The sequence below is a fragment of the Mobula hypostoma genome, chromosome 11 (genome assembly GCF_963921235.1).
Source record: "Mobula hypostoma chromosome 11, sMobHyp1.1, whole genome shotgun sequence".
Lineage (NCBI taxonomy): Eukaryota > Metazoa > Chordata > Chondrichthyes > Myliobatiformes > Myliobatidae > Mobula > Mobula hypostoma.
In genome coordinates, this window is record NC_086107.1 from 48367094 (window position 1) to 48475148 (window position 108055).

Here is a 108055-nt window from a genome sequence, read left to right on the forward strand (position 1 = left end):
GAGCACATTTACAAGGAGCACTGTCACAGAAAAGCAGCATCCATCATCAAGGATCCCCCAGCATCCAGGATATGCTCTCTTCTGCTGCCAACAGGAAGGAGGAACAGGAGCCTCAAGTCCCACACCACCACGTCCAGGAACAGTTATTAACCCTCAACCATAAAGCTCTTAAACTAGAGCACAACACTGAAATGATTCCACAGTCTATGGACTCAACAACTTATCTTCTCCATATTTATTGCTTATTTATTCATTGTTATGTTTTTTCTTCTTTTGTATTTGCGCAGTTTGTTGTCTTCTCCACATTGGTTGTTAGTTTACCTTGTGTGCAGATTTCCATTGCTGCTGTTGTGTTTCTTTGTATCCACTGTGAAGGCCAACGAGAAAATAAATCCTGGGTGGTATATGTACTTTAATAATAATTTTACCATTAATGTTGAACTTTATTTTCTGGTCTTCCAGTAATGAATGCTATATAAACAGCTGAGAGTTTAGAAGTAGTGGAGGAGCTGATGAGGGAGACGGGCCTGTTTTCAGTATATGTCAAATTTATCATTGTATTGGGTTTTGTATGATGTCATGAAGAAATAGTGCTTAGGTGAGAAATGGATAAGGGAACCTGTTGATTCTTGGGTAACTCTGGTACCAAGCAAATGATTCCCCATATATTTGGGAAAACAGGAATCTAAACTCCATCCAACTGGGGGAAAGGACAGCATGGACAAATGTTGTGTAAAGAGCTGCAGGTCAGTTGAGAATAATGAGGAGACATTGAAGGCTCTCATTTGTGAACATTCAGTATCAAGAAAGAAATAGAAGTTAGTTTGAAGCATGGAGGGATGGGACAGAGTTTGCTTTTTGATGCGTCATAAATGCATTTGAGCAATAGACCCAGTAGATTGCCAGAATTTACAGCGCTGGAAGAGTTTACATCACGGTGTGATGATGTTCAGCACTCTGGCATGCCTTTCAGTTTCCGTGTGTGTGTGGGTAGAGGGGGTGAGTTGGCGTTTGAGGATTACCCTTATTTGGCTTCCTAATGACTGGTTTTGGCAGCCAGCCTTCCGAGAAGCACCTAATTCGGGTCTCTCAGGATTTCGTCAATTACGTGTTGAAATTGCACTACTGTATCCAAGGGAAGCTAGCCAATGGCAGCAAGGCGGCATCCCAATTGTTCAATCTGGGTAGATATGAGTCGGAGTTTTCAATGAGAGGGGGTCGACGACAGAAGGGACAGATGGAAGAGATTGGTGCGTCGTGACACTGGTGGATGGCTTATTATATTATCACCAAACTCCAGATCTCTACCAGGTGGGGATAGCTATAAAGTCCGTTTACACAACGCTTCTCTGCAGCCAGTATATGGCTCTTTTGTCAAAAATAATTTTTTTGTGAGCAATTTGTGGAGTATTTCTAAATACTAACCGCAAAATGCAAGGTAGGACGCTGCATTTTTTTATTCGATTTAATGATTTTATTACCTAATCTTAAAATGCAATTGATACTGGATTGCTCCATGCTGTTGGGTCTGCGGGTTGGATTTGTGAAGAATTCAGACCTGTTTAGATCATCTGTTTTCTGCAAATAAATCAAATGCACGGTGCGTGAATGAATCAACGGTGGCAAAGCATAGAGGGAAATCCAGGAAATTATCACATTAACCCGGTCTCTAGGAACGAGCGGAATAGCATCAGCGTGCAAATTACCGAGCTGTAAATGGAATAATTTGGTAATGGTATGTTTTTGTGCGAATGTATTTTACCGTGCTTCGAAAGTAATCTTTTAGGCTCTATGGGACGTCCCGAGCTCATGATGGGCACCGTTACTGTTTATTTTTTCTAATACAGCCCGTTAGTAAAGCAAGGCGCGGAGTGGGGGGGAACTCTTGGGTATTTAAACATTTATAATTTGCTTTGAAGGCGGGCATATCAATTGGGCGACGTGCTTTCAAAAAGCGGCACGATGATAAGCGGCCAGCTGGATTTCAGTGGATCTGTGGAGAATTGAACGCAGGGTAAATGAAGGCAGTGTTGTGTGTGCATCTCAGGCACAAGGGCGCCTGGACCCACGACCCCCGCTGATCGGCCGCAGGAAAATCACCACAACGGCGGGGATGGTCTGGGGAACGCATGGATGTGGTCCGGGCGAGCTGCCCACCATAGAACTTGCTCATTGTGGCAGAGCGGGGTAAGTGGGGGCGGGGGCGAGAGGTTCGCTTCCCATTATCTATAGCGACAGCAAACGGCTTAGAGTGAGTGGCCTGTCCTGATCAAATACATAATCAGACGTGATCTCCGGCTAAAAAGGTTTATTGGAGATTAGTGAGTTGTTCCTAGAGGTAACTGTAAGACGCTTAATGAGGCTTGGCGTTGGGATTCGCATTCCGGTCACACACAGGCGGGAGGGCCGGCCCCGAGTTGGCCGTGTGCGCACTGTGGCTAAACCGCAAAGTCTGTTGGCTAGGTGGCTGTTTAGTTTGAAACCCAGCGTGACTCTGTGTTTTCCTGTAGCCGTCCCCGTTGAATAATGTGAATTTCACCGAGTTACAAGATGTTCAGTTGAATGATTGACTCTTAATGCGTCCGGCGGACCCCCAAGTTAAATGTTGAGCCGTTATTTGGAGACAGTGCGGGCAATGACGTTGTCTTTAATTGGTTTACATTTCGCCGAGATTTTGGTTTCAGTGCATACTCCTGAAAATTACCTCACTTAAAGGAGTCAATCGGTGGAACGAACAGAGTAGTGCGCCATCAAGTCCCTCTTTGCTTGATACTTTGAACGAACAATGACGGGAACCCGTGGTCGCGAGATTTTAAGGTTTAAACAATCTCTTAAGGATTCATCGCCACCGTAGATAATGCGGTTGACCAAGGTAAAGCAGACCTCAGCAAAGACCACATGGGAGAGGACTGCTCTTGCATTCAGTGTGATTTCTGATACATGCCAGTCCCCAGATACATAAGTCCTGATTGAGGGTCTCGGCCCGACATGTCGACTGTACCCTTTTTCCATAGATGCTGCTTTAGCCTGCTGGAGTTGCTCCAGCATTTTGTGTGTGCTCCCCAGATATACTAACGCTTAACGCCCAAAGGTCACCTACGTGTGCATACGACAATAAACTCGACTTCATAGTTAGCATATTAGGAACAACCAATATTAATTCATCCTTGGCATCAGAAAAATACAATACAGCCATTACCAAGACCATTGGTGGATAATGTGACCAGTAACTTGCTACACTGCTGCATATGAATTCACAGACAGTTGGAAAATAACAGTTTTGTGTTTTAAGTGTTCAAGATATAACTGATTGCAGTCTTGTTAATTAATTACTGTGCTAGAATATTGTACCAGAGATGACACTGCACCTCTCCTGCTCCCTGCCACATCTTCCACATCAATAACATTGCCACCTTCCACCCTAATGCTATTGAGATACCTTCTAGTTTCCATTGGTGGCCCACGGTCCTTTTCAATCATTGGATTTCACCAGCAGCCCTTCTCTGGCCACTTTCCCCTCTGCAGATAACTGGCTACAGAGTTGAAGTCAAGCTTATTGATCATGTATGCACAGTGCAATGAAAATCTTACTTGCAACAGCATCACAGGTACACAGCATCATCTACGCAGCATTCTCAGAAAACTGTAACTGAAATTAAATACAATTTTTACAAGAAAGAACACAATTAGGGAAAATGCAAAGTCCATTTTAGTGCAAATATATCAAAATGCTCAATACTGTAGTAACTGGGGTTTTGCCAGTTTGTTCAAGGACTGAGTGGTTGAAGGGAAGTTCTTGTTTTTGAACCTGTTGCTGTGAGACTTCAGGCTTCTGTACCTATGGGGATGATCCTTGGGTGTTGCCTTCTCACACCCCCTTTAAATAACCCTTTAGATGAGGTGGTGGTATGTGGCCATGATATATTGGGCAGAGTCCACTGCTTTCTCCAGCTTCTTTCACTCTTGTGTTACAGGGAGGCAAGTAAGAAGAAAGGTGAAAAAGGGAAACAGGGTATCATGAATTTTTTTTATGCTTAAGTACAGAGTAACACTTGAATCCACAATTTGCTGACTTAAGAGCAAGAGCTGTATCTTCCAATTGGATGAGTCAACATTTTTCAGAGGCTTGGCAATGTAGAAGTTGCATTACATAGGCTTACATACAACATTTTGGACCAGAAATAAATGGTCCAGAAGAGATATATGGAAATTATTATTAATCCACTAATATTACTATTTTTCTTAACAATATCATTACTTAGCCTAATAGAGTAGAATTTCAACTGCACATAATTATCTATTTAAGTGTCTAATTTCTTTTTATATCATCTTAATGTGTACTTAGGAATGTATAAATAAATATAGTTTTATACATATATTAAAAAAATGGAAAAGGTTATACATGTGACAAAAAGTTTAATGATACTTGTGAATTCCTTATCCAAATAAAAATAAAAAAAAAATTTAAAAATGAAAAAAAAAGAAGTTGCATTGAAATTGACTTTGGCTCAAGTGTCAAATACCAGGGGTCACAATCTTAAAATAATGTGACATCCATTCACAATAGAGATCAGGAGAGACTTCTTAATCCTGTTGGAAGTGAAGCACTCAAATTCTCTATCCAAAGGGCTTTGTCTGTGAGCTTATTGAAGAGAGAGGTCAGTACATTTTGAGAGATATGGGGCTATTAAGGGGAAATGACATTGAGATAAAAGATCAGCCACAAGTTCATTGAAATGTTCAGCAAATGCTTGTGGCTGATTCCTGCCTCTACATCTTATGGCAAATTGATTTATTATTGTCCCATGTACTGAGGTGCAGTGAAAAACTTGTCTTGCATACAGATCATATAGATCAATTCATTACAATAGTACATTAGGGTAAAAGAGTGCAGAAAGAAGTGCTACAGTTGCAGAGAAAGTGAAGTACAGGTGGACAATGTGCAAGGTCAAAACAGGGTAGATCATCTTATTCCATTGAGACAGGTCTGACTGGCCACTGATGTTTCATTTTCACTCAAAGTATGAATAACATGTTGGCATGCTTTTCAATGTGAAAGTAGTCCAAGAATGCAAGGCATTGTTGTATCCTAGCTTGTTGCTGAATTGTGCTGTGGCATCTGGTTTCAAAACAAAAGGTATGAAACTCATTTACATAAAAGCCGGGTTCAGAATTGAATAAAATTTGGCTTCATTTCAGCACTTAATTGAAAATTTGAAATACTTAGCAAATCAGATAGAAATGGTTAACATTTTATATTTATAACTTTTCAGCAAAACTGCCAAAAGATAAATATTTGTATAATGATGAGAAAGAGGGAGAGGGCAAAAGTGAATATCTATGATAGCATAGAATGCAGGAGAAAGTAATTGATGTTATGCAATGTAAAGGTGTATTCAAACAAGCAAGGAAGCAAAGATTGCTCATAATGAGCTGTTAATAAGGATATGGAATAAGGAATTAGAAAATGGTTTATTCACTGTCCATACGGTGGTTATCTTTGTATCAGAGAGAACATATGCAGGTTGGGTAATTGTGTTTTGAAACATCTTCAGTTATTTGCAAATTTGACCTGAGAATCTAGCTAGTTGTCTCTTAATTTCTTCATTCAACTCCCCAAACTTAGTCTTTGGTTTTCTGCATTGTTTCGTTGAAACTTAGCAAAAGCTCAAGGAATAGCACCTTCTCTAAATGCACTTTTTAATCTTTAGACTTACTAGGTGACTTGAGCAATTGCTAGAAGTTACTTGTATAGTATTTTCTGTTTTTATTTCAAATTTTTCACCTCTGAGCTATTTAGTTTTTGTAGCAAATGATGGAACTCACTGCAAAAATTAATTCCCAATGTCTTGTAGCCAGGTTTAAATATACTGTTCCAAAGCCTCTATTTCAATGTTTTAAAGTCTTGCTGTATTTTTTCTTCTTCCCTAGTTACTGCTACTCTCTCTGCAGACTTTGTTCCTCTACCCTTTGCTCCTTCACTTAATTGACCTGCTGCTCTTTCTTTCTGTATACTCTCCCATCAAAATACAACCTGTCCCTGAAACTGACCATAATGCAAGGCACTGATGGGCCCACTGCTTTAAAATGCTGTTCTTGTTATGTAATCCTGGTTTTATTGATGCATTGATTATATCATTACATATTTGTGTAATCACTTGAATCAAATGGCTTTGTACATAAACTAGAAAAGCAATAATTACAGTGGGGCACAGACCAATACAATCCCATTCAAGCTGCAGCTTGGGTGAGGTTCATATGAAATGATATTAAAAGTGAAACACTTACGGACGTCAAGGAATTGTAAAAGCAGAAAAGAATGCAGGAATGGAGATCCTGAAGTAAAATCAGAGATTGCAGTAGATATTCATTGAGTCAAGCAGCATCTGTAAAGAATGGATTGACTTTTTTCTTTCCATAAATGCAACTTTGAGCATTTTAGCACTGAACAGGCTTGATGGAGATAAAATAAACAAAGCACAGAAGGTTTATCTTAAATCAACAATCATAATGAGAAGATTAAACATCAATGAAATAATTGTTAAATAATTAAATATAAAAAGGGCAGAGGCATGAAAAATAAGTCAGAATTAGGAGATAGCTGCTTAAAAATAATGACTCAAAAGCATCTTGTTTAGATATGGCCCTTGTGGCTACGGGGGTCAGGGGGTATGGAGGGAAGGCTGGGGCGGGGTTCTGAGTTGGATGGTCAGCCACGATCATAATAAATGGCGGTGCAGGCTCGAAGGGCCGAATGGCCTACTCCTGCACCTATTTTCTATGTTTCTATGTTTCTATATTGAAATATATAGTTTCAACCAACAAATATGGTAATTTAATTATAAGATTTTGTACATATTGGTGTCCCTTATATGTTTTGAATCTAATTTTTCAAAGTTATTTTTTGGAGGGGGGTTGTCTATTTGCATGAAGTGTATTCAAGCAAGCAGAAAATTGCTCCCATTTCTATTTTTAAATAAGTAATGTGTAGTTTCAGAGTATATTTGTGATTCAGAAGTTTAAAAAATGGGCCAATCAAATATCAGCAAGAATATCATGACAGCCATTCGTAAATAACATAATTAATCAGGGTTTGCTCTGGGTACTAATTAGAACGGGTGGATAAAAGTTCTCTTCTCAATATACCCAGCCGGCGTGCATTCCTCTTGGGTGCTGATAGATTTTCTCTACTTTTTTTGGGAAGCTGTTGCAGTAAAAGAAATGAGGAAATTGTTGAAATCTAGAGATATTAAAGTTAATGGGTAGATCAAGGATTTCACACCCAAGAGAAATCAATTACTGTACCCAAGCCATGTGTTAAACATACATTCCCAAGTGTAAGAAATCAACAGCTTGGAAGTTGGAGGGGAGATTACAAAGCTGAACCACAAGGATTTAAAGGGAGAACAGAAGATATAGTTACCAATCCTTTAATTCTTTCCATAGTGTAAACATCATTGTGCTATGAACAGCAATACTGGCATTCTAAATTGGAGCAAGTGTTCTTGTTATCAATGCTGCTTCACAGGAATCAATGTTGGGGTGGTGAGTGATTATCTAAAAAAGCTAAAACAGTTGAAACTCCATGGTTTGGAGAACCATAAGCTTTCAGCTGATTAGATAAGGGTATTCTTTTTATTTGTTTTCATTCTCTTGACATCGCTGGCAAGCCTAGCATCTATTTACTATCTTGAACTGTTGCAAACCTTCTGTGTAAGTACTCCAACAATGCTATACAATAGGGAGTTCCGAGATTTACACCCAACAATGGTAAAGGATTGAAGATAATATTTCCAAACCAGGATGCTGTAGGATATGGGGTAAACCGCAGTAGTGATGTTCCCATGTGCTCAGGTGCTTGTTGCACTTGTCTTTCTTTGTTGTAGAAGTCATGGGTTTTTTAGCCTAGATGGCAACTACTGTCCATTTTTTTAGACGATAAGCATTGCAGCTAGAGTAGGGATTGAATCCAGTCACCTAAAATTACATTTTCAAGTCTGATATCTTTTCTCTCAAAGGGTTGGTACAGAAGTAAGGTTAGATTGGTCATCTAATGCACATTCTAACACTTACTGAGTTAAAAAAGGAGCTTTCTACATTTTTTTTTGCCCAAGTTGCCCTGGGGTTTTAATTTGGGACTTTCTTTTGAAGATGCTTTCTGTGATGAGCATAAGCAAAACAAGGGATGAAGGTCAGTTTGGTTGGAGTTTCTGTTGAATTAACAGATAAAGACAGAAGTCTACCTGAAGTACAAGAGTTAGTGCTGCTGCTTCACAACACCAGCAACCTAGATTTGATCCCGTTCTTACAGTGTTATTTTGTGTTGTTTGTATGTTCTCACTATCACTACCTGGTTTTTCTAAGGTGCTTTGGTTTTCTCCTGTATCTCAAAGATGTGCAAGTTGTTACTGTAAATTACTTATGTGTGATATGTGAATAGAAGTTGTGTTGGTAGAATCGGGAGTGAGAATTATTTGTAGGGAAGTGGGGGAATGGGACTGATAGGAATGCTCTGAAAGTAAGCATGCACTCAATAGGCCAATTATCCTTGCTCCCATCTCATCTGTAATATGGGAGTCAACGAGGGAATCCATTCATCTCATAAAACCAACTGAAATTAGTGAATAAAAATAGTTACTTGAAAACATTAACCAATAATTGATTGTTCCATCTTTCAAGAAGGGAACTAGGGATAATCCTGGAAACTATAGGCTGCAGAGTGTCATGTCAGTGGTAGGGCAGGTACTGAAGATAATTATTTGGGATAGGATGTATATGCATTTGGAAACCATGGCCTAATTAGGGAGAGCCAGTGTGGCTTTGTGTGGGGCAAATCTTAATAAGGTGTTTAACAAGGTCCCTCATGGGAGGCTCATCCAGAAGATTAAGATGCATATGATCCATCGTGAATTGGCTGTTTGGATTGAGAACTGGCTTGCCCATAGAAGATAGAGTGTAGTGGTCGAAGGGACTTATTCTAGCTGGAAGTCTGTGATTAGTAGTGTCCTGCAGGGATCTGTGCTGGGACCCCTGTTGTTTGTAATGTATATAAATTACCTGGATTAAACTGTTGATGAGTGGATTAGTAAATTTGCGGATGATACAAAAATTGTTGGTGGTGTGGATACCATAGAAGACTAGCAATGGATTCAGCAGCGTATAGAGCAGTTTCAAGTATGGGCAGAGAAATGGCAGATGGAGTTCAATCAGAACAAATATGAAGTGTTGCACCTTAGTAGGTCAAATGTAAAGAGACAGTACAATGTTAAGGGTAAAACTCTTTAACAGTGTTGATGAGCAGCGGGATCTTGGGGTCTAAGTTTGTAGCTCCCTGAAAATGATGACACAGGTTGATAGGGTGGTTAAGAAGGTGTATGGCATGCTTGCCTTTACTAGTCAGGGAAATGAGTTCAATAATCAGGATGTTACGGTGCAGTTTTATAAAACTCTGGTTAGACCACATCTGGAGTAGTGCATACAGTTCTGGTGCCCCATTGTAGGAAGGATATTGAGGCATTGAAGAGGGCACAGAAGAGGTTTGTCAGGATGCTGCCTGGATTAGAGGGCATGTGCTATAATGAGAGGCTGGATAAACTTGAGTTGTTTTCTCTGAGCGACAGAGGCTGAGGGAAGATCTGATGAAGGCTTATAAAATTATGAAAGGCATAAATAGAGTAGGCGGACAATATCTTTTTCCCAAGGTTGAAACGTCTAAAACCAGAGGGCATGCATTTGAAGTGAGGGGGTAATTTCAAAGGAGATGTGAGGGGCAAGTTTTTTTTTAAACAGAGTAGTGGGTGCCTGGAATGTGCTGACTGGGATGGGGTAAAGGTAGATACATTAGGAACTTATTAAAGTTCAAAGTACATATACAACCACAAAAATTGTTTTCTTGCAGGCATACTCAGTAAATCCAAAAACTATAATAGAATCAATGAAAGACAGCACCCAACAGGGCAGACAAACAATCATTGTGCAATAGACAACAAACTACGCAAATAGAAATAATAATAATACTAAATGAGTAAGCAATAAATATTGAGACCATGAGATGAAAAGTCCTTGAAAGTGAGTCTGTAGGTTGTGGGAACAGTTAAGTGATGGGGCGAGTGAAGTTATCCCCTTTAGCTCAAAAGCCTGATGGATGAGGGGTAGTAACTGTTCCCTGAGGCTTCTATACCACCTTCCTGATGGCAGCAGTGAGAAAAGACGTTTAGATAAGCTCATGAATGTGAGGAAAATAGAAGGATATGGATATTGTGTAGGCAGAGGGGAGTTGTTTAGTTGACCATTTGATTACTAATTAATTGGTTTGGCACGGCATTGTGGGGTGAAGAGCATGTTTCTGTGCTGTACTGTTCTATGATAATTCATTTATAACAAAGGCAGTAAGTTTATTTTCTTTGTGTATCTGAGAAATGCTACAAAACTATTGACTGGAACTCCTAATTAGATCTGGCATTTTCAGGACTGGAAAGAAAGGGTGAGGATGCCAGAATAAAAAGGTGGGTGGAGGAGAAGGAGGACAAGCTAGAAGGTGATGGGTGAAGACAGGTGGATGGGAAAGGCAAAGGGCTGAGAAGAAGGAATCTGGTACGAGAGAAGAATGGACCATGGGAGAAAGGGAAGGGGGAGGTGATAGGCGGGTGAAGAGAAGAGGGTAGAGCGGAGAATGGAAGAAGGGGGAGGGGAAGCAGATTACCAGAAGGAGAAATTAACGTTCACGCCATCAGGTTGGAGGCTACCCAGACAAAATATGAGGTGTTGCTCCTCCGCGAAATATGAGGTGTTGCCATATGGTAAAAGAAGAGGCCGTGGACTGACATGTGGGAATAGGTATGTTGATAGAAATTAAAACTGTTGGCAACCAGGAAGTTCCAATTTTGGTGGCTGGAGCAGAGGTGCTCAGCAAAGCGGTCCCCCAATTTACATCAGGTCTCAGCAATTTTGCAGGTGAAGTGTTGCCTCACCTGGAAAGACTGCTTGGGGCCCTGAATGGAGGTAAGTGAGCAGGTGAATGGGGAGGTGTAGCTTTCCTGTCACTTGAACAGATACAGGTGTCCCCCGCTTTTCGAACGTTCACTTTACGAAACCTCACTGTTACGAAAGACCTACATTAGTACCCTGTTTTTGCTTTCAGAAGGTGTTTTCACTGTTATGAAAAAAAATTCAGCGCGCGAAAAAATCAGTGCGCGATAAAAGGCAGCGCGTCCCGAGCAGCCGCTCTCCCCCGGATTCGGAACTGCTTTGCTTTAACACGTGCCTGTGAGTAGCCGTTTGCAAGATGGTATCTATGGTATCAAAAAAGCCTGAAAGAGCTCGTAAGAGTGTTACACTTAGGGTAAAACTAGACATAATTAAGCATTTTGATCATGGTGAACGAAGTAAGGACAGCGTGAGTTTGGCTTGTAGAAGCTGACGAACATGATGTTGAAGAGGTTTTGGCATCCCGGCACATAGTCATAGTCATACTTTATTAATCCCGGGGCAAATTGGTTTTCGTTACTTTTACTCCATAAATAATAAATAGTAATAGAACCATAATTAGTTAAATATTAATATATAAATTATGCCAGTAAATTATGAAATAAGTCCAGGACCAGCCTATTGGTTCAGGGCGTCTGACCCTCCAAGGAAGGAGTTGTAAAGTTTGATGGCCACAGGCAGGAATGACTTCCTACGACGCTCTGTGCTGCATCTCAGTGGAATGAGTCTCTGGCTGAATGTACTCCTGTGCCCACCCAGTACATTACGTAGTGGATGGGAGACATTGACCAAGATGGCATGCAACTTGGACAGCATCCTCTTTTCAGACACCACCGTCAGAGAGTCCAGTTCCATCCCCACAACATCACTGGCCTTACGAATGATTTTGTTGGTGTCTGCCACCCTCAGCCTGCTGCCCCAGCACACAACAGCAAACATGATAGCACTGGCCACCACAGACTCGTAGAACATCCTCAGCATCGTCCGGCAGATGTTAAGGGACCTCAGTCTCCTCAGGAAATAGAGACGGCTCTGACCCTTCTTGTAGACAGCCTCAGTGTTCTTTGACCAGTCCAGTTTATTGTCAATTCGTATCCCCAGGTATTTGTAATCCTCCACCACGTCCACACTGACCTCCTGGATGGAAACAGGGGTCACCGGTACCTTTGCTCTCCTCAGGTCTACCACTGGCACCAAGAACTGACAGATGAAGAGCTGATGCAATTGGAAGAAAAAAGGATAACAATGGAAACCAAATGAGTAATGATAAAGAATGACTTTAATTTTGAAAGGGTACGTCGGTTTAAGGGATATTTGCAGGATGGTTGAGTCCTTATTAAAGAACTGTGTGATAGAAAAATGCGCGAGGCTCAGCAGTCAAGCAAGCCTTCCACATCAGCCACAGCAGACGACGAACCTCGACCTTCAACATCGAGGCGGGCAGAGATAGAAGAAGATGAGCTGCCTGCTCTAATGGAAACAGGTGACGAGATGACACCCCAGTGTCCCACCATCCCAACCCCCAGGCCACGGACAGATACCCATGCGCGGAGAATGCAAACGTAGCCGGGAGGCACACAGTGCATCTTTAAGAAAAAAGCTGAAATAAACATACTAATTAATAAGGTAATTGTCAGCCCAGATCAGAGACGACGCAATCGGAAATCGGCACTGATCTGGGCGGACAATTACAGGCGGCACCTAATTAATTAGCATGTTTGTTTTGGCTTTTTTCTTAAAGATGTGCTGTGTACCTCCCGGCTACCGCTGGACCCCTGCGTTCTTCGCGGCAATGTATCGCTCAGCGGCCCGGAGGGTGGGGGCCACTGCACCACCCAAACTCCGACAAGTCTAACACACCATCATCAGTGTGCCCGCTGTCTTCCTGATTCCCGTAAGTGATACTACACTGTACATACATTATTTCTACTTTATATCGGCTGTGTATTTTTACGTGTTATTTGGTAGATTTGGCAGCTTCATAGTTTAAAGGTTACTGGAGAGCGCGTTTATGCCAACAGCGCTTGCGTGAGATTTTTGCTACAGAGATCTGTGCAGGCAATCCTTGCAGAGAAGTATCTCTACTTTATATAGGCTATGTATTTATCATATTATTCCTGCTTTTACTGTATGTTACTGTTATTTTAGGTTTTATGTGTTATTTGGCATGATTTGGTAGGTTATTTTTGGGTCTGCGAATGCTCACAAAATTTTCCCATATAAATTAATGGTAATTGCTTCTTCGCTTTACGACATTTTGGCTTAAGAACCATTTCATAGGAACGCTCTACCTTTGGATGGCGGGGGAAACCTGTATGTGCCAGGAGAGAGATTAGTGGGGAGATATGGTCAAGGGAATCACGGAGGGAGCTATCCCTGCAGAAAGTGGAGAGTGGGGGAGAGTAAAAATGTGTTTTGTGGTAGGACCCTGTTGAAGATGGCAGAGGCTGCAAAGGAAGGTGTGTTGGATGTGTAGCCTTATGGGATGATAGGTGAGGACAAGAGCAACTCTATCCCAGTTAAGGGGGCGGAAAAATGGGGTGTGCAAAAGTGTCTTGGAAATGGAGGAGATGCACTTGCGGACAACATGAATGGTGGTGGAAGAGAAAGCCCATTCTTTGCAGAAAAACATCTCCGATATCCTGGAAAGGAGAGCCTTATCCTGGGACCAGATTTGATACAGATGCAGGAACTGAGAAAAGGGAAGAGGATTTTTACAGGGGACAGGGTAGGAAGAGGTATAGTTAAGGTAGTGTTGGAACTCAGTAGGTTTATGAAGGATGTCAGTTTGTTCCCAGAGATTGAGAAAGGGGAGAAACCAAGTGGTCAGAAAAAGACTAAATGAATTTAAGGGCAGGTTGGAAGTTGGAGACAAAGTGGATGAAATTGACAAGCTCAGCATGGGTGCATGAAGCAGCACCAATGCAGTCATCATTGTAGCACAGGCGTAAAAGAGTACAGCCCTGATAATCTGACAATGCTATCACATCTGAGCCCAATTCCTTGTGTGAAAGCCATCGAGTATATATTAGCTTGCATTAGTTCATTCTGTAGAAGATACAGAATGACGTGGTTTTATGAACAGTCTTGTTATGGGAGTCCTTATAAGTTCTGTTTCTACCATTTTTGTGGGATATGAGGAACATTTTTGCATTCTAGTCATATCCAAACACCTTTTCTCACTTTTTCTAATAAGCACAGGATTGGTGCCTTTGATATGAACTGGAATATTTCACTCAATTTTCACCTTTCTCTTCTCTTCCGTCACACCCCTATCTATATTTCTGAGGATATACTATTATTCGGTATCCAATATAAATCCATGGGCTCACAGCTAACTTCACTGCTCTCCATTCTGTCCTGCTCCATGTCAATTAATTTTATTTTCTGATGTTTTCCTAATTTCCATATATTCTCAAAGTATTGTACTTCATTTAGCCTTGAGACTTGTCTTCTTTCAGGCAGCTACAAAACAAAGAAACCCAATAGAACCCATTAAAACAAAAGACTGTCAAACACCCAATGTGCAGAGAAAAAAAAGTGTAAACAATAAAAGTAAGCAAATAGCATTCCGAACCGAAGTCCACAAAAGTGAGTCCACGCTGTGGTAGTTGCAGGCCACAGCCACATTTCGGTGCAGAGATGAGTAAACCTTTGGAGTAACGAGCTTAAATTCAGTGCAGAGTCAAGTAAAACTTATAGAGCAGAGATCTGAACTGGCTCGTCCCTTGCCTCCGACCCATTACACCATCCTTTTCAATCTGGCCTGGTGCTTAAATCATCCAGACTTCACTCTTGGACCCGTACCCTGCTGCTTCAATACACTGTTGGGCTGGTGCCCCACCACCTCAATTCGATCGGACCCAACTTTTCCAATTCAGCTCATTGCTTAAATCGATCAAACCTCAGACCTTTTCTCACTCTCGGGTGTGGATCCAGGCCCCCCCCCCCCCGCCGACTTGACTCTACATTGCCTCCTCTCTCCTCGCCTTGGTTCTGCTGAATGGAATTGCCTCCAAGTTCACACCAGCCAAACATTGGCTCATTCCCTGCTCCCCGGCCCGGACCCCGCGGCCTTGATTCAACCGGTACATTACCAGGTCGCAACTGTCGATACTTTGGTTCCCACCACAAAAATGCCAGGTCTTACAGGAGGGACATAAGCTCAACTCTGACAGCGAAGTTGCAGTCTATTGTTTGCAGTGATCGTTTAGCAGAAAAAATGTAATTAATGAAGTATTTAGTTTTCACAAGATCACAAGGTAAAGGAGCAGAAGCCGGCCATTCGGCCCATGGAGTCTGCTCCGCCATTTTATCTTGAGCTGATCCATTCTCCCATTTAGTCCCACTCCCCCACCTTCTCACCATAACCTTTGATGCCCTGGCTACTCAGATACCTATCAATCTCTGCCTTAAATACACCCAATGACTTGGCCTCCACTGCTGCCTGTGGCAACAAATTCCATAGATTCACCACCCTCTGACTAAAAAAATTTCTTTGCATTTCTGTTCTGAATGGGCACCCTTCAATCCTTAAGTCATGCCCTCTCGTACTAGACTCCCCCATCATGGGAAACAACTTTGCCACATCCACTCTGTCCATGCCTTTCAACATTCAAAATGTTTCTATGAGGTCTCCCCTCATTCTTCTAAACTCCAAGGAATACAGTCCAAGAGCAGACAAATGTTCCTCATATGTTAACCCTCTCATTCCCGGAATCATTCTAGTGACTCTTCTCTGTACCCTCTCCAACGTCAGCACATCCTTTCTTAAATAAGGAGACCAAAACTGCCCACAGTACTCCAAGTGAGGTCTGACCTGTGCCTTATAGAGCCTCAACATCACATCCGTGCTCCTATACTCTATTCCTCTAGAAATGAATGCCAACATTGCATTCGCCTTCTTCACTACTGACTCAACCTGGAGGTTAACTTTAAGGGTATCCTGTACAAGGACTCCTAAGTCCCATTGCATCTCAGAACTTTGAATTCTTTCCCCACTTAATAATAGTCTGCCCGTTTATTTTTTCTGCCAAAGTGCATAACCATACACTTTCCAACATTGTACTTCATTTGCCACTTCTCTGCCCATTCTTCCAATCTATCCAAGTTTCTCTGCAGACTCTCCGTTTCCTCAGCACTACCGGCCCCTCCACCTATCTTCGTATCGTCAGCAAACTTAGCCACAAAGCCATCTATTCCATAATCCAAATCGTTGATGTACAATGTTTTATTTTTCTTTGTCTTATTTGGCACCAGCAAGCTGAGCTTCACCAGAGCCATTTTAAATTGGACGATAACCTTTGACATTGATTTGGACATTCAGTGAATCATCCTCCATCATTTCACTGAATTCCTGGATGATCCTTCCACCAAACCTATTATCCTCACACTCCATTCAACATTCTGAAGGCATTATTCCCTCTTGCTATACATCTCAGTTGCCAAATATTTCCTCTTCTTCCCATAGCACCATCCAGGCCTCAAACAGTTTTGTATATCAAAAACTGCAAAACGTTGGAAATCTAAAACAAAATTATAAGATACTGGAAACACTCAACATGTCAGGCAGCATCAGTGGAAAGAGAACCAGGTTAACATTTCAGGCCTAGCATCCATCTTTATGATAGGGGAAAAAATGGAAAGATTTTCCTACTTAAAACTAAATTGTTGTTCTCCTTTTCCCAGTTCAGATGAATGGTCTTGGACTCTAAATGTAACTCATTTGTTTTTCAAGAAATGCTGCCTTACTTGTTGAACATTTTCAGTTTTTACTCCAAATATTTTTTCCAGCGGATTTATGGTTTCATTTTCTTTGCTGTTTAGCAGCTGTGTTAGCTGTTTATGATGTGATCTCCTCTGTATTAGTGATGCAGGCAGTCATTTTCTGAAACTCCTCAATTAGTCCATAAGTATGACAGTGAGTTTGCAGTTGCCTGCCACTTCAATTCACACTTCAAGATTCAAGATTGTTTCATGTCATTTCCAGTACACAAGTGTAAAGGAGAATGAAATAATTGTGACTTCTGAGTCTAATGCAGCACAAAAAAGCACACAATAAAAGGAAATCACAATAGGTACGCTAGGTATGGGAATGTTTGTGCATAAGGTGATTCTGAAGGAAGTGATAAAGTAGTGGTGGTGAGGTGAGTTAGTGGGTGGAGGTTTTGGCCAGCCTTACTGCTTGGGGAAGTGGCTAATACGTGAGGACATGCTGGAATGTCAGTGGTAGTTTTTCTTTTGAATGGAGAGTAGTTGAAGCACCTTCAATTACTCTAAAAAACTGAGGTTTGGTAAAATACTGAAAGGCTTTTATTCGCTGTACAATACGACCTCCACAGTGAGTGTCTGCCCCCGGACTGAGGGAGAGGGGCAAGGCGAACACCTTTATACAGGACTCTGTGGGAGGAGCCACAGGGGCAGTCAGCAGAGGGGTGTGTCCAGACAGGCAACTGAGTTACAACATATATACATGGTTTACCACATTCACCCCTCCTTTTTTTAAAAAGAGTCCCGCGGGGTGAAGTGACTGACAATATTTACAAGAAGTATATTTACAGGTTAAGTCTATCAGGCGGTCGAGTCCGTCGCTGTGATCTACGTAGCACCGGCGGTGATTGCACCGGCGATGGCGGTTGTGCTGGCTCCGGCCTGACTTCAGGTGCCAGCACATTAGGTGTCAGTAATCCCTCGTGTGTGTGCGTCGCGCCCGGTATGGGAGTGTCGTGTGGTGTCTGTATAGGGTTTGGGGTGCACGGTATCTCGTAGGTACATACATTGGTGGGTACGGGGTCAATAGTCACCACGGAGTGTTCAGGGTAGGGGCCCGGAGCTCCTGCAGGCGCCAGGTCACGGATGGAGACCGTGTCCTCCCGCCCATCAGGTAAAACCACGTAGGCATACTGGGAGTTCGCATGAAGTAAGTGAACCCTCTCGACTATCGGGGAGTATTTATGGCTCCTCGCATGTTTCCAGAGCAGCACTGGCCCCAGGGACGTCAGCCAAGTTGGTAGGGTGGTTCCAGTGGTCGATTTTCTGGGAAAAGAAAAGAGCCGCTCATGGGGGGTGACATTGATGGCCGTGCATAACAGGGAGCGAATGGAGTGGAGAGCCTCGGGAAGGACCTCCTGCCAGCGGGAGACCGGCAGTCCCTTTGACCTGAGGGCTAAGAGTGTGGCTTTCCACACTGTGCCATTCTCCTTCTCTACCTGTCCATTCCCCCGGGGATTATAGCTCGTGGTCCTACTGGTTGCAATTCCCCTAACCAGTAGATATTGGCGCAGCTCGTCACTCATAAACGAGGACCCTCTGTCACTGTGGATATAGCATGGGTATCCGATCAGAGTGAAGAGCTTGCGCAGGGCTTTTATAACTGACGTGGTAGTGGAGTCGGGGCAGGGGATGGCAGAGGGGAACCGCGAGTACTCGTCAATTACATTAAGAAAGTACACATTGCGGTCGGTGGAGGGAAGGGGGCCCTTAAAGTCAACACTCCGTCGCTCAAAGGGGCGGGTGGCCTTGATGAGTGGTGCCTTTTCGGGTCGGTAGAAGTGCGGTTTGCACTCTGCGCAGACTTGGCAGTCCCTGGTCATCATCCTGATCTCCTCAAGGGAGTAAGGCAGGTTCCGGGCTTTCACAAAGTGGAAAAGCCGGGTGACTCCCGGGTGGCAAAGGTCTACATGTAGGGCGTATAGCCGGTCGATCTGCGCGCTGGCGCATGTTCCCCGGGATAGGGCATCGGAGGGCTCGTTGAGCTTCCCAGGCCTGTACATGATGTCATAGTTGTAGGTGGAGAGTTCGATTCTCCACCTCAGAATTTTATCATTTTTGATTTTGCTCCGCTGCTGATTATTAAACATGAATGCGACTGAGCGCTGGTCAGTTAGCAGGGTGAACCTTTTGCCGGCAAGATAGTGCCTCCAGTGCCTTATAGCTTCCACTATGGCCTGGGCCTCTTTCTCTACCGCAGAGTGCCGAATTTCAGGGCCTTGAAGGGTACGGGAGAAGAACACCACTGGTCTTCCTGCCTGGTTGAGGGTAGCAGCCAGCGCAAAGTCGGAGGCGTCACTCTCTACTTGGAAGGGAATGGCCTCATCCACCGCATGCATTGCTGCTTTGGCAATGTCCCCTTTTATGCGGTTGAAGGCTGCGCGGGCCTCGGCTGAGAGGGGGAATGTGGTGGACTTGACCGGGGGCGGACCTTGTCTGCATAGTTAGAGACCCATTGGGCGTAATATGAAAAGAAGCCCAGGCACCTTTTGAGGGCTGTGAGGGTATTGGGAAGAGGGAGTTCCAACAGGGGGTGCATACGGTCGGGGTCAGGGCCAATGACTCCATTCTCCACGACACACCCAAGGATAGCAAGTCGGGTGGTCCCAAATACACACTTGTCTTTGTTATAGGTGAGGTTGAAAGATTTGGCCGCTTGGAGAAATTTTTGGAAGTTGTTGTCGTGATCCTGCTGGTCGTGACCGCAGTTGGTGATGTTATCCAGATATGGGAACGTGGCCTTCAGTTGGCACTGGTCCACCATCTGGTCCATTGCCCTCTGGAAGACAGATACACCATTCGTGACGCCAAAGGGGACGCGCAGGAATTGATAAAGCCTGCCGCCCGCCTCGAAGGCAGTGTAAGGGCGGTCCTCCCGGCGGATGGGGAGCTGATGGTAAGCGGATTTTAGGTCTATGGGCGAGTACACCTTGTACTGTGCTATCTGATTGACCATATCCGCGATGCGGGGTAGAGGGTACGCGTCGAGCTGCGTGAACCTATTGGTGGTCTGGCTATAGTCCACGACCATCCTATTCTTCTCCCCGTTCCAAACAACGGCCACCTGCGCCCTCCAAGGACTTGTGCTTGCCTCAATGACCCCCTCCCTGGCAGCCGCTGCACCTCCGACTTAACAAAAGCTCTGTCCCCCGCGCTGTACCTCCTGCTTTGAGTTGCCACAGGTTTACAGTCAGGGGTCAGGTTGGCGAACAGCGGTGGGGGAGGGATCCTGAGGGTGGAGAGGCCGCAAGTGGTGTCGGTAGCGTGGCAGTTGGCATGATGTTGGGTGGGATGCGCGGGTCGGTGTGTGTGTGTGTGGTCAGTAGCGGGGTACGTGACATATCTCTACAAAACAGGGGATTTATGACAGTAATTGGCGGGAGGGGCCCATCATACTTCATTGTCACGCTTTTCAGGTGGCTCTGGAAGTCCAACCCCAACAGCACAGGGGCACACAGTTGAGGCAAGACCAGTAACGTAAAGTCCCGATATTCTGTGCCCTGCACCACTAGTGTCGCTACACAACCCCCCTGGATGTCTGTTGTATGCGACCTGGAGGCCATGGTGACCCTCCGACTTACCGGCCGTATCATGAGTCCACAATGCTGCACCGTGGCCGGGTGGATAAAACTCTCCGTGCTGCCTGTGTCAAACAGGCAGCTTGGCCTGTGCCCCTCCACCAGGATGTCCATCATTGATCTTGCGAGCTGGCGGGGAGTGCTTTGGTCGAGGGTCACGGAAGCCAGGGTGGGGTCGCTGTCTTGGTCTGGCGTGGTGGGATGGCCCGTGAGTACCCATTGGTCGTAGGCGGTGGGAGGTGGCGCCGACTAAGATGGCGGACCCCGTGTCTCGCACGTGGTGGTGGCGTGCAGGGAAGATGGCGGCCCCCATGTCTCGCACGTGGTGGCAGTGTGCAGGGAAGATGGCAACCCCCACGTCTCGCACGCGGTGCTGCTTGATCCCGCTCACGGTTTTGACTTACAGACCTTGGCGAAGTGGCCCTTCTTTCCGCAGCTGGAGCAGGTAGCTTGTCGGGCCGCGCAGCGTTTCCGGGGGTGCTTCTCCAGTCCGCAGAAGTAGCACTTCGCGGACTCACGACTGGCAGCCGAGGTCAATTCGCTGGCGGGTTGCGGGGTCTGCGGCGCCCACGAGGCCATCAGGGGATCGCATGCCTGGAGAGCCTCGGAGTTATGCAGAGCGGCCTCCAACGTATCCGCCAGCTTGATCGCCGAACTTAGGGTAAGATCGGCTTTTTCCAGCAGCCGCTGGCGCACGTACACTGACCTGGTCCCCGTAACGAAGGCGTCTCTCACTAGGAGTTCTGCATGCTGTGCCACCGTCAGCTCCTGGCAATTGCAGGCCCGCACGAGTGTCTGTAGGGCCCGGACAAACTCAGCACTCGATTCCCCGGACCGTTGTTGCCGTGTCGCTAAGCGATGCCGAGCGTAGACGCTGTTTATCGGCCGCAGGTATTGTCTTTTGAGTGCGTTCATCGCGCCGTCGTAGTTCGGCTGGTCTCTGATCAGCGAATAAACCCGTGGACTGACCCTGGAGAGTAGAACTCTGCGCTTCACTACGGGGTTGGTCACTTTAATCTCCTCTAGATACGCTTCGAAGCAGGCCAGCCAGAGTTCGAAAGCGTTTCCAGCGTCAGGCATTTGCGGATCAAGATCTAATTTGTCTGGTCTCAGGGACTGTTCCATGTTTTAAAATGTACAGCGAATAAAATTGAAGCACCTTCAATTACTCCAAAAGATTGAGGTTTGGTAAAATACTGAAAGGCTTTTATTCGCTGTACAATACGACCTCCACAGTGAGTGTCTGCCCCCGGACTGAGGGGGAGGGGCAAGGTGAACACCTTTATACAGGACTCTGTGGGAGGAGCCACAGGGGCAGTCAGCAGAGGGGTGTGTCCAGACAGGCAACCGAGTTACAACATATATACATGGTTTACCACCGTAGTGAGTGCATGGAATGCACTGCCTGGGGTGGTGGGAGAGGCAGGTACATTAGGGACATTTAAAAACATCTCAATTAGGTACAAAAATGTGGGAGGAAAGGGTGAGATTGATCTTGGATAAGGTTAAAAGGTTGGTGCAACATCATGACTGGAGGGCCTGTACTTTTCTGTGCTCGATATTTTATATTAGGATGTCAGTCTGTGGGCAGAGAGATAATTGCTCTTGTGTTTATTGCTCCCTTTACTGGAGATTCAGCATCAGTCAACACAGTCATTTTGATATGGCCCAGATTTTCATTCCCTGCTGTGGTCCCACTCGCCTTTATTGAGATCCATGCTTTATTGGTTATTTTCATTAAGAGAGGATAGAGGTCCCACATGTGTTGGAGTGTGTGTCTGGCGGGGGCGGTGTGCTGAAGATTGAGACTGGGGTGTGAGTGTATCAATACCTTTGTGGTGATATAGTTCAAAGTACATTTATTATCGAAGTGTATATACTGCATACAACCTTGAGATTCATCTTCTTGCAGGCAGCCACAAAACAAAGAAACACTGTAAAACCCACTTTCTAAAAAAAACCCTGTCAAACACCCAATGTGCAAATAAAAGAGAATGAATCGTGCAAACAATTTTAAAAAAGTAAGCAACTAACACACATAACAGGAACCATAGTCCCCGAAAGAGAGTCCACCACAGCCATGGAGCCAGTTCAGTGCTGAGGCAAGTGAAGCCAGTCCAGGCCACCGCTGTCGAGACAGTTCAGTGCTGAGGCAAGTGAAGCCAGTCCAGGCCACCGCTGTCGAGACAGTTCAGTGCTGAGGTGAGTAAACTTTGTGGAGTAGTGAGCAGTACACTGGTTCGGTCTTGACAACTTAATCTTTTTAATTTGGCTCAGTGCTTAAATCAGCCAAACATCAGTTTGTTTTTCACTCTCAGGCCAAGTTACAAGCCCATTCAACCCTCAGCCTTTTGTTCCAAGCAATCACTTCATTGTTTGATTCAGAAGGTTTCCCTTTCCCCTCTCCATCCCCTTTCTCACTACCCTCTCCATTCCCACTACCACTCCCTCTTTCCTCTTTCCCTCATCTCACTCCCTTTCCCATCTCTACTCCTTCCCTCTCCATCACCACTACTGTTCCCACTCCCCTCTCCAACACCACTTCCAACTCCTACCCACCCACCCCTTTACTATCACACAGGATCACTAACAGTAGGAATGACATTGGAGGCGCCTTATACTAGGCCATGTCAGATGGGGTTAGACACTAGCACTTGCCTCCCCATTTCCACATCAGTCCAGCGTATTTCCCTTCTGTAGAACATCCCTCTCAGGACCGGACCTCAAGGGAGCCACTGCTCCTGGTGGTCTGTCAGGGGATGTGGCCCTCAGTGCTCCCTCAGCAGCCTCTGTGAAGATTCTTGTTGCTGGCTTGGGTGTTCTCCTCAATCAGCCCTGGGTCTAGGCCCTCCCCCTGGTGGGACCTCTCCCATCGGGTGGGAAGTGCAGTCCTGGGCCTGGATGTGGAAGGGCAGGCTTCTCCTGTGATCAATTGCCACAGCAAGGACCGAAACGTATCTACAAATATTCCTGGACCCTAGAACTCCAGTGGTATTTGGGTGGACAGCTGTAGGGGATGCTGGTGATGGTGTGCGGAGGCTGGGACTGTGCCCTTTGATAAAATGGCCACCTGACAAGAGCCCAAAGGGAGCGGTGAGCAGAGTTGGAGAATGATCCCATGCACTAACCTTCTTGAGGACAATGCAGGGATGACAAAGATGGGCAGAGAGTTGTCAGTGAATGGCAGGTCATACCCTGGGAGAGGGGAGAAAAGTTAGAATGTCCAAACAAAAATAAATTATTCCAGAGTTTCCACATGTGGAAAGTGCTACTGGTATGGTTTTGACCCAGAGGTATGGAGACAGGATTTGTGCTCAGTTCTCCCAGTGTGGTTCTAATCCAGGGGTACAGAGCTGGGAACCATGCATGGGGCTCCCATGGTGATCTGAACCAGGTATATGGAGATGGAAACCATGCATAGCACTCCCAGTGTTGGTATGACCAAAGTATGCCGGTGGGAAATGTGCTAGGTACTCCTGGGTTTGTTCTGATCCAGCCCTTTCTGGATTTAACCCACATTCGACAATCCCGCTGCCCAACACTCAGTACCTGTAAGTGACGCTCCATGGGGATGTGCTTACTGTTCTTTTCCATGATGGTACGTGGAGCACGGGAGATGTCCAGCGCGGTACAATGGCTTGATTCAGTTCCTTGCTGCTCATCCTTAGGAAATGCAGATGTAAATCTGGTGTAATGCGCATTGGGAACCCTGTGGGAAATGATTGCAAAGTTGCTGGATTGTTACTCTAGTGTGGTCTGACCCTGGAATATGGGGACTGGAACCATACACAGTGCTCTCAGAAGCAGAGGATTGGCCTTGGTCAGGGAGCTGGCATTATCTCAAGTCTCACAAGGGAAGATTAAAGAAAATCTGGGTGAATATGGAAATACAGAAGCAGGTAATGGCACAATAAAGTAGGCTGGTTTTACTGAGTTACTGACTACAGATTACAGGAGGGTGGGACAGAATCTTTGTATAATTCAATCTCAAAGTCTCTTTGGGAGACATCGAACAGGAACAGGCCCTTCAGCCCACAATTTTGTACTAAACCAATTAAACTATAGAAACCAAGAACTCAATAAAACTAATTTCTTCTGCTTAAACCATGTCCCTATCCCTCCATTTTCTGAATATTTATGTGCATATCTTAGAGTTTTCTTAACCACCTCTATTATACTGCCTCCACCACCACCCCAGGCACACACTGTTCTATGTGTAGGAAGCTTGCTCAGCACATCTCCTGTGAACTTGCCTCTCTCACCTTAGACAATTCCACCTTGGATCTCCTCTCAGCCTTCATTATCCCAGAAAAAATAACTTAAGTTGTCCAACTTCTTGTGGCTAATATCCTCTTATATGGAGAGAATATTGGTCAACCTCCTCTGCAGACTCCTCAAAGCCTGTGCATTTTACGTATAAAGGGGTAACCAGAACTGAGTGCAAAATATTCCCAATGTCGCCCTCACCCTGATGACCACCTTCATGTATGGCTGCATCAAGCTGTGCATGGAATCTAACTAGGTGGGCACAAAGTACCACTATGTACTGGGGTTTATCTGCCCCGGGTGTTGTGAAAGATGGGTCTGGCCCCATTGCCACACAACGTCCTAGTCAGCTGGACATTGCTGCACTACCCGTCCTTTGTGTAAAAGTTCTTCTGGACCAATACCTTTGATCACAAGGCCATCAAGCATTGGTCAGCATGGAATGTCCTGCAGACACTGCAGGAAAAGGGCTCGATGGATACAGTGGGGTGGTTTCCTGAGAATATTGCCAAGACCGTCTAGCAGAATGCCTCATGGCCAGGCTTCAGCAACCAGCATGAAGACCTTGCCTAGCTGGTAGTGAATGCAGCCCTCCCAGTCAGATCCTCCCTGCATGTCCAGAGCATTATTCCCACAGTTCACTCTACGCGGGATGATCGTAGTGGGGAAGAAACAGTTGCTTACCTCTGAGGATTGGGTTTGCAAAGAGGGTGCAGAGAAAGATGAAAGGGCCTGTGTCATGCAGCTGGGTGACAGAGGACTCTCTGATCTACAGGCTGTTCCCAGGGACAGACATGGAGATAAACACCAAGTGCTGCTGGCAGATCATCAAGTCGATGAAAGACGCTCTTTTGTCGGCCCGAAACTTCTTGGTCTGCCAGCACATTGAGATTTCTCTGGAGGAATGCTACCAGTTGGCACATTTAGTACTGCAGGGGTATGTGGTGAAGTGGACACTGAAGCTTGGTGCAGCCACCTCAAGGGATCAGTTGTGAAGGACCACAGTGTATGGTTCTTCTCCTACTGGAGAGAGAGTGGCTGGGTTGAGGGAGGAAGGTGCTCAATTATTAAAGTAGTATACAACCCTGGAATGCCACATGAGTGAGAACAGTGCTATTGATGTGTGTGAATGCAATGCAACGGTATGGACAGCATTGGCAATGAATGTGAACAACTAAAAGGCATTGAACGGTTTAGTCTTGTAAATATTTTTTATTATGAATTCAGTTTATGTCGTTAAGTTTATTTTGTTTAAAAAATTATTTACTCTTTTATAGATCACCGGACTGAATACCAAAGTCAAGAATGTCATAACAAATGGCTTCATATTTTTTCAGATAGCAATATTAATAAATAATTCTTCCCATCTAGACACAGTTCTCATAGAATTATAGAAATGGAGCCTAGAAACAGGTCCTTGAATCACCAAGCCGAATATCGTACCCACTTTTATGACACAAACTCTACTCTAACACATCCTGCTTTTCTCATTACCATTTTTACCACTTGCTTGTATAGAAGGGAATTTATAGTGACCAATTTACCCACCAACAAACCATTTTGGGATCTGATTCAAAGGGAGAATTTGCAAATTCCACACAGACAGTACCAAGATCAGCATTGAACCAGGTGTTTGGTGCAGGAGACTGCAGCTCTTATCTGCTGCCCTGTTTCATTTTTGTTTCTTCTCATTCCCTGTTACTACCTCTATATTTCTGCTCCGAATATAATTCGAAGATAATTGAGACATTCCTCGCCTGGAGGACGCATTGAATGTGTTTATCTTCCTACTAGCCTTTCTCAATCTAAAATAATTTAATTTAAACCGATTTCGAAACCATGATCTGTACAGTATACTGTAAAAGCTGATCACCCCACCCATTTGGTGAATTTGACTTGCAGGACCTCACCATGAGGGAGTGAGTTAGCTACAAGCCATTAGTTACAATGAACTTTGATTGATTCTTATCAATAAAACCCTACAGCTAATGATGTGTCATCAGATCTGCTACTTGCATGGAGTGGCCTGGTCTTACAGCACAGCCTATATTTGAAGCATTGGTGGCATGTTCTGAGAGTGGGAATTGAGCTGAGGCATGACAAATGATGGCACCTTAGTCTTCTTGTCACACTCCCTCTTCCTACTGGATCCTCAAGCTCCTTGCTTCCCCGTACTTCCATCTCTCGAGTAAACAAGTGAAACAAGAGTTTGCCGTGACTCTAGCACTATTGGACAACTGAAATGTTTCAACACGGTATCAAGATATGTGAATTAGGAGCAAGAGTGGGCTCTTCGGCCCCTCAGACTTGCTTTACCTTTAACAAAATCACAGCTGATCTACTTTTAACCCCAAATATGCACTCCTGTCTATCTGCAGTAACCTTTCATCCATTTGCATATAAAATATCTTTCTACGACTGCCTTAGAAATTATTCAAAGATGCTCCTACCGGAGTTTGAGAAAGATTCATCACCCTCTGAAAGAGAAAAATTTACATCATCTCTGGCTTCAATCATCAGCCCTTATTTTTAAACAGTGACCCATAGTTTGAGGTTCTCCACTGATGAGTCAAGATTGTGAGTCATATTTGTTTCAATACTATTTTAACTTGTCATCTTAAGAGACTTGCTCACTCAGAATAGTAATCTAGTAAACCTCTGGAAAAACTTCCAATACATTAAATAAAGAGACCAATACTGTATACAGTCGCCAATGCTCCATAAACAGTGTGTGAAGCATCACCTTTTTACTTTTACATTCATTTCCTTTAGGAAATTGTTAGAAGTCAGGACTGTCCAACTAATTAGGGGGTCTGATATTCACTGTGGCTGTTTGTCATTTTAGATTTGTCCTTCTCATTTCTAGATCCAAAGGTAAATTAATAGAGAAAATGTCTGGATCTAACTGCCCATCACAGAAAAAAGTATCCAAAGGGTGTAGCAAACTTTTTATTACAATTTTAGGTTTAATGTCAGAACAAAATCATGAACCAATCCCCATTGCCTCCTGAAGATCCCTGCTCGTCACCCTGCCGATTCCAGCACTCTGTTCCCATCAATTCTAGGTTTCCTGGAAACATCACCATTGCTGCAGGTCAATGTTCCTGATAGCCACCTGACTTTTTTTTTAACCAGCACTGTCTGGGTCATGGGGTCACACTGCTCTGAAAAAGTTTTGTCCACAGTCTTTTGAATAATAGGCAATACTGTCAAATTTAAGGATAGTTGGACCTACTATCACGTGTGCTATGCTGAATCTAATGAACATTAAGTCAATGTCCCAGCAACTACCAAATGGAATGCCGGGTGAACTTTGGAAGATTTCATATTGGTTAGTCAGATGTCTGGTATGCCATCAGCTGAAGGACATGGCTTTCTTATTTGAACAACAGAGAAGCCGTGTTTGGGAAGTGCTACAACATCCTTCATGCCCTTGTGAATATTTCATCAATCCTGATGTTTGTTCTTCTAAAATTTCAGGAGGTCTGAAAAATGGAACCAGTGGAGAAATGGCACAAAGACTTGCTCGTTCTCAGGCTTGTGGACAAAAAGCTGAACTCAAAGGAAAATGGGACCACAGGTAGGCATGCTCAATGTACTGATATCCTCTCAGAACAATCTTAATTTGATTAAACCATTTCAATATATAGTTTTAGGGATAATTGTATATTTTTTCAAATTTGAGACAAACTTATTTTTCACTGGTCCATGTTTCTCCCATGTTTTTATGACGTTCTGACTCCTGCTGAGTTCGGAAGTGGTAGGCAGTGGAAAGGGAATGTCTGGTAGCTTCTCCTTAGCTGAGAAGTAGTAAGAGAAAGTATACTGCAATCTAAACCAGCTGAAATCAGGAGAGGAACAAGTCTCTGCCCGAAATGTTGACTATACTCTTTTCCATAGATACGGCCTGGCCTGCTGAGTTCCTCCAGCATTTTGTGTGTGTTGCTTGGATTTCCTGCATCTGCAGATTTTCTCTTGTTTATGCGAGGAACAAGTCAAGTCTGTTTGGCACACAAACACGAGGAAGTCTGCAGATGCTGGAAATTCACGCAACACACATCAAAGTTGCTGGTGAACGTAGCAGGCCAGGCAGCATCTCCAGGAAGAGGTACAGTCAACGTTTCGGGCCGAGACCCTTTGTCAGGACTCAAACCTGAGAAAGTGTCTCGGCCCGAAACGTCGACTGTACCTCTTCCTAGAGATGCTGCCTGGCCTGCTGCGTTCACCAGCAACTTTGATATGTGTTGCAAGTCTGTTTGGATTGTGAGGCTTAGAACAACACTAGGGGGCGCATTTACTCAGGGTACCAGGGATAAAGCAGAATGCAGTTTGACTAAATATTGTATATGTAAATAGGTGGGATTATTCAAGATCTTGCTGTGTTGTTAATGAGGTCAGTAGTGTAGTAGTTACATAATCTTGTAAGGGCTGCACTATTGCAGACCAAAGAATCAAACTGAATAAGTTATAGTCAAGTCAAGTCAAGTCAAGTCACTTTTATTGTCATTTCAACCATAACTGCTGGTACAAAACATAGTAAAAATGAGACAACGTTTTCCAGGACCATGGTACTACATGAAACAATACAAAAACTACACTGAACTACGTGAGAAAAAACACAAAACTACACTAGACTACAGACCTATCCAGGACTGCATAAAGTGCACAAAACAGTGCAGGCATTACAATAAATAATAAACAAGACAGTAGGCACAGTGGAGGGTATAGTAGGTTGGTGTCAAGCCAGGCTCTGGGTATTGAGGAGTCTGATGGCTTGGGGGAAGAAACTGTTACATAGTCTGGGTGTGACAGCCCGAATGCTTCGGTGCCTTTTTCCAGATGGCAGGAGGGAGAAGAGTTTATATGAGGGGTGGTTGGGGTCCTTCATAATGCTGTTTGCTTTGCGGATGCAGCATGTGGTGTAAATGTCTAATGGCAGGAAGAGAGACCCTGATGATCTTCTCAGATGACCTCACTATCCGCTGCAGGGTCTTGTGATCCGAGACGGTGCAATTCCCGAACCAGGCAGTGATGGAGCTGCTCAGGATGCTGTCAATACAACCTCTGTAGAATGTGGTGAGGATGGGGGGTGGGAGATGGACTTTTCTCAGCCTTCGCAGAAAGTAGAGATGCTGCTGGGCTTTCTTCGCTATGGAGCTGGTGTTGAGGGACCAGGTGAGATTCTCCGCCAGGTGAACACCAAGAAACTTGTGTCAAAAACTCAAATGATGATGCTTTCAGGATAAAATTAATGTGTAATAATTTAAGCTATGTTTTTTCCCTCATTTATTTTTCTCAGCCACATTTTATCTACATGTAAAGAATATCCAATATCTTGTAGTGATGCCTGCTCTGCCTTTTAGATGGAGTTGATGTTAGAAGTGGGGGTAGCATGGGAATGTCTGCTGTTTTTTAAAAACCATGTTTCTCACAACAATCAGGAAGCAAAATTAAAAAAAGAAGTGCTCATGGTCAAACATCTGAAACAAAAGCAGGTCAGGCAGCATCTGTGGAACGAGAAGCAAAGCCAATGATTTTGCCTTAAAGTAATGATGCTTTGGTTATATTTTGAATGGAGATATAGGGAAGTAAATTCAACAACTGCAAAGATGTGTGGAGTTGATCAAATGCTCACTTCTGGTCTATTCAGCATTCTGCATGATGGTGCCAGCCAAATACAATGATTGAACTTTAGAACATTAGAAAGTTTTTCACAAGAACAGGTCATTCAGCCCAACAAAGCTTGCCAACTTCCTATCACATAGTCTGTTGAAATAACTATCGAGTTCAGATTTTGGAAGTCTCTAAGGTACCAGGTAGTTTGTTCCATGTGTCCATAACTCACTGTGTAAAGAAATGTTTCCTAATATTAGTCTGAAGTATCCAGTCACTTCAACATGGATCAGTTTTATAAAATACAAAATGCTGGAGGAACTCAGTGGGTCAGGCAGCATTTAAGCTGAGGGATAAGAGTCATTTTTTTCCCTTTAAACCAAGACCCTTCATTAGGACTGGAAAACGAGGAGGAAGAAGCCAGACTGAGAAGGTGGGGGGTGAAAGGAGTACAAGCTAGAAGGTGATAGGTGAAGCCCGGTGAGGGGGAAGGTAGGTGGGTTGGGAAGGTTACATTAAGTGAGAAGCATGGGGGTGATAGGTGGAAAAAGGGAAGGACTGAAGAAGAAGGATATGATAGGAGGGGAAAGTGTACTATGGAATAAAGAAAGGGGAAGGGGCACCAGGGAGGAAATGACAGGCGGGTGAGGAGAAGAGGAGGAGTATTAGGAGAGAAGGGGAGGGGAGAAATTACCGGAAGTTGGAGAAATCAATGTTCGTGCTGTGAGGTTGGAGGCTACCCAAACAGAATATAAGCTGTTGCTCCTCCAACCTGAGGGTGGCTTCATCACAGCAGTAGAGGAAGCTATGGACTGACATGGCAGAATGGTAATGGGATGTGGAATCAATATTGTGAATGGTTAGCAGCATTAAGCTCCTTCTGATCGGCATGTATTTGTCCAAGAGGCAGTATGAATGGAAGAGGTGCTGCCAGGAGTTTAATGTGAAGCTGGGCAGAGGTGATGAAAGAAATGGTACAATTCATTGTACGAAACCTTGATAAAGGTGGTTTTGTGAATGTACAGGAGAATAGGACACGTGCTCAGAAAGTAAGGGGTGCTGGTCAATCTATTTTGAGCCAATCTACTTTGAGCACCAGCATACTGCTCTGCTGCTAGAATTTGAATGACTTCGTAGGCTTCATCAAGTTCAATGAATCAATCTTCAGCTTATCCCACCCACTCTGTCTACTCTGGATATGGTGTTTTGCAATTGGAATTCTTGTGGATGTATCCAAGGAGCAATGGTTTGCATAGAGGTCAGCAGATAATAATTCAGCAGCTGGTGTAACACCGCCGTAGAAATGCAAAATTGATGGAAAGCAACAAATGGTCGGAAAATTCCAGCCACTGTCTTTTGTAGTTAAAGGTTCCCTTTATTGGAGGGAATCCTCCCAGTGGTTGAATGTGTGCTTTATAATAAAAACACAGGAGATGTTAGCTGTAACATTAAGCAACAGAGTGGCAGAGTTGGCAGCAATTAGGTCTCAGCTGATCAAATCCATGCTCTACCCAATTCCTGTGGTCATTCAATGTACATATATCAGCACCGCCTCTTCATGGTGTGTAATCTGATTTCAGTGGGAGATGAAGTGTAAAATGGATAATGTTATAATCCCCAAGTGGCATCCATATTATCCAGACAAAATACTACTGCCGATCAGAATTTATGTCCCGAGGTATATAATTTTCATGTTACAAATTTTATATACTTGGAACATTAACAGAAAATGGCTCACATCTACACTTAGTGACCATTTTATTAAGTACCCTTGTACACCTGCTCGATAATGCAAATATCTAATCAGCCAAGCTTGTAGCAGCAATTCAGTGCATAAAAGCATGCAGACATGGTCAGAAGGTTTAATTTTTGTTCAAACTAAACATCATTGTGGAGATGAAATGTAATCTAGGTGACTTTGACCATGGAATGATTGCGGTTGCCAAAGGGGTCGTTTGAGGACCTCAGAAACTTTTGATCTTTTTTTAATATAATTTTTATTGAATTTTCAAAAAGAATACATGAAAAGATAAAATCTACCCACCCCCCTCCCCTTAACCCTCCCCCCCCATATATGTAGTCTACCTAAAAGAAAGAAAGAGAAAAAAAAAGAAGAGCCGCCTGGGTATTGGAAGGTTTTCACATGCTCCATGGGATTCAAAATAAATTTGGTATAATTATTCGTTATTTTCCCCAAGTAACCAAATTCTTTGTCGGAGCACTTAAATATGACATCCTATCTTTTGTAAATAAGGGTGCCAAATATTCAAGAATGTTAGATAATTATCTCTTAAATTATAAGTAATTTTTTCAAGTGGAATAGAACTAGCCATTTCATTATTCCAACGATCCATACTTAAATACGAATCAGATTTCCACTTTTGATCTTTTTATGAGTTTCATGCACAACAGTCTGTAGAGTTTACAGAGAATGGTGTGTGAAACAAAAGAAAATCCAGTAAGATCATAAGATATCAAATCAATAAATAGCAGTTCTGTGGGCAAAAACATCTTGTTAATGAAAGAAGTCAGAGGAGAATGGCCAGACTGGTTCATTCTGACAGGAAAGTGGCAGTGTTTCAGATAACCATGTGTTACAACAGTGGTCTGCCAAAAAGCATCTCTGAACACACAGCACTTCGAACCTTCGAAGTGGATGGCTTACAGAAGCAGAAGACCATGAACGTACCCTCAGTAATCACTTCATGAGGTACTGGAGGTATGTATCACCTGAGTTGTATGTTTCACTTGTGCTGTCCCTTTCAGGACATCCCAGGCCTTTACAGCCAATTAGATACTTCGGAGGTGTAGTCACTTGATTTACAGGAAACACGACTGCCACTTCCACATGGCAAACTCTCAAGGAGAACATGGTAACAAGAAAATCTGACTGTTGTTAGATTGGCAGACACATCTAATGCATCTTATAAGGGTATAAATACACTGTGTTAACAATTGCTGTGATTTTTCAATGATGCATGACAATTTCATGATAATTAATCCATTCAATGTAACAATATAACAGTATTTCGTTGCTTATAATAAGTATCCTTATGCGAAATTTTCTCACTGTATCTGTTGTGTATCAATCTTTATCTGTGGCAAGATGCCATGGCTACTGGTAGGGGCTCAGCTATGCCTGCCTTTTTGTTGGCAACGTAGAACAATCCATGTTCTAAGACCTCGCCGGTTATGCTCCCCAACTCTTCCTTCACTATATTGATGACTGATTGGTCTCCGACTTCCACTTTGCCCTTAAATTCACTTGGTCCGTTTCTGGAAAATGGCATCTCTTATAAGCCTACTGATTCACACGGCTATCCGGAATGTACCTCTTCCCACCCTGTCTCCTGTAAAAATGCTGTTCCATTTGCTCAGTTCTTGCATCTCCTCTTCCCTCCCCTCTTCTATTCCCCACTCTCCTTACCTCATCTCACCTGACAGTCACCATTTCCTGAATCCTCTCCTCCTTCCCTTTCTCCTATGGATCACTCTGCTATCCTATCCCAGTCACCTGGCTTCACCTATCAACTTCAAGTTGTGTTCCTTCCTCTGCCCCCACCTTTTTGTACTGGTGTCTCCCCTCTTCCTTTCCGTCCTGAAGGATGCCTCAGCCTGAAATGTTGACTGTTTGTTCGTTTCCATAGATGCTACCTGGCCTGAGTTTTTCCAGCATTTTGTGTGCGTTGCTTTGGATTTCCAGCATCTGCAGAATTTCGTGTGTTGAAGCTTACAAGATGTCTTTGTGTTATGCAAATTAAAAAACCTTTTGGAAAACCAAATCAAAGCAGAAAATGTTGGAAGTACTCGGCAGGTCAGGCTGTGGAAAGCGAAGCAGTTAATGTTCGACGTCAACAACTGGATGATTTGACTAATTCCAATGAAAGGTCATTATTCTCAAATGTTAGTGCTTGATTCTCTTCTCACAGATTCTACCTTTGCTGTTAAGTGTTTCCAGCATGTTGTTAACTTTAAAGTATATTGTTGATGTGGTACTTAATGACAGGTATTATTCCCCCTGGTGTAGTGGTTAGTGTGACGCTATTACAGCTCAGGACGTCAGAATTCAGAGTTCAATCCCAGCCTCCTCTGTAAGTGGTTTATACATCCTCCCTGTGGAATGTGTGGGTTTCCTCTGGGTGCTCCAGTTCCCTCCCACAGTGCAAAGATGTCCTGGTTAGTAGGTTAATTGGTCATTATAAATTGTCCTGTGGTCAGGCTAGGGTTAAATCAGGGTTTGCTGGCGGCGCAGGTCTCTAAGGGCCGGAAGGGCCTTGTCTCTAAATAAATAAAAATAATACCATTATGTTGAGAATGGTCCATTTCTGTGTGTGCCATAATGTTCTACATTACTGCATTGTAAACAAATGGAATTAAGAAGAGCACAATGAAGCAACTTGCTTTTGCTGAGCAAATATTTTTATGATCTGTATTCCTTTTGTCTGCTCTGATCCTTGTTAAAAGTCCAGTGGAGGTATGAACCAATTTGCAGGCAATATTTTCTTTCACTCTCCTTTTCCCCCTCTTGTTCCCAATGCTATCTCCCTGCTCAACATGCCAAGATTCAGAAATAAGCAACTCAAAGCTCCCCCCCTACAGTGGCTCCTAGTGACCATGCTATGAATGTAGAATATTATTTACCAGCAGAGTACGTTTCTGATTTGGATCTGTGGCACGTCTTCTAATTATGCAAGCTCACACTCAGGCACTCGTTCTGAGCCTAGTTACGGTGTTAACCACAGCAAAAAGTAGAGACATCTTCTCCACCTCCCACCACACCAGAAGGTGAATCTAAATCTGGTTAAACTTACAACACAACTATGGTTTGGGGTTCATAATGAATGTGACTCAATTTAAAGTACAAAGTATAAATAATGATCACAAACACAATTATTTACTTCTGTGCTTCTTCCTTTTCAGGAATGATAGCTAAGCACCTTCTACAAATATTTCAGATCCGTGACTGTTTACCGTTCTGCATTACTCGCTCAGATCGTGGTACAGGTTCGTATTCTCTCCCACATACTATTGGTTTGGAAGGAAACTGGGAGCCTTTGCTTTGCACAGATACTGGATTTGTATCATTTAACAGAAGATAGGCTGTAAATGTAAATACAGGTGGACACGACCACAATCACACTAATCATGTTATGAAGTCAAAGAACTCTACAGTGTAGAAACAGGCTCTTTGGCCCATCTAGTCAAAGCTGAACTATCCTGGTCCCATCAACCTGCACCTGGACCATAGCGATCCATAGCCCTCCCATCCACGTACCTATTCAAGTTTCTCTTAAATGTTTAAATCAAACCTGTATGCACTACTTCTGCTGGCAGCTTCTTCCATATTCTCACCAGCTTCTGAATGAAGAAGTTTCCCTTAAATACTTCACCTTTCATCCTGAACTGCTAATTCTATTCTCACCCATCCTCAGTGGAAAAAGCCTGCCTATACAAAATCCTGAATAGTATACCTCTATCAAATCTCCCCTCATTCCTCTATGCTCTAGGGAGTGAAGTCCTAATCTATTCAACCTTTCCCCATAACTCAGGTCCTCAAGTCCTGGCAACATCCTCATAAATTCTCTCTGCAATCTTTCCATCTTAGTAACACTTTTCTTCTAGGTAGTTGACCAAAAACTGCACATGATACTCCAAAATTTGGCCTCACGAACGTTATATACAACTTCAACATAACACCCCAACTCCTGTATTCAGTGCTTTGATTTATGAAGGCCAATGTGCTAAAAGCTTTCTTTATGACTTTAATCTACCTGTGATGCCACTTTCAAGGAATTATGGACTGCATTCCAGATCTCTCTGTTCTGCCACTCTCCTGAGTGCCCTACTGCTCACTGACTAATTCCTACCGTGGTTTGTCCTACAAAGTGCAACACCTCGCACTTGACTGCATTAAATTCCATCTGCTCCAGATCCCAGTGCACGCTTTGATAGTCTTCCTGATTGTCCACTACGCTCCCAATCTTGGTGTCATCGGCAAATTTGCTGATCCAGCTTACCACATTATCATCCAAATTGTTGATATAGATGACAAAAATGGACCAAGCCTGTGACACACCACTGGTCATAGGTCTCCAGTCAGAGAGGTAAATGTCTACTACCACTCCCTGGCTTCTTCCGCAAAGTCAAAGCTTAATCGAATTTACTATATGCCAAGTGACTGAACCTTGTTGACTGACCTTCCATGTGGGACCTTGTCAAAGGCCTTGCTAAAGTCAACTGCCTTGCCTTTATCAACTTTCCTGGAAACCACCTCAAAACTCTTAAGATTGGTTAGACATGACCTACCACCCATAAAACCATGTTGACTATCCCGAATCAGCCTCTGTATACCCAAATACTTAGATATCTGGTCCCAAAGAACACCTTGAAATAACATAGCCACTGCTGATGTCAAGTTCACCAGCCTATAATTTCCTGGCTTATTCTTAGAGTCTTTATTATACAACGGAACAGCATTAGCTGTCCTGCAATTCCTGCATTGACTTCCCACAGGGCTTAAGGAAATATTGACTATCAACTACAGTTTTTCACAAATCCCATTTTTATTATCCCAGATCCCATCAAGTGCCCCCACCCAAGGCGTTTTAATTCATAGAGACATGGAGCAGTACAGAATAGAAACAGGCCCTTCAATCCAGCTTGTCTTGCTTATCTAGTTGCCTACCTGAACCAGTTCAGTTTACCCGCATTTGGCTTGTATCTCCAGAAATTTTCCCCCTCTGTGTTCCTATCTAAATTCCTTTTAAAGGTTGCAATTGTTCCCACCTTTACAATTTCCTCTGGCAGTTTATACCATGCACCTTCTGGGGAAAACAAACTTGCCCCTCATTTCCCCTTTAAAGTTTATGCCTCTCACCTTAAATCTATACACTCTAGTTTTAGACTCCACTACCCTGCAGGAAATAAAATGACCGTTCACTCTCTCTACACCTCTCATAATTTTTCTGCACCTAAAAAAGGTTACCTCATACAGTCCCAGAATTAAAAACTACTGCTTATCCAGTCTCTCCCTATAACTCAAGCTTTCCAGTGCCTGTACCATCCCTATAAATCTTCTCTACATTCTTCCCAACTTGATGACATGATGACTAGAACTGCACACAATACTCCAAATATGACCTCACCAATATCTTGTGCAGTTGTAACATGACATCCCACCTATTGCACTCAGTTCCTTGACAAATGAAGGAGGATGTCCCAGATGCCACCTTTACCATCTCTTCCACTTCCAGGAGCTATAATTTAACCCCAGCTCAGTCTGCTTTCTGACACTCTCCAGAGCCCTGTCATTAACTGAGTAAGTCCTGTCCTGATATAACTAATAAACAGCACGTTGCACTTGTCTGAATTAAATTCCATCTGCCATTTCAATGCCCACTTCTATATCTGGGGCAAAATGAACTAGTCAATTAGCTTACCAGCCTGCATGTGTTTGAGATATGGGAGGAAAGTGGAGTACCCGGGGGAAAACTGCACACTCTGAACACCAGAGGTCAGGATGAAACTTCAGATGTTGGAGTTGTGAGGTAGCAGCTCTTCTGGCTGTGCCACAATGCTATTCTCACAGCACACTGGAGGAACTCAGCAGGTCGGGCAGCAGCCGTGGAAAAGATTGGTCGACGTTTCGGGCCGGAACCCTTCGTCCTGACAAAGAGTTCCGGCCCGAAACGTCGACCGATCTTTTCCACGGATGCTGCCCGACCTGCTGAGTTCCTCCAGCGTGTTGTGAGTGTTGCTTTGACCCCAGCATCTGCAGATTATTTTGTGTTTGCCACAATGCTATTGAAGTTGAAATGATTTAAACGTACTACAACACCAATTTTTCACCTTCAACTAATTTTTACTCTGTGGAGGTTAAAATGGAAAAGGCAAAGGAAACCTGCTATATAAATGGTACATGATAGAGTGGAGAACTAGGGTGAAAATTATATTTGTAAAAAGCAATAACAGACAATGAAGAAGCTTAACAAAATAATATCTAACATAAAAGGAAATACAAACACATGAATTGATTGATAAAGGAAAGGTATTTAGTTTCAGGGCACCACTGGAAATTATTTTGTGCAAACAGTGGAGGTACTAATGGTATACATCGAATTATCTTCACTAAGAGGCTGCTGCAATTTTGGCAGTAAAGGAGGAAATGATTGCAACATTACAAAAGGTACACTTGGAGAGGAAAGATATTGGATAATTTCTCTTTCTTTCTTTTTCAATCTTTTTATTAAGTTTCAAGATTAATAAACATCATAATAGTTATGATGCATAGAGATCGGGATTACAATAATAACAGTTAACATGTACAAGCGCAGATTCCAAGTAACCAATATAGTTTAACCTCCCAATCTCGTAGTAACTGACCATGAAAAAGATATTTTATAAGGAGGGGAAAAAAGAAACCCCCAAACTAAAAAAACAAGTAAACTTAAAAAAAAAGAAGCAAAGCTTGGGCTGTCATATTACATCGGCTAAAATTATTTTTTGTCATTAACTCTGCTCCTCTATACATGAACAAAAAATTACTACAAAGGATTTAGAAAGGGTCAGCTTGCATCATATGAAAATATTGAATAAATGGCCACCAAGTTTTTTCAAATTTAACCAAAGGATCCATAGCACCACTCCTAATTTTTTCCAAGTTTAGGCATGCTATCATTTGGGAAAACCATTGAAAAGTAGTGAGGGAAGTAGAATCTTTCCATTTAAATAAAAGGGATCTTCTGGCTATTAATGTAACAAATGCAATTAGACGACAAGCTGCCAAGGATAAACGACTAGAGTCTATCACGGGTCGTCCAAGAACTGTAGTAATAGGATGAGGTTGAAAATCAATACGCAGAAAGTGACACCAAGTTACTGAAATAATATCAAAAATATCTTTTCAATGTTTTGCTAGAAGAGGACTAGACCAGAACATATGTGTCAAGGAAGCTATCTCAGAATTACATCTATCACAAACAGGATTTATGTGGCAATAAAAATGAGCTAACTTATCCTTGGACATATGAGCCCTATGAATCACCTTAAATTGTATCAAGGTGTGTCTGGCACATATTGAGGAAGTAGTGGGGTACTGCAAGACTCAGTGCTGGGACCCCTGTTGTTTATAATATATATTAATGACTTAGATGAGGGAATTAAATGCAAGTTTGCGGATGACACGAAGCTGGGCGGCAGTGTTAGCTGTGAGGAGGATGCTAAGAGGATGCAGGGTGACTTGGATAGGTTAGGTGAGTGGGCAAATTCATGGCAGATGCAACTTAATGTGGATAAATGTGAGGTTATCCACTTTGGTGGCAAAAAAAGGAAAACAGATTATTATCTGAATGGTTGCCGATTAGGAAAAGGGGAGGTGCAACGAGACCTGGGTGTCATTATACACCAGTCATTGAAAGTGGGCATGCAGGTACAGCAGGCGGTGAAAAAGGCGAATGGTATACTGGCATTCATAGCAAGAGGATTCGAGTACAGGAGCAGGGAGGTACTACTGCGGTTGTACAAGGCCTTGGTGAGACCACACCTGGAGTATTGTGTGCAGTTTTGGTCCCCTAATCTGAGGAAAGACATTCTTGCAATAGAGGGAATACAAAGAAGGTTCACCAGATTGATTCCTGGGATGGCAGGACTTCCATATGATGAAAGACTGGATCGACTAGGATTATACTCGTTGGAATTTAGAAGATTGAGGGGGGATCTTATTGAAACGTATAAAATCCTAAAGGGACTGGACAGGCTAGATGCAGGAAGATTGTTCCCGATGTTGGGGAAGTCCAGAATGAGGGGTCACAGCTTGAGGATAAAGGGGAAGCCTTTTAGGACTGAGATTAGGAAAAACTTCTTCACACAGAGAGCGGTAAATCTGTGGAATTCTGTGCCACAGGAAACAGTTGAGGCCAGTTCATTGGCAATATTTAAGAGGGAGTTAGATATGGCCCTTGTGGCTAAAGGGATCAGGGGGTATGGAGAGAAGGCAGGTACAGGGTTCTGAGTTGGATGATCAGCCATGATCATACTGAATGGCGGTGCAGGCTCGAAGGGCCAGATGGCCTACTCCTGCACCTATTTTCTATGTTTCTATTGACTAATTGAAGAATTTTTTTCCCATTTCTCTGCAGATAAAGATATTTGAAGTTCTCTTTCCCACTCATTCTTAATTTTATCAAATGTACCTAGATGTATTTTCATAATCAGATTCATAAATAATTGCTATTAAACTCTTCTGATAGGGGTTTAAACCTAAAATATTTTCTGTAACTTCAATTTGATGCGATATCGGAAAGGTAGATAAAGTAGCGTTCAAAAAGTTTCTAATCTGTAAATATCTGAAAAAGTGTGATCCAGGCAAATTATATTTATTAGACAACTGTTCAAAAGACATGAAATAATTAGCCATGAATAAATCACGAAAACATGTTATTCCCTTTGTTTTCCATAGAAGAAAAGCTGATCAATTCTAGATGGTTGAAAGAAAAAAATAGATATAATAGAACTTGACAGGATAAATTTATGATATCTTATTGATAGAATTTAATTTCAAAATGTTACGCTTTAAAATTTTTCCAATCCATCTTAGATAAGGGAGTGATGTTGGAGATATGGAAGTTACAGATGGGAGTTGGAAGAGGAGTTGGTTAATGATTATTGGTTGAGAAACTTCAGAAAAATAATGAGTCAAAATTAACTGGCAATGTATGGGCTAATAAATGAAAGTCAGCACAGGTTTAACAAAATGTAAATTGGTTTTAACCAACATCATTGAGTTCTTCAGTGAAGTAAATGGGGAGAAGAAAGTTTTCTTGTATGTCTACATTTTCAGAAGATGTTAAGCAAAGAATCCTGTAGCTGACAAAATTAAAGGCTGAGGCAGGAAGGCAATACTGGCCGTGTGAATTTGCAGCTGGATAAAGGGTGTAAGCCAGTGAGCAGCCAAGCCTGCAATTATCCATCATCGCCGTTAGACCAGAACTCTCTCTGATATATATTTATTACCTGAACTTGAATGTATATTGCAGGAAATGTAAAACACAAAATTGTTGTACAAACTGAAGGATTATGACAGACTTTGGAAGAAATAAAATAAGGGAGAAGTAAGCAGATGCATTACAGATGAAGTTAAACATAAAGGAATATGGAGCATACACCTTGCTCTGAAAAATAAAGAAAACTGTAAAATAATAATTAAAATCTATAAACTAACATTTTAAAATGAGTAGTGAATCATGGAGGTTAGGGAGCAAATGTATCGAAATATTTGTAGATAATAGGATAAATAGAGATGGCAGTAAACACCTTGTGTGCGGGGTCCTTTGTTTTGTTATGGGTGCAGAAGCCGAAGAGCAAGAAAATTTAAGGCTTCAGCCAGAGGTTTTTTTTTAAATTTCTGAGCAACACACCAGTGGAAGGAGGTTGTGACAGAAGAGACCTTTTAGGAAAGAATCAGGTCTTTTATTGGCTCTCCTCCATTATGTCCTGTTTAAGTTTAGAGAAAATAAGAAGTCGGACATTTGATATGCCCTTTAAATTTGAGCAAATCTGGCGATCTTTTACCCAATATTTTCATTTAATTTGATTTATTACTCTTCCAATCTTTTTATAAGTTTTAGATTTGATCAGAAAGTCTTTCTTTCTTTTTTTTGTCGTATCCTCAAAATAGACTGCCCAGTCCCTTTTTTTGTTTCTTTTTTTAATAGTGTAGTTGTTTTTTTTCTCTCCATTTAAAAATGTTTTTCCTTTCCTCTTCATGAACTGATAAGAGGAGAATTGCTGTTTTCATTTTTTTAAATTATATATTTTATACTGGCTTAACAATATGTGTGATTTTGACAATGTCTATCTTGATCTCGGTTTGTATTGCTATTGATATATATGAGGTAATTCTCCCCTTGATTGTATTTACGTTCCTTTTAAATCAATAAAAAGAATAAGAAAGGAAGAAAGGAAAGAATCAGGAATGAGGGAAATAAGTTCTGTGGAGGGACTGGAAAAGGTAGGGTTCTCCCGTGAGCAGGGAGTGTCAAGGAAAGACAATGAAGACATTGAAAATCATAAAGGGTTTCAATAAAATGGGAAGAGTTTGCTTCCATGTCAGAAATGTTGAACAAGTTTAACAGCATTGACAAAGAGAACCATTGCCTGCTGAAGCTATTTTTACACATAAGTTTGCTGCAACTTGGAAACATTTTGCTCTAAGTTGTAGTGGTAATGGGCTTAGTTGTAACAAAGGGAAAACAATCATTAGACTTGGGGGAAAGATTGGGGGAATCGGAGTAGCTATTAAGTTAATTTAATTGACACAAATAATGGGCCAAATGTACGCCGTAGATCCAGTTATAATATTGGGAACTTAATTTAGTCTGCTATTTTCAGGGTATATCCAGAAATTTGTATTTACTCACCTTTAATTGAGTACATAAAAGCATCCTAAATATTATGATGTCATGTTGTATACATGCCTTGTAGTCTCATGCTTAGATGATTACTGTGACAGGAATCTGCTGCTACTATACCAAGAACTTCCCTCAATTCCTTAAATAACCTTGTGCCTTCCTTTGCTATTACATAGTAGCTGAAGGTGTGTTGCATATGCTGTTAAATCAGTTGCTGTTTTTTTACCATATTACTTCACATTTACCATATTCATTTAATTTTGCTGTTGTTTACTACTTACACAATTTCTAATACTTTTTATCCGTGCTTGGTTGCCTCTAGTTTGACCCCTTGCTGGAATTGTTGTAGTTCACAAATTTGATATGAATTGGAAACAGCAGGAACCCTTATAAGTAGCAATCCTCTTGATAATTCTCCCCACCCAACATCTATACTTATGTTACCATTTTTTGGTCAGTTTCTAACTTCTCCTGCACTCATGCCATTTTATGCTTCTCTTCCAACTTTTTGTCAAGAATATGTAAAAAGGCTTTTAAAGAAATTTATATATGCCACACTTTTTATTTATATTTAAGATTTATATCGTCCTCTTGAAAAATAGCCAGCAAAGGTGTCTTGAGTGAGGAATTAATGTTTTGAGGCCTTGCTGTTACACAGATTTTCTCATATAATGGTACTACTTTGGATCAGACTGTGGTTCTTGAATTGACTTTGCCAATGTTTGTAATGAACTTGTGTTGTTAATTTGTTTCTACTGTTGTGTTCCTCCAATGAAATCTCTCAAAATTTTGTAAATACATTCTCATTAAATCTGTAGAGATAGTGAATTCTGATCCCAATAGGCAGATTAAAGGAGGTTAATGTTTACTCTGGAAGTGCTCCCTCAGCAATACTTATTTGGCTGTGCATCAGTATCCAATGAGTTTTGCACAAGTGATGTTCTTTGACAATGCTCCCTTTTCTTTTGCAAGCTCCACCACACACATGTAGTTTTTCGGTGACAGTATAGAATTATAGAGCACTACGACACAGAAGCAAACCATTTGGCCCATCTAGTACATGCTAAACTCAGACATCCCACCTCTCCTGGAAGTTCCGGGAGTCTCCTGCATATTAATAATGGCTCCCTGATGCCCGCAAATTATATACAATGTTCCGGAAATTGATTTTTTTGAGAGCGAGCGTGAAAGAACGCACAAGAGAGAGCGAGCGCAAGAGCAAGAAAGCAAGCACGAGACTGCGAGCGTAAGTGAGCAAGAGAGAGCAAGAGCAAGAAAGCAAGCACGAGACAGCAAGCATGAGTGAGAGCGACCACGAGAGAGGGCACGAGGAGCGAGAGCAAGAGCGAGAAAGCAAGCGCGTGAGAGCGACCACGAGTGAGAGAGCACGCGTGCGAGAGAGAGAGAGAGTGAGAGAGTTCCAAAAAAAGTCAGAGTGGCAGAGTGTTCCAAAAAAAGAAAATATAAAATGTACGTCACCCCAGACTACAGTAAAGTGTACCCCTGCCTAATAGGGGTCAGAAACAATGCCAGTGTTGCTCACTGCACTGTTTGCAACAGTGACTTTTCTTTTGCCCATGGTGGGTTAAGACTGTAAAAGACATGTTGAGGTGAGTTTAACAGGTGTCATTCGTTCATTAGCATAGCTAACGTTATTTAAACTAGCTGGTTAGCTGCTAAGGAGCTACTCTATTGCAGACATCCCACCTCTCCCGGAAGTTCCAGGAGTCCCCTGAAAATTGATGGTGGTACCTCCCTGAAATGAGTTTTTGCAGGGTGGGATGTCTGTGAGCTATTTATTCTGCCTAGTCTCATTGACCTGCAACTGTACCATAGACCTCCAGGCCTCTCCCATCCATGTACTTAAGCAAACTTCACTTAAGTATTGCATTCACCACTCACCACCCTCTAAGTGAAGAAGTTCCCCCACCCTCCTCGTGTTCCCCTTAAATATTTTACCTTTTCCCCCTGAACCTATGACATCTAGTTCTAGTCTCACTTCACCTCAGTGGAAAAAGCCAGCTTATATTTATTCTACCTATACCTCTCATAATTTCGTATACCACAATCAAATGTTCCCTTATTCTCCTGTACTTCTTGAAATTAAGTGCTAACCTATTCAACCTTTCCCTATAACCCAGGTCCTTGAACGAATCCCAGCATATTCCTTGTAAAGTTTCTCTGCACTCTTTCAAATGTATTGATATATTTCCTGTAGGTAGGTGACCAGAATGACACAGAATGCTCCAAATTAGTCCTCCTCAATATCTTATACAACTTCAACATAACATCCCAGCTCATGTACTCAGTACCTCGATTTATAAAGGCTAATGTGCCAACAACATTATTTATGACCCTATGAACCTGTGACGAGTACCTACCTGAGTTATAGAATAGGTTGGGGAGGTGTTTGGAGTTCAGAGGCCTGTGGTGGAGAGAAAATTTCATAAGATACAGGACTATGCAAAAGTCCTAGGCACATGTAAAAAAAACCTGTAAAGTGAAGATGCTTTCAAAAACAACGAAATGAAAAGTTTCTAAATATTTAAAAATTACCATAAAGGCAGTAAACAGTAGAAAACTAAATCAAATCAAAATTTGGTGTCACCACCCTTTGCCCTTAAAACTACATTAATTCTCTTAAGTACACCTTTGTGCCAGTTTTATAAGAAAATCGGCTGGTAGATTGTTCCAAGCATCTTGGAGAACTTACCATAGTTCTTCTGCGCACTTGGCTGTCTCGTTTGTATCGAGACAGGTAATCCCAGACAACCTCGGTAATTTGAGATCAGGGCTCTGTCGAGGCCATACCATCTGAACCCATAAAACACCTAGGGTGTCTAAGACTTTTGCACAGTACTGTACATTGCAACACAATTTTTGGGATTGGGGGAGTTGGAGGAGTATAGGTCTGAAATGGTTGTAGTGGGTCACTTGTAATTTGTAAGCTCAATCCAGGATTTTGAAGTGGGAGATAGTGATATACTTTGAGGTCTCAGTTGAACTGGAGTCTAGCAGTGGAGGGCCTGGTATGGGCTTGCAACACATGGCAGGGGTAGTGAGTACAAGAATGAAATGGAAATCTTAGATTTACTTGCAGGTAGGAGGATCCCTGGGCTAGACTTCACTTCCATGAGCCTGGTCAGACTGAACCCTTTAAGTATATAACAAATATAAGCAAGAATACAACATTCTGCCCCCATTTAATAATATTATGGCTGAACTTTTAATTCAGTGCCACATTCCTGCATTGAATCCCCCCCCCCCCGAATCCTTTGAGTCAAGCAACCCATCGAAGGCTGTCTCGGATTGGATTATGTAGGCCTCACAATCTTGTATGGCTGGAGGAGAAGCTTAAAATGTCCTTGCTAGCATAAATTAGTTTAATTTTAACACAATAAGACATAATTACACGCTACTTGATAGCATCATGCAGATTTAGTTGCCATCATTTAAATGCATGGAGACCTGGAAAAAAAATTGCAATTCTATCCAAAACAGTGAATTCCATCATGCATTCAGTTGATGAACTTCCTTGTAGCCCAAAAAGCTTTGTACCAGATAGAAGAATTTATTACCTTTTTGGCTGTGAATCTGGTAAAGCTGGCAAATCTGGCAAATCTGGCAAATTACAACAGGAGATAGAAAAGGCATGTAAAAAAAAGGCAATGTTACATTAGTCACAGGGGATTTCAATATGCAGGTACGTTGAGAAAATCAGGTTGGCGCTGGACATCAAGAAAAGGTATTTATAGAGTACATGCAGGATAGTTGTTTCTTTTGGACCAGTTTGTGGTTGAGCCCAGTATGCATCGTTCTGCACTGTGGAAGACACCAACAATATGCCAGAAATTCCAAAATGTCAGGGGGCATGTAGCTGCTATTACTAAGAAGAAGGTACTTGGGCAGCTGAAAGGTCTGAAGGTAGATAAGACACCTGGACCAGTTGGACTACACCGCAGGGTTCTGAACGAGGAAGCTGAAGGGATTGTGGAGGCATTAGTAGTGATCTTTCAAACCTCAGTGGATTCTGGAATGGTGAATTTGTGGAATTCATTGTCATAGAAAGCTGCGGAGGCCATGTCATTGGGTACATCTAAAATGGAGGTTGATAGGTTCTAGATTAGATTAGATTATGAGGGGACACGCAGTCCTCTTTTATTGTCATTTAGTAATGCATGCATCAAGAAATAATACAATTTGCTCCTCCAGAATGATATCACAGAAACTCAAGACAAACCAAGACTAAAAAAAACTGACAAAAACCGCATAATTATAACATATAGTTACAACAGTGCAAGCAATACCATAATTTGATAGAAGAACAGACCATAGGCACGGTAAAAAAAACTCAAAGTCTCTCGAAAGTCCCATCATCTCACGCAGACGGCTGAAGGAAGAAAACTCTTCCTGCCATGAGCTTCCAGCACCGCAAACTTGCCGATGCAGCATCCTGGAAGCACCTGACCACTATCCGACTCCAAGACCGTTGGAAAACTTCGAACCTCCGACCAGCTCTCTGACACCGAGCACCGAGCACCATCTCTGCCGAGCGCTTCGACCCCGGCCCCGGCAACATGCAATAGGCAAAGCCGAGGATTTGAGACCTTCCCTTCCGGAGATTCTCGATCGCACAGTAGCAGCGGCAGTAAGGCAGGCATTTCAGATGTTCCTCTATGTTTCTTACAGCTGTCTCCATCAAATCAGGATTGTGCACGACATCCTACTTCACACATACAATATCAATTCGGAGCAGCCGCACACACTGCATCACGCCGCCATCTTCTCCTCCCCTCCAGATCCATTGATTCTGCTCAGACTTTTCATCATGGCTGATTTATTATCCCTCTTAACTCTAATTTCCTGCCTTCTCTCCATAAACGTTGAAGCCCTTACTAGTATTATTATAAGAGGGATAATAAATCAGCCATGATGAAAAGTCGGAGCAGAATCAGTAAATCGAATGGCCTAATTGTGCTCCTTTGACTTATGGTCTTAAAGCTTCGATTGAGCTATTTAGATTAATTATGAGGTGCATTCTAGTACAGGTTGAGTACCCTTTATCCGAAATTCTTGGGGCTGGAGTTTGGATTTTGGATTTTTTCAGATGTTGGAATATATAATAAGATAACTTGGGATCACCATCATTTCAGACTCAGTATTTACGTACTACCAGTAAGCAATCTTATACTTGTTCATCACTTATATGTACTTAACAGTATAAATTACAAATATAATGAGTGCAGGGTAACAACCACAGCACAGCAGCCTCGGGAGAATACCTGAAACAACAAATGGCAGGCTTTCTGTTTCCACCTGATTAAAAGTTTACAGTACACTGCATTTATATTTTGCTTTAGACTTTATGTAAAGTATAAAAACAATCAGCATTGTAGATTTCTGGTGTTAGATTTTCATCAACAACGCATTAACAAAATTTAATGCTGTGCCTTTTCTTAAAATTCCGAAGTCAGCCTGCTAGATATTCACAATTACCTTCAATTTTCAGTTCATCGTGATAGATCTTTGTTTGTTTCATGATCAGCATGCAGTTAGGCAGCAGAAGTTCACTCCAACACTGACGATACATGATTGAGATCTTCATTTTGCTCCCTGTGGGGTGTTTTTCTGTTTTTCATTAACTATTCATTACATTTGTGAGGTCACTTCTCCAAACTGTCTCTGTCAAGCAGAGACCCGTGCATCACCTGGGCACTTTTCCAGACTCTTGTGGAATTCTCGAAAAAACAATTCGGTTTTCTCAGACGATTTTATGTTTGAATCTGGAGAAAATTAGAAGTAACATTTATGATTCTTCATTTAAATTTGAACAGATTTGGGGACCTTTTATTCGATATTTTCATTTAATGTAATATTTACCCTTCTTGTTTTTTTTCACTGTTTTAATGGAGGTCGGGATTGAGGACGTGATTTTAAGTTTAACTCTGTTTGGTTTCAAGTTAGCCCATTGCTTTGCTTTGCTTTTAGTTAGTTGCACGGTGGGTTTTTTTTTGGGGTTTTTTTTTCTTTTTTTCCATTGATATATATAAAATCTAGTATACTATTATGTTATCTTGGTTTCTTATGCTTAAATTACATTGTTTGTAGTATTTTCTTTTTGGTATTGTTATCTTTTGGAATTTTATTATACTTTAACATTGTATTAATGTTTATATGGCTTACCTTTTTTGTATACTTACTCAATAAAAAGATTTAAAAAGAAAGAAAGAAAAAACAATTCAGATTTTGGAGGTTTTCAGATATTGGAATTTCAGATGGGGGGTACTTAAACCTGTACTACTGTTTGTAGAAAAGAAAGATTACCCCGCACTTTATATTTTAAATTAGTTCCCATATGTTTGTTCCAGAGCTGGGTCTTTGCAAGACTTGCCTATTAGAACATAAAACAGTACAGCACAGTACAGGTCCTTCAGCCCATGATGTTGAACTGTCCTTTTAACCTACTTTAAGGTTATTCTAACCCTTCCCTCCATAAAATATTTTTCTATTACGATTATTTGTCCTCTGACACATTATGGGGGTGGGATAAAGGACATTTTCCCTACTCTCTGCAGCTCATGCTTTTCTTATCCTCCTTTCTCTGCATGTTCCCATATTTACTGCAGTTTACTGACAGTTAAATTCCTGCTTGTGCAAAAGCAGTTCCATCTGTGAAAGAAATGCTACCAACTTGACAATTTCTTTCACAAAAACAGCGGATTCTGGTTAATTGGGCAATCGATAAATTAGGACAGCTCAGGACAAGTCCTGAAGAACAAAAACTGATAAAGAAAATTGCCTGGATTCCCTTTGTTGATATGGGGCAGGAGATTGTTGCCAAACAGGTTCTAACTAGCATCAGTTGTTCACACTTGTGTGACTGTTAGACTCTACATTGTGTTTGGAGCGACAGTTTTTAAATAATATCACTTGCGTGTGTTTGTTCAAAATGCAGTGATTTTTGTTACTGATAGTGAGAAATAAGCAGTAAGACAATTCAGAACTGCATTACTGTACTAGGTATCTGAACTGACTTTGTTCATTGGGTACACTGGATGAATTTTTTCCGTCAATAACTATTAGGAACTAGTACAGTTTTATAGGACTGTAATACTACTGGTAGTATTCTAATTTGTTCTGTATTTAATGTAAATACATAACTTCAGTATTTCACTTAATTATATAATTCGTTATTACATTTGTTTTTTTTCATCTTTTTAACTATTTCCATGAACTAGCTCGTTGGCAGCTGTTTATTTGGGCCAAGGTGAATTGGTTCTAATGTGTCCCAATTAACTGCAGTCCACTGTATAAATGTTAGCAGGACACTTGCTTTTTAATGTTGTAGCTGTCCTTCAGTAGACAAAAGTAATTTGCCAATCATCATTAGCAACCTGTGCAAAAGCAAAGCAGTCACAAGGTTCTGTGAATATGCATAAACACAAAGCATGTCAGGCACACCAGTGTTGTCAAAAATTTTTGTGCATCACATGTTTGATGACTTTATGGCCATATTAGTATGTGCACATACAGCAAAGAAGCAGTGTGTGAAATCCAGGCAAATCATAACAACATGAGAGAGTATTTCCATGCCTGCCCTCAGAAAGAAAGGTATGGTGTCTTTTCCAATGAACTCCCTTAATCAGCGTCAGAGAATTTACATGCTCAGAGATCTTTCCTATCTAGAATTACCCACTGTACAGTGCAATAGTAACAACACTGAAAAGTGGCTTTAAAAATTATGACCAACCCTACACTATACCTACTCAAGCCCTCAAACTTATCTCCCACAGCATCATCAACGCTCCAACTGACAGGAAGTGCTTAGGCTGCCTGATCAGTGGCAAATGGGAATCAGCTAGCTAGTACCACTGTACATCTGTTGTGGGCAGGCGGCTGGCCAACAGGTATAAAGGGAGCACTTCCATTAATATCAGATGAGCTGCCAAAGGAGATGTTCATATTACCAGCTTTTCCTGACATCTTCGTACACAAATAGCACTGAAACCTCTTTTAACTGTAGTTGTTGCCCTGTATAGAAATGCACATTACTCTAGCATTTGGCATAGGCTTTAAAATCCCTCTTAAATGCTGCCACTACTCCCCTTTCCTAAATGCAATGGAAATGAAGACTTCACAGAATATAAAATGGCTGCCTGAATGCTTGTGCAGGATTCACATATGGATTCTGCATCTCTATTAATTTCTCCATCTCTCTATCAGCTTCTAAGCACCACGTCAACAGATTTGGAAAGGCTTCTCTATTCTGCCAGTGCTTTTAAAATTCAAAGTGAATTTATTATCAAAGTACATATATGTCACTATATGCAATCCTGAGATTCATTTTCTTGTGGGCAAGTACAGTAAATCAATAGATTAGTAACTATAACCGGATCAATGAAAGATCAACCAGAGTGCAGAAGACAACAAACTGTGCAAATGCAAATATATGTAAATAGCAATAAGTAATGAGAACATGAGATAATAAGAAGAGTCCTTGGAAGTGAGATCATTGGTTGTGGGAACACATCAATAATGGAGCAAGTGTAGTCATCCCCTTTTGTTCAAGAGCCTGATGGCTCACGGTTAGAAACTGTTCTCAAACCTGGTGGAGCGAGTCCTGAGGTACTTGTACCTTCTACCTGATGGCAGCAGCCAGAAGAGATCATTAACTGGGTTGGGAGGGCTTTACCCATGATGCAGTAGGCCGAATCCACTATTTTTTGTAGGATTTTCCGCTTTCTGGTTGCAGGATTTCCATTCTTCTAAATAAAAATGGAAAATGCTGGAAATATTCAGAAGGTGAGACCACACATGTGGGAAAAAAGATTAGTTAACATTTGAAGGGAAGAGTGTTCTATTTCCTTTTCCCCTGTTGAACTATTTAGGGTTAAGCGTATGTTATCTCCATTTATAAAGCATTGATATGCCTTGTTGTTTGCTCTTAGCATGTGAGACAGGTGCCAAGGTCATGTTTTGTGGACCTATTGAGCTGCTCTGGAGGATGTTCAGGGACCTGGGCTGTAAGCTCATTCATTTTTGTTCATGATTTAATCTATTAAATCCTCTTATATTGATTTCTTTCCATTTGCTGACATTCTTGTTGCATTCAGTTTTCTGTTGCTATAACAGCCTTAAAGTGTTTGAAAGAAGTTGAATCAACTTATTTTAAATACTAAAATATTCACCAGCAAAAACCTCAGAATAAGTTTAATTCTTTTTCTGTATGTTATGGATTACAGAATCCAGCATTTTCCCTTTTAAACAATCCCTTTGCTGCTACATTTTGGGGAGAATTTCAAGACTTAGAATTGTTACAGGGAGATTTATGAACCAGTTGACAAGACTCTGGATCTTTAGTTAGAGAAGACAGTACAGAATAAGATTATTTTCTGCAGAACAGCAGGGAGAGCTAATGGAAGCATTATAAGCAACATAGAAAATAATTACCTCTATCCTTTAGCTGAGGGATCAAAAACAGGGCCTTAGATAAACACAAGAAAGTCTGCAGATGCTGGAAATCCAAAGCAACACAAAAAATGCTGGGGGAGCACAGCAGGTCAGGCAGCATCGATGGAAATGAATACCCAGTTGATGTTTCGGGCCGAGACCCTACTTCAGGACTGAGAAGGAAGGGGGAAGATGCCAGAATAAAAGGGTAGAGGGAGGGGAACGAGGTTAACTGGAATGTGATAGGTGAAACCAAGTGGGTGGGAAAGGTCAAGGTCTGAAGAAGAAAGAATTTGGTAGGAGAGGAGAGTGGACCATAGCAGAAAGGGAAGGAGGAGGAGCGAGGGGAATTGATAGACAGGTGAGGAGAATGAAAAGGTCAGAGTGGGGAATACTGGAAGGGAGGGAGCGAATTTGTCTCCAAGAAGGAGATACAGATATTCATGCCTTCAGGTTGGAGGGAACCCAGACGGAATGTAAGATATTGCTCCTCCACCCTGATAGTGGCTTCATCTTGCACAAGAGAAGCTTGTGGACCGAAACATCGGAACAGGAACAGGAATCTGAATCAGAATTAAAATGTTTGGCCACCAGGAAGTCCCGCTTGTGATGGGTGGTGTGGAGGTGCTCAATGAAGCAGTCCCCCAATTTACAACAGGTCTCACCAAATGTAAAGGTGGTCACCAGACACAGCTGATGATCCCAGCAGATTCGCAGGTGAAGTGTTGCCTCACCTGGAAGGACTGTTTGGGGCCCTGAATGGGGACGAGGGAGGAGGTGTATGGGCAGGTGTAGCACTTAGTCTGCTTGCAGGGGTAAGTGCCGGGCAGGCGATTAGCGGGAGGGTCAGATGGACAAAGGAATCACTGAGGGAGCAATCCCTGTGGAAATTTGGGAGGGGGAGGTAAAGATATGTTTTGTGGTTGGATCCCTTTGGAGATTTTGGAAGTTCTGGAGAATAATGGAGGAAACAGGACCATAGATTTAAGGTAATTGGTAGAAGGATTATAGAAACATAGAAACATAGAAACATAGAAAATAGGTGCAGGAGTAGGCCATTCGGCCCTTCGAGCCTGCACCGCCATTTATTATGATCATGGCTGATCATCCAACTCAGAACCCAGCCTTCCCTCCATACCCCCTGACCCCTGTAGCCACAAGGGCCATATCTAACTTCCTTTTAAACATAGCTAATGAACTGGCCTCAACAGTTTGCTGTGGCAGAGAATTCCACAGATTCACCACTCTCTGTGTGAAGAAGTTTTTCCTAACCTCGGTCCTAAAAGATTATAGTGGAGATGAGGAAAAACATTTTACCCAGTGGGTCTTAACATGAAAAATTGGCAAACGTTAAAACTTTCATCACATCTCAGAGGTACAGGGATGTGTGCTTAATGAGCCATGACCTATAGAGCTATGACCTGGTGCCAAGGATAGGTGGGATTAGGTTGGGAGGCTCTTTTTTGACTGGCAACGGTCACAATGGCCTCTTTCTGTGTCATAAATTTTCTCCTTGTTAAACAATAACCAGTTCAGTTATTTCTCTTCAGTATTGTGATGTCTCCTACTCTCTGTTTCGCTCTGCCTCTCTCTCTCTCTCACACACACACACACACACACACACTTCTCTGTTCATTCCTGACTCAATCCTCTTTCTGTCCCTTCCAATGTATCCCTCCTTCTTGACAACGGGTTAGCGATCTAAGCATTCCCCTTCCGTGTCATATCTCACATGCACTCTTCCTCCTGCAATGTAACACATCTTGTCCCTATTTGCCATGGTGAATGTACAGTGCATTCTTTCCCTCTGAGCTTTTACTCTTTGAAAACCTCTTTATTGCATTTTGTTGGTAACGTAATAAATCCTTTATTTGCAAAAGCAAAGGGGCCTGCAGAATTTATTAGCCTGATCCAGAGGTGCAGCCAATAGAGCTTCAAGCTTGGAGATATCTGCTGTTTACCGTGCTGACGGAGACATAGACAAGTGCTCGAAAGTAAACGGCCACATTTCGGGCTGATCACTTTGCTGCTTTTGTTCTGAGACATACACACAGTGCTCGTTGTGTTAATATTTAGCCAGGAACTTTGTTATAGTGCTGAACAAATGCTGCACGGTCCTTAAAGTGAAAGGAAAGATTCTGAATCGCAGACGTTGCAGGATTTATGGCAGTATGTTTGAATTGCCAGAAATTTTGTGGCAAAAATGAGGCGAGATATTTATCTTCTTTCCAAGACCCGGTGTAGGGCCAGAAATTCCACAGTTAGCAAAAATTGCTGAAGTGGTGCCTCAGAAAACCCATCTGATTATTTGGTGGTAAGAACAAGATTCTTTATGTAATATTTTCTCATTTTGGGAAGAATCCCCTAACTCTTACCCCAGTCTTCATCACCTGACTTCCCTTTTAATTTTTAACTTCTTTTGAACTTTCTCTCTGTATCAGCCTAAAATATTTCTTGCATATCCTTCTGAATTGCGGTTTTGAACCTTATAAGTTCTGAGTGCTTTATCCGCCAATTTTTCCTCTTTTGTGATTATCAAAATTAAGTTTCATTATTAAACCAGTAAGTGCACAAACTGCTCAGCAAGTCAGACAGAAACTGTAGAAGAGAAACAAGATGAATGTTACAGGTTAATGATGTTTTGTTAGCCTCCTTCCTCCAGAGATGCTGCCTGACCTGCTTGGTTCCACCAGCATTTTGAGTATGTGGCTGTCAAATTTATGTATTTATTTTTATCCATCTGCACGTGCAGAATCTTTTGTGCTTGTCAGTAGTTTGGTGTCTTTTTACATTTAAATTCCAGAGATAGGCTGGGAGGAAGGGAAATAACGAGGTAAAGAATAAATTCCCTTCAAGCTCCGTTGAATTTTTCTCAGCCATAGTGCAAGCCTGGTTGGCTGTTGAGGCTGGCCTATGGCATCAGACTCTTAAACAGCAAGTCAAAAGAAGGGAGATGGCTATTATTGTGATAAATGTCAATTTTGGAGATGGGAAAATGTTGAAACAGGACAGGGGTTCAGTGGTAAAGGGAATTACATCAGGCTATGAAGAGATCATGGGTTCAAAGTGCCATTGATGGCCTGGCTGAGAAAGGCTGGGGATCAGTGGACCTCTGAAGGTTGAGTGGGTGGGGCCCAGACAGAGTGTGGGTTGCTCCATCATTGCTGGGAGCTGAGAAAGTTGGAGCATTTCGGATCTGGGAGGAGAGCAGACTGCAGGGGATGTGCTGAGAGCTGTGTTGGAAGGGTGGTGTTGGGGGTGGATGTACTGAGATTAGGTGGGGACAAGGGAAATGTGTGGAAAGAGATGAAGTGATAGCACTGAAAGGAAAATGATGGTGGGGAAGATGGACAAATTAGGTAGAACGGCAGAAGGTCTTGGGGAGGAATGGGCAGGGTGCTTATGGAGATCAGGGATACAGTTGTGATCATTTATTATGGAACAGCACAGGAACATGCCCTTTGGTCCACAATGTTGTTACGAACCAATTAAGTTAGTATTCAAATTGCTAACTAAACCAAACTGTCCTCACATTCATGTGCCGATGTAAACATCTATTAGAAGTCCCTAATGCAGTGATTCCCACCCTGGGATACATGGGTCCCTTGATCAATAATAGGTGTCCACAGCATAATAAAGGTTGGGAACCCGTGCCCGAATATTTCTGCATCTACTACCACCTGAGGCACTGCATTCCAGGCACCCATCATTCAGTGTAAAAGGATTGCCCCTCACATTGCCTTTGAAATTATCCCTTCTCTCTTTAACTGCATGCCCTCTGGTATTAGATATTTAAACCCTGTCTGTGTACACTATCTATGGCTCCCATAATCTTATAGACTGCAATCTCCCCTCAGCCTCTGCCACTCTAGAGAAGACAACCAAAGTTTATCCAAACTCTTCTTATAGTGCATGCCTCCTAATCCAAGCAGCATCTTGGTAAAACTCTTCTGTACTCTTTCCAAGGCCTCAACATCCTTTCTGAAATGCAGCAACTAAAACTGTATGCATTTCTCCAAATGTGGCCTAACTAGAGTTTTACAAAGCTGCGACATAACTTCCTGACTTTGGAACTCATTGCCTTGAATAATAAAGCCGAGCATGCTATATGCCTTCTTAACCACCCCATCAACCTGTGTACCCATTTTCAGGGAGCTATGAACTGAGACTCCAGATCCCTCTAGTCTTGCCCTTAACAGAGTACTGCCTCCTTACATTTGACCTACCAAGGTGCATCACTTCTCGTTTTTTTGGGTTAAACTTCATCTGCCATTTCTCCACCCATATCTACAATTGATCTATATCCAGATGTATTCTTTGCCCGTCTTCCATGCTATTCACAACACCACCAACTTTGTATCATCCGCAACCTTACTAACGCACCCGTCTACATTTTCATCCAGGTCATTTATGCGCATCGCAAACAGCAGAGGTCCCAGCACAGAACCTTGCAGAAAACCACTAATTACGGAGCTCCAACTAGAAAAAGTCCCATCAACCACAGTCCTCTGTCTTCTGCTGACTTGTGAAGGGTCCTAATGAAGGGTCTCAGCCTGAAACTTCAGCTGCTTTTTTTTTCTCCTTTGTAAATGCTACCTGACTTGAGTTCCTCCAGTATTTTGTGTATTAATCAAAATTTCAGGTCTGTTTTTGTCTGGATTGGCTCATGTGATTGAGCATGGGAACAGAAATATAACCTCTGGCACTCTGCTCTAAATAGGGACAAGAAATAACAGCTAAGGGCAGTTGCTGAATGTTATATTTGTGCAGAAATGTCAACCGATAACTACATTGTGCTCGACCATATTGATTTCTCAGTAAAGAAAAGGCCCACAGACATTATGTGGCTATTTCTGTCAGTAAGAGCTTAACACCTTGGATCTTATTTTGAAAAGAGATGGGAAAGCTGTGTCTTAAGATTGGTCTTTAAAATTATGAATGGTGTGATGGCATAGACACCAGAGTACTTTCATTTGAAATCAAGAGACCATCAATGTATTTTAAAAAAATCAGAAAAGGAATACTTTAATTGAAGTGGTGAGAATGAGACCATTTGTTCACACAGATTAATTGAAGGGAATATTGAAATGCATTTAAGCGGTAGTTGGATAAGTATATATAAGTATACACTCTTGGCCACTTTATCAGGTACCTTCTCTACTACTAAAGTGGCCACTGAGTGTATATTTTGGTCTTCTGCTGCTGTAGCCCGTCCACTTCAAGGTTCAATGTGATGTGTGTTCAGAGATACTCTTCTGCACACCACTGTTATCCAACTACAACTAACTGCCTTGGATATTTTTAGAGAAAATGTCAAGCCTACTGACTAAAAATTGAAAAGGAGGAAAAACTCGATTAACAATATGCAAGAGAAATTCGTGAGATGGAGAGACAAGGTGATCATCCCTAATTCAAACCTCATTTCATTTTTAGTTATTTCCTTGATATTTGTAGCTGGTAGGGTAAACATATTAAAAAGAAAGCAAGACAGACAAAATGCTGGGGGAGTTCAGCAGGTCAGGCTGCATCTGTGGAAATGAATAAACAGTTGACGTTTCGGACCGAGATCCTTCTTCAAGACTGAAAGGAAGGGGGAGGGGAATGAGGCTAGCTGGAAGGTGACAGCTGAAGCCAGGTGAGTGGGAAAGGTGAAGAGCTGGAGAAGAAAGAATCTGATAGGAGAGAAGGGTGGACCATGGGGGTAGGGAAGGAGGAGGAGACCCAGAGGAATTGATAGGCAGGAGAGAAGAAGTTAAAGGTCAAAGTGGGGGGGGGTGGGTAGTAGTCATTCTTCGTTCTGAAACCGTACTCCTTTCCTTTGCCTTGGCCATGATTGTAAAGGTGGATTCCTGAGCAGTACCCTTCAATAGCACCTCATCCTCCATTATGCCAGTTCACTATCCTGAGGAACCCTCTCTAGCGTGGACCATTTCTCAAGACATCCACTGAGAGAAGAATGGCTTTTTTTTTAGCTAAATCTGCATTAAAGGACAAATTTGTAGTGTTCTAGAATGTTGTCCACTGTTAAATCAGAAAAAGCAGAATAAATACAGAAGTGCATTCCCTACTTGGCAGACTTTGTATGTATACCAGAACAAGTATTTTAGGGAAATTATTTACCAGCAAATATTAGGAGCAAAGAATATCATTCCTTTTGGAAAATATACATTCCTAAACTTGGCAACAGTGGTACCACATTCAATCTGATATGCAGGATGGTCATCCAGACCTCTTTGTGTCATTGGATCTCTGCGTACCTGACCTCGGTGTGTTATTCGATTTCTGTATATCCGACCTCAGTGTGTTGTTAGATTCCTACACAGCAATCAAATAGTAAATGGAGCCATAAAACTCTCCTGTTTTTAGTTGGATATCAGGCCCAGAACATCAGAGTTACCTACATTCAGCCGTCTACCTTGTTTGTTCTCTTCAATCTCTCTATAATTATCAGTGGTTTTAATCATTTATCGCAGAGCCCCATTTGCATCACCAGCCAATTAATCTCTGCTTGCCTTCAGTTATTACATGCTGTAAATTTATGGGAAATATCTACTTTAGAGAGAAGGCAAAGAATATAAATTCCATTTGATAATTTTCTCTTTTATTCCACAGGTTCATGCCCAAACTTGGGAATGAGTAGAAGTGAGCGACCCAGCTACAAGCACATAACCATGACTTCGACCCCGAAGCTTCCTGTCCGATCGCACAGGCCTCTCTGTCTATCAGTCTCTTCAGATGGCAACGGGAGATATGCGGCCTTGGAATCCCATGATTTTAAAAGCAGCCTGAAATCTCAGGTATGTGCGAGATATTTTCAACCCTAATTGAAGTGTGGTTCTTACTGTAAAGAAACATTGCCAGGTGTGGTCATGGGTGGGCTAGGACCATGGAAAGCAATCTAAACTCTGAAGAGGATTAGATATTTTAGCGAGCCACCAGCTAGTGTGGGAAACAAATTAATGGTACCCGTAAGTAAATCTCAGTAGACACACATATCCTGGAATGGATGACAATAAGGAAAGGATTTGATTTGTTGGAACTGCAATCATTTTTTTGTCTTCTGTTGTTTCATAAAATTCTGTTGATACTGATGGGACGAAAAAGAGATTGTCCTAACCTTCAGCAAGTGAGCCCGTACAGAATAGACCATATCTGTTTCTCTGAACCTGTGACTTGAATTCTTATACTTTTAATTAAACTCATCACATTGTTGATTTAAATAACAGAGATGAAAGGAATATTAGAACTAGTGTTCTCTCTTTCATTTCTTTGATGTATATTGCCTTTCAGTGCTTTATGGCATTAGAGACAGTCCAATAGTAATTTACTAGGCTACCTCCTGGTTTGAGAGGATTTCCAATCATAAGTGGCTAAAGAAATTAGATGTATATTCTTTGGAGTTCAGCATAATGATGGGTGATCTCACTGAAGCATAAAAGATCATTTGGAGGGCATAGTTACAAGACTAGGATGTTATTATTTAAAACTGAGCTGTGAAGGAACATCTCACATAGGATGGTGAATCTCTGGAAAGCTGTCTTTCAGAGGAGTTGTGGATACTAAATTACTGGGGGAATTTAAAGAGGAAATTGATAAATTTTAAAGAATTGGGGAACTGTGGCAGTGGGAGCTGACACAAAGGAGGAGATGAAGCCTTGGCACTGATTAGCCATAATCAGAATGCCTGACAAGGCAGGCTTGAGGGTCTTAGTGACCTACTCTCCTCCTCTTTTTATGCTCTTGCAGTTTCTTCAGGTTGCCATTCATGTTGTAGTTGAGTCCTGCAACTTCCAGCTGCCCATAAATCTGCCACAGTTTTGTGTGGTCCACAGAGTCAGTTGTGTGCAGCAGGTGGGGTATGATGAGTATCAGATCTCCAGTACTGTTCTCACCTGACACCCTGCTGTCCACTTTTAATTCGTAGCTGACTAGGTAGCAATTAAGGTGTGAGAAGGACAGCAGTTTATGTACATTGTTGAAGCCCTTCTTCTGTCTACTTGAGTCCATCAACTCTTTTTTTAAAAGCATCAAATTCAGCATGTGCTGCTCCTGAATCACTTGTGCAGGAGGTGTTACTGGTTTACTGTAATTAACCAAAGTTACCTACCGGCAGTTATTCCAACAAAATCAAGTCTGGCATTCCTTTCTCTTTTCCTTTGTATATACATTACAACTAAAACAAAATGCTACGCATCATCTCTTATAGAATATTGATTAACATTTGTAAAAAAATACTTTTGAGGAAGGGCTAAGGAAATATAGAGAGGAAATGAACAAATATTTGGTAGGATCATCATCAGAACTGTTGAGAGTGGCTGAGTTGTTTATGAAGTGTTAACCTGTCCTTATCTCTTGTCAAATGGTGCTGAACTAACTGCGGACAATGTTGGCACTGGGTGACATTGGCTGTCTGTATACTTATTTATTAGTTTTAATTCCAGTGGCTTGCCTTTCATCATCATCTCCGGTCATCTCCACAGTTTAGACTAAAAGACCATAAGACCATAAGACGTAGGAGCAGAATTAGGCCATCTGGCCCATTGAGTCTGCTCCGCCATTCAGTCATGGCTAATCCTTTTTCTCTATCTCCTTCTCAACCCCTGTTCCGGGCCTTCTCCCCGTAACCTTTGACGCCATGTCCAATCAACCTCTGCGTTAAATACACCCAACAACCTGGCCTCCACAGCTGCATGTGGCAACAAATTCACTACCCTTTAACTGAAGAAATTTCTCTGCATCTCTGTTTTGAAAGGGCGCCCCTCTATCCTCTTGTCCTAGACTCTTCCACCATGGGAAACATCCTTTCCACATCTACTCTGTCTAGGCCTTTCAGCATTCGAAAGGTTTCAATGAGATTCCCCCCTCTTCCTTCTGAATTCCAGTGAGTACAGACCCAGAGCAACAAATGTTCCTTGTATATTAACAACCCTTTAATTCCTGGAATCATCCTTGTGAACCTTCTCTGGACCCTCTCCAATGCCAGCTCATCTTTTCTGCTATGAGGGGCCCAAAACTGTTCACAATACTCAAGGTGAGGCCTCACCAGTGCCTTATAAAGCCTCAGCATCACATCCTTGCGCTTGTGTCCTAGACCAGGGGTCCCCAACCTTTTTTGCACCGTGGACCAGTTTATTATTGACAATATTCTTGCGGACTGGCCCACCCAGTGGTGGGGAGGGTAGGGTTGCCAATGGACAAGAGTAGCAGTCAAATACGTTGTGTTTACCCCGAGAAAGACTACCATGACTATGAAGCCTTGCACGGGCACCTGTGTGTGCATGCGTGTATGTGCTGACTTTTTTCTACAATAGTTTTTGGCAATTCTGTTCGGGGGGTGGGGCGGTATTAATCACTACCAGAATATAGGTGATAAGTGGCTAATACACTCAATTTTGTTTCTAAAAGAGTTTATCTAACAAATTTAATATTAAACACACAGCACATATTTTTCTCGCATGAATATAGTGATAAGTCAATTATCAGGGAAGGACAGGGGAGCTTGAAGTAAGTGTTGAACGAGCTTCCATTAGAAGTGGTAGAGGCAGGTTTGAGATTATCATTTAAAGAAAAATTGGATAGGTATATGGACAGGAAAGGGATGGAGGGTTATGGGATGAGTGCAGGTCGGTGGGACTAGGTGAGAATAGCTTTCGACATGGACTAGAAGGGCAGAGATGGCCTGTTTCCATGCTGTAATTGTTATATAGTTATATAAGTCACTTATAAGTCAATAGCATCATAACATTTTAAGTAACGTTTGAATATTAAACACACAGCACAAATGCGCCCCGTATGAACATATAAAACCATTGCAACACACCAATATCGCTGAATCAGTGGGAGTCCTGTGCTTGTTTCCCTGCAACAAGACGGTGCCACCGAGGGGTGATGGGAGACAGCGATACTCGAACGGGGTTCCTTATGTCCAGTCTATTCCGCAATTTAGTTTTCGTTGCATTCAATGCAGAGAGATGTTGGAAATGGAAGCAACCTTTTCAGTGCTTTCGTGCTATCTCAGGATATTTAGCCTTGACTTTGATCCAGAATGCCAGCAGAGGTGTTATGTCAAACATACTTTTCAGCCCGCCGTCATTTGCAAGCTCGAGGAGTTGATCTCCGTCCCGTGCTGACATGGATGATGCGTGCGTAATAACCTCGCTTGCGTTCAAGCTCAACATTGGCCGTAACAGGGAATGAGGAAAGGTGCAGCTGACTCATATTGCCAAATCATATCATTTCCTCACGGCCCGGTGGTTGGGGACTGCTGTCCTAGACCTCTTGAAATGAATGCCAACATGGCCTTTGCCTTCCTTACCACCAACTCAACCTGCAAGTTAACCTTCATGGTGTTCTGCACAAGTCCCTCTGCATCTCAAATTCCTGGAAGTTCTCCTCATTTAGAAAATAGTCTGCACATTTATTTCTACTACCAAAGTGTAGAAAGGCCTATGCATTTTCCAACATTGTATTTTATTTGCCACTTTCTTGCCCATTCTCCTAATCTGTCAAGTCCTTTTGCATCCTACCTGTTTCCTCAACACTACCGGCCCCTCCACCAATCTTCGTGTCATCTGCAAACTTGGCAACAAAGTCATCTATTCCATCATCTAAATCATTTATATACAGCATAAAAAGAAGCGGTCCCAATATCGAGCCCCTGTGGAACACCACTAGTCACTGGCAGCCAACCAGAAAAGGATCCTTTTATTCCCACTCGCTGCCTCCTACCAATCAGCCAGTGCTCTAATCATGTTAGTAACTTTGCTGTAATACTATGGGCTTTTAACTTGGTCAGCAGCCTCATGTGTGGCACCCTGTCAAAGTCCTGCCGAAAGTCTAAATATACAACATCTACTACATCCCCTTTATCTATCCTACTTATCTCCTCAAAGAGTTTCAACAGGTTCATCAGGCAGGATTTTCCCTGATGGAAACCAAGCTGCCTTTGTACTATCTTGTCCTGTGTCACCAAGTACTCCATCACCTCATCCTTAACAATTGACTCTAACATCTTCCCAGCCACTGAGCTCAGGCTAACTGGTCTATAATTTACTTTCTGCTGCCTTCCTCTTTTCTTAAAGAGTGGAGTAAAATTTTCAATTTTCCAGTCCACTGGCACCATGCCAGAGTCCACTGATTTTTGAAAGATTATTTCTAATGCCACCACAATCTCTAACACTACCTCTTTCAGAACCCTACGGTGCAGTTCCTCTGGTTTGGGTGACCTATGGACCTTTAGGTCTTCCAGCTTTTTGAGGACCTTCTCCCTTGTAACAGTAGCTGCAGCCACTTCTCTTCCTTCACACACTACAACATTAGGCACACTGCTAGTGTCCTCCACAGTGAGGACTGATGCAAGCTACTCATTTAGTTCATCAGCCATCTCCTTGTTTCCCTTTATTATTTCTCCTGCCTTATTTTCTAGTGGTCCTATATCCACTCTCATTTCTCTTTTATTTTTAATATATTTGAAAAAACTGTTACTATCCACTTTGAAATTATTTGCTGGCTTGCTTTCATATTTCATCTTTTCCCTTCTAATTTTTTTTTCTAGTTGCTCTCTGTAGGTTGTTAAAAACTTCCCAATCCTCTATCTTCCCACTAATTTTTGCTTTGTTGTATGTCCTTGCTTTTGCTCTTAAAATAGTTTTGACTTCCCTTGTCAGCCACGGTTGTACTATTTTAGCATTTGAGTCCTTCTGCATTTTTGGAATACACATGTCCTGCACCTTCCTCAATTTTCCCAGAAATGCACGCCGTTGCCGCTCTGCTGACATCCTGCCAGCATCTCCTTCCGGTTTACTTTGGCCAACTCCTCTTGCATACCACTGTAATTTCCCTTCTCCACTGAAATACATCAGACTTTACTTTCTCTCTATCAAATTTCAAGTTGAACACAATCATATTGTGATCACTGGTTCCTAAGGGTTCTTTTACCTTAAGCTCCCTAATCGCCTCCGGTTCATTATATAACACCCAATCCAGTACAGTATAGCTGATCCCCTAGTAGGCTCAACGACAAACTGCTCTAAAATGCTATGTCTTAGGCATTCAACAAACTCATTCCCTTGAGATCCGTTACCAACCTGATTTTCCCAAAATGCTACAACTCCCATGACTACCATAGCATTGCCCTTTTGACTCGCCTCTTCTATTGCCTGCTGCAACCTTTGATCCACGTCCCAGCCGCTGATGGGCGGCCTGTATATAATTGCCATCAACGTCCTTTTACTCTTGCAGTTTCTTAACTCAACCCACAAGGATTCAACATCTTTCGATCCTATGTCACATCTTTCTACTGATTTGATGCCATTCTTTACCAGTAGAGCCACCCCACCCCCTCTGTCTACCTTCCTATCCCTCCAATTTTCCAATATATTCCATGTTTCTTTTTGTCCTTCCTAACACAGAAGCACTTTAAGCTGAGAAGACATTGCAATTATACTTCCTGGTGAATTTGTTAACTGAAATTTGTCAGATGTATTAAGGTACAGTGAAAAGGTTGTCATGCATGCTGTTCATACAAATCAATCCATTATACACTACACTGAGGTGGAACAAGGTAAAGCAATAGCAGAATGCAGAGTGAAGTTTAACAGCTACAGAGAAAGAGCAGTGCAGGTGGACAATAATGTACAAGATCATAATGAGGTAGATTGTGAGGTCAAGGATATGTCTATCCTCGGGAACAATTTAATAGTTTTATAATAGTGGGGTAACGTTGTTCTTGAGTCCGCTGGTATGTGCTTTCAGTTTTCTGTATTTTCTGTCCAATGGAAGAGGGGAGAAAAGGGATGATGTGCAGGGAGAGAGGGGGTAGGTGTTTGCTTATGCCTGCTGCTTTGCTGATGCAGTGAGACAAATAGACGGAGTCCATGGAGGGAAAGCTGCTCTGCTGCTTTCTGTGATGTGCTGAACTGTGTCCACAACTCTCTGCAGTTTCAGTGGTCACCGACAGAACAGTTAATGTTTCAAGAGCACATTGAGAACATTTTTTTCAATAAACATCAGCATTTTTGTAGTTCAGAGTTAATACCCATTTTAAAGTTCTTTGGAAAAAAATGCAAATATTTCAGAAAGACTTTGCATTCTTTTATGAGAATTTTTGTAGAGTAGGTTTTTGCATAAACCTCACAATTACATTAGAACACGAAATGTAGGAAAAGGAGTTGACCATTTGCCTTTGTGAACCTGCTCTACCATTCAACAGATCATGGTTAATCTTCTACAGCAACTCCATTTTCCTGTCCTGCACCTATAGCTCTTGATTGGTCTGATATTCAGAAATGTTTAGCCAGTCACTTAAATGGGCAAGGTAGAAAGGATATGGTCCGAACAACAAAATGGACAAACAACTAATGAGCAGAAGACAACAAATTGTACACAAATACAAAAAGAAAAAAACAACACAATAATAATCAATAAATATTGAAAACATGAGATGAGGAGTCCTTGACGATGTGTCCATGGGTTGTGGGAACAGTTCAATCTTAGGGTGAGTGAAGTTGAGTGGAATTAGAACCTCGGGTTCAACAGTCTAATGGCTGAAGGTTAATAACTGGTCCTGAACCTGGTGGTGTACATTCTAGGCTCATGTAGCTCTTTCCTGATGGCAGCATGGCCTGGATGGTAGGGGGTCCATGCTAATGAATGCTGTTTTCCTGCAACGGCACTCCTTGTTGATGTGCTCAATGGTGGGGAGGACTTTACCTGTGATGAATTAGACTGTGTCCACTATTTTCCATTCAAAGGCATGGTGTTTCCTTACCAGGACATAATGCACATCTATAGGAGTTTGTCAAAGTTTTAGATGACATGCAAAATCTTTGCAAACTTCTAAGAAAATCGAGGTGCTGCCATGCTTCTTTGTAATGACACTGGCGTTCTGAACCCAGGAAAGATCCTCTGAAATTACATGTAAGCTTGTAGTTCTTTCTTGCATGACTTGTTCTTTTTTGTTTGTGGGTTGGCAGGTGTATTTTCTTTAGACATGATGATGAATGGGGAAGTATGAATTACTGCAGGAGAGTGTGGAGCTGTGAAAGGGATGCTGATTTGTGTTTGTGGGGGGCTGATTGTGGTATCAGGTTGTGCACAAAGGTAGTTTGGAGCACAGTGTTTTTTATATTTGGTTCCAGATGACATGTATTGGTGCAACTAAAGAGAATCACAGCAGTGGACATCCCAGGCAAAAATGTGGGCTGCAGGTGGTATATTGCCTGCATTGTCTTCGGCCACTTTTTTTGTCTTTTTTTATTCTTCCTCATCCTCTTCTTCAAAAGAAGAAGCCAAAGTTGCTTTGTTCTCTGCACCATCTTACTCCTGTGCATCTTGTTCATCTTAACTTTGTTGCAGTTTTGTGGAGAGAGAATGTGCTACTGTAATTATCCATATCTTATCTACAGTGCACAGGAGGGCGCCCTCACATCAGTTCAGCTGCCTGGTTTCTGCCTTTAGTTTGCCTTCGGTCTTTATAGTATCACAATAGGTAATCATGTGACGTTCACCCGCGTAGTTCTGGACTTCATGGTGTCTCCCAGCTTTTTCTAAGTGTGGACAGATTAGACAGGATGGACTACAACAAACCAAAAGCATCATTACAGCTGCTTGGGAATCTTAACACACCTCTACATCGTACTTCCTTGAGGTTAACAGTTGACCTCGTTTCATCTTATGGTGCCTTAACTACCTCATGCATTCAGCCAGTGACACCCTGTAACATTGGGAACCAACTAGTACTATCCATGTGACTGCACTCGTAGATTTGGTTGGTCACCCTGTTGAAACCACACTCTTTGGAAAACCATTCAAGATTCAGGATCATTTCCTGAAAAGGAGAACAAAATGATTGTTGCTCCGGATGCAAAGAAGCATTAAAAAAAACACCGTAAGCATAAAGCACACAATAAAAACACAATAAATATAAAAGCAATCCCATAAAACTCAATGTACAAATAATAGTTCTATTCATAGGCTGATTGTATGTACATAGACTGATTGATAAAGTGACACTAAGTGATGTGTATGTAGTGGTGGTGGGGTGGGGTTAATGTGCGAAGGATTTGACTCGCCTGATGGCTTGGGGGAAGTAATTGTTTTTGAATTTAGTGGTCCTGGCGTGGATGCTGCCTTTTTCCAAATGAGAGTGGGACATACAGTCCATAGGTAGTGTGGGAGGGATCCTTCACGACATTGCTGGCTTATTTTGAGTCCTGCCAAAGGGTTTCGGCCCGAAACGTCGACTGTGCTTGTTTCCATAGATGCTGCCTGGCCTGCTGAGTTCCTCCAGCATTTTGTGTGTCTTGCTCGGATTTCCAGCATCTACAGATTATCTCTTGTTTGTGGCGTCTTTTTTCTGGCACCTTTCTGGATATATGTCCTTGATGATAGGTAGGCATGTGCCAGTGATGCTTTGGACAGTTTCAACACTCGTTGCAGAGCCCTCTTGTCCATCACAGTGCAGGTTCTGTACCAGACAGTGATGCAGCATGTTAGGATGCTCTCAACTGTACATCGGCAGAAAATCATGTCCATTGACCAGCTTCCTTCAGCCTTCTCAGAAAGCATAGATGTGCTTGACCTCCTTGACTAAGGAGGATGTGTTTTGGGACCATGAGAGTTTGTGCACTCCCAGGAGTTTGAAGTTGCTTGCCGCTGCGGTGAAGAGGGTGTGAGTGGTGCAGATTGTCCTGAAGTTGATAACCTCTTTGGCAGTAAGACCAAGGAGAAGGTTATCCGCCTGGCACTAGGCCTTGAGCTCTTTCACCACCTCTCTGCAGGGTATCTCATCATTGTTTTTGTCTCATCATTGTTGCCTCATCAAGAATAAAGTATCAGAACTCTGCCATGCAAAAATCATCCAACAACTAATTTTATCTAAACAAAAATCGTATTCTTTCATTACATTATTATTAAATCATTTTTGACGGTCCTGTTAAGTTTAGCAATGTGAAGAGGTTGTACAAACTTGAATTGTTTTCAGAGGTTGAGGGGGCAACCTGACAGAAGAATATAAAGATGCAGATAGTCAGTAATTATTCCTGGAGTGGAAATGCTAAATACTAGAAGGTGTCATTTTAAAGTCGGGGTGGGAGTGGGGGGGAAGTGTAGGAGATTTATGAAGCAATTTTTTTTACACGGACTGGTAGGGGCCTGGAAAGTGCTGCCGGGGGAGTGGTGGAAGCAGACAGGTGGGAACGGTGGTGTATACGTTATGTGTGGGCGGTTGGATTTAGTTTGGATTGAAATCCTGGTCAGCACACATTATGGGCTGAAGGGCCTGTGCCTGTGCTGTACCATTCTCTGTCTAATGAGAAGAATATTTTCCCTGACAGTTTCACCATCTCTTTCAGATGGACAAGGCCTACTCAACCGGAGCGTCAAGCAGCACGGGGTCTTTGGAGAGAGCTTCCCTCTTTTGTGCTTCTGGATCAGCCACATCTACGTCAAATTTATCAGGCTCCAACGAAACACTGGCCAAGACCAAGTCCTCCAGCAGGTTTTCTCTATTTTCGCCACCTTGGAACAGCAGCTCAGAATCGGACTCCAACCCACCCTCGAGGTCTGGGTCCAAAAAACTGAAGAACCACAGTCGCAAGACCTCAAGCAAAACAGACAGTCCAAGGGACTGCAAGCACGGCATCCCTGAGCAGCTGCAGTACTCTGAACCTGTCATTGCCAAGGTGACTGAATATATTTATGTGGGGAATCTGAATGCCGCCTACAGTGGACGTATCCTGTGCAAGAACAACATTGATAGCATTATTGATATGAGCAACCTCCCTGGAGAGTTGAACATGTGTCTCATCCCGTGTACCTGCTCCAAGAATGTAAAGCACAGCTGGTCGCGTCTCAAGGTCAACATCAATGACTTTTCAAATGAAGATGTTTTCCCTTTGAAAGAACACTGCTTTGAAGACATCAATGGCTGTATCAGCGCATCAGCTGAGAAACAGAAACGAGTCCTAGTTCATTGCCGGGACGGGTACTCCCTGGCACCTACATGTATTATACAGTACCTCATGCTGAAGCAAAACATGCATCTTATGACAGCATATGAATTTGTGAGATCCAAGTATCCACTGAATATCCAGGAATGCCATCAGAATCTTTTAGTAACACTTGAGAAGTCACTGAGGCCAGGGAAAAAGGACCCTGGGTGTTTTAAGCAGGCACTGTCTCGAAAGATAGCTTGGACTTAATCTTTAAGTCTTGTATCTTTACAGCCTGTCCAAATAAATGCCTTAACGATTCTCTCAGTGTCTGTTGGTCAAAAGTTAAAAACTTGAAACATTTGCCTGCAAGTTTGTTTGGCTTGAATACTTTGTTTCAGATACAAAACTTGGACAAACTATTTCCTTCCTAGCGTATTTATGTACACTTTTATAAGTTGTCCATTATTTTCTTTCTGCATTAAATTTTTCCCGTAAATTATATGCATCATTTTCCAAATGGAATAAATAAAAGAGTGACAAGATATTCCATTGGACCCATTTAGGTGAACTGTAGTATCATTCCATTTATCACAAATGCCAAGGTGGGTCACTCTAATTACAGTGGAAAAATTAGATGACAATTTCTTTTAGAGCACGCTGTCTCCTACCTGGGAAGAAACGGTAAATCTTGAGCTGTATTTTACCGATGGAGAAAGGTATCCTGAGAAATTCTCAGCTTGCAGCTGCTGAGAATTTGCCATGCTTTTCATCAAGAAGAATATTAGATCTTAAGAAAATTCTACCGATGACCACACACACACACAGAGGCATTAAAAAAAAGATTGTTGTATCTCATCCACGGCAGATAGGGGCTAGAGAAGATGTGGGGAAAAGGTGGAGGAGGAGGGGGACCCTATGATCTCCTTTATGTGCTTGTGTGGACACATCCACAAATACCTGCCCTGATGGAGCCCCATAAAACACTGTGTGCTGACTGACCAATGCAACAGCATGTTCCAAAGCTGTAATCATTTATGGACTTAAAAAAATATAAGCTTGCAAGTATCTGGAGCAGTGCAAGGTGAATCTGGCAGGTGCCGTGTGCAAAAGATTGCCACCAGAAACAAGATCCCTGAATTCACATCCCATTCATAATTGTTTACAGGTTTTGCTCTTTGTTTTTGTGACTGTCAGAAGACAGTTGTTCTGTATTCATAGAAAGTACAGTGTAGATGGTGAAAAGTACAGTGCTGAACTTATTATGTAATTTCGCCTGTTCATTTATAAAGCTCAGCTGCCTTTGTTTGGATACCAATCAAAAGTGCCTGGTTTAACTTTGGGACAGTCGCGGTTTTACCTGGAAATTATTATCAGTGCAACCTACACTAGCTGAAGGAGATTTTTGTGCACTTGGAGTGCAAATCATTCAATTAATGTTTTTATTTATATTAAAATTGAAACTTAATATAAACTGATTGGGCTGCAGCATTGTAACAATAGCTGTAATAAGTTCCTTGCACCATCCCTGGCCCGAGAATGTTCAGTCAGTGTTAAAACAGGTTGGCACTAAAGGACTGTGGCCAATGGCTTACAAGCTAAAATACAAAACTAATTGTAAATTAAATTTTGTGAAAGAATGAACAACTTTGTGTGTACAAATTACCAAAAAAAAACAAGAACTGATAGGAGTGCAAAAATTGAACAAAAGAGCTGGCTTTTAGCTGCTGTAAATATTAGGATCAATGTGTTCCCAAGTAGTACAATCGGTTCCAGAAATCTGGAGGATAGTTGCTGTTGATACCACATTGAAGAAAGGCACTGGAGATAAACCAGAAAACTGCTAGCTGGTGAGGCTTACGATATGGCCATTTTACTATGTACCTCCTCTACCTAATAACATGGCCACTGAGTGAAAGTTCATGATATTCTGCTGCAGTAGCCCATCCACCTCAAGATTAGACGTGCTGTACGGTCAGAGATGCTCTTCTGCGCACAACTGTTGTAATGCGTATTTATTTGAGTTACTGTCTGCTTCCCATCATCTTGAACCAGTCAGGCCATCTTCCTCTAACCTTTCTCATTAACAAGGCATTTTCGCCCACAGAACTGGTAAAATCTAGAGACTTATGTGTGAAAATTCCAGGATTTCAGCAGTTTCTGAGATACTCAAACCACCCCGTCTGCCACCGACAATCCCCACTCTGATGTTCAGCCTGAGCAACAACTAAACCTCTTGACCATGTCTGCATGCTTTTGTGCAGTGAGTTGCTGCTACGTGATTGGCTGATTGGATATTTGCATTAACAACCAGGTGTACAGATGTACCTAATAAAGTGGCCACTGAGTGTGTGTCAGTAGTAGAAAAAACTTCTTGAGGATAGGATAGGGTTTATAATCACTTGGAAAAACAGCGTCTGATGGGAGAAGTCAGCATGGTTTTATGCATGGGAAATCCTGCCTCTCAAATCTGAGCTTTTTGAGGAGGTTGCCTCCTTTGGTGAAGGCAAAAGAGTGGATGTGTTATACCTGGACTTTACTAATCCATTAGACAAGTCCCCGAAAGGAAGCCTGGCCCAGAAAATTAGGACACATTGAATCCAAGGTGCTTTGGTAAACTGGATTCAAAATTAGCTTAGTGATAGCAGCCAGAATTAATGGTTACAGACTTTTGTGACTGCCAGTGTGTAATCAATGGTGTACTTCAGGGATTAGTGCCAGCACATTTAATGTTTGTCATATAAATAAATGACTTAGATGAGAATGCCTGTGGCCTGATAGGTGAATTTGCTGATGGCACTAAGATCGGTGGAATTTTGGAGAGCAAGGACGGTTGCCCAAGGACCCAGAGGGACAAAGGTCAGCTGGAAATTAATCCAGAAAAGTGTGAGGTCACGCATTTTATCATCTATACTAGCAGAACATATACCACCCATGGCAAGGGTCTGGAAGCAGAGGGAATGGGGTGCAGGTTATACTCCCTGAAAATGGTGACACGGCTGGATAAGGTAGTGAGGTTGCCTTCAAAGGCAACACTAATTGAGTATAGAAATTGGAACATGTAGCTTTACAAAGAATTGCTTTGACCACGCTTGGAATATCGTGTGCAGCCCTGGTTGCCACACTATAGAAAGAATGTGAAAGCACTAGAGTGTGGAAGAGTTTCACTAGGATGTTGCCTTGGGTGGAGGGATTTATTAACAAAGAGAGATTAGACAGGCTGGATGGTGAAGGGTGACCTTATAGAGGTTTATAAAATTATTAGAGGCATGGATAGGGTAAGTGGCAGCCTCTACTGGTTATTGCCCTTCTTTTTCAAGATTGTTTAATGTCATTTCCAGTACACAAGTGTAAAAGATCTGATCATCAAACAAATACACAATAAATTTAAGTACATGAGATAGCTTATATACGTAAATTGATTATATGTCCATAAAGTGACGCTAGGTACAGTAGTGCCTGTACATAAGGTGAAGGTGGAAAATGATGAAACAGTGGTGGTTGGGGCTGTGGAGGGGAGAGTTCATGGGTGGAGGTGTCGATCAGCCTTGATGCTTGGGGAAAGAAACGTCTTGAGTCTGGTGGTCCTGGTGTGGATTCTATGTAGCCTCCTGTCTGATGGGGACTGAGGCAAGTAGTCCATGTGCAGGGTTAGTGGGATCCTGCACAATATTGCTGGTCTGTTTCTGGCACCTTTCTGTTATATGTCCTTAATGGTGGGTAGCCTGGTGCCAGTGGTGCGTTGGGCAGTTTTCACAATCTGAAGGTCGTGGGTTCAAGCCTCAGCTGAGGCAGCGTGTATGTCCTTGATCAAGGACTCATTGAGAAGCCTTCCTGTCTGCAACAGTGCAGTGTCCATACCCTGCAGTGATGCAGCATGTTAGGATGCTCTCTACTGCACAACAATCGGAGGCTGAGGGGAGATCTGATTGAGGTTTACATCATTATGAGAGGCATAGATAGAGTGGAGATTATATCTGTTTCCCAGGGTTGAAATATCTAATACCAAAGGGCATGCGTTCAAGGGGAGACAGGGTAGGTTCAAAAGTGTGTGAGGACTAAGTTGCTTACTCAGAGTCATGGACGCCTGGAATGCGCTGCCTGGTATGGTGGTAGAGGAAAATACATTAGAGGCTTTTAAGAGACGTTTGAATAGGCACATGGATGTAGGGAAGATGGAGGGATGTGGAGGTGGTGTAGATAGGAGGGATTGGTGTTTGGGTGTTTTTGATTTGCTTTTTAGATGATTCAGCACATTGTGTGGCATGTGGCCAAGTGGTTAGGGCATTGGACTAGCAATCTGAAGGTCGTGGGTTCAAGCCTCAGCTGAGGCAGCGTGTATGTCCTTGATCAAGGCCCTTAACCACACAATGCTCCAGTCTACCCAGCTGAGAATGGGTACCGGCAAAAATGCTGGCGGTTAACCTCATGATAGACTGGCATCCTATCGGAGGGGGAGTCTCGTACTCTCAGTCGCTTCATGCCACGGAAACCGGCATAAGCACCGGCCTGATGGGCCACAAGGCTCATGACAGACTTTAATAATCAGCGCAACATTGTGGGCTGAATGGCCTGTTCCTGTACTGTTCTATGTTCTATATGCAATCTTGCAGATTTTCTTTGATTCTGATCAAGGGGCAGGTGTCACTGTAAACTTTTGAATGTTTTAGTGAATACTCCAATTTCCTTTGGCCTCAGAAAATACTGAAAGTACTCCTTGTGGAGCAAGCACCTTCCATCAAACTTTCACTGCCAAATTCCCAATTTCAGGCAAATCTGTGCAACAATTACCGATTGTAAATACCTCTCCACTCCATTTTTTACTGGCCCATACATTCAATTCTATGTTCGCCCCCATAGGAGCTGTTTTGCCCATTAGCTTTTGCAAATCTTGGCTCTGAAGGTAAATTCCTTTGGCATCCCCACCAGCCTCTAAACCCCCTTGCATTTGCAGTAATTGTCCCTGCAAAAGAATCAAGAAACATCAAATGTGAAATTTGTGTGAGGAGTGTATGGTTAGACTTCTACTCTCTCTTCGGGTGAATTACCTTGCTATTATCATTTCTAGATTAATTTTATTCTTTATAAACTTTAATTCCTAGTTTTAACAAAAAAAGCACCTTTTTTTGAGAAATAGGACAAAAAAATCTGCTAATGTATATTCTGAGTTCCTTTTCTGCAACTGTATCTATTCTGGGTTTTCACTGCCCTTTTATTCACTTCCACAATTCCTGGTCCATTGGAGATCTCATGGTCCCATTCAGTTGAAGAGAAGGGGACAAAATATGGGGCATTTATAATCATAGGTCCTCTCAGAGGAAATGCTTACACAATTCTGAGCAATTTAAATTGAACCTTTGCCATGAAGGAGTGAAAAGTTGTGGTTTACTTTCAGAATCCAGGAGGAATATAAAATGAATGTTAACATGGTCTATTATTCTGGATCTGTTCAAGAAAGCAATATACTTGAGCAGCAAGAACATTAACCCTCTAAAGGAGAAACAACACAGTGTCTGATGTGAGAAATGAAGAAATGTCAGGCTTTTAAGGCTACCTGAGATAGAAAGTTTTCTCCATGCACCTCAGCATTAAGTACTTAATACTCTTTTCGGTCCACAATTTTAATACCACTAAAATTTTAAAGTGTATATATTTTTTAAAGTGTGGTATTAAGAAAAAAATAGTGGTGAACTATGAATGAAATTCTAACTTATGAATATTCTTTTGACTTGTAGACCAGTCTGAGCTCTATGTCTGACCCTAATACTGTAGTGGAATTACAGCATGTAGGGTAGACTAAACTAGTCAATAATGCTCCAATTAATTGAGCTCAGCATTGCTATGGCAACCACAGCCCACCAGCTCTTAATTAGCTGCATCTTAAAATACTTGGTATAGAAAATAAATTAGATTTTCAGCAACAAGCTGTGAACATGATTTAAAATATCCTGGGGACCTCACTGAATATAAATATAATTCGATGTGTGTGGTTTTGTTACATATAAGCCATTTTATTGTTCTAATTTCACATTTTCTCATCTAACAATTAATATTTCATCACTTGCATTCCAAGAGTCCCCAAGTTTTGCTTGAGTTCTTAACTGAGAGTTGCTGTTTTTGTCTTTGGGGCAAGCAGCAACCTAATCTTCATCAGCAAAACAGAAGCTCCACTTTAGTGGAGTTCTCAGCAGCTTCTTTTCAAAATCCTTGTATGATGATTTTTCACTCCACTAGAAAAATATAGGGAGACAAAGAAGCATGTTATTAAAGCCATCATTTTTAAAAGCGGTTGGTGAATTTTCCTGGATGCAAATAGTTTCCTTTTTAACTTTGCCATGTTTTTGATAAAATTAGTGAGCAGAATGATGTGAATTGTCAAAATGAGTCATTCTTGCAATGAGATATACTGACTCCTACCAGTGCTTAATTCACCTCTCACCCAGCACCAATACTCTCTATCATTCAGTGCAATTCATATGAATTATCTCAACATGCAAACTCAGTTAAAGCCCACAATTTACACATTGCACATATGTGCAGCAATTTAAATTGGTTTGTTACTGTCACATGTAGTGAGATACTTGAAAAACTTGTCTTGCATACTGTTCATACAGATAAATTCATACCAACAATGCAAGATAAAACAAAATCAGAATGCAGAATGAAGTCTTACAGAGACAATGCAGTGCAGGTAGATAACAGAGTGCATATTTTTAAAATGGCACGTTAGTTATATATCAGCATGGAATTGTAAGCTTCTGTGTGCATTATCCAAATGTTGTCCACCATCATTTTATTTTGGAAATGCATGAGCAGATCTTGTGCCTCATTCTTAAATTATATGTGAAGCGTCCAACAGATGGGAGCTACATTATCCAGTGACTGACTTCCCACCCCCTGAACCCACTTCTTCAGCCATAAATTGCCACCCAGTGCACGTTGAAACACAGGCCTGAATATTGTGGAATTTGAGGCAGCAAAACTACTGATAATTGTTTTTTTCCTATAAAATTGATATCGAATTTGAGACTTACTCACATGCAGATTTTACTGGATGAATCACAAAGTTTCTGACTTAGTACTTCTCCAGAGATTGTGCTATTTGCATTCTTCCTCATCTAATCAAGGGAAATCAGTGGACCTTCATGAATTTTAGACATTTATGAACCAGTCTCATAGCAAACTTATACTTGGTTACAAGGAATCTAAGTGGGCTTTTAAAACTTGAAAATCTAAATTGATGTATGTACTGCAACTTCCTTACATGACTATTTCAAAATATATGTTAAAGTAATAAGGTTAATTTACAATGCTTCAGCATTTGTTTTTATTACATTGGGAAGTTGCAATCTTTAACTGATGATCTGTGTAATATTAAAAAAATATAAAAATGTTCATTTTGTTCCCAGGTTAGCTGGCTGTGGGAATTCTTTGAAATTATCATAGGCTAGTTACATCGGAGCTGTTGAATACCAGGTACACTGTCTGGAATGATGCTTCACAACATTTGCATGTCATTTTTCACATAATGAACTATATGAGGCACAATTAAAAAATGTGAACTTTGAAGGTGATGTGCTGAATTTTGGAATATGATGTTAGTTTATAGCATACCATGTTGCTGTAAAAGCATATTTTAATAAATACAACATACCCAATCATTTCACCACGTTGCATCAACAACTGTGATTGCTCATGTATGACATAATAAAAAATATTGGATATGACCTTATGGATTATAGTGAATATCAACAATAACAAGAATTTAGAATTGATATAACACATACTGTATCCTAAAACTTTGTAAGGAATATCATTGAAATGTTATCAAACACAAGCTGAGACTCAGCCCCATGAAGTGGTATTAAGGTAGGTAACTACAATATATGCATCTTTTAAGAAGAGTTAAATGAAGGAGACAAGATATTTGCAAATAGAATTATAGAAATTAAGACTGACACAATCGAAGACTCAGGTATGATATTGCCATGCCTGCCCAATAAATCTAAAAGTCCACTTTGATTCATGAAGGGTTAGGACCACAGCAGAATATTTCTGGGTGCATCAATTGCCTTGATTCTGAAAAGCTATCTATGTTCTCTACAAGTCTATAACTCTGATCTCAAACCTCTGCCACCTTGTGGCTATACCCACCCATGGGAGAGGCTTCGAGACTAAACCCTGAGAAAAATTCCAGAGCTGCAGTCCTATGTTGTGTTCAACACTGACTGGTTACTCCTGCAACACAGCTGATGCCAAACTGTATCGGTCTCTGCCTTGCCTTTGGATTCATCGTCTGCTTGGAGAGGGGGAGCCTGCAGCATAGGCAAAAAAGCTGCTCTCCATATTGTACTCCCCTGGCTTGCATACCTGTCTTGCATATCATGTAGACAGCAATTTCGCAATATGTATCATCAACCCCACCCAATGGAGGACTTCAATATAAATCTATGCAAACCAGGTGATCTTGGAGAACAAGAATTGAAATTCTCCATACGAAGTGGTGAGAACCTTTACTGAAATGTATTCTACCCCTTTCTTATTCTGGTCTTCCTCCTCCCTATTTTCTGTCTCCGTTCTCCACTCTTTTCGGCAGATGCCTCCTCGTTTTGCAAACAAGTCAATGTGTACAGGCTGACATATCTCCCGTGTCTTCCTCTATCGATTATCCTGCCAGTTCTGGGAAGTTCTGGGACAGAGGTGACAATGTAAGACTTCATTAGTGAATCAGAATCAGTTTTAACATCACGGACATATGTCATGGAATTTGTTGTTTTGTTGCGCCAGTACAACGCAATACATAAAAACAAACCATAAATTACATTAAAATAAATTAAATAAATAGTGCAAGTGGAAAGCAAAAGTAGTGAGCTAGTGTTAATGGTCGGTTCATTGTCCACAGGGGAAGAAGCTGTTCCTAAAAGATTGAGTGTAGGTCTTCAGGCTCCTCCCTGATGGTAGCAATAAGAAGAGGGCATATCCTGGCTGAGGGGGGTCCTTAATGACAGATGCCACATTTTTGAAGCATCACCTTTTGAAGATGTCCTTGATGCTGGGGCGGCTAGTGCCCATGATGGAGCTGGCTGATTTTGCAACCCTCTGTGGCTTTTTCTGATCCTGTGCAGTGTCCCCTTCATACCAGAGAGTGATGCAACCAGTTAGAATGCTGTCTGCGGTACATCTGTAGAAAGTTGGTAAGAATCTTAAGTGACATGCAAAATCCCTTCAAACTCCTAATGAAATATAGCTGTTGACATGCTTCATTTAATTACATCAATACATTGGGCCTGGGATAGATCTTCAGAGATGTTGACACCCAGGAACTTCAAACTCTTCACCCTTTCCACTACTGACCCCTCCATGAGGACTAAACTGAGTTCCTTTGTCTTCCCCTTCTTGAAGACCACAATCAATTCCTTAGTCTCAGTGAGATTAAATGCAAGGTTGTTGTTGTGACACCACTCAACCAGCTGATCTATCTCACTGTTGTATGCCTCCTCGTCACCATCTGAAATTCTGCCAACAATTGTGTCATCAGCAAATTTATAGATGGCATTTGTATTGTACCTAGCCACACAGTTACGAGTGTAGAGAGTAGAGCAGTTGGCTAAGCATGCATCCTTGAGGTGTGCTGGTGTCAATTGTCAGTGAGAAGATGTGTTATTTCTGATCCGCACTGACTGTGATCTCCCAATGAGGAAGTCAAGTATGAGGTAGCAAAGGCGGGTACAGAGGCTCAGGTTTTGAAACTCATTGATTAATATTGAGGGTATGATGGTGTTGAATGCTGAGATGTAATCAACAAACAGCAGACTAGCATAGGTATTGCTGTTGTTCAGGCTGTCCAAGACTGAGTGGAGATCCAGTAAGATTGTTTTTGCTCCTATTGTGGCAGTAGGCAAATTGCAGTGGGTCCAGGTCCTTGCTTAGGCTGGAATTAATTCTGCCCATGACCAGCTTCTCAAAGCACTTTGGAATTCATTGAGGAAATAATAGGCAGGATAGACAGAGGAGAGTCAGCAGGTAATGTTTATTTGGATTTTCAGAAGGCATTTGAGAAGGTACCGTAAAATAAGAACCCGTGGTATTACAGGAAAGGTACTAGCATGAATAGAAGATTGGCTGACTGGCAGGAGCTAAAGAGTGGGAATAACAGATGCTTTTTCTGGATGGCTGCTGGTGACTAGTTGTGTTCTGCAGAGGTCAGTGTTGGGACCGCTTCTTTTCAAGTTATATGTCGATGACTTGGATGACGGAATTGATGGCTTTGTGGTCAGGTTAACGGACAATAAGAAGATATGTGGAGGGGCAGGTGGTGTTGAAGAAGGAGGGAGCCTGCAGAAGGATTGCGAGAAAGGGCAAAGAAGTGGCAGATGGAATATAGTGTAAGCAAGTGTGTTGTCATGCACCTTGATAGAAGGAATAAAGGCATATACAGAGAGAAAATTCAAAAATCAGAAGTGTAAAGGGGTTTAGGAGTCCTTGTCTAGGATTCACTGAAGGTTATCTTGCAGGTTGAGTCAGTGCTATGGAAGGCAAAAGCAATGTTAGCATTCATTTTGAGAGGACTAGAATGTAAGAGCTGAGGCTTTATAAGGCATTGGTCAGACCACACTTGGAGTATTGTGAGCAGTTCTGGGCCCTTTATCTAACTAACAGATGTGCCGGCATTGGAGAGGATCCAGAGGAAGTTCAGGAGAATGATTCCAGGAATGAAAGGGTTAGCACATGAGGAGTGTTTGATGACTCTGATCTTCTACTTGCTGGAGTTGAGAAGAATGAGGGTGGATCTTATTGAAACTTATCAAATATTGAAAGCCTTAATAGAATGGATGTGGAGAGGGTGTTTCCTCTAGTGGGGGGAGGGGTGGTCTAAGACCGGAGGGCTCAGACTAGGAATAGAGTGACATCCATTTATAACAGAAATGAGGAGGGATCTCTTTACCCAGAGGGTGGTGGATGTGTGGAGCTCATTGCACAGACAGCTATGGATGCCATCAATATGTAGTATATATTTCAAATAGAGATTGATAGGTTATTGATTAATAAGGGCATCAAAGTTTGCAGGGAGAAGGCAGGAGAATAAGGTTGAGAGGGATAATAAATCAACCATGATGGAATGGTGCAGCAGATGCACTGGTTGAGAAGCCTAATTCTGCTTTTATGTCTTCTGGTCTTCTGGTCTTACCTCAGTAGACAGGGTGATAGTCATTGAAGCAGCTCACCCTGCTCTTCTTGAGCCCTGGTGTGATTGACACCCTTTTGAAGTAGGTGGGAACCTCTGACTGCAGCTGTGGGAGGTTGAAGATGCCCTTGAACACTGCCATCAGTTGGTTGGCACAGGTTTCCAGTTCCCTACTAGGTACACCGTCGACTTTTGAAAGAGACTTTGAGATGCTGAAGGAGGGTTTGGAGGGTTGCAGAGAAGAAATCCCAAAAACAAAGGGCACAAACCAGCCATGGACATGCTTAATAGCAAAAGGAACACCTTTCCTAATTTATATGTTTTCCTGGTCAAGATGACTGTGGAGCCAGCTTCAGAATGTCCCATTTGTCATTGGAGATATATTCAGTGGCCGCTTTATTAGGTACACTTGTGCACCACTCATTATTGCCAAAATGTAATCAACTAATCATGTGGCAGCAACTCAATGCATAAAAGGATGCAGACATGGTCAAGAGGTGCAGTTGTTTTTCAGACCAAACAGCAAAATGGCGAAGCAATGCATTAGATGGGATGGTTTGAGTATCTAAGAAACTGCTGATCTCCTGGGATTTTCATACACAACGGTTGCTAGAGTTTTCAGAGAATGGTGTGAAAAGAAAAAAAAAATCCCAGTGAACGGCAGTTGTGTGGGCAAAAACTCCTTGTTAATGAGAAAGGTCTGAGAAGGATGGTCAGATTAGTTCAAGCTGCCAAGAAGGTGACAGTAACTCTAATAACCAGCATCACAATACTGGTGTGCAGAAAAGCATCTCTGAACAAACAACACATCATGGATGCACTAAAGCCACGGAAGACCATGAACAATCACTCAGTGACCACTTTATTAGGTACAGGGGGTAGCTAATAAAGTGGCGACTGAACGTATGTCACACATTTTCTCATCATCCACCCTCCACTTCAGGGAAGTTTGTCGCAAAGTAGAAAGTGCAATTCCAACTGGAATTCCTGCTGAGATGGAAGCTAGTATTTCTTATGCATTCACTCTAGAGTACTGCTCCATAATGCCAATTGACGTTATATGCTGTCATCATGTTGCATGCCTGCTGAACTGCATGTGCCAACCAATGCATTTGGCTTTCATATTAAAAAAATCACATGGCACAATGTGATTGAGAAATATATAAATGACTGCACTTCAGTGCTATGCTCTCTACTAATTACTCCTGGATGCAAATGCTCTGAAGCATTTTTTCTTTTGCTCCCTCTGTTAGCATCCTCATTTGTTCTCTGTTAATAAATCTTCATCGAATGTGGGGCACTCCCTCTCGTGGTAGGAGTTATATCTGCAAGAATTTATTTCACCACCTTCCAATCTCATCATCGTTATTCAATGCTCTGCTGCTGTTCTCACTTCCATATCCATCCTGTATGATAGGACTTTATTTATGTGAGTTTCTATAGAAGATACTTACACAGTTTTCATTATATTTTTACATAATCCTATGAACCCTCACTGGGTGTACTTTTTGAACCTGAATGATGATTTTCAAAATTTCAAAGTACTCAAAGAAAATTTAGTATGAAGTGCATGTAGGTTACCATAAACTACCTTGAGGTTCTTTTTTTTTGTAGGCATTTACAGGAAAAATAATGAAATATAATAGAATCTATGAAAAACTACATATAAACAAAAACTGACAAACAACCAATGTGCAAAAAGAAGACAAACTGTGCAAATAGATAGACAGATACATACAAACATGAGTTGTAAAGAGTCCTTGAAAGTTAGGCTGTAGGCCACTGTAACTCCGGTAACTCATTTCAGAATTATGGTAAGTGAAGCTATCTGTGCCAGTTCAGGAGTCTGAGTGTTGTAGGTTAATAACTGTTACTGAACTTGGTTGTGTGGAATCTAAGGCTTCTCCATCTCCTGCCCAGTGGTATCAGTGAGAGATAGCATGGCCTAGTTTGTGTGGGTCCTTGATGATGAATGCTGCTTTTTTGATCCAGCACTTCATGTAAATGTACTCAACAGTGAGGAGGGATTTGCTTGTGATGGACTGGGCTGTATTCACCTCTTTCAGTAGTCTTTCTGTTCCTGGGCATTTGTTTCCATACCAGGACATGATGCAACCAGTTAGGATACTTTCCACTGTGTTTCTTAGAAGTTTGTCGAAGATTTTGACGATATGCCAAATCTGCGCAAACTTCTGAGAGTAGAGATGCCATCTTTGTGATGGAACTTACTGTATGTTCTGGTATGTTCTGGACAGATCCTCTGATATGATAATTCCAAGGAATTTAAAGTTACTGACCATCTCCACCACCAATTCTACAAGAAGTACTGGTTCATGGACCTCTAACTTCTTCCTCTTATATGAGCAACGTTTGTCCGCTCTTGGACTGTATTCCTTGGAGTTTAGAAGAATGAGGGGAGACCTCATAGAAACATTTCGAAGGTTGAAAGGCATGGACAGGGTGGATGTGGCAAAGTTGTTTCCCATGATGGGGGAGTTTAGTACAAGAGGGCATGACTTAAGGATTGAAGGGCGCCCATTCAGAACAGAGATGTGAAGAAATTTTTTTAGCCAGAGGGTGGTAAGTCTATGGAATTTGTTGCCATGGCCGGCAGTGGAGGCCAAGTCATTGGGTGTACTTAAGGCAGAGATTGATAGGTATCTGAGTAGCCAGGGCATCAAAGGTTATGGTAAGAAGGCGGGGGAGTGGGACTAAATGGGAGAATGGATTAGCTCATGATAAAATGGCGGAGCAGACTCGATGGGCCGAATGGCCAACTTCTGCTCCTTTGTCCTATGGTCCTATGGTCCTCTTGTAGTTGAGAGGTTGTTGTTGCCCCATGCAACCAGATTTTCAATTTCCCTCTGATATGTTGATTCGTCAACACCTTTGATTTTGGTGAACAACATCAGCAGACAGAAATATGGCATTGGAGCTGTACTTAGCCGGACAGTCACAGGATAAAGTGAGTAAAGCAGGAGGAGAAGCACACTGTCATGTGGTGCACCTGTGCCAATGTTGAGCCTGGATAATTGAGGAGATGTTGTTTCCAATGCATACTAAATAAGTGACAAAATTAAGGATCCAGTTGCACAGGAGGCACTGAAGACTGGGACTTGGAGCTTAGGGATGAATTTCAGGAGGAAGATGGTGTTGAATGCTGAGCTGTAGTCAGTGGTAGACCTGAGAAGGGCTAAGGCACTGGTGACCCCTATTTCCATCCAGGGGGTCGGTGTGGACATGGTGGAGGATTACAGATACCTGGGGATACGAATTGACAATAAACTGGACTGGTCAAAGAACACTGAGGCTGTCTACAAGAAGGGTCAGAGCCGTCTCTATTTCCTGAGGAGATTGAGGTCCTTTAACATCTGTCGGACGATTCTGAGGATATTCTACGAGTCTGTGGTGGCCAGTGCTATCATGTTTGCTGTTGTGTGCTGGGCCAGTAGGCTGAGAGTAGCAGACACCAACAGAATCAACAAACTCATTCGTAAGGCCAGTGATGTTGTGGGGATGGAACTGGACTCTCCCACGGTGGTGTCTGAAAAGAGGATGCTGTCCAAGTTGCATGCCATCTTGGACAATGTCTCCCATCCACTACATAATGTACTGGGTGGGCACAGGAGTACATTCAGCCAGAGACTCATTCCACCGAGATGCAGCACTGAGTGTCATAGGAAGTCATTCCTGCCTGTGGTCATCTAACTTTACAACTCCTCCCTTCGAGGGTCAGACACCCTGTGCCAATAGGCTGGTCCCGGACTTATTTCATAATTTACTGGCATAATTTACATATTACTATTTAACTATTTATGGTTCTATTACTATTTATTATTTATGGTGCAACTGTAATGAAAACCAATTTCCCCCTGGGATCAATAAAGTATGATTATGACTATGACTATGACTAGGAAGAGCTTCCTGACATTTGCAGCTTGTATGTCTAGGTGTTCCAGAACTGGGTGAAGAACTAATGAAATGGCATCTGATGAAGCAGTTCATCTTAGTGAATGTAGCTAGGACTGGATAATAATTGCTGAGGCAGGTTACTACGTTCTTCTTTGGCATTGGTATGATTGATGCTTGCTTGAAGCAGATGGGTACCTCAGACATCCAAAGCAAGAGGTTGAAGATGTTCATAAATACTCCAACCAGTGGATTAGCACAGGTCTGCAGTACTCAGCCAAGTACAGCTCTGGGCCAGATGCTTTTCATGGATTCACCCTCCTGAAGGATGCTCCCCTGTCAGCCTCTGTGACTGAGATCACAGAGGTGTCTGGGGTTGTTTCCCCTTTTGTTCTGAAGAACCGGCCAAGCTGTATCAGGCTTCCCATGTTCTATTATTTTTGCTCTCAATGATCTTTGTGTAGCCTCAGATATTTGGTGGGTTGCTGGGTGGAAGTAATTGACCTTTAGTTACTAATGCTGTGTGTATGTAAGGGTATCATCCATTGGTGCACTCACCTTTCAAACATTTGGTTCCAGCCTTAAGGGAACCAAATATTAAAGGGCAGCCAATAGACATTCATGGATTAGCATGACTTTCCAGTAACCTTGCAAGGCAACAAGTAAATTTATTTTACAATTTCATAGTAATTATCAAAATGTTAGTGACAAATGCCAATGTTGACATCCAGATTCCCCTCTACATCTCTATGCATTCTAGATTCTATCCACTTACCTTATGTTTTCTGGAATCGATTTGCTTTTCTGCTAATCCCAAATATTTGTTGAGAAGCACAACCTACTTTGTTTTAGTTCCAAAAGGACAATGTATTTGTAAAGTATAAAGGTCCAGATGCTCTCTTCTGCCACTCATTCGGCCCATAATTGATTCTATCTCATCTCCACTTCCTTATTCATATAATGTCCAAAAATATAGTCATCTTAGTGTTAAATACATTCAAATTTGGACCATATATTTCTGATGTAATGACAGTTAAACATCCCTCTACATCATCAAATCTCCCTTCACCTCAGTTAAATGGCCAACCTTTGTCTCAGTACAAGGCTATGTAGCTAGAGCAAAACATCCTCAGTGTAACTTTCTCAGAAAATGGTCAGTTCTGTTTTTCTTTAGTGAGAGGAAGTGTCTGAAATGATTTGTAAGATGAAAGACATCAATTAAGACTCTTTTGTGCCTCCTGAAGTTTTGAAGAATTTTGGGCCACAATTACCCATTAGTTCCAATACTTGGACGTCAATAAATCCTTTACAATCCTGACTTCATTAAGTACATTGAAGCAGACAAGAGTTTCACATTTTTTAAAGAGTTCTCCTCTTTAAAAGAGGAGAATGGTTCCTTGAAGCTGTCTTGCAGCTGATTTATTTATACTCTAGATGCTCAGCTTGGGTATTTCTGGAGGCTGGAGTCTATTGGTCTAAGGAGAACTCATTGCCATAAAGAGAAAGCTGCATTTTGCTGACCCATCACACAAAGCAATTTATACTGGTTGCTTTTGAAAACTGCCTGTGGCTTGCCAGTCTTCACCCATCTCTCCAGACTCCCTGTCTGCTGTTTGCTTTCTTTCTTCCAGGTGAGCTTAAATTTTGACTTTACCAAATTCTTTTCTCATATCATTCCCTAGCAATCTTTCTTGCTATGTATTGTTAATTTTAAACACCAATTTTTATTTTTATGACTGCCATTTAATATATTTAATAGTTTATATGCTAAAAGTATCCAAAATCATCAATGAAATAAAGCAAAACATTTTCTATAATTATAAGATAACTTTATATATTGTATTAATTGATGTGTTAATTATTCTTTTATAAAAAATACCCATAGATTTAGAGTATTTCCATTTCTGTGTATCATTGTTTTAAATAATTGCATATAATATTAGAATGATGAATACTCAATCTTAAAAAATTGCATTGCAAAGACTTTTTAAAGTTTAATGTTTATCTTAAACTACTTCAGCAATTATTTGAAGCAGAAGTTGACATGGGTGAAGAAAATCTCCAGTTTTACAAGGCTGTCTCTTTGACAGTTGTGTTACTGCCACCTGACATTGGTCTTAGACTGTGTGGGGCTGAGAAATGACTGACATTAAGAAGCCCTTCCATCAAGCATCTGCTACCCTTCATGTTCAGTCCAAATTTAGAAACACTTTCTCAAATTAATTTCCAAATGCCAACCATTCTGGAGGATTTGGTTTCCCTACAGCTAATCTTTCCCTCTTGGGTCTGGTTTTGAAAACCATTACAAGACATCAGCATTTTGCTGTTGAGGTCTTCCTTCCATTTCCATATTGATTACATGAAGTAATATAGTCAAGTCACCTTTAGTTCAAAAATCATTACATTTAAGGCTGTTTGCATTGAAAACAAGTCATAGAGTAAACATTTGAGATTAAATCATTAAGTTAGTCATTTAATTGTTCTTTATTTACAGGGTCATAAAATACAACTGTCACAATGGGAGAGTGAGTATTACCTGAAGCTTTAAATCGTTCATTTTGATTTGTACATTTTCTGATTTAATGGGCATGTAATTGGTAAATAAATTTCAATGCAGCCAAGTGTGAGGTGAAGTGATATATTTTGGCAGGAAGAATAAGGAGCCAAGCATTGCTTATGTAACAAGTATCTGAATAGGATAAGGGTTCTAGAGACAGAGAAGCTCAGGTTAACTAAAAACTAGCAGCTCAGGTAACTAAGGCCTTAATAAAACAAATTCAAAAAATATTATTTCCTTACTAAAATTGCAAGTCTAAAACTTTGAGAATATATGTTGTGTTGAACATTGATAACAATTCACCATGAACAGTGTGCCCAAAGTTCTGATCTCTGCATTGGTAGAAGATATGGGAGCTTATGAGACATGGATAAAATATTCTCAGTGAGGGTAATAGACCTGTGAAGAAATATTTATTACTGTTTATAAGGCTGAACAGTCTGTGGCATATTTCTGTTGAAAAGTGAAGATTGCAGTAGGGATAAACATAGGGTAAATATTTTTAAGGGCAGTATTTGAGATTTAAGTCATAAGTATCATTCGGCAATAAGAATTTATTAAAACATCAAGAGAAATATTCGATTTTATGCAAAACATGCAGGTATAAGTTATGCAAGGATATAGCACCCATATACAATCAAGGGTATAATAACAGTTGAAGAGTGGTTTGGGGAGGATTGTGTGGGCTATGAGCAACTTGAGATAAATGGCCTCCTTCTTGTTATAGGCTCTGTGGAAGTCTATGTAATGGTGACTTTTCTGGTGCCCATTAACTTAGTAGTAATAAACAATGAAATTTGGAAAATCTGGAATTTGTTTGGATACTAATGCCTCGCCCTTCTTCTTTACAGTGACGAGGTATGGTGTTGGATGTCAACTACAGTACAACTTGTGTGACTGCATGATAATGTGAAGCTGGTCCCAGTATAATTTTACTCATGATTCAAAGAACACTCTCACTGCGTAGCTTAAAGCATGCACAATCATATTCTGCATTCCAACAGTTTCAACAGCAGGGGTTATTTGGTATATCTTATAGTAGGTGTGTGAAATATTCCCACAAGCCCCTCTGCATGGCTATTTTGCGCCCATATTATCCACAAAGGGGAAAATGGGAATAGCCTTTTGAACTGGGGTCAGCCTGCAATTACATATTGCATAGGTGAGGTAATTTTCATCTGTCTTGAGACAGTGTTAAAAGTGGCAATTGGAGATGATGGGTTACAAGCAGTAATATTCAATAATATTATGATGTGTGAGCTTTTGTTTCTAACATTGACCACCAGACAGTAGTAACACTGGGTATAACGGTGCTTAAAATGGAGCTATGTTAGTCAAGGTACGTTTATTTAAATGAGAAAACAGGATGAAGAAAGCTAACTAAAAGTAATGTTGACATGCATAGATTTTTGACCCTTGTTGCTGCTGCAGCCATCCAGGCAAACAGCAGTTAACCATCAGTGTCTCACTGGTGCTGGCAAGATTTGAGGGGTTTGGACATGGCCACCTGTACTCATGGTGCCCAGTTTCTGACCTGCTCTGCCAGCCACAGAATGTACGTGACTAGTGCAAGGAATTTCCTGGACAGTGATGAGCCCCAAGAGTTTGAGATGGACCTTGTTAATGATAACACCAATTGGAGTTAGTTTGTCTCCTCCTGTTGGGAGGCTGCCAATTTGACCATTGGTGAACAAGTTATAAGTATGTAGAACTGTGTGGAATTGCCTGGTAGCACTTGGATTACTCATTCCATCATGGTTCTGATGACTGCAAAAGAGCTGATAGATGCCCAAATGTAAAACAAATGAATGTCGTTGTGACTTAGGGTAGTAATGATCAGTTTAGTAGTTCAAATGATTTTAGTGAATCAACCTATATGACAAACCATCAACTTCAAGGATAAATTCATGTTTGTTTACTAACTGAATTTAAATTGTAACAGTATAATTTCAGCATGGTATTTTAATCATGGTAATAACCATACTGAATTAGTTATAGTTGGGATCACAGAGACATGGCTCCAGGGTGACCAGGGATGGGAGCTCAATGTTCAGGGATATTCAATATTCAGGAGGGATAGACACGAAGGAAGGGGAGGTGGGGTGGCGTTGCTGGTTAAAAAAGAGATTAACGCAATAGAAAGGAAGGACATAAGCCGGGAAGATGTGGAATCGATATGGGTAGAGCTGCGTAACACTAAGGGGCAGAAGACGCTGGTGGGAGTTGTGTACAGGCCACCTAACAGTAGTAGTGAGGTCGGAGATGGTATTAAACAGGAAATTAGAAATGTGTGCAATAAAGGAACAGCAGTTATAATGGGTGACTTCAATCTACATGTAGACTGGGTGAACCAAATTGGTAAAGGTGCTGAGGAAGAGGATTTCTTGGAATGTATGCGGGATGGTTTTTTGAACCAACATGTCGAGGAACCGACTAGAGAGCAGGCTATTCTGGACTGGGTTTTGAGCAATGAGGAAGGGTTAATTAGCGATCTTGTCGTGAGAGGCCCCTTGGGTAAGAGTGACCATAATATGGTGGAATTCTTCATTAACATGGAGAGTGACGTAGTTAATTCAGAAACAAAGGTTCTGAACTTAAAGAGGGGTAACTTTGAAGGTATGAGACATGAATTAGCTAAGATAGACTGGCAAATGACACTTCAAGGATTGACGGTGGATATGCAATGGCAGGCATTTAAAGGTTGCATGGATGAACTACAACAATTGTTCATCCCAGTTTGGCAAAAGAATAAATCAAGGAAGGTAGTGCACCCGTGGCTGACAAGAGAAATTAGGGATAGTATCAATTCCAAAGAAGTAGCATACAAATTAGCCAGAGAAAGTGGCTCACCTGAGGACTGGGAGAAATTCAGAGTTCAGCAGAGGAGGACAAAGGGCTTAATTAGGAAGGGGAAAAAAGATTATGAGAGAAAACTGGCAGAGAACATAAAAACGGACTGTAAAAGCTTTTATAGATATGTAAAAAGGAAAAGACTGATAAAGACAAATGTAGGTCCCCTGCAAACAGAAACAGGTGAATTGATTATGGGGAGCAAGGACATGGCAGACCAATTGAATAATTACTTTGGTTCTGTCTTCACTAAGGAGGACATAAATAATCTTCCAGAAATAGTAAGGGACAGAGGGTCCAGTGAGATGGAGGAACTGAGCGAAATACATGTTAGTAGGGAAGTGGTGTTAGGTAAATTGAAGGGATTGAAGGCAGATAAATCCCCAGGGCCAGATGGTCTGCATCCCAGAGTGCTTAAGGAAGTGGCCCAAGAAATAGTGGATGCATTAGTGATAATTTTTCAAAACTCGTTAGATTCTGGACTAGTTCCTGAGGATTGGAGGGTGGCTAATGTAACCCCACTTTTTAAAAAAGGAGGGAGAGAGAAACCGGGGAATTATAGGCCGGTTAGCCTAACGTCGGTGGTGGGGAAACTGCTGGAGTCAGTTATCAAGGATGTGATAACAGCACATTTGGAAAGCGGTGAAATGATCGGACAAAGTCAGCATGGATTTGTGAAAGGAAAATCATGTCTGACGAATCTCATAGAATTTTTTGAGGATGTAACTAGTAGAGTGGATAGGGGAGAACCAGTGGATGTGGTATATTTGGATTTTCAAAAGGCTTTTGACAAGGTCCCACATAGGAGATTAGTGTGCAAACTTAAAGCACACGGTATTGGGGGTAAGGTATTGGTGTGGGTGGAGAATTGGTTAGCAGACAGGAAGCAAAGAGTGGGAATAAACGGGACCTTTTCAGAATGGCAGGCGGTGACTAGTGGGGTACCGCAAGGCTCAGTGCTGGGACCCCAGTTGTTTACAATATATATTAATGACTTGGATGAGGGAATTAAATGCAGCATCTCCAAGTTTGCGGATGACACGAAGCTGGGTGGCAGTGTTAGCAGTGAGGAGGATGCTAAGAGGATGCAGGGTGACTTGGATAGGTTGGGTGAGTGGGCAAACTCATGGCAGATGCAATTTAATGTGGATAAATGTGAAGTTATCCACTTTGGTGGCAAAAATAGGAAAACAGATTATTATCTGAATGGTGGCCGATTAGGAAAAGGGGAGGTGCAACGAGACCTGGGTGTCATTATACACCAGTCATTGAAAGTGGGCATGCAGGTACAGCAGGCGGTGAAAAAGGCGAACGGTATGCTGGCATTTATAGCGAGAGGATTCGAGTACAGGAGCAGGGAGGTACTACTGCAGTTGTACAAGGCCTTGGTGAGACCACACCTGGAGTATTGTGTGCAGTTTTGGTCCCCTAATCTGAGGAAAGACATCTTTGCCATAGAGGGAGTACAAAGAAGGTTCACCAGATTGATTCCTGGGATGGCAGGTCTTTCATATGAAGAAAGACTGGATGAACTGGGCTTGTACTCGTTGGAATTTAGAAGATTGAGGGGGGATCTGATTGAAACGTATAAGATCCTAAAGGGATTGGACAGGCTAGATGCAGGAAGATTGTTCCCGATGTTGGGGAGGTCTAGAACGAGGGGTCACAGTTTGAGGATAGAGGGGAAGCCTTTTAGGACCGAGGTTAGGAAAAACTTCTTCACACAGAGAGTGGTGAATCTGTGGAATTCTCTGCCACAGCAAACTGTTGAGGCCAGTTCATTAGCTATGTTTAAAAGGAAGTTAGATATGGCCCTTGTGGCTACAGGGGTCAGGGGGTATGGAGGGAAGGCTGGGTTCTGAGTTGGATGATCAGCCATGATCATAATAAATGGCGGTGCAGGCTCGAAGGGCCGAATGGCCTACTCCTGCACCTATTTTCTATGTTTCTATGTTTCTATGAATTAATTAAGAACACTGAAACTGATAGTGATACACAAGGGTGGTTGGATGAACAAATGAACTGTACATTCTTTAGAGAAAATGAGCATGTATTAGCCCATTGCTTTCAATGGGAAAAACATCAGTGGTGCAAAGGTAGTGTTCATCAGCAAAACAGGGGAGAGAGTGGTTGACATAAACCATGTAGTTGATTGGAAATAACTCTGGGTTGTTGGAGAAAAGTTGCTTCTAACAGCTGAACTGAAGTTATTGCACAATAACAGCATGTCTCACTGTTTAAGCATTCTTTTACAATAATCTGACCTACCAAATGTTCCTCATATTCGATGTTCATCTATTGCTGCAGAAAAAATCCAAGATGACCTCCTCTCGCAGAATGCATCTGAAGGTAACTTTTCAATTTATTGTGCAGTTTCCTTTCACTGATTCTAAAAGATTTCTGCTTAACCAATTGCTACATCACACGTGTGTTTCAGAGCTTGCTGCTCTCACTTGCCAAAGCTGCGATTGAGAAGGAAGATGCAGATCGGATAGTGGAGAAGGAGAGGTACATGGCAGAACATTGTCAAGCTCTTCAAGTTCATGGGATTTCAATGGCAGAATTACAGGTTACTTCAATATCATTTTATTGAAACAAAATCTTGCTTTTGTAGCCATAGGGGTATGCAGCTCATACAATTGAAAGATTTTTAGCTTGGGAGCAATGATCAATGTAGAAGGCATTCATACTTTGGAAGTAATCTGCGCCATCAATGAAAATATTTCTTCATTTGGCAATGGTGTCACTAGAATTCAGAACAAAATTCATGTTTTCTGTCTTCAGTTGAATCCATGCTCCTTTTAGGAAATGATCCAATGTTTAAAATTGAATATAATTAATCACAATTCAGGCATCCCTACATTAAATGCTCATTGGCATTTTTCCCATTTCTGACCTCAGTTGTAACAACTTACCATACGCCACATTTGGGGCAATAAAGCTCCAGCCACCTTGCAGAGGTACCTCCATTAAATTTTTGTTCTCCACAGGGATCCCTTGCTCACAAGCAACAGCTATTCCCCAATCCTAGGAATTTGCTACCTTATCATAGAAACAGTCATTTTATCCTTTCTTCTAAGTTGGACAACTTCACGAGAGATGTATTGTAAATAGGTTTTCCAGTCTACTTCTGTTGACCAAGGTGTTGCAGAAACACTATGAACAAGAAAACTGAAGACTGATGAGAAATATATAACGATTTTTCTTCTCTATTCTGATTTCAAGTGGAATCTTACACAATTTATCAATGTCAGTTGGGAGGGTAAGAAAGCAAGCCCTTTCAGTCAAGCAATTATTTCTTCCCTTTTAAGGTGTTACTGGTCTTTTTACTGTGGTTCACGGGCCTGTTTATCAATAACAGTGATAATGCTAGTGATTTTTAAACTACGTTCTAATTACAGAATGAATGCAAAATGCAGTGACACCACAAAGTTAAATTTGCTGACTATCTATCTCAACAGGATCTATGCAAAAAAATTCATGCACGGATAGATGCGGCTGATGAGGAGAGATATGACCTGCAAACCAGAGTTAATAAGACTGCCAAAGAGGTAATGGCCACCTCCCCCAAACATGTTCAACACATTTTTTGTTCCTTTTCTGAAGCAATTTTTTGCATGCCCTAAGTAACAAATGGAATATGAAATAGTCATAGTCATAGTCATACTTTATTGATCCAGGGGGAAATTGGTGATTGTTTAAAATATGCTATGAGCTTCCACAGAAAATAAGTGACGTAACTAGAACAGATATATTTAAAAGAGAAGGAAGTCAGAGACATGAGGGAGAAAAGAACAATAGAATAATCTATTGGGATTAGATGATAGGAAGCTAACATTGACCAAATCAGTGTCTTCTTATGTATAGTTATATGCAAACTGTTTAACAATAAGAAAGTTCCTTAACACTTAAACCTGTAAACACGCCCCTGTATCATATGAAACAGGTCACTCACTGATTGAACTAAAACTGAACAAAGGAGCCACTAGCAAAATCCAAAATTATCAGCAGAGAAAGGTATTAACAATAATCAACGATTTAAGCATATTGACTCCATGAGCACAAGATTAAACGACATCAATGGAATAAAATGGAAAGAAAGTGAAGCAGCATCTCTCTGCACAATTATCAGTTAAATATCTAAATCACCCAGATCACTGCCAGTTCATTACATGTGTAGTTTCTATTACCTGTGTCAATCAATTTCTTTTTCCAGATTTGTTACAGGGAATAAATGGAATCACAATTCCTGCTTAGTCCTTTTGCCACCCATTTATGGAATAAATGGAATAACAATTCCCACTCAGTCCTTTATCCACCCATTTAATCTCCACAAATAACTTGATAATCCAAAGGTATTCAAGTAAAACACACTATTCGTCCATCCTTACACTGCCTTCACTTAACTTAAGCTTGGTACCCAAATATTTCCACAAGGGCTCATAACTGGGATACTTCCTCGTTGTATCAGAAGGGAATCAGTACCAAAACAGGAAAGATGGGGTGAGGTCCCATTCCATCAGGATCCCTTTTCAGTATATCTCACCCGGACTGCCATGGCCTTGGACAAAGAGCAGACACAGAACCTATATCTCAAAGTAACATGAGACATTGCTAATATCCTTCTCATCTGACCCAATCAAAGGAGATCCTCTGAACACTGGGGATGAGGACTTGCACCCAAACCACAAAGCATCTGTGGGATTCCACTACAAATTTGGAAAGTATTTCTTCTCAATCTGCTGATTCAGTCTGTTGCTTGTCCTCAGTTCAAGCGTAAAACTTTATTGAGATAGACCTGTGCTCAGTCAAAGAGTTTATGAAAGTAGATTGGCTAGTGGATGGACTCCTCCTCCCCCTTCACTCACTGCACTTGTTCTGTACTGAGCAAAAGCCTGAAAGGAAATTGAATGCCGCGATTCTGTGTAATGATTCAGCCTCTTAAGAAAAATGATGCAGAACATAAAAAGGATATTTGGCCCATTGAGTCCATGCTATCCCTATGGAAGACTAACTCAACTTGTCCCATTTCCCCAGCCATTCACCTTTATTCTATATCCCTTAGGGTTTTTGCCCCTTCCACCAAAAGGAGCACTTTCACTCTACGTGATCTACAGTATTTAGACCATTTATGATTTTACATACCTGGAGCAGATCACCTCCCAAACTCATCTGATCTAAAAAAGGATAACCCCAGCTTCCCTAGTCAATCCACAAAACTCATTTTCAATTCTTGTACTCTCTTTGTGAATCTCTCCTTTACCCTGGCTAAAGCCTTCATGTATTTTCCAAAATATGCTGCCCGTTGCTGAACAAAATATTCGAGCTATAATCAAGCCTGTCATTTGTAAAGGCTCGAGCTCAAAGCTTTCTTTGGATTGCTCTAAATAAGGTATTTAAGTTATCGATTGAGATTATCAATAAACAAAATTGGCTTTTGTTGGTTCATATTCCCCTATTTACATCACTATATCTTAGGTTTATTAAAATAACCCAACTGAAATGTACAAAGTAGCATACCGTAAAGGCTCAGTTAATAGATACAGGCTTCACACTTTAATATGTAAAGTAAGAACATGTTTAGAGTAAGCATCCTGGAGGATTAATTATCATTCAGCAAATATGTCATTCGATTGTCTTTCAAATATGTAAATATAATCTGAGAATTGTAAAGGATGTCATAAAGGTACACTGCTATTTCTTTATCAAGCCGGGTAAACTCTGAGCCGGAGTCGTTTCTTAAAAAATGTTTTTTCTCATATTTAAAACATTTCTATCCTGCCCTACCATGTGTGGTACTCAGCACAACCTTTAACAGCCACCTCCAAATTGTATAACATCCTCAATCACTGATTGAAATCCTAGGCCTCTTACTACTCACCAAGGAGGAGAAGCCTTTATAAACATTTCCTGGGAAATATGCACCAGCACACTTCAATGTCTCAGTTGGGGATATAAAAAACTGCCACTTGGGAAACTGGAGTCATGGGAGTACTGGGGAAGTGGTGAAAGTGCCCAATCAAATCTTTGTCAGGCAGAACTGAGATGATAAAAAGTCACTTCTAAACCAGTGAGGATCCAGGAACCAAGAACTGTTCTTTGACTTTTCAGTTACGTTCTATTTAGGTGCAAATGTAAATCCTTAAATGTTGCAGATTGATGACCTGAACCTGAAAGTCTTTGACCTGAAGGGCAAATTTAAGAGACCACCCCTCAAGAGAGTGCGTATGTCGGCTGATGCCATGCTGCGTGCTCTGCTGGGCTCCAAACACAAGGTGTCCATGGACTTGAGAGCCAACCTGAAGCAAGTGAAGAAAGAGGACACTGAGAAGGAGAAGGTAAGTCATCATCAATGAAAACCCATGGCTGGACTTTTAGTTCTCTCTCTGATGGAAGCAGCATGTATGTCTGACCAATCTTCTAAACTCAAGACATGTAGTCTGACTGAGACATTACAGTTAGTTATTAAGCATCTGATCTTATAGAGATTCAAATATCCTATTGGTGCAAGCTGATTAATTTTCAGACCATTTATCTTATAAGGACACTGAAAGTCTGCCTTCCCTTCATTCTTTTGTTACTATTTTATGATCTTCTCCCTCCCAGCCCCAAGATCTTATAGTTCTCTGGAGATCATTTGAGGCCCTACTTACTGTTAGATAATTTAATCAACCACTAGAAAACCCATTAAGAGAACTGAATTGTGGCTCTATTCAATCTTCCCATACTTCCAACCCCAATTCGGCTTTGGACGATGATCAGATTGTGATCATTAATGTGAGAAAAACTGCAGATGCTGGAAATCCAAGCAACATGCAGAAAATGCTGGAGGAACTCAGCAGGCCAGGCAGCATCTATGGAAAAGAGTAAACAGTCGACGTTTCAGTCAGAGACCCTTCATCAGGGCTGGCAATGTGAGAAGCTGGGAGGTAATAGGTGGAAAAGGTAAAGGCTGAAGAAGGAGGAATCTGATAGGAGTGGACCTAGGAAAAAGGGAAGGAGGGGTAGCCCCATGGGGAGGTGAGAGGCAGGTAAGGAGAAGAAAAGAGTTTACAGGGAACCAGAGTGGGGAATAGCAAAAGAGGGAAGGGAGAGTGGGAGAAATTACCAGAAGTTAGGGAAATCAAAATTCATGCTTCATGTTGGAGGCTACCCGAACAGAATATGAGGTGTTGCTCCTCCAACCTGACAGTGGCCTCGTCGTGGCAGTAGAGGAGGCCATGGACTAATGCGTCGGAATAGGAATGGGAATTGGAATTGAAATGCTTAGCCACTGGGAGGCCCTGCTTGCTGCAGATGGAGTGAAAGTGCTTGACATAGTGACCCCTCAATTTATGTCAACTCTCACCAGTGTAGAAGAGGCTGCAAAGGGAACACCAGATACAGTAGATGGTCCCAACAGACTTGCAAGTAAAGTGTTACCTCACTTGGAAGGACTGTTTTGGGCCCTGATCAGAGGTAGAGGAGGAGGTGAATGGACAGGCACTTCTTCTGCTTGCATACATAAGTGCCTAGAGGGGAGATTAGTGGTGAGGGACTAATGGACAAGGGAACCACAGAGAGAATGATCCCTATGGAATGAGGACAGTGGGGGGGGGGGGTGTAAAGATGTATTTGGTGGTAAGATCTCTTAGAAGATGGCGGAAGTTGCAGAGAATGACGTGTTGGATGTGAAGGCTCATGGGATTGTAGGTAAGGTCAAGAGGAACTCTATCCCTGTTATTGTGGCAGGAAGATGGGGTGAGGGTATAGAAGAATAGAGGAATTGCAAGTGAGGGCAGTGTTAATAATGGAGGAAGAGATACCCCATTCTTTGAAGGAGGAGGACGTATCTGATATACTGGAAAGGAAAGCCTCATCCTGGGAACAGATGCAGCAGAGACAAAGGAACTGAGAAAAGGGAATGGCATTTTTACAGGTGACAGGCTGGGAAGAAGTATAATCAAGGTAGCTGTAATAGTCAGTAGACAGAGATAGAGACAGAGATTGAGGAAGGGAATAGCAGTGTCAGAAATGGACCAAGTGAATTTAAGGGCAGGGTTGAAGTTGGAGGCAAAGTTGATGAAATTGACAGGTTCAGCACAGATGCATGAGGCAGCACTGATGCATTTGTCAAATGTAGTGCAGAAAGAGTTGGAGAGCGTTACCAGTGAAGACTTGGAACATGCCTGTTCCACATCACCAACGAAAAGGCATGCATAGCTGGGGTTCATTGCTACTCCTTGGGTTTGGAGAAAGTGGAGGAGTCAAAAGAGAAACTGCTGAGTGTGAGGACCAATTCTGCCAGACAGAGGAGGGTGGTGGTGGAGAAAAACAAGTTAGGTCTATTGCCAAGATAGAAGCGGAGAGCTCTAAGGCCTTCTTGAAGAGAGATAGAAGTATACAGGAACTGGACATCTATGGCGACCAGTGCTAGACAATTGAAGGTTGCTGAAGAGATTGAGAGCATATGAAGTTGCACCGATGTCGGTGGGAAGAAACTCAACCAATGGGGATAAATCTGATAAACGTTGTTGTCTTTACACAGACTCAGCTGTATGTGACTCTATATTCACCAATATGGTTGACTGCTTTTGCCTCTTTGGTTCAGAGGTGATTAGGAATGGACAGTGAATGCTGGCATTTTCAGTAACATCTAAATGTGAGGGAATACACACACAACAATAACAATTAGCTGACATAGGTTCTGGTTTTGATGCCCTCCAAACAAAATAGCGTGTGGATTCAGCATTAAAGATCCCACTCAAGTACGGACACCCCACCCAGCAGAACTCATTAATTGCAACTTTAGTGTTCAGTTCTCAAATTTTAAACCAGTATATCTCAGATTATTTTAGGAAAAATTGGTGTGAAATTACACCATATTTTGTGGGAATGTTGCACTCTAAGGAAACAGTTCTAGGACCTGTCAACAGCCTTTGTTGAGCTGGTTGATCTCAATTAGCAGCTACAACAATGTGCATTTATATAAAGACAGGATGCATGCATTTATACAGTGCCTTTCATGACCATGTTCCTTCCCAAAATGCTTCAGATCCAATGATGTAATATTTGAAATGTAGTCATTATTGCAATGTAGGAAATGTGGCAGCCAACTTAGGCTGGGAGCGCCTCCAAAAACAGCAATGTGCTAATCATCAAATAATTGTTTTTTAAAGTGATTTTTGTTTGAGCGATAAATATTGACTGGATACCAGAGAACATTTTGCTTCCTTTCTTCAAAATTGTGTATTGGGATTATATGTATTATACGTTTTATTTGAGGGCTAGTGGGTCCTTGTTTAAAATGTCATCAGAAGGACATTCAGCAATGCAGTACTTTCCCCATGCAGCACAAGAAACATCTAGACTTCTCCACTCAAATTCCTCAAGTGGGAAACAACCCTATAATTTTCTGGTCATGGATTGCTACACAAAGGCTGACACCACAGCAGCACCTTTAATATAGAAAAATAATCCAAGCTGTCTACCCATAAAGCAGAGTAAAATAGAATACAAATACTAAGTCATAGTAGAGAAACTTAGATAGGAGACATGGACTTTAGCAAAGGATTGATTGATTGATTGATCAATTGAACTATTGATTGATTGATTGATTGATTGACATAAAGTGTAGAATCAGCCCTTCCAGCTCTTCAAGCCATGCTGCCCAGCAATCTCTTAGTTTAATCCTATCCTAATCATGGGACAATTTACAATAACCAATTAACCTACCAAACTGGTCCTGGAGACTGGAGCACCCAGAGGAAACCCCTAAGGTCACAGGGAGAAAGTACAGGTCCCTTACAGGCAGCGGCAGGATTTGAACCAGTCACTGGTACTGTAAAGCCTTGTGCTACCACGTGCTGTAGGGAGGGAATACCACTGTACGAGGCTAGGTAGCAGCAGACAGAGATACTGAGGGAATGGGAAAAGTTATATGTAAAAGAAGTGACATTTCATTTTCCAGAATTCTTGCAGTAGTTTTAACATTTGGTTACAATGTGAAATGATGAATATTGGATTACATGCCATTAAGCAACCTCCCTTACCCGGTACTATCAGCAAATCTAAAATTAGTCCCCAGTATTTATGAGCAAAGGATAATGGATAAGAGATTAACAGCTTCTAACTGATGCTTCTTTCAGAAAGTGTAGCTGAATGGGTAGCTGACAGTGGCAGATTGATTGTAATGCCCATGAAGTGCCTGTGCTCACTGTTCACTGATGAATAATAATCATTCAGAATTCTGGAAGTGTGTTTGGTTACACTTCCAGCATCACTCTGACCTTAAGAGATTATGTTTTTGATCTATCAGGCTGACCAATATCAGAAATCTAATAATTTCCAAGCTCCAGATTGCAGGGAAATATTTAACAAGAATCATTAGATACCAGTCAGGAGCAGTGTAGAGAGCAGATGTTTCTGTCCATTTCTGATCTGCATCAAATTAGTTAATGCAGAATAGGCATGGGAATGTTTGCTGGGACACTTGTGTATATTTCACATTCACACAAGAGGTACAAAATGGACTTTAGGCTGCAGAATAGAATCAAATGGCAACCTCTCTTTCAGTGAGATTGGTGCCTAAGCCATCAGAGGGAGTATTAAGTTCCACATCCAGCTATAGGTATGGTTATGTCCTATCCGTGTGCAATATTTATTCTATGACTCCGATAGTCAGAAGGAAGCATGTGTTATCAAAGATTAAGTCATCAGCTTACTGAATTTATACAAGTCTTTCTCCCTCCAGGATCTGCGGGATGTTGGAGACTGGCGGAAGAACATTGAGGAGAAGGCTGGAATGGAAGGCAGAAAGAAGATGTTTGAGGGTGCTGAATAAAACATGTCTCTATAAAAACCAAATACTGCATTACATCTAATGTTTGTAATAAAATGTGTGTAGGTCAGTCTTGTTCTCATTGGTATTAGAAATATTTTGTGCTGATTTAGTTAATTTCATTTAGAATAAATGAATAATATAACAGTTGCAATGAACAGGTCAGGATGCATTTGAGCTTAATCCATCTTCTTACTGCTTGACATCAGGCCACAATCTATTGTAGCAAGAAATGAGCGTTATTTAGACTTGCCTTTGCCCACTTGATATGTTGAATCACAAGTTGCTAAAGGAACAATATGGTAGTGAATGAAAGGAGGAACTAAGACTTGGACAAACAACAGGAATTCTGCAGATGCTGGTAATTCAAGCAACACACATCAAAGTTGCTGGTGAACGCAGCAGGCCAGGCAGCATCTCTAGGAAGAGGTACAGTCGACGTTTCAGGCCGAGACCCTTCGTCAGGACGAAGGGTCTCGGCCTGAAACTAAGACTTGGTATCAGGTAAAACAGCAGGGCATCTCCCTAACCAACCAGAATGAAGTCTAATCAATAAAACAGGGACTGAGAGAGGTACGTACATTTGAGCATGTGAATTCATTGTCAAATTATACAAAAGAGGAATAAAGAGAAAAGGGAAGGAAAGGAAGATAGGTAGAAAGAGAGATAAAAAGTAGACAAAGGGAAGGGTGAAGAAAGGATTTTTAATTTTACATTCTTTAAAAATCTCCAACAATAACAGTGATTAGCTATCTCCATTTGGATTACTACCATTAGTCATGAACCTGCCATCAAATGAATTTACTGTCTCATTTCCATTTAAATAACAGCATACACTATAACCTCAGCTTAATTTTGACAGTAAATTATGGCCCATTATGTGTCAGCATGCTGCCCTTGTACATGTTAAGTGTACTTTGGAATTACAGAAATGTACGTAATAACTTTGTAGCATCACCTATAAGAGCTTTTATTTTATGGTCTGTGTACTCCAGATTGAAAGCTACAGTGTAAATAAATTCTTGAAAACAGGGTTGACTTTTTTCAATCATGAGTATTCTGAGGTTTCATTTGGTCACCTTTGCTATGTGTCGAATGCTCATACGTATGTAGTGATCACCATTCCTATGCAGTGTTCTTGTTACTAGTAGGTGGGAGGGGTGTAAAATGAAGATGAGTTGGATACTGTAAATGGCTCTGTTTACCGAAGCAGGGAGAATAATGACACTACAGTCTAATGTTTCACAACTTCAGCTGAAGTGCTGCAAGCAGTAACCCACCAACAATATTAGGATTATTTCCCATCTGCAATCATAGGTTTCACAAAAGGAAGAAGACTGGTAAATGGAAGAAAGTCCCGGAGTTTGCCTATGGTGGATAAAAACAAAATACTGAGTGCATTTGGATATGAGTAAACAGTAGATATTTTTTCACATGGTGGAAATCCAGAGCAACAAACACAAAATGCCAGAAGAAGTCAGCAGGTCAGGCAGCATCTATGGAGAGTCCTAATGAAGGGTCTCGACCTGAAACGTCGTTTGTTTATTCCTCTCCATAGATGTTGCCCAAACTGCTGAGTTCCTCCAGTATTTTGTGGTTATGAATAATAAAAATGTTAGCATGATTTAGAAGGATAAGGTTCTGCAAACTGTCCCAATTACATTAAGTAAAAAAAGTTGTCTGGACATTCATGAAATAGCTGCTCAAAGTGTAACCACAATTGTACTGCATGTTTAGTGCAAGCAACAAAAAATGAATTTCTACCTCACAGTAACTTTCACAATCTCAGGAAGTTCTGCAGCTCTCAGACTTCATACTAATGGTGCAGTTTTAAGTTTTGATACTGCAGAGTGTCCTCCATGCTCTGATAAGTGGACCTATAGCCACTGTGAGTTGGTTCATTTGCCATTCGTGCAGCAGAGTTCTCTCCATCAACAGCAATCAATGACTGATTTTGTCACATCTCCTTTGATCTATCAAAGATATGGAATGATCTTCCATTGTTACAGTGTGGGGAAGCATGGCATTCAGTCTTCACACAGTAAGTACCATGAATAGCAAGGGCATTAATATAAAGCAGTCGTTCCCAAAGTGGGCGGTATCACCCCCAGGGGTGGTGGGAGTTTCTATGGGGGCAGAGGGAAGTTGCTCAGTAGCAGGGGGGCAGCTGAGGGATTACAGGCTTAATTTAAAAAATGAGTTACTTATTATAAGCATTTGATCCTTAGTGGCACATAATTGATTACAATGATCACGCACTCGGTCTGTTGCTAACCCACCATTTTCTTAGACTTTGCTTGAAGCATGTTATAGTTGTTGAAAACAATGTGACACTTCTGTCTTTGTCATTCCATGAGAAATTTGGACTGAAGAAATTGTGTTATTTCTGCGCACTATTGCCATTCACTACTGTAGTACAGTGTTAACTAGTACGATTCCAATACTCTAATCACACAGTGACACAATTCCTGTGAATTAGCATATGGCATTCAATGGGGTAAAGTTCAGAATATGCCTTTTCGCTAGCCCAGCGGTCCCCAACCACCGGGCCGCGGACCGGTACCGGGCCGCAAAGCATGTGCTACCGGGCTGCGAGGAAGTGATATGATTTGGCGATATGAGTCAGCTGCACCTTTCCTCATTCCCTGTCACGCCCACTGTTGAACTTGAATGCACGGGAGGTCATTACCCGCGTGTCATCCATGTCAGTGCGGGAAGAAGATCAACTCCTCGAGCTTGCAAATGACAACGGGCTGAAAAATATGTTTGACATAACATCTCTGCCGGCATTCTGGATCAAAGTCAAGGCTAAATATCCTGAGATAGCCACAAAAGCACTGAAAACGTTGCTTCCATTTCCAACATCATATCGCTGCAATGAATGCAACGAAAACTAAACTGCGGAATAGACTGGACATAAGGAACCCCCTTTGAGTATCGCTGCCTCCCATCACCCCTCGATAGGACCGTCTTGTTGCAGGGAAACAAGCTCAGGGCTCCCACTGATTCAGCGATATCGGTGTGTTGCAATGATTTTATATGTTCATACGGGGAAAATATGTGCTGTGTGTTTAATATCCAAACATTACTTAAAATGTTATGATGCTATTGACTTATAAGTGACTTATATAACCATATAACAATTACAGCACGGAAACAGGCCATCTCTGCCCTTCTAGTCCGTGCCGAACGCTACTCTCACCTAGTCCCACCGACCTGCACTTCCTTTAATTAGAAGGAAATGATGTGAATCTTCTCAAAGTCAAATCAGTTGTCTCCACATTTCTGTCCAAGTTAAACCTATTTAAGTGCAACATTGGCTGTCATGACTTTTTCCAATTTCCAAACCTGGAAATATTTGATAGAATACGGTAATTTCCAGTCTGATCTTTGGTAGTGTGCTGGATAGAGAAAGGTTCTGAGATGCTCCTCACTCTCTTGGCTCACCTCAGAAATATCTGCCTAAAACATTATCTCACTGCTTAATTGCCTAATGCCAGGGTGTGGCAGGTATGCAGTGTCAAAGAGAGGTAGACGTCCCATTGAGAGTTCACCAGGGGATGAGGCTTATGAGGGGGAAGGAGAGGTGTCTCAATACCTCACTCACCCTCAAAATATTTTCTGGACCTGCCCTTTGCTCCCTGCTGTAACCCACACTCACTCCTTCTGTTGTCCACCCCACTGAACGTGGGACAAGGCACATCATTCTCTCTTCTTCCTCCTCCCATCGGGCAGAAGGTACAAAATCATGAAAAACTTACTACCAGGCTCAAAGGTAGCATCTGCCCTGCTGTTATATGACTATTGAATAGTCCCCAGTATGATAAAATGGATTTGACCTCACAATCGATCTCGTCATGACTCTTACACTCAGTGTTTTCCTGTACTCCACTTTCTCTATAACTGTAACACTATATTCGGTGTTCTGATATTATTTTCCCTTGTACTACCTCAATACAAGTTTGTAATGAAGTGGTCTGTATAGATGCACGCTAAAGAATAAGTTTCACTGGACCTCAGTACATAAACACACAGTAATAAACACCATGTAGGCAGAAGGAACTAGTTTAGTGAAGCAATTTAAGTAGTTCAGCACAGCATTGTGGGCCGAAGGGCCTGTTCCTGCACTGGACTTTTCTTTGTTCTATAATTTAAGTTATCTTTCTGCTCTACGTTGAACGCTGCTTATCTGATGCTATGTGCCTGTGATGCTGTTGCAAGTAAGGTTTTCATTGCACCTATGCATACTCCGACCTGGCGTAGACAATAAACTCAACTTTGACCTCCAGTCCCAAACAAGAGAAAACCTGCAGGGGCTGGAAATCCAAGCAACACACACAAAATGCTAGAGGAACTCGGCAGGCCAGGCAGCATCAATGGGTCTTGGCCTAAAACTTTTTTCCATAGATGCCTCCTGTCCTGCTGAGCTCCTCCAGCATTTTATATCTGTTGCTTTGACCTCCTATATCCTGTCCAGCTGGAACTGGATACGTTAACTCATGCACTCCATTCCCTGCACCCCTCTTTCATCAGGAGACCAACATAGAAGGCAGTTCTCTCCAATGTCTTAGAGGAAGAAATCGCCCCTGGAGTGAGGCATCCCAGGAGATTTCTGAGTGTATCTTGCTGCAGATTATCCATCTCCCTCTGGAATGTTCTATCTGGATGGCACATAAACAGAAGTTTGTCCCTGTCTCTCCAGACAGTGGAGTAACAATAATACACCAATTCAACAAGTTTTTAGTCACTCCTCTGCCACCACTTCTGTTTCTGGAAGATTAACGGTTCTGGGAGGTGGCGATATATGGGGAAAAGGAAAAAGGAAAGGAGTTTAGAAATGGGTGGAACCAGTAAAATAATCAACATAGTAGATTCTGCAGATGCTGGAAATCTTGAGCAACACACGTAAAGTGCTGGAAGAATGCATCAGGTCAGGCAGTATCTGCGGAAGAAAATAACCAGATACTGTTTTTTACTAAGGCGCATAATCAAGACTGAAAAGGAATGGTGAAGAAGCCAGAATAAGAAGTTGAAGGGAAGAAAAATGCTGCTCCATTTTATATAGCCATTAGTTGGGATTTTCAATAAATTGATATTAAATAACATGTTTTCAGAGAGGCTTTGAGAACCTCCTTGAAGTGATTTCTTTGCCCAGCTTGTTTTCCCTGGAGAGAATGTTAATAGTGCCACCTGTGATATCCTATCTTTTAAAATTGGACTGAAAACACCACAGAGAAGACACTTAAGTAATGTTACAAAGTAACACATGTGAACGTACAGGAAGAAGGTGTCCATGGATATAATATGAGTCGTTTAAAGTCATCAAATCCCAATGCAGTTGTCATTAACTTTTGAACTATAGAATACGTATCATTATATTTCAGACAAGAAATACTCCTAAATAAACACAAGAACAATGACAAGAAAATGATTTGTACTCTCTCAAATCTATCCTACCATCCAAGGAGTTTGAACTAACTCTGTAATTTATTTGGAAAGAAACTCATTCTTGGTGATCTGTCTTAATTTATCCCAATACTTTAGCCAGATTTACCTTCTTAAGATTTGTGTGTCACAAGCAAGGCAATCTTTTATTGCCTGTTGTTCTTAGCCTACTGGACTATGTCAGGGTGCAGGTGAGAATAAACTGAATGTTTTGTGGTTTGGAAGCACAGAGAGACTAGAATGGTTAAGAAGACTATATTTTCTCCTCTGAAGAATATTAGATGTGGATTGACAATAGTCAGATGGTTTCATGGTCACAATTATTAGCACAAAGAATTATTTAATTAATTAAATTCAAATCTCCCCACTGCCCTGGTGTGATTTGAATTGCCCATCCAGACCTCCAGATTGCCCATAACTCACCTACAATGTTACCTGCCTAGAATGTTTGTTAAGTATATGCAATTCAGCAAAAAACTTAAACTCTAGTAGCTTGTTCTTCTGTATCCCTTAACAGCATTGGCGACAAAGTATATGCCTTAAACCCAAAATTAATGATCAGTTAATTTTGAGTTGCTGTTTTCAGAGACCCAAATTTCCACAAGTCTTTGTATGGAATTTTGCTCTTATCTATATCACTCCTGTTTATGTACTGTGAGCCCTGCCTTGGACTCTTCAACCAGCAAAAAATGATTTAAATTTACATCGGTTGCCCTTACGAACTTCCCTTGAAATTTTTAGTCCAATTATTCATAACAGTTTCAAATGTAATGGTTGTAAGCCAAGGATAGCAACCTTTCCTCATAAATGAATCCTTGATTCTAGGACTCATTTTGATGAATCTGTGCTGTACATATTTATTTAATCCTTCCAAAGATATTCTGCCTTTCAAAGATATACGGTCCACAGTACTTTTGATGTGGTCTAACCAGGGCTTTGTTTAGCTGTAGAATACTTCTTATTTTCACACACTCCAGACGTCTGGATACAAGGACCAGAATTCCCTCAGCCTTCAGGGTTATTTTTGAATCTGTCTATAAGACTATATCATCACTGCTCCTAGCTTTTCACTCTGCCCTATCCTTTTAAGATCATAGTGCATCAATTCACACTTGTCCATGCTAAAATCTATTTGCAACAATCTTTTAATTACTAACATTTTAAAACTCTAATAATTCTTCAAAATTTAATGCATCCATCTGCACTGCTTGTGTTATGTATCTTTACATTAAGAACGAACTTGGATTTCTGATACTCTAACCCATCAACTAAACAGTTTGGAAAGACGGTAGAATGGTGTGATCCCAGCACGAGTCGTGGAAAGAAACTACCAATCGTATCCTGGCATTCATAGCTGGTACATTCTGTCTTCTAGTACCTGGCCAGTGTCTATATTAGAGCAACCTAAGCTTCAACCTTGGTCATCAGCTTCTTAGAAGAGCTTTTCTTCACTTGCCTTCCAGCAATCCATATCCATAAACATTGTAATTCACCACTCAAAAAAACTGAATTAGAAAATGAGAACTGCCTTAATCTCTCTCATTGTGAGGCATGAGGAATTTATTCTAATTAACTTGTCTCTAATACTGTAGTATTATAAATGGTTAGATTTTTTTTGCAAACTCAGAAGAATACATCACCTAAAATCTTAACATAAATTAAACTGAGATACAGTACGTTTCAAATCAGTGAGTTATTATACTTGCTTATAATGCATACTGGAGAATTCTTGGCGAGGGCAAAGGCTTAGCCAAGGTTCAAAGGTTCAAAGGTTCATTTTTTATCAAATTATGTATGTAGTATGCAACTCTGAGATTCTTCTTCTCCAGATAGCTATGAAACGAAGAAAACCATGGAAGTAAGTTCAAAGAGAAACAGCAAACCCATCCTCCTCCACACAAAGAAGTACAGTAACATGATCAACAAGCCCCTCCTCTGCATAAAATGCATCAAGAACATTAGCCCCCAAATTCCCCCTTCCCCACACAAAAAAGCAACAAGGACATCAGCCCAAACCCCCCTCCCCGTACAAAAACGCAATAAGAACACCGAGCCCCAAATCACCCTGCCTCGCATAAAAAAACTGGCAGAAGCACAACAAGAACATTGATCCCCAAACCCCCATCATTCCCCGTACAAAAAAAATCAATGAGAAACAACGGGTGACAACATAGAATATAAAAACCATAAGAATGAAAAAGTCCATAGATCATAGTCCAAATCCATTAACACAGAACCTTGGTAGCCACCTTTGACCATCATGGAAAGAGAGAAACACGGCTGAAATGCA

The 108055-nt window shown here is 41.7% G+C and overlaps 2 protein-coding genes and 1 long non-coding RNA gene across 8 annotated transcripts; all 3 read left to right on the top strand.

Moving 5' to 3' along the window:
• Positions 1-1203: 1203 nt before the first annotated feature.
• LOC134354279 (uncharacterized) lies at positions 1204-69532 on the top strand. Of its 5 annotated transcripts, none has more exons than XM_063063193.1 (5): positions 1204-1311; positions 28080-28179; positions 35133-35216; positions 58682-58866; positions 68422-69532. In XM_063063193.1, exons 2-5 carry the CDS (start codon positions 28092-28094, stop codon positions 69268-69270), a joined length of 1206 nt encoding a protein of 401 aa, XP_062919263.1. In that variant the 5' UTR covers positions 1204-1311; positions 28080-28091; the 3' UTR covers positions 69271-69532. The 5 variants fall into 5 exon arrangements, with proteins under 5 accessions (XP_062919263.1, XP_062919264.1, XP_062919262.1 ...); XM_063063194.1 differs by lacking the exon at positions 1204-1311 and adding an exon at positions 1323-1438; XM_063063192.1 differs by lacking the exon at positions 1204-1311 and adding an exon at positions 1955-2187.
• Positions 69533-85599: 16067 nt separating this feature from the next.
• LOC134354280 (uncharacterized) lies at positions 85600-87687 on the top strand. Of its 2 annotated transcripts, none has more exons than XR_010019759.1 (3): positions 85600-85725; positions 86589-86619; positions 87503-87687. It is a non-coding gene; the product is annotated as an uncharacterized LOC134354280 (long non-coding RNA). The 2 variants fall into 2 exon arrangements; XR_010019758.1 differs by having other exon boundaries at positions 87379-87509.
• A 4070-nt stretch (positions 87688-91757) lies between these two features.
• On the top strand, positions 91758-100775 carry LOC134353719 (troponin I, fast skeletal muscle-like). Its single transcript, XM_063062008.1, has 5 exons — positions 91758-91850; positions 91939-92070; positions 92963-93052; positions 95657-95839; positions 100234-100775. Exons 1-5 carry the CDS (start codon positions 91773-91775, stop codon positions 100321-100323), a joined length of 573 nt encoding a protein of 190 aa, XP_062918078.1. The 5' UTR covers positions 91758-91772; the 3' UTR covers positions 100324-100775.
• Positions 100776-108055: the final 7280 nt, after the last annotated feature.

Bases quoted from the DNA above. Each gene is read 5' to 3' on its own strand.
- LOC134354279 (XM_063063193.1), top strand. From the start codon at position 28,092: ATGGAACCAGTGGAGAAATGGCACAAAGACTTGCTCGTTCTCAGGCTT. The intron at 28,180-35,132 runs GTAGGCATGCTC...CTTCCTTTTCAG, and splicing joins AAAGGAAAATGGGACCACAG to GAATGATAGCTAAGCACCTT. The intron at 35,217-58,681 runs GTTCGTATTCTC...TTTATTCCACAG, and splicing joins TCGCTCAGATCGTGGTACAG to GTTCATGCCCAAACTTGGGA.
- LOC134353719 (XM_063062008.1), top strand. From the start codon at position 91,773: ATGTTCCTCATATTCGATGTTCATCTATTGCTGCAGAAAAAATCCAAG. The intron at 91,851-91,938 runs GTAACTTTTCAA...CGTGTGTTTCAG, and splicing joins CTCGCAGAATGCATCTGAAG to AGCTTGCTGCTCTCACTTGC. The intron at 95,840-100,233 runs GTAAGTCATCAT...TTCTCCCTCCAG, and splicing joins AGGACACTGAGAAGGAGAAG to GATCTGCGGGATGTTGGAGA.